Source organism: Aotus nancymaae, unplaced genomic scaffold (genome assembly GCF_030222135.1).
Source record: "Aotus nancymaae isolate 86718 unplaced genomic scaffold, 86718_ANA_hifiasm-v0.15.2.pri h1tg000079l, whole genome shotgun sequence".
NCBI lineage: Eukaryota > Metazoa > Chordata > Mammalia > Primates > Aotidae > Aotus > Aotus nancymaae.
In genome coordinates, this window is record NW_026988494.1 from 14530165 (window position 1) to 14674343 (window position 144179).

The 144179-nt window shown below is 35.6% G+C and overlaps 1 protein-coding gene across 2 annotated transcripts; it reads right to left on the minus strand.

The window, feature by feature from the left end:
• Positions 1 to 7295: 7295 nt before the first annotated feature.
• Positions 7296 to 103663, minus strand: MSR1 (macrophage scavenger receptor 1). 2 transcript variants are annotated; one of them, XM_021665132.2, is made up of 12 exons: positions 103405 to 103663; positions 103210 to 103271; positions 99141 to 99230; positions 87328 to 87434; positions 84585 to 84698; positions 78121 to 78533; positions 73050 to 73236; positions 63530 to 63610; positions 56624 to 56704; positions 49041 to 49094; positions 21023 to 21211; positions 7296 to 9573 (listed from the first exon to the last, which is right to left on the minus strand). In XM_021665132.2, the coding sequence occupies exons 4-12, from the start codon at positions 87428 to 87430 to the stop codon at positions 9440 to 9442; spliced, it is 1356 nt and encodes a 451-aa protein (XP_021520807.1). In that variant the 5' UTR covers positions 87431 to 87434; positions 99141 to 99230; positions 103210 to 103271; positions 103405 to 103663; the 3' UTR covers positions 7296 to 9439. The 2 variants fall into 2 exon arrangements, with proteins under 2 accessions (XP_021520807.1, XP_021520809.1); XM_021665134.2 differs by lacking the exons at positions 7296 to 9573; positions 21023 to 21211 and adding an exon at positions 38915 to 46866 and having other exon boundaries at positions 103405 to 103662.
• Between the last annotated feature and the right edge of the window lie 40516 nt (positions 103664 to 144179).

Here is a 144179-nt window from a genome sequence, read left to right on the forward strand (position 1 = left end):
CATCACTGGTCAGTTGAAAAAACAACAACTTGAGAATAAGACATCTTGGTGCTACTTCTCTCTAATAGCTGGGCAACCTTGAACAAATACTCTATTTTATTTGTACCACAATTGCACTATCTGTAAAAACATATTGGATGAGATAATTTATGATTTTTAAAACTTTTTTCAAATTAGAAAAAAACTGGTTATATAAATAATACGTGTTTATGGTAGAAAATCCAAAGCTCTATCATAATTCCCAGTGTTTAGTAGACCTTCTTCTGGTTTTATAAAAAAAAAAAAAAAAAAAAAAAAAAAGCCACTTTTCAGACCCTGCTACCAGGCTTGCTGATTTTCTTAACAGATGGAGCGACAGTCTGTGGATGTATCAGTGTACTGCTGCCCTTGCAGGAATTTTCTAAGCATAAAAAACATGGCTGAACATACGAAAAACTAAAGTCCTCAGAACGTGTCCTCTGGGGATCAGACATCACCTTTCTTTTTACAGGATTATATTCATGGGCTCCATGCCTCCCAGGATGCACTGCAGCACTGCCCGCTCTCTCTGGACCCACCATCTTGCCTACTTGTTTTTTGGAGGTGTCAGTCTTCTTTATTGGATCAAGTGCACCATTCAAACTGTCTTAAAAAGGAGCATTTGGGAAATAGGGATTTTTTTTGTAGTCTTTTGAAAGGTTCCCACTACGTTGGGGTTAAGTTTTAATACACGATTATGGATATTAACACATATTTGAGTCCCTAAACAATATTGTTTTAAATATTTGAACATTAACACAGACATAAAGAATCATACTGCATGTATCATTTTGGAATTGTTGTAGTCAATGCATATTTTATGAAATTTTTATATGAAGATCTGATTTATTCATTGCATTTTTATATAGTATTCTACAGTAAAAAGGAAACAGTTTTATTAATCCAGTTGCCACTGTAGGATAATTAGGAAATCATTACTTTAAAAAAATGTCAGAAAACATTCTTGACAGGATGCCTATATACATAAGGGGGATGTTTTTTAAAAAGTAAATTTCAGCTAGGCATGGTGGCTTATGCCTGTAATACGATCACTTTGAGATGCCAAGGTGGGTAGATTTCGTGAGTCCAGGAGTTTGAGACTTACCTGAGCAATATGGTAAAACCCTGTCTCTACAAAAAATACAAAAATTAGCCTATGTGGTAGTGTGCACCTGCGGTCGCAGCTACTTGAAAGGCTAAAGTGGAAGGACTGCTTGAACTTGAGAGGTAAGAGTGTGTAGTGAGCCACTATTACACCACTGCACTCCAGTCTGGGCCACAGAGTGAGACCCTGTCTCAAAAAAATAGATTTCAGAAAGTATATTTGCTGGGTTATGGGTTAAGCATATTATTTAATGTCACTAGATACCAAATTGTTCTCAAAAGACATGATGCCGGTCTATATTTCCACAAGCAATATGCAAGAGCTCCATGCAAACACATAGTTTGTGTTTGTTTCATTTCCTTGCACAAACATGCAGTATTAATAGACATTAATTTTTGTTCATCCAATGAGTATAAAAATGTAGGACAGAAGTATCTCATTTTAATTAGTATTTTCCTAATTACTTGTGAGACTAAGCAATTTATTATTTGTCTTTGGATATTTAGGTTTCTCTTTCTGAGAAAACTGTTTTTAGAAATTAGTCTGTAGGAATTCTTTATGTATGCTGTATACTAATCAACTGATAGTTATATTTATTAATTTACTAATTTCCTTTTCTGATGATTTAATATAGGTGTAAAGAAACAGAACTTTCACATAATAATTTTATACCCTGCAGTTTTGCTGAATTTATCATCTCTAATAAGCATTCTTTTTTTTAATATACTTTAAGTTCTGGAGTACATGTGCAGATTGTGTAGGATTGTGAGTTCTTTGGGATTTTCTACACATAGTGTAATGTCACCTGTGCAGAGAGATAGTTTTATTTCTTCCTTCCTTATTTGGATGCCTATCATTTCCTTTTCTTGTATAATGGCTCTAGCTAGATCCTCTACTGTCACACCAAAACAATGATCATTGACACAGAAGGAGAATTATGTGACCATGTATGTGGGTTTTTTTCTCCCAAGTATTAAGCTGCAGACACCAGCTGGGTGTCTGCTAATTCAGCTCTGACATTATTTACCAGGTTGGAGGCTCACTCACTAAGACTGTCCCCCATACCCTCAAACACCACTTGCAAGTTTGGGCCTCTACAACTTCTGACGAACTGGCTTCAAGTTGAGGTCTCCACATCTCCTTCCTATAATTGGGTTCATTTAATTTTCTGGAGAAGCTTATAGAACTCAGGGAAACACTTACTTACATTTACCAGTTTAGTATAAAGAATATTGCAAAGGTTACAGATAAAAAGATGCATAGAATTAAGTACAGGGGAAGGGGTGCAGAGCTTTCACGGTTTCTCTGGGCATGCCACCCTCCAGGAACCTCCACATGTTCAGCTATCTGGAAGCTCTTCAAACTCAGTCCGTTTGGGTTTTTGTTAAAGTTTCATGATATCAACGTTCCTTCCCCCAGAGTATAGGGTAGGATTCTCTCTGTTGGAAGGTCTTAAGACCCACAATCAGAAAGCTGAGGAAAGGCTAGAGTCCTGCCTTGGGGCAGGTGAAAAGAAGGTAGGAAAAAGATCAGCAACTTTCTCCTGTGGTCTAACACACTCAACATTATAACAAAAGACTGTAACAAGGCCTATGGAAGTTATAAGCCAGAAGATTTGGATGAAAACCAACATATATATCATAACACCAAAAGATCACTCTTTTTCATGTATGTATTTACAGCTGTAAATTTTCCTTTGAGTACTGCTTATACTGCATTCCCTAAGTGTTGGTTTATTATGTTTTTATTTTCATTCACATCCTCCAAGTATTTCTAATTTCCCGTATCAGTTATTTTTTGACCTGTTGGTCAAGAGTGTGTTAATTTCCACATATTTATATATCTTCCAATTTTCTTTGTATAATAATGCAATAATTATGATAATTTCTAGTTTTATTCTACTGGGGCTGGAAAAGGTACTTCTACAATTTCAGTCTTTTAAGATTTATTGAGATTTTAGGGTGGCCATTCAGTCACAAATATGTTGTATAACAGAGAACATTTCATGTGCACTTGAGAAGAATGTGAATTTTGCTGCTGTTGGGTGAAATGTTATACATATATTCTTGTTAGGTCCAGTTGTTGCATAGGGTGGTTCAAGTCCTCTATCACCTTATTGATCTTCTTTCTAGAAGTGTTAAGCATCTTTGAAAGTATTGTATTGAAGTCTTCAACTACTATTGTAAAACGGTTTATTTCTCCCTTTATTCTGTCAATGTTTGCTTCATATATTTTGGGACTCACAGTTTTGGTGCATATATGTTTATCATTATTACATCTTTTGGATGAATTTAAGCGTTGTCTCTATTATCGATATATAGTGTCCTTTAATCAATATATAATGATTAAATAATTTTCATTTTTAACAGTTTTTGACTTAAATTATATTTTGTCTGATTTTGAAAGAACCATTTCACTTCTCTTCTGGTTACTATTGCATGAAATAACCTTTTTTTTGTCACTTCATTTTCAATGTGTTCATGTCTTTTAATCTAAAGTGAGTTTCATGCAGACAACATGTAGTTACCATTTTTTTTTTTAATTTCATTCTTCCAATTGCTGCCTTAAAGAACCTAATCCATTTGAATTTAATGTAATTCTGACAAGAAAGAACTAACTTTTGAAATATTGACATTTTCTATATGCTTTATATCTTTATGGTTCTCATTTCTTCCATTACTGCCTTCTTTTGTATTTAGTGGACTTTTTTGTAGTGAACTGTTTTGATTTTCTTCTTGTTCCCTTTTGTGTAAATATTTCTAGATTTTTTTCTAATGACTACCCTGGTGATTAATTAACATCCTAAATTTATGACATTTATCTTAAATTGATACCAACTTGACTTCAATAACATTTAAAAACTCTGTTTTGGCCAGGCATGGTGGCTCGCTCCTGTAATCCCAGTACTTTGGGAGGCTGAGGTGAGCAGACTGACTGAGATTGGGAGTTCAAAACCAGCCTGACCAAGATGGAGAAACTCCATCTCTAATAAAAATACAAAATTAGCTGGGCATGGTGGCACATGCCTGTAATCCCAGCTATTTGGGAGGATGAGGCAGGATATTCACTTTAATCCAGGAGGTGGAGGTTGTGGTGAGCCGAGATCATACCATTGCACTCCAGCCTGGGCAACAAGAGTGAAATTTCATCTAAAAAGAAAAAACAATGAAAAACAAAAAAACTCTGCCTCTAAGCACTCCATATTTCCCACACTTTATGTTGTTGTCACAAATTACATCTTTATATATTGTGTGTATAATACAATAAATGTATATTTTTAACACTTCTATCTTTTAAATCACACAAGAAATTAAAAAATGAAATTATAAACACATAATGCAATAGTAACTTTAATATTTTCTTATGTAACTATCTTTACTGAAGATCTTTATTTCTTTATATGACTTTAATTTAATGTCTACTGTTCTTTTATTTCAATCTGAAGGACTCCCTTTAGCATATCTCAGAGGGCAGGATTTAGTGGCAATAAATTTCCTCAGCTTTTGTTTATATGGGAAAGTCTTAATTTCTCTCTCACTTTTGAAGGACATTTTTACAAGACATGATATTCTTGGTAAACAGGTTTTGGAGATTTGTTTCTTCTTTTCCTTTCAACACTTTAAATATGTCATCCAAATGTCTTCTGGCCTTATAGTTTCTGATGATGGGAAATCAGCTATTAACCTTTTTGAAGGTCCATTGTATATGACAAGTTGCTTCTCCCTTGCTACTTTCAAGATTCTCTTTGTCTTTTTCTTTTGTCAGTTTGACCAATTTGTCTTGGTGTGGGTCTCTTGGTGTGGGAGTTTTTTGAGATTCTTGGACTTGCAGATTCATGCCTACCATCAAATTTGGGAAATCTTGTTTAGTATTTCTTTAGATATTCTTTCTTCTGTCTCTCTATCTCTGGGGCTCTCATAATGCATATTTCGGCCCACTTCATGGTGTCCCAGATGTCCCTTAAGCTCTTTTTACTTTTCTTCATTATTTTTTTCTATCTGCTTCTCAGACTCAATTTAAATTGTCCTGTTTTCAGATGAACTGATTCTCCTGCTTGTTGATCTGCTGTTAAAGCCCTCTAATAATGTTTTCATTTTAATAATTGTACTTTCAGACACAGTTTCTGTTTGGCTCTTTTTTATGTAATTTGTGTCTCTTTATTGATATTCTAATATTGCTAATACATTATTTTTCTTATTTCCGTTCATACTTTGCCCATTACTTTTTAAAGCACATTTTAGACAGTTGTTTTGATGTCTTTTCAAGTAGGTATAACATCTGTACTTCCTCAGTAACCATTCTTTGAATTTATTTCACTTGTTTTTGTTTTGTGACTATCCTGAATGATTTTTACCAAGACTGTGTTCTGTACTGTTGGTGATCACTGAAGTTTCTTTTTTTTGCTTTGTGTTAAGTTAGTGTTTTTGAATGCCAATCACTAAAAATAAAAACAAAAGACAAAATACAAAACCTGCAACAAACAAACACAACCAACAACAATCCATCTCTTCCAGTGTTTGCAGATTGTTTCTGTGCCTGGGCACTCCTTCAACACTTAGTCAGACTTGCACTAAGCCTAGAGATCAGCCCAAGGTGAAAGCTTAGGTTCTTTTCAGGTCTTTTCTAGGCATGTGTTTTGCCCTGAGCATGCATGGGCCTTTCTACATTTCCCTGTACTCATTTTTTTTAGACACCCTTATTTCCCAAATAAACTCTCTTCAGCTTTTGCTACCAGGTCTTTGAATCAGTCCTTCAGGCAATTTCTTAGACAAATTAAAACAGACATACACAGCCATTTGTGAAGAAGGTCATCTCTGCTTCCTCTGGAATCAGGGACCAAGGGCCCAAACTACAAATGTAGACTGTCCAATACTGCCTCAAGACAAGAAACATTGCTGCATCCAGGAGGAGGCAGGGTGAAGCTGCCTACTCCATCATTTAGTTAATACTGTTTTTTGTTTTTGTTTGTTTGTTTAAGTAAATGTACTCAACAATAACATATACCTAAAATAAGTTCTTATTGAGATATTAACATTTTAATCATATAAATTCTACAAAAGTTTTAAATATAAAATAGCTGACAAATATAAAAAAGGAATGCATATTTCACTATGTTATGTGAGCAGATTGGTTTGGTTAAAGAAAAAAACATTTAAAAATCTATTACCTAACATTCACTAAAGAAAAAATGCAAAGAAAATGCATAGTTGGAAAAAAAATAGGTGATATTATAGTTACTTGTGTGATTAAAAGCCAAAGCCATATCTTTGCCAAACAAATATTCCTAAAATTTCTACATACTGTCTCAATGAATTTAAAAAAGTCAACATAATCACCTCTTAATTGTGCTTTTCTAAGGGAACATTGGTAACTGTCTACCTGACAGACATTGACTTTTTCCTCCTCTCTGCCAGAATCTTGATTTTATTTAGTTAATATGGGATCTTGAGCTTCACCAGCCTTGAGGTTCTCCAACTCTGGCAGTAAATATGCTTATTATTGTAACCCAGTGGTGGTAAATTTGTATCTCTTCACTGTGATTGCTTTGGGCATACACATCACTGCCATCCTGATCAAACAAATTACTGAGGCTACAAATATTTCATTTTACCCTTAATAGCAAATATTATTACAGTCAACTCTTAAACAGTATGGGTTTGAACTGTGCACTGTTCTACTTATATATGGATCCTCCATCTCTGCAACCCCTGAGACAGCAAATCCAACTCTTCCTCTTTCTCCTCCTCAGCCTACTCAATATGGAAACAACAATGAAGGATGAAGAACTTTATGATGATTCACTTTCTCTTGATTAACAGCAAATATATTTCTCTTCCTCAGGATTTTTTCAAATATTTTCTTTTCTCCAGTTTATTTTATTGTAAAAACACAGGATATCATGCATATAAAATGTGTTAATTGACCACATTCTTAGTAATATAAAATGTATTAATTATTAATTGACTATTTGTTCTTGGTAAGGATTCTGGACACCACTGGGCTATTTGTGGCTGTTTCAGGAGAGTACAAAGTTATATGTGGATTTTTCACTGTGCAAGGGGTCAATGCTCCCAACCTCTATGTTGTTCAAGGGTCAACTGTATATGATTTGTAATAGGCACAGGCTTTAATGTAATACTTTACTTGAGTACAAACAACTATGGTCCATGCATTTTGAAAAAGATGGCAAGTTTTTATTGGAAACTATTTATTCAGATAACTTAGGTGGAATGTGTTTGGCTCTTAGATATCAAAGGTTATTCTTCATTTCAACACCCCTTTGCTCTTTCTTCTTCTTTTATTTAAATAAACATTTTGAATTTAATGTGATGCTAGATGGTTCAACAAGTAGGATACATTCATTCTAGTCAGCTGATCTCTTTTTTCAAAAAAACCAAATCGCAAATTTCTGGTTTTTGTTTGTTTGTTTGTTTTAACGGAGCTAATGCAATTCAACATTCCAAAGTAAATTAAATCCTCTATTTCTATTGGTGCTATTAAGTTCTTTCCTAGACTGGACTGAACGTAGTATATTCTCTCAAATACAAAAAGGATTTTTAGATTACTTATTAAAGATATAACACTCAATGTGTAAGTGGGAAATCAGCATACATATACCATAGAGCAATATAATATTAACAACCCATAGGCACTGAGCTCAGGCATCCCAAGCAGGCTGATAATGCAAATGATTCTTTCAAAAACCATTGTATTCACCTTTTGAAGAAAATTCCTAGATAGTGGATTTGAGGACAAAGAATTAATAACTAGCTGAAAGTAGAGCCAGGGTTTGAGACAGAAAGTATACATTCAGAATTAATTCCCTTAACCACAAAATTAGGCTGCCAGAGAAAATCAGCATGTTCAACAAGTAAAAGGATGTTACATGATAAAAGTGCATTTTCAGTAGGCTGTTTACAATAATTCTAATTCCAAGGTAAGGTTTTGGCTTTTTCAAGTTGGAGGGCTGTGAATCTACTACTTGGTTACTATGTGTGGTGAGACCTTAGAATACGAAAAAGTGCTTAAGCTTATGCTTTCATTTGCCGCTATTAAAGAAAGTAGAGTAATTCCATAATAGTACCATTTTACAATTACATTTTTCTGTGAATTGGTCATAGGAAACTTGAGAATTATGTTCTTTTCAGGGCTGAGGTTGAATTCATTTAGGCTTTATTATCAACTGCTGGTTTTTCTGCAGCAGTCACTTTCAGGGTAGAATTAATTACTAGGTTTCAGCACAGCTTTTCACATTCTACACTATGGTCCTGGGGATGGGTTACCTATTAACAAAAGGTTGCTAAGCTACTTTTTGGGGCACACTCAGGGTTATTGTCCCTTTAAGGCTAAAGATCCTCTCTCTCCCTCTCTCTCTCTCTCTCTCTCTCTCTCTCTCTCACTCTCTCTCTCTCTCTCTGGTTGTAAATGTTGACTCACTTCATAAAAGACTCCAAAGAGTTGAAACTTCTCTTCCTTCCACACTCAAGATGTTTGCATTCTGTTTGTTGAAATGGAGTAATTAGATTTAAATTTTAAACACCATGTCCTAGAATTGTAACAAGCTAATTATTCAACTTAATTTAAAATGCCTAACAAACTAAGCTTCCCGTTAACAAATGGCATTTTTGATCCACCAATTATCTGGACAAATATAATGACAGTCAGTGTTCTCATATATCCTGCTTTCAATTTACTTCATGATTCCATTAAACAGTTGTAAGTACATGAGAAGAAAAATAAGCTCCCTGGCCAATCCTGACCAAGACGTATCATTAACATTGATATCTAATACACATGTTACTGCACATTGAGAGATCTTAATAGTTGGATAACATTCTTCCTTTAAAATAATATGTATGGATTGCAGATTTTGCAATCTAGGCACAAAAGATATCTTCTCAACCCTTCCATTATTCAGAAAGTAATTAAGATCAACTAAATAGATTGCAAAGACAAGAAGAGCAAAAAACTATAATCTCCTGGTGAAGATACTATGAAATGGAGCCAATTATTGGTATGCATTTCTGTTACCCTTGGCCTTTGTAATCTGGAAGCCTTAAACTGCAATATGTTCGATTCAATATATAAGTCATTATATTAGAAAATTCCATTAAATTACCTACAGAAGCTAAAATGGTTTAAATATAGACATATAGTAAGTATGAAGGTGTTCAATATGTTTATCCTGTAAATAAAAAAATATTATTTGGGCAATATTCTTAATATCTTAAATATTCATTAAATGGATTTTATAGAAGCAAGGTAATAAAATCATTTTTGAGCAGCGATTTCATAGATGTGAATGAAAAGGATGCATTATAAAGTGCAAGTGACTCCAGCATCTTCAGAATGTGTACAGACTCTTGTGCCCCATTGTTGAATTTTACATTCTTCAATAGATGATTCTCTCCCAAAACAAAACACTTCATTCAGCCATATTGGACCAGTACCTGCAATAATGAGGTGTGACTGTATTAGTAAGCATAGTTCAGTGTTTCTGTTTGTGTGGGGCAAAGCCATTAATTCCTTCACTAATTAAACACAAATTCTATATGCAAGTTCTGTGCTCTCTAGGAGGAATCAAAAACTAATCCGCCTGAGAACTCTTTATACTCTGTTCATATGTAAACAACTAAAATCCAAAGTAATAAGAGCTATAACAAAGGTACCTACACAGTTCTATGAAAATACAGATTAAGAATGGTTTTAAGGATTTAACAAATTAGTTTTGTTATTAATCTAAAAATAAAAAAGAAAGTTTCAGCCTTAATAATCATGGGTATATGTAATAACCTGATGATCCAAATGTATCTGTATGTCAAAGGGTCTAGGGGTATAGTTGCTCATAAGATAAACTAGAAAAAAGAGAACTCAATAGTAGCATCTTCTTCCTTTTCTTATCTTCCCTTGTATTTCAATTTATGTGTGCCTGGTTTATCAAATACATTATCTATTTTTAATTAAACTAACACTAATCTAATCAGCAAAGGGCCTACAAATCATCCTATAAGAAGACCATGGATTAAGAATGTTACTAATTGCAAGCACAAGCAAACAGCAAGAAAGCGACAGAGGAAAAAAGGTTTTCCTGAGCTGATCCATTATAAGAGTGTTAATAGTAAGTTGGAGAGCCCAAGTATTTTTTGATATGTTTATAACAATATTGAGCCTCCTTGACTTGAAATTTTAAGGCAGAAGAAGGAAAAGAATAAAGGAATATATTCTCAAAATCAGAAACCTTGCTAGGGACACTTTTGAGTTTCGGAATTAATCTTACTAGGCATGGCATGTTCCCTTTTGTGTGTGTGATTGTGTGTCTGAGTATGTTTCTATGTGTTTGTATATCTGTGTTTTCTTTTAAGTATATAATATCTATAAAAACTTTTTGAAAGTCTCAAAGGGCTACTTAAAAATTCAGGCAAATAAAAACAATTGCACAAATAGTAAGACTATTCCCATGTTAATACGGGAGGAAGCCAAAGTACTGAGACATTTATAAAGTATATCTATTATATTTATTGTCATTTATAAATTGTATAAATAAACAGAAATCAAACTTTTGGTGACAGCCATGGCTCTGTCATAATTTGGAGAGTGAGAGAATGGCTTCAGGAATTCTGAACCCAGACTACTGTGATACTTTTGCATTATATAAATTTAGTCAGTGAATTTAGATTTCAGTAGTGCAGAATTTGCACAATCCAGGGAAAGAAAACAGAGTGGGAATTCTCCCAATGTCTACAGCACCAGTAAGGCAATCCCAACAGGGACAGCAAAGGAAAGAAATTATTTAGTTGATTAATGTGCTCACATGTAAGCACATGTTTTAAGAAACTGCAGTAAGGGAATTCATGAATGTTAGAATACCAAGGTTGTGATCATAATAATGAAAATTTAAGTCCACTCTTTTAAGAACTTACTATGTAGCAGGAAGCACTTTCACTATTGATGTATTATTCCATGAAATCCTCAACTTTCAAAAATTCAATGCCATTTTTATATCATTTTACTGGTTAGGTAACTGAAAATCTGAGAGAATAAGAAACTGTGCTCAAGGTCACACAGCATTCCCACTCTGTGTCTACCCTGAGCCAGTGTCTTTAATCAATGACTTACTGCAAATTCTTTCATTATTAGACTTAGTTATTTAGCACATCTGCTTTGAGTGCCTACATGAGTGAACAAGACCAAACCCCATGTTCTCATGGACTGACTTTCTAGGGAGTGCTTATGTTCTAGGTAGATGAAGCAACTGAGGTCACATAGGCAATCATGACAGGCAAATACCTGCATCTAGAGCCTCTGATTCTTATTTTAGTTATTTTTCTTCTGAGGACACAAGGATGTGATAAATGTATTGTCCATTTTGGTATCTCTCTCTTTTGGCATGTGGAAAAGATTCAGACATAGTGAATATTTTATAAGGTAATATGCTAGGTCTTTTAACATACATTTCTAAATTTTCTTTTAATAATAACCTTGTTACACAGCGGCAATTATCTCCATTTCATAGATACATAAATTGAAATTCAGAAAGGGTGTATGACCTTCTCAAAATTACAAAGAATAGATCCAAGCAACAGAACATGATGAAACTTAAAGCTTAGTGATATTCATTAAATAGGGAATCCTTTACCTATTGCTTGTTTTTGTCAGGTTTGTCAAAGATCAGGTGGTTGTAAATGTGTGGCATTACTTATGAGGACTGTGTTCTGTTCCATTGGTCTATATCTCTGTTTTGTTACCAGTACCATGCTGTTTTGACTACTGTAGCCTTGTAGCATAGTTTGAAGTCAAGCAGCATGATGCCTCCAGCTTTTTTTTTTTTTTTCCTTAGGCTTGGCTATGCAAGCTCTTTTTTGGTTCCATGTGAAATTTAAGGTTTTCTTTTCTTTTCTTTTTTTTCCAATTCTGTTTAGAAAGCCATTGGTAGCTTGATGGGGACAGCATTGAATCTATAACATACTTTGGGCAATATGGCCATTTTCATATTAATTCTTCCTAACCATGAGCACAGAAAATTTTTCCATCTGTTTGTGTCCTCTCTTATTTCCTTGAGCAGTGATTTGTAGTTCTTCTTGAAGAAGTCTTTCACATCTCTTGTTAGTTGTATTCCTAGGCATTTTATTCCCTTTGTAGCAACTGTGAATGGGAGCTCATTCATGATTTGTGAAAACTGGCTAGCCATATGCAGAAAGCTGAAACTGGATCCCTTCCTTACACCTTATACAAAAATTAACTCTAGATGGGTTAAAGGTTTAAACATAAGACTTAACACCATAAAAATCCTAGAAGAAAACCTAGGCAATACCATTCAGGACACAGGCATGGGCAAGGACTTCATGACTAAAATACTAAAAGCAATGACATCAAAAGCCAGAATTGACAAATGGAATCTAATTAAACTAAAAAGCTTCTGCATAGCAAAAGAACTACCATCAGAGTGAACAGGCAACCAACAGAATGAGAAAAAATTTTTGCAATCTGCCCATTTGACAAAAGGCTAATATCAGGAATCTACAATGAACCTAAACAAATTTACAAGAAAAAAACAAACAATCCCACCAAAAAGTGGTCAAAAGATATGAACAGACACTTCTCAGAAGAAGACATGTATGCAGCCAACAAACATATGAAAAAAAGCTCATTATCTCTGGTCATTAGAGAAATGCAAATCAAAACCACATTGAGATACCATCTCATGCCAGTTAGAATGGCGAACATTAAAAAATCAGGAGACTACAGATGCTGGAGAGGATGTGGAGCAATAGAAATGCTTTTTCACTATTGGAGGGAGTGTAAATTAGTTCAATCATTCTAGAAGTCAGTGTGGCAATTCCTCAAGGATCTAGAATTAGAAATACCATTTGACCCAGCAATCCCATTATTGGGTATATACCCAAAGGATTGTAAATCATTCTGTTACAAAGACACATGCACACGTATGTTTATTGCTGCACTATTCACAATAGCAAAGACTTGGAACCAACCCAAATACCCATCAATGATAGACTGGATAAAGAAAATGTGGCACATAAACACCACAGAATACTACACAGCCATAAAAAAGGATGAGTTCTTTGCCTTTGCAGGAACATGGATAAAGCTGGAAACCAAACTCAGCAAACCGACACAAGAACAGAAAACCAAAAAGCTGGGTGTTGAACAATGAGAACACATGGATACAGGGAGGGGAACATCACACACTGGGGCCTGTCAGTGGGTGGGGAATTCGGGGAGGGATAGCAGTGGGTAGCGGATAGGGAAGAGATATCATTAGGAGAAATACCTAATGTAGATGACGGGGTGATGGATGCAGCAAACCACCATGGCACATGTATACCTGTGTAACAAACCCGCATGTTCTGCACATGTACCCCAGAATTTAAGCATAATAATAATAAAAAGCTTAGTAATATTCATTGGCTACACAGATGTCTAGATAGAATTACATAAATAATTTCCAAAGATATGTTGTTTTATTTTTACATTAATATATTCAAGACTATTGAGCCAGGAGAGAAATTCATTTAATACATATTTTCTATCTCAATCCAAATTGTTTTCTGCATTAAAAAATTAATGTAAAGATAGCATAAAATTCATAAAATTGGATCCTCATGTAAACCTATGAGATAAAACAAGTTTGTTTTTATTTCTTTAGATAATAACTGTTACTCAAGGACTTTCATTGTTGGGGCTGTCACTGTAATAATTTTTTTGTGTGCCTCTGAACTATTTTTTGTTCAATGCAAAGATATACAAAACTGATGTGTGTTTCTTAGATATGTTAGTCTCTAATTCTCTTCCTCTCTCTCCTTCTCTCATCTTTCCACCTATATACCTAGCCATATATACATCTATGATTTCCTTTATAATTTGAGAATTGTTGGGATTTATTTCAAATTTTTTATTTTTCTTCCTTGAGACAGAGTCTTGCTCTGTCACTCAGGCTGGGGTGCAATAGTGTGATTTCGGCTCACTGCAGCATCTGCCTCCCAGGTTCAAGCAAACTTCCCACCTCAGCCTCCTAAGTAGCTGGAATTATACGTGTGCACCACCATGCCCAGCTAATTTTTATATTTTTAGTAGAGACAGGGTTTTACCAAGTTGGCAAGGCTGGTCTCAAAACTCCTGACCTCAAGTGATCTTCCCACTTTTGCCTCTCAAAGTGCTCGGATTACAGGCATGAGCCACCATGCCCAGCCTGATTTTGTGTTTCTAACAGCAGGCAACAATAAAGGCATGGCTTCTGCCTTTAAAACTAAAATAAGTTTTACAATCTTGATTTATGATGCTTCAGAGCATACCTCACAGATGATACTATTTCCTCTTAACCTCTTTACAAAAAATGAAAGATACTGATATTTCTTCAGGCGATTTGAGTATCTTTAATCTTACCAGCATTTCCATGAAAAATAAAAGGTAATTAGTTTTCATACGTCACCCAGATATATTGTAAAATGATGAGATGTGAGATCAGCTGCTGAATAGATAAATGGGAAAGCAAACATCATGAATGGTTCAAAGTATCTGAACATGTATTTGCATTATATCTAGTCATGGCTAAGTGACATACATTTGTATCACTTTTAAGCCTAGTTGGGAAGTTTTGTGAACAATGTCTCCTTTGAGAAAAACATTGTGAATTAAAATTGAAAATTCCATGGGAATCAAAATAGGGAAGAATGCATCAATATAGCCTATAGTTTGGATTCTAGTTTTGTGATTATAGAGAAACCACTTCTTTTTCCTCAATTTTATGATATGCAGAATAAAGGGGTAAGGCTAAGATAGCTTGAACAGTTTGTCTACCTTTAACATTTCATGATTCTAAGATTCTGAAGAAGCAAGCTCTTTAGAAATCTGGTTCTAAGTATAAAGGATTTGGAGGGATACTCCATCTGGTGGAAAAAGCATGGTATGAGAACCAGGTCAAGGCATGCGTCTCGACCCTCCTACCCCCAACCCCTGCCACAGACCACCATAGTGACTACATAAATTTGTACAAGTTTGGTGACCTCTGCTAGTCCTACCTATTTTCTCTGTGAAGAAAATGTTATTTTTCTATGATTACCCAGTTCTATAGGCCAGTCCTACATTACTTTCCATAATATTTAACACTCAAACGTTTCCATTTAAAAACTTTCAGTGTGCAAGAAGCAGTATATAAGAATTTGAGTTGTTAACCATTGATATATTTTATTTACCTTTGACATTATTTTTACTTCCATTCACTAAAGGATAGTTCAGAGGTGTAGAGTTGCATTTTTTGATTGCCTTCTGTTTACCCTTATGGTTTTCGGGTTAAAAAAATTACATGGAAAATTGATTATGGTATGTAAAAGTGGTAATAAAAAAGCCAAGAAAAGTCAGCTAAGAATGACCTTTAAATGGCATTTATGTTTGGATATTACTTTTGTTCCTGTTTTCAGGTTTGGAGTTTCAGCACTCTAAACTCAGGAGAAGATGCGATAGTTGCTCCAGGTCTTATTTCCCTCACCAGCATCCATACAGGCTCAGATATACCTGGACCAAATTCTCAGAGGTACCACTGCTGTCTGGTAAAGCTCATTCAAGTTTCCTGCAGGGAAACCACAGGCACAAGAGCTTGGAAAGCCTGGATACGGGGCAAAAAGTGACTAACTCTCCTTTCCCTGCCCTATGCATTGATGAGTAGATGCCCTTCGGAGCTTCCTTAATTAAACTTGTTGTGACAACTCAGAAAAAAGGTGCATCCAAATGAGAGAACCTATCTCAAGGAGCATGCTTGGAACTTTATTCCTGTAAGTCATTTTACTTGCAGTTGCAAAACTAATTGTTCTTAAAACTAACAAGAATTCTATCTGCTAATCCAGGTTTGCTATTTAAAATCAGAAAAAAATATGGGGAGACTGTCTAAAAATGATATTCTTTCTATAATAGGGGATTATATAAAGAGGATGCATTTAAACTCTTCTCCTTTTTGCTTTAACTTTGGTAATGATGTACAATATGGTATGAACCTGATTCTTCTTACTTTCCTAAGAAAATGACAAATAATTAAAACATTAAGTATGTTTCTCTTTCACTTCTCTACTCATCCACTTGTATTTCTAAGTTTCCCTTCTGGTCTCTGCTCTGCATTCAGAATTGCCTTTTCTTTTCCTACTGAGTGAAACTGCAAATTTAAGGTGAAGAAGTGAAAAAATCAGGAATGTTTTAAACGGCTTTACATAAGAAGCTCGTTTGCCATGTCTAACCCTCCATCAGTTAACCATGTAAGCCTGTTTCTTAAAATACAATGTCTAGTGAAGCAGATCATAAAACTTACTTTTCCAATTTTTTTCTTCAGAACAAATAATGGCAGTTCTATTTTAGTTTTCTCCTAGCTCATTTTACTTTGTTATTTGAAAATTCTCTTCATTATTCTTCAGTTGTTTGGTACTGAACTCTAGGCAGGGAGTGGAAACGAGAGCTAAGTCAAACCAGGTGTAGTGGCTCACACCTGTAATTCAGGACTCTGGGAGGCTGATGCAGGAGGATTGCTTGAGTTTAGGAGTTTTAGATGAGCCTGAGCAACCTATCAAGACCCTGTCTCTATAAGAAATTAAAATTTTAAAAAATTAGCCAGGTATGTGGTACATGCTTGTGGTCTCAGCAACTATGGAGGCTAAGACGGGAGGATGACTTGAGCGTAGGAGTTTGAGGCTGCACTGAGCTGTGATTGTAACACTGCACTACAGCCTATGTGACAGAGTAAGACCCTGTCTATAAAAAAGAAACAAACAAACAAAATCTAAGTCAGTACCGTGTAAGGAGATTACCTTGGAATATGCAATGTAATAGTGATCTGACTCTTTCAAACAGAATAGCAAATAAATGTGTGATTGTACAGTTTGTATTGCTGCTAGCAGTGGTCTCCTTCAGTACTGAGAAACACTGTGAGTCAGATTTTGTAGTGCATGCTTTCCATATGCTAGTTAACTTAAGCTTCAAAACAAGTCTGCCAGGTTGGTATTATTTTCATTTTATTGGAAAGGCAACTGAAACTCTGAACCACAATAACTACAGTTAAAGTTGCATTTTTTTTTAAGTTAGAAAACTCCTTATCTTTCTAATTTGCTTCACTAGGTGCTGAAAAATGTAAAAAGAAACCAAAATCCTGACTTACTTTATTGTTGGATTATAATAAAACTCTGGGACAATGTACAGCATCACCAACTACCATAAACAAACAGCCTCCTGAAAATTGAGACAAGTTATGTCAAGAAAACTTGAGAGACTTATTTCCTCATAGCCAAGTAAATAATTTCACATGAGACTAAACTCTGTCATTTTACTTCTTATTTAAACTAAAAAAAAACATTTTTCTTCTTAGTATCTCAGTATACTTATTGTCACCCTTTCTCAAGAGTTTTTTAGACCAGAAATCCCTAGCTTATAGAGATATAAGCAGGAATGAATAAAAGCTTTGAGGAAAATAATATTTTACTCATGAGACTAGGCCTTAAAGTTAATGCAATTTTAAGACAATAGTCTCCAACTACGTGTTTCTCACCTGTTTGTAACTCCAGTGGAAAAATACCTTTGAAGTCCATGGCAAAGCTTCATGCTCAGAGAAGAAATAAAGCTAGAGATGAAGTCTTGTTCACTTTCATACCACAGGCTGTATTTTGCCAGCACTTACTAGTTTTCCTTGAATTAAAGTACACATACGACTACTGTTGCTCTCAATTTGATTTTCTCTTTGTAATAGATGACAAAGTCTCACCTCAACCACTGTACTACTTGGCTAGTTTTTCAAAGCAGGGGTCCCCAGTCCACAGACCATGGACCAGTAGTGGTCCATGACCTGTTAGAAACAGGGTTGCATGGCAGGAAGTGAGCAGCAGGCAAGCGAGAAAACTTCATCTGTATTTACAGCCGCTCCCTATCACTCACATTACAGCCTGAGTTCCGCCTCCTGTCAGATCAGTGGCAGCAGTAGATTCTCATAGGAACACAAACCGTATTGTGAACTGCACATGAGAGGAATCTAGGTTGCACTCTCCTTATGAAAATCTAATGTCTGATGATCTGATACGGAGCTGTGGCTGGGATACTAGAGCTGGGGAGTGGCTCAAAATAAAGATTAACATTAGCAGAGAGGTTTGATGGCACAGAGGCAATAATAAACCAATTGCTTGCAGACTCGTATCAAAACTCTATCAGTGAGTGACAAGTGACAAGCTACATCTGGTGGCAGGCTTTATAGTAGCAAGTGAGTTGATGTACTTCAATTACACAGCTGCATTTGGTGGACTTAAGAGTATGTTTAAGACAACTTCAAATATCCATGCATTCTGGATTAAAGTCAAGGATGAATATACTGAAATTGCCACAAGAGCACTGAAAAGCCTGCTCGCATTTCCTAAATCCTATCTTTGTAAAGCGGGGTTTTCTGCAGTGACAGCAACCAAAGGAGGTTATGGAGTAGACTGGACATAAACAACACACTTTGGGTGTCACTGTCTCCCATCAACCCCAGATGGGACCGTCTAGTTGCAGGAAAGCAAGCTCAGAGCTCCCACTGATTCTACATAGTGAGTGGTATAATCTACATCATATTGAGTTGTCTAATTATTTCATTATATATTATAGTGTAATAAAAATATAAATAATGTGCACAGTAAATGTAACGTGCTTGAATCATCCCCAAACCTTCGCCCACCCCTGGTCCGTGGAAAAACTGTCTTCCATGAAACTGGTCCCTGGTGCCAAAAAGGTTGGGGACCACTGTCTTAAAGAAACAATGCTAAATGCAGAGTTATCAAATCTCTGCATAATGTAAGCATCAAAATAATTCATCCAGACCAGAGGTATTTTAGGATATTTTTCTTTTTTTATATTGAGCTTGTCTGTATTGATTATATTATCTAAATAATTGGCAGATTTTATATTTCATTTTGTCAACAAAGGCACATCTTGAGAATCCAAAGCATTCACATATTTTTATTTCTAAGGCTGAAGAATCTTTCGTCATTTACCGGGTAAGAGCGTGGATAAGAATCATATGTCCTCTGTTAAAACTGTGGCTGTCCCTTCATAGATGGTAATCATTAGTTGAAATGCTTTATACAATTATGTATTTAAAATAAATGGTCTTTCATTCTGTGGATGTTAGTTATCACAGAAATGGATTCTGCCCCCACAAAACAATGTGGAAACTTGGGGTGGGTGTGGTGGCTCATAGCCATAATCCCAGCAGTTTGGGAAGCCAAGGCACGTAGATCACTTGAGTCAAGGAGTTTGAGACCAGCCTGGGCTACATGGTGAAACCCTGTCTCTACCAAAAATACAAAAACTAGCTGAGCGTGGTGGTGCATACCTGTAGTCACAGCATCTAGGAGGCTGAGGTGAAAGAATCACTTGAACCCAGGAGGCACAGGTTGCAGTGAGCTGAGATCACACCACTGCACTCCAGCCTGCGTGACAAAGGGAGACCTGTCTCCAAAACCAAAAACCAAAACAAAAAAACAATGTGGAAACTCAGATTGGGAGCTCAGTCTTGTGAAATAACTGATGGCATCATTCAATTCTCTAGTGATCAAGAGTTGAGGATTTTTTTTTCTTTTTCCTCTTCTCTAAAAAAACAAAAAAGAAAAACAAGGAAGTAAAACAAAAGCAAAAATCTAGCTGTTGACCTTGAAAACATTTTACTATTGGAGATAATTTTACAGGTGCAAGAATGATTTCAATCCCATACTTTTCAACTTGGATAAAGTTCTAAATATGGGACAGAAATGGAAAATTTGGAAACTCCCAGGAGCTATTTGAAGCTATTTATTTCCTTTGTTTCTTCTACGTAAACCTTTAAGGTACAAGTTAAAAACTAGGGCCAGGGGCTGAATGTGGATGTGGAAGTTTTGCACATTACCACTATTTTCTGACGTCTTCTCTCTTCGTGAAATCAAATTATCTTTCTGGCCTCTGAAGACTTTAGAACCTGATACCTCTGCTTAAGTCCACCTCTTAAACCTAATATAATAATTCTTCTTCTTCTTTTTTTTTTTTTTTTGAGATGGAGTCTCGCTCTGTCAGCCAGGCTGGAGTGTAATAGCATGATCTTGGCTCACTGCAACCAACCTCTGCCTCCCAGGTTCAAGCAATCTCCTGCCTCACCCTCCCAAGTAGCTGAGATCACATGCATGTACAACCATGCCTGGCTAATTTTTGTATTTTTAGTAGAGATGGCGTTTTGCCATGTTGGCCAGGTTGGTCTCGAACTCCTGACCTCAAGTGAGCCACACACCTTGGCCTCCCAAAGTGCTATGATTACACGGATGAGCCACCACAGATGGCCTAATATGAGAATTATTTTAGGTAAAATAGTAAAGGATGTAATTATGACCTATTATTCATACTATTCAGGTATTTAGCACAGTACCTGGCATATAGTCATTACTCAATAAATCACAGCATAATAGCACTTGGTAATATCTTCTAGGCATTTGAGAAATTCATCTTACCTTTTTCTAGTTTTCTATAAAAATTCTTTTGTCAAGAGACATGGCTTGCTCTGTCACCTACGCTGGAGTGCAGCAGCGTGACAATAGCTCATGTAACCTGGAACTCCTTAGCCCAAGAACCCTCCCACCTCAGCCTCTGTAGTAGCTAGGACTGCAGGTACATGCTATCATGCTTGGCTATTTTTTTAATTTTTATTTTTGGTATAGACAGGGTCTTACTATGTTGTCCATGCTGGTCATGAACACCTTTATTTGGGTGATCTGCCTGCTTCAGCCTCCTAAAGTGCTGGGACTACAGGCATGAGCCACTCTACCCAGCCTAGACTAAGCTCCTGTCCCTACTTTGTTCTGTGTCATTAGAGAATGCCTATATTTCATTTTTAAACAAACAAGATTTTTTTTAACTTACCTTGTCCAAAATGAGCTGCTTTGTACACGGCTTGAACACCCGGGTATCCTAAACTCCTACAGATGACCTGTCCAACTCGCACTTCCCAGCGATCGTCACAAACTGTACCCCATTGGCCGCTGTGGAGTATCTCCACTCTCCCTTCGTGAGGACCGCTCCCACCAACCAGTCGAACTTTCTTAAATGGAGCTGTAAAAAAAGACAAGCAAGTATTAATTACGTACATATTGTTTTATAACACTTTTTTTTAACACACACAAAAAAACATTTTAACACATTTTTGCAATAAGTTCAACTATTGGAATAAATATTAAACTTTCTAGCACCACCTATTGGTAAAGAGTTTAACTGCAAATACTGCAGTTTTCAAAGCTGAAGTGCAAAATCCAATCTGTCTTACATGTAATTTATATATACGAGGACACTTCAAAGATTTTGTTCCAACGACTTTCAATTTTAACAGATACAAGTTAACTAATGCCATATAGATTTTTCACACTATTAAAAAATTTATAAGTAAATGGTTCATTATTTTCTTGATATACAAATATACAAACTTATGAACATATAATGCAGAGACTTTCAATAGGAGGTCCAGGAGCAGATATTTTAGAATATCATAAATACAAAAATAGGTGACCAAACTCATATCTTTTACCAAGGGAAACAAGGTGACTATAGTAACAACATTCATTTAGAAATAGCAAAGAATTTCCTTGTTGTGGGGTTCCTGGATTTTGTACCAAAGTTTTTTGTGGTTTTCATTTTTAGAAAAAATATTAACGAGATTAAAAAATCACACAATTTTGTGTGTTTTGAGAAATCACTAAAGTAGTAAACTACAAAGAAACTTTGTTTATAACTATTAATTTTATTCTGTAATGTCTAATCAAAATGACCATATGTACAATAAACTTTTGTAAAATCTTCATCATGCTACAGAAAGATTTACATAAATACAAAATGGTTCTTTTCTATTTTTGAAAACACACACACACACACACACACGTATATATATATATACACACACACACACACACTTTGACCTAAAGACAGATTAAATAAAATAGTACAACAAATATAAGAGCAGTTCACTTGGAGTATCAAAATTCTTTAAGCAGCCTGTATTATTCTGCTAAGTATTTATGTAGAAAATTATTTGGCTAAAGAACATGAAAGGCAGAGATGAAAAATATTTTTTTAAATTTAGTTAATACCAAATACAAATAATATTTTCTAATCATACAAACAAATGAATAAATGCAATTCTATTTAAATGTATCTTTTCAAATATCAGTTTAAGAAATGCATTACAAAAAAAGCAAGATGTAATTGTCACAACAAAAATATCTCTCTAATGTGAAAACGGAGATTTACAGTATGGTTTTTTTGGAACTCCATTAATTGAAGAAATATTCAGTAACTTTTTTTTCTCCAATTCAGATTCAGTTTATTAGAATAGTAATCTAATAATATTTAAGGTTGCTAGATTACGGTTCTAACAAATGTTTTTTAACTTATGCTTATTATTGTTTTAACAGCAATTTAATAACATTTAAAGTTATTAGATTACTGACAATTTCCTGTAATGAAACTGAGTGACCTGAGCCATGCAGAAAGATAAAAGGTGGCATGTTAATATATATAATTACAATTACTCTGTTCATTCTTCCAAAATATAATTCAGTGCTAAATACTGAATTGGTGTAATCATGTCTGAGTGCATAAGCCGTTCTTCACTTAATAAGCATAAATTAAAAACATTTTAAAAAATGAAAATAATTTGTTATTACAGTATTTCAACTTTCAATTACTAGTAAAATTCCTGAGTGGCCCAATAATTCCCTGTAATTGCCTAAAGAAAATGAGAAAGAAAAATCTAAGAATGGATTGTGTAAAGTCTTTACACGTTAGAGTCGTATTTTATTAACTAGTGTGATGTTCAAATGTTTATTTTTATACAAGTCAACTATGTCCAAAAATAATATATTTATCATGCATGCTATGAAAAAAAGACATATTCAAATATTTGATTATATAAGCCTACTTGACCTATTGTCCAAATAAGTGTATGTAAGCATTCTCACTGCCTGTTATTTACCTCTTACTCCTTCCAAAATGTCATTAATGAGCTTTACTTGTCCTGGAGCAATGGTTAATACGCAGTAGAATGACAGAGTAACCTCATGCTGAGTTTTTGATTCAGTACACCTTGAGTAGGGCTCAATAATTTGCACTTCTAACAAACTCACAACAGCTAATGCTGTTGGTCCAGGGACCATGAGACCCACTAACCTAGATGACTGCAGTATATATTTAGAAGAGGAGACATATTATAACAGAAACACATGGGGCTGCTGATGCAATCAATCATTTGATCTCATTTATTGCAAAAAGAATGACTGACTGTAAATTTCTAGAAAATTCCCTATGCTCAAGGGATCTTGAGGAGGGGCAGGTACTTCTATTCAAATTCTTTAGAGCCAAATATGATTGAGTATGCTAATCCTTATCTGTCACCAGAAATATTTTTCAGTTACAAATCAACTATTGACAAGTGACCACACATTACTGATCCTTGACCATCTCTGAGATGGTCAAACTAATACAAAGAAGGTCTCTAAATATTGGTCAGTAGACTCATTTGAGAGTTGGCTTCACCTACCATTCAACTGTTCTGTTTTGGTAGCATGGAAAGGTTCATTTTGTCAACAACCTCGATCATAGTCTTTTCTTTTTCCTTTTCTTTGAGACAGAGTATCGATCTGTTGCCCAGGCTGGAGTGCAATGGTGCCATCTAGGCTCACTGCAACCTCACCTCCTAGGTTCAAGTGATTCTCTTGCCTCAGTCTCCCGAGTAGCTAGGATTACAGGCACCCGCCACCATGTCCAGCTAATTTTTGTATTTTCAGTAGAGACAGGCTTTCACCAGGTTGGTCAGGCTGGTCTCGAACTTCTGGCCTCAGGTAATCCACCCACCTTGGTCTCCAAAAATGCTGGGATTACAGGTGTGAGCCACCATGCCCAGCCGATCATAGCGTTTTCTCTGTTCAGATCTTCTCTGAAACTACCTAACTCATTGTCATAGAGATGTAAAGAATGTCTATGGTTTCTTTGGCATCAAACTAATATATTTAGTCTGACAGTTTTTTTTTTTTCCATTTGGGAATTTTTATCTCATATATAAAGATTTCAGAAGACAGTAATATATATATAATTTTTTTTCTGGATAACCGTTACCTCTTTATTTTTGTAGACATTTTCTAGATTCAAATCAAATAAACACACATAAGCACTGACTATGTGCATAAACAATGATTCCCTGTATTATTACTTAAACAGAAACAGGAACTACAGTAACTTAAACCAAAATGGAAATAATAATGCATTTTAAGGATTGTGGGATATTTCATAGAACCAAAGGATAAGATTATAGTTAGGTATCTGGAATAGCTGACCAAGACTTGAATCCATCTAGGAGTCTTCAACTTGTGTCCAAGCTTCTTTTGTAGGTTGCTTTATTATTCTTTTTTTGTTGCAAGCTACGTATCATTGCTCTCCAGTTCACTTGATAGAACATGTCTGCTAACAGCTCCTATGCTTACATTTTAGAGTTTTCAGTGACAGTTACTGTCTCTTTCTCAGTGACAGACTCACAGTTCTGAATCACCTAACTTGATATTTTACAGCCTATTTCTTAGTGATAGATTCTAAAATATCCAGGGAAGTTATCCTATGGCCTAGAAGATTATTATTTTAATAATCTTGGTGCATTTATGCAAATATTTGCTATTTCTTTTTTTTTTTTTTTTTTTGAGATGAGTCTTGCTCTTGTTGCTCAGGTGGAGTGCAGTAACCTGATCTCGGCTCACTGCAACCTCCTCCTTCTAGTTTCAAGCAATTCTCCTGCTTCAGCCTCCTGAGTAGCTGGGATTACAGGCATCCGCCATCTGAGTAGCTGGGATTACAGGCATCCGCCATCACGCCTGGCTAATTTTTTGTATTTTTTTTTTTTTTTAGTAGGGATGGGGTTTCTCCATGTTGGTCAGGCTGGTCTCGAACTCTTGACTTCAGGTGATCCGCCCACCTTGGCCTCTCAAAGTGCTAAGATTAAAGGCATGAGCTACCACGCCCAGCCTCCTATCTGTTTCTCTACAGAAAAGGTTTGGGAATCCCTGGTAGTATTACAAACACAATAGACTAGAATGATAGAGGATTTCATGGGGATATTCTTGCCAAGTGACTTCTGGAATAAATAAGGTGATGATTAATCTCTGCTCACCTTTCCAATCTAACCCTTGAGAAATTCTCCTCCCCTGCATTTCTGTCTTTTTACTTTAGTTAGATAACTCTTCACATTTTTCAAATAAGTCTCATTCTTCTTTATTTCTGGGGCTTTTGTTCCTGTCTGGAATGTTCCTTCTTCCCTTCCCTCTTCCCCTCTCATTTCTCCACTCTCAATCTCCAAATTTGGATTGGTTACTCTATAGCACTATGACAAATGCTATACCAAATCTCTGTAAACTTGTTTTCCCCATTAGTCTGAAAGAAACCCCTTATGGTCATCTTTTCAGTGTCTGACAGAATGCAGGCTGTCACTTAGTAGTCACTTGATGAAGAGTTATGGCATGAATGAGTAAACGAATGAATGGTGAGCTTCTCTTGATACATGGACTGCATTACCCAGTGAGATTAAATTGACAAATGCTTAAAATACCAAATAATATAAGAAACAGATTTTAATATTTCACAAGTCTTTAGAGAGAATAGAATATAGTTTCTATGTGTAGAAACAGAAAAACCATGAAGGAAAGATCAATTTAACTGGCATAAACATGAGTGTTTTTATGGATAAAACCCACATGGCTGGCTACTAAGGGCTTTTCCAAATATGAGGATTTAGTGGAGGCTCTGATCAGAGAAGGCTTAGACGTTAGAAAATCTGATTTTGTCAGCTCAGTGAGCAGATCTATCTCTTAGAGGCAGACTAATGTTAAACAGAATCTTGGGACTAAAATGTCAATTCAATTTACAATGAGAAATGTAATTGCCTCAAAAACTAGAATATTTGAATCTGTTTGACAAGGCCATTTTCTCCCCTTGGGCAATCTGCATGGGAAGCTAAATCACAAGCAGTGAACTCTTAGTTTAATTAATTTATTAATTTACAATGAGACCTAGCAGTGAGATTTTGCTTCTGGGACTGGCCAGTGATCTTTGGTTAACATGTTTTTCTTTATATATGTTAATACATTCAGTCAGCTTAAATGATTTGACATATCTCTGCTGACTCACTGAATGTTCATTCTATAGTCTAATTTTTTTCTCTTTTTATTTGAGACAGAGTCTTCTTCTGTTTCCCAGGGTGGAGTGCAGTGATGTGATCTCTCAGCTCACTGCAACCTCTGCCTCCAGGTTCAAGCAATTCTCTGCCTCAGCCTCCCAAGTTGCTGGGATTATAGGCAGCTGCCATCACGCCCGGCTAAATTTTTGTGTTTTTAGTAGATATGCGGTTTCAGCATCTTGGCCAGGGTGGTCTTGAGCTCCTGACCTCCTGATCCACCCATCTCGGCCTCCCAAAGTGCTGGGATTATAGGAATGAGCCACTGCGCCTGGCCTATAGTTTAACTTTTTAAAGTCTATCTCACTATTCTTATGTCTCAGTTCTTTAGAAAAGGGATAGTGCTAATAACATCTTCATACTTCTAAAAATCTGTGTACAAAATTTGCAATGTATATAGAAGTTATTAGACAGATAGCTGATTCATGTTTCTATGACCTTAAGACACAAAAAGAAAAATAAACAATACAGCAGATAATTTGCAAAAGAAGAAATATTTTTATAATCTAAACTGAGGAAATTACAACAAATATAGTAAAAATTGACAATATAAGTGGTTATCTTTGTTTTGTTTATTGAAGCCTTATTTTTAAAGGGGGAGTTAAAAGATAAATCTACTAACTATCTCATAATACACAGATAGTTTAACTATAGTATTTATATTTGATGCATAGTTTTAGGGGCATTAAACATAACTGTCCATATGACCATGTAGAAAATGGAGGAAAAAGACAATAATACTACATTGTGACTACATTAAGATTTTAAAATTTGATTAAAATTGTTTAAAAATTTTGCTATATAACAGGGCTGGAAGTTCCCAAGTATATTGACAATAATTTTGTATATGTGACAGAAATTGAAGATATAATCTTTTTTCTACTTTCTGTAATTATATTGTCTTTTAAACTAAAATTAATTTAATTAAAATAAATGGTGATAAGGCTATTCACTATCTTTACATCTTTATTCATGACTCGAATAAAGCTGAAATTTATAAAATTGCAGTGCAAGACCATGCTCGGAATGAGAGACATAGTATAAGCTATTTATGTATAATAACACACAAAACAATGCCATCTGTTTATGCATACATACATATGTGGTAAATGCATAAAAACATGAATGGAAGGAAACATATAAACTCCAGGATAAAAATTTACCCTGGAAAAGAAGAGAGGTAGACACACTGGGACTTCAACTGTGTTCATAACATTATATTTCTTTTAAAAAATAGAAAAAAAATCTTTGAGTGACAAGGTATCCCTGTGTCTCCCAGACTGAAGTGCCATTTTGCAATCATACCTCATTGCAACCTCAAACTCCTGGGCTCTAGTGATCCTCCTGCATCAGCCTCCCAACTAGCTGGGACTACAGGCACATGCCACCATGACCAGCTAATGTTAAATTTTTTTTGTAGAGAAGGGGTCTTGCTATGTTTCCCAGGCTAGTCTCAAACTTCTAAGCTCAAGTGATCCTCCTGCTTCGGCCTCCCAAGGTGATACGATTACAGGTATGAGCCACTGCACCCAGCCAGCATTGTATTTCTTAAAATACAAATACTTGTAGTCAACATGGTAAATGTGAACATTTCAAAAATCCAAGTGGTATACACATGACTATGTATTAGGTGTTTATTACAAACTTTTTCTGTTTGAAATATATTTTATTTAATGAAGGAAACAACACATTCACAGCAATGTTGACAGAGCCATATCTGAACCCTGAACAAATCATTTAAAGTGTCCATATACAAGTCTATCCTTAAAAGTTAGAGAAAAGATATTATGAATCTATTAATCTCTATTAGAAAGACAACATTCAAATTTAAAAAGTCAGGTAACATGTTCTTTCCACGTGTCAATTACCACTACTCAATGGAAACAAATAACTGAAGTTAGAAATGACTTTTGAGGAGCATAACTATTTCATTTCAGTTATTATTCTATTTTTTATTCACAGTCATGATTTCTTTTTTGTATCCTTTATTGGAATTAAGATTTAGGGTTAAATTTATTACAATGGTGGTTATGATATTCGAAATCCACCAGGAACACAGAAATGAAAAAAAAAAATCTGGTTGTAGTTTGACCTGGAAGTTCTCACAACATGGCAAAATTCCTGTAAGAAGATAACTGATTCTTTAAGATAATTACCTTAATGAGATACTTAGCGATGAAATGTACAACCCAAATATCAGAACCTGAAGTCACTGAGTTAAATTTCTCTAGAAAAATAACAGATTGTAAGTGCTACCCCTAAAGCCAGGGAGACAAGTATTTGGGAGATCCTGGGGCAGAGGCAAGAGGACATAACCAGAGGAAGAGAATTTTGGTGGAGAATTTTAGTGTCTGAAAGTCTTATAATAGCAACAGGGCTGAGGACAAGGGCCAGGGAGGAAAACTGGGTGTTTAAATTAGCTGAAGAATTTCAAGACAATAGACTTTTCTAGATACACCCTTCTGCTTAACTTCTCTTAGATGCTAAGTAAATCTTCAGTAAAATTCTCTTAGATGCCCAAGTGGAGGTAGGGCACATCCTCAAATAAAGGGAGAAAAGTGGTGCTCGTTAAAATAAAGCAGTATGAAAGGTCTCAGCCAAAGGTGCCTAGGTGTGTTAGTTTCTTAGGGCCACCATAACAAATTATCACAAACTGCATGGCTTGAAAGAGAAATTTATTCTTTCACTGTTCCAGAGGACAGAAGTCTGCGTCAGGATGTCTGCAGGGTCATGCTCCCTCTGAAAGTTCCGGGGAAGAATCCTTCCTTCCCCTTGTAGCTTCTGGTGGCTTCCAACAATTCCTGGCAGTGTTTGAATTGTAGTTGCATCATTCTCATTTCTGCCTCCATCTTGACATGACCTTCTTCCCTATGTCTCTGTGTCTTCTTCTTAAAGACATTATGGTTCACTCTAATCTAGTATGACCTCCTCATATCAGCTTAATTATAACTGCAAAGATTCTGTTTCCAAATAAGGCCATATTCTGAAGTTTCAGGTGAACATGAAGTTTTGGAAACACTATTAAACTCACAACTATAGAGCTGGCTGAGATACAAGACATAAAAGAATATAATTTTTCTGAATCTTCATTAAACTGTTGCAGCTAAGGGGCTCTGGAATTGCCTTAGAATATGGTGTTGGTGCTAAATTTTCTCTCCTTACTAGACAACAAAATGACCCCAAGATATGCAGAATAGCTTAGTAGTAGTGATGGTTATGTCGGAAATTAATTAGTTAGCAAAGTCAACCATGATCATACTGAACATCCATAGTTCACCTGCTGAACAACTAAAATAAAGATTGAAAATCTGTTGCTTCAAAATAAACTCAGTGGACATTGAGTAAGTTTAACTCAATTTTGTGTAAAAGTTAATTATTTCAATTTAAGAAAATTAAAAAGTAGACCACTGTTTCTTATATCTTTTTTATTTTTTATTTATTTATTTATTTTTTATTGCATTTTAGGTTTTGGGGTACATGTGAAAAACATGCAAGGTTGTTGCATAGGTGCATACGTGGCAGTGTGCTTTGCTGCCTTCCTCCCCTTCACCTATATCAGGCATTTCTCCCCATGCTGTCCCTCCCCAACTCCCCACCCCCCCCGCCATCCCCCCCACTCCCCCCAACAGACCCCCGTGTATAGTGCTCCCCTCCCTGTGTCCATGTGTTCTCCTTGTTCAACACCCACCTATGAGTGAGAACATGTGGTGTTTGATTTTGTGTTCTTGTGTCAGTTTGCTGAGAATGATGGTTTCCAGGTTCATCCATGTCCCTACAAAGGACACGAATTCCTCGTTTTTAATGGCCGCATAATATTCCATGGTGTATATGTGCCACATTTTTCCTGTCCAGTCTATCATCGATGGGCATTTGGGTTGGTTCCAGGTCTTTGCTATTGTAAATTGTGCTGCAATGAACATTCGTGTGCATGTGTCCTTATAGTAGAACGATTTATAATCCTTTGGATATATGCCCAGTAATGGGATTGCTGGGTCAAATGGAATTTCTATTTCTAGGTCCTTGAGGAATTGCCACACTGTTTTCCATAATGGTTGAACTAATTTACACTCCCACCAACAGTGTAAAAGTGTTCCTATTTCTCCACATCCTCTCCAGCATCTGTTGTCTCCAGATTTTTTAATGATCGCCATTCTAACTGGCGTGAGATGGTATCTCAATGTAGTTTTGATTTGCATTTCTCTAATGACCAGTGATGATGAGCATTTTTTCATATGTTTGTTGGCCTCATGTATGTCTTCTTTTGTAAAGTATCTGTTCATATCCTTCACCCATTTTTGAATGGGCTTGTTTGTTTTTTTCTTGTAAATCTTTTTTAGCTCGTTGTATATTCTGGATATCAGCCCTTTGTCAGATGGGTAGACTGCAAAAATTTTTTCCCATTCTGTTGGTTGCCGATTCACTCTATTGACTGTTTCTTTTGCCGTGCAGAAGCTGTGGAGTTTGATTTGAATTGAATTGTAAGATAGGACTTTAAAATAGTCTTGCTTAAAAACTGGTAAATACTTACGATAAAAGAAGAATTGTATGTTTAAAAAGAACATCTCTCTCATTCTATAGAACACCACAAGGATGTGATTATGAATAAGTCTATGTGGGAGAAAAAAGCAAACAAAACTGAAAAGCCAGGTGAGACCAAAGCAGAACACGGTTGTCAGTGTAAGTTCTCTTCAGCGTATTGTAAACTATAATTCTGTGTCTACCACTGGATTTCCAAAATTGCCAATTAAATGAAAATGGCTGCATTTCAAGGAGCATACTGGTGTTTTCAAGGACAGTGTTCACATATTGAGATATTTGCTGTCATTTTAGAGCAATCTTGTCATTTACTATTTTATTGAGTCTTAATTTCTAGAGTTACTTAGAAGAAAAAAGTTTTAAATTTTATGAAGGAGAATTTTATTTACCTATTTATAGGACATTTAAATGTTTACTTTCCACTTAAAACCCTGGGTCTCAGAAATAATTAAGTCATTTATTAGGACACTGAACAGAATTTGTTTTGAAAGCCCTCATCATAAAATAACATAAATTCTATTACCATTATTTTAGATTTCTGAAAACTCCAGGCCTCAACTAGACCTTGTAAAAGTCCTCATGTCCCTCATTATAAGACGTTTAGGCACTGATAAATGCCTTCAATTACCCAATTATAAATTAAGTGCCTTCAATTATAAATTTGTGCCTTCAATTACACAATTATAAATTAAGTATAATAACTTCCTATAAGAATGGAGGTTTCCAATGTGATAATATGTGAACAAAATGTATTTCAAACTATGAAGTACTATATAAACAGTAGTAATTGAATGATTAATTGTATTTTATTCCGGAAGATATTCTGAGAGCCTGTGAAATTCTTGACTGTATGGGATATAAGATGTGGGTCTTATGGAGAAAAATTACCTCAACCTCTTGGGCTGAAGTAATCCTTCTACTTCAGTCTCCCAAATGGCTGGGACTACAGTTATAATTCACCACACCTGGCTAATTTTTGTCTTTTTTGAAGAGACAGAGTTTCACCATGTAGCCTAGGCTGGTCTCCAACTCCTGAGCTCAAGCGATTTGCTTACTTTGTCGTCCCAAAGTACAGGGATTACAGGCATGGGCCACTGCACCTAGCCATAGGTGTAATTTTGCACAGTTTACTTAATGGTTCTAAATCCTGATGGGGATAACATCAGAGGGATAGATTCCTTGTGAAGATTAAGTGAAGGAGGTATGTATAGTGCTTTAGAGAGCGTCTGGTACAGAGGGTCCATTCTATATATTATAGGTATGATTGATCGTATTATTTCTTAAAAATTCAGATTTCTGGTCTAATGATGGGCAATGGTGACAGGAGGACAAAAGTATCATATATTAAATAACAGTTTCTCAACCACTTTGTGCTTCAGTATCCCAAGGAGAACTTTTAGAAAACACATGTATTGGTCAGGTACAGTGGCTCAAACCTGTAATCCCAGCACTTTGGGAGGTCGAGGCCGGTGGATCATGAGGTCAGGAGTTCAAGACCAGCCTAGCCAAATGGTGAAACCCTGTTTCTACTTAAAATACAAAAAAAAAAAAAAAAAAAAAAAAAAAAAACAACTAGCCAGGCGTGGTGGCAGGCACTTGTAATCCCAGCTACTCAGGAGGCTGAGGCAGAGAATTGTTGAACCTGGGGAGGCGGAGGTGGCAGTGAGCTAAGATTGTGCCACTGCACTCCAGTCTGGGTGACAGAGCGAGACTTTAACTCAAAAGAAAGAAAGAAAGAAAGAAAGAAAGAAAGAAATCACATGAATCAAATCCACAACGCAAACTTTCTGAATTCAGAATATCTGTATGTCATATCCAGTCATCTTTATATGATAAAAGCCTCATGGGTCATTATGTTATTCACTATAGCCTGAGCACAACTTCTAGAACAATACTAGGATACATATAATTACTTAGAGAGTTACAAATTATTCACATTATCGAAGAATTAAACTAACACATCGCTTCCCAATAAGCAATCAGCAAAAATGTTTCTAAATATGATTGAACAAGATAGTGAGTTTGATCCACCTTTTAGTGCCCTGGGTCCTGCACTCTGAGATTCTTAAAGGAAATCTTATCTTATCCACCATTTGGTATTTATCTAGTCAGGTTAGGTAATGATTATATCTTGTCTCTAGACACAATAGCTAGTCAAGGGGAAGCTCAGGATCAAAAGTAGAGACGAAAACAGTTATTTTGAAGGAATAAATGTGGCATTCTTTCTTAGACATGGCTAGATGTAAAGATAATGCCACACAGCAAGAGCTGACTTCACAATGAATATAATATATCTAAAGAGAGAGATGGAGAATGAGTCCAAATGATTTACTTTGAACACCTGGATTCTGCTATGCCTGAAGCCATCTGTTGGTACTGGAATTCTTAATTATATAAACCAATAAACTCTATTTTGTGATTAAGTATGTTTCTATTACTTTCTATTTAACAGTTCTTACAAATACTTTGACGGTGATTATTTGACAAACAATATTAGCAGTGATTGCCCAGGTCATTCTGTTTGTCATAAATCCCATCATCATTGGTTTTTGTCTACTTAAACTGCATTATTCTGGTAATTTATATTATTTCATGAGACATAATCTAAAAGAACATCACAGGAATGTAAAAACACAATATTGGCAATAAACAAAAGCAAAGTTGTTCTCATAATTATAAAAACACCAGAATGCATCAAATCTATTTATGGTGCAATTTAGGCCCTCTTAAAGAACAAAATTACAGAAAGATAGGCAAAGAAAACTGAATTCATCCTGAAACAGTTCCAACTGTGTGCTGCAGAGATCCTGCCCACAGACACAAGATCGATTCTTGATGCCTTCATATTATGTACTGAATTGTGTCTCTCAATATTCATATGTTGAAGTCCTAACCTCCACTGTGACTGTATGGAAAGTCAGAGCCTTTATGGAGGTAATTCACGTTAAATGAGGTCATAAGGGCAGAATCCTAACTCGGTAGGATGGGTGCCCTATAAAAAGAGAAAAAGATACCTGCTCAGTGCTCACACAGAGACTGCCTCATAAAGTCACAATGAGAAGGTGGCCATCTGCAAGGCAAAGAGAGGCCTCAGGAGAAATCAACCTTGCCCCCGACTTGATCGTGGGCTTCCAATATCCAGAAATGTGAGGAAATAAATGTCTATAATTTAAGCTACATTCTTTGTGGTATTCTGTTCTGGCAGCCCAAGCAGACTAATACATTTTTGTTTTCACTTACGTTGTGCATTTTTATTTGCAAAGGAGAAATAGCATACTTCAGTGCATATAAACTTAAAAATACGAGTTTCTTCTTTAATTTATAGGCAGAGTTAAGCTGCCATACTTGCTCTGTGGTGATTTGAACACACTGAAGATCTCTTTTCTGAAAATAGTCACTTTGTCCCTAAAGCACTTAAAGGCTTAGATTTTTATTTAAAAATATAAATAAACACACTGACAGGGCCGGGTGTGGTGGCTCATGCCTGTAATCCCAGCACTTTGGGAGGTCAAGGCGGGTGGACACAAGGTCAGGAGATCGAGACCATCCTAACACGGTGAAACCCTGTCTCTACTAAAAATACAAAAAAAAAAAAAAAAAATAGCCAGGCATGGTGGCAGATGCCTGTAGTCCCAGTTACTCTGAAGGCTGAGGCAGGAGAATGGCTTGAACCTAGAAGGTGGAGTTGCAGTGAGCCGAGATTGTGCCACTGCACATCCAGCCTGGGTGACAAGAGTGAGACTCTGTCTCAAAAAGAAAAAAAAAAAAGACAGAAGTATTTACAAAGTACCTATGTTTAAATAGATTAATAATAAATGTTTGTTAGCTTACGCTCTGTGATTAATCAAGTACATATTCTTTTGGTGCAGAAATAGTATTTCTAGGTGGAGGTAACGTAGTCAGTAACAGGATTAGGTGAAAATGCAACAGGAAAGAGTGTGGGGTAGAAGATGTTTTATAATAGAACAGATAATCATTTTATAGGGGACAAATAAGTTTTGATGTAAACCATGTTATGTTTTTGTGAAAATACTGTATATAGAAACTGAATATTTGTATGCAGTTAAAGAGGTTTGTCTTTTAGCATTTCTAGGAAATAAAACTCAGAATTATTCACAACATCACTGGGAAATACGATCATTTTGCTAAATAGTTCACATTAGAATTCCATTAAATAGGTCCCTAATATACCTGAGGTTCAAGTATTTTACTTTGGCATGGATTAAGCAGGATGTGAGTAAGAAGCAGAAAATGAAAATAACTGCAGCACCCAGGAAAGGATTAAGAGTCTGTAGGCTAAGCCATGGTGGGGGAGTTTGTTGGAGACTCCATGTGAAGCAAGTCAACTGTGTCGTTACAGGAAATTCGGTCTTAAGATTCACCTCAGGTCGAGTGCCATGGCTCTAGTCTAATCCCTGCACTCTGGGAGGTCAAGGAGGGCAGATCATTTGAGTTCAGCAGTTATAGACCAGCCTGGGCAAGATAGCAAAACCCATTCCCTACAAAATTTTTTTTTTTTAAATAGCTGAGTATGGTGACCTACAGGTATTTTAAAATACCTGTAGTTCCAGCTACTTGGGAAGCTGAGATGGGAGGATCACTTGAGCCCGGGAGGATCACTTGAGCCCAGGAGGCAGAGGTTGCAGTGAGCCAAGATCATGCCACTGCACTCCAGCCTGGGTAATGGAGCAAGACTGCCTCCCCAACCCTTCCTCCCCCATAAGAAGATTTACATCTTAAGGGCAACATATTTCCAGAGATGCTAGGCTGGGAGGGTAGGAAATAATAGGCTGTGAACCTATACAAGGAAAGTATTTTAATTTGAGCAAAATAAATAATCTTGTGTGAGTATCAGGCTAAATTTTTTTACTGCAGAATAGGAAGCCAGAAGTCATTTATTCAAAGAAAGACAGGAAAGTTACTTGGTACTCAGGTTGTGGAGGAAAGGGAAGTGGCGTGTTGGGCCTCTCTGCTTCATCTGCATTCCTGCACATAACTGCATGAATTTCCACTTTTGCTGGTATGAGAAGCTGGGCTGATGTGTTTCCTTCTAATGGGTTCTGGTGAGAGGCTGTGAGAGTTAGCTGGGATAGGGACTAAGCAGGACAAGTGCTAACTGCTGGATCCATAACTGATTTAAATCTCTACTTCAAATGACAAAACATACAGGCATATCCTGTTTTACTGGTCTTCACTTTTTTGCACTTCACAGATACTGCATTTTTACAAATTGAAAGTTTGTGGCAATTCTGTGTCCGGTAAGTCTGTCAGTGTCATTTTTCCAACAGCATGTGCTTTGTGTCTCTGTGTCACATTTTGGAAATTCTCACAGTATTTCAAACTTTTCCGTTTGTTTCAAGTGCTTTTCTCTGCACCTATTTAGATGATAACTCTTTTTTTAAGTATATTAACATGGTGACAAATTGATTCATTTCATTTTTTTTAACTTTTATATTAGTTCAAGCGTGCCTGTGCAGGTTGATTATATAGGTAAGTTGCATGTCATGGCAGTTTGGTATCAGATTATTTCTGTCATTGAAATAAAAAGCATAGTACCTGACAGTTTTTCGATCCTCACCCTCCTCCCAGCCTCCACCCTCAAGTAGACCCCACAGTCTGATGTTCCCTTCTTTGTGTCCATATCTACTCAAAGTTTAGTTCCCACTTACAGGTGAGAATATGAGTTATTTGGCTTTCTGCTTCTGTGTTAGTTTGCTAAGGATCATGGCACACAGCGCCATCCATATTCCTTCAATGAACATGACTCATTCTTTTGTATGGCTGCATGGTATTCCATGGGATGTGTATGTACCACATATTCTTTGTCCAGTCTACCAATGATGGGCATTTAGGTTGATTCCATGTCTTTGCTATTGTGAATAGCGCTGTGATGAACATATGCGAGTTTGCGTTTTTATGGTAAAACAATTTATATTCTTTGTGTAGGTACTTAGTAATGGGATTGCTGGGTCAAATGGTAATTGTGTTTGAAAAATCACCAAAGTGCTTTCCATGATGACTGAACTAATTTACATTTTCATGAGCAGACGATAAGGATTCTCTTTTCTCCACAAGCTTGTCAACACAGCATCTGTAGTTTTTTGACTTTTTAATAAACAGCTATTCTGCCTGGTGTGAGGTGGTATCTCATTGTGCTTTTGATTTGCATTTCTCTAGTGATTAGTGATGTAGAACATTTTTTCATATGCTTGTTGGCCAAGCATATGTCTTCTTTTGAAAATTATCTGTTCATGTCCTTTGCTCATTTTTTTATTCAGTTTATTTTTTACTTGTTAAGTTCCTTATAGATTCTGGATATTAGACATTTGTCAATACATTGTTTGCAAATATTTTTCTCCCATTTTTAAGGTACCTGTTTACTCTGCTGATAGTTTGCTTTGCTGTGCAGAAGCTCTCTAGTTTAGTGAGGATCCATTTGTTAATTTTTATTTTATTTTGCATTGCTTTTGGCATCTTCATCATGAAATCATTATCAGGTCCTATGTTCAGAATGATATTTCATAGGTTATCTTCCAGAGTTTTTGTAGTATTAGGCTTTAAAGTTTTTAATCCATCTTGAGTTGATTTTTGTACATGGTATAAGGAAAGACTTCAGTTTCAATCTTCTGCATATGGCTAATCAGTAATCCCAGCACCATTTATTCAAAAGGGCATCTTTTCCTATTGCTTGTTTTTGTGAGCTTTGTCAAAAATCAGATGGTTTTAGGTGGCTGGCAATGTTTCTGGGTTCTCTACTCTGTTCTACTGGTCTATGCATTTGTTTTTGTACTAGTATCATGCTGTTTTCTTTCTGTAGCCCTATAATATAGTTTGAAGTCAGGTACCATAATGTCTCCAGCTTTGTTCTTTTTCTTAAAATTGCTTGGCTCTTTGGGCTCTTGTTTGGTTCCACATACATTTTAAAGTAGGCTTTTTTTCCTCCTAATTCTGTGAAGAATGTCATTGGTAGTTTGATAGGAATAGCGTTGAATGTATAAATTGCTTGGGCAGTATGGCCATTTTAATGATACTGATTCTTCCTATCCATGAGCATGGAATGTTTTTCTATTTGTTTGCATCAACTAGGACTTCTTTGAACAGTGGTTTGTAGTTCTCCTTGTAGAAGTCCTTCACCTTCTTTGTTAGCTGTATTCCCAGGTATTTTATTCTTTTTGTGGCAATTGTGAATGGGATAGCATGCCTGATTTAGCTCTCAGCTTGCCTGTTATTGGTGTACAGTAATGCTAGTGATTTTTGTACAATGATTTTGTATTCTGAAATTTTGTTGAAGTTGTGTATCAGCTGGAAAGAGCTTTTGGGTCAAGACTATGGGGTTTTCTAGATATAGAATCATGTCTATAAACAGCGATACTTTAACTTGACTTCCTCCCTTCCTATTTGGATGCTCTGTATTTCCATATTTCTTTTTTTTTTTTTTTAATACAGAGTCTCATTCTGTTACCTGGGCTGGAGTGTAATGGCATGATTTTGGCTCACTGCAACCCCTGCCTCCTGGGTTCAAGCAATTCTCCTGCCTCAGCCTCCTGAGTAGTGGGTACTACAGGCTTCCACCACCACACTGACTAATTTTTGTATTTTTAGTTGAGACAGGGTTTCACCATTTGGCCAGGCTGGTCTGGAACTCCTGACCTCAGGTGATCTGCTTGCCTTGGCCTCCCAAAATAGATGCCTTGTATTTCTTTCTCTTGCCTGATTGCTTTGTCCAGGACTTCCAATACCATGCTGAACAGGAGTAGTGGACAGGGCATCATTAGCTTGTGCTGGTTTTCAAGGGGAATATTTCCAGCTTTTGCCCATTTAATATGATGTCAGCTGTGGGTTTCTCATAGATGGCTCTTATTATTTTGTGGTAAGTTCCCTTAATACCTAGTGTATTGAGAGTTTTTAACGTAAAGAGATACCGAATTTTATCAGAAGCATTTACTGTATCTTTTGAGATCATCATGTAGTTTTTGTTTTTAGTTATATGCAGTAAATCACATTAAATGAGTTGCAAACTTTCCCATTATTAGTAGAATATGGGGAGACTAAAACAAAGTTTGTGGAAAATGCAATTAAAAGGTAAAAGCACAAAATATAAACTTTATTTCTCAACATAAGCTCGATCAAGTTGAAGACACTTTTATAGGTGATGATACTAGCCATTTAGTCCATCCCTAATGACCTGAGGATCTTAGGAATTTAACTATATCAATGCTTCATCTTTTCATTATTAACAGAAGAAAAAGTGGTATCCTTTAAAAATATTTTGAAAGTAGGAAGCAAAAGGAAGTCAGAAGGAGACAAACTAAGTTTGTAAGCTAGATGCCCAATGATTTCCCATCGAAACTCTCCCCAAAATTGCCCTTGTCTGATGAGAGAAATTAGCAAGAGCACTGTCATGATGGAGACTCTCTGAGGAGACTTTCTTGGAAGTTATTCTGTTAAAGCTTTGGATAACTTTCTCCAAACACTCTCACAGTAAGCCTGGCTTATCATTCTTTGGCTCCCCATGGAGTCAACAAGCAAAATCACTTGAGCATCCTCAGAACCTGTTGTGAGAACTTTTGTTCTTGACTGGTTGGCTTTTGCTTTGCCTGCAACACTTCTACCTCTTGGTAGCCATTGCTTTGATTATGTATTGTCTTCAGGATTATACTGGCAAATCTATGTTTTATCTTCTGCTATAATTCTTCAAACAAATGCCTCAGGATCATGACCGCACTTGTTTAAAATTTCCAATGAAAGCTTTGCTCTTGTCTGCAGCTGATTTGGACACAATAGTTTTAGCAACCATCTAGAGAAAACTTTGCTCAACTTTAATTTCTAAGTCAAAATTGTGCAAGCCAAACCAACTGAAATGTCTGTGGTGTTGGCTGTTGTTCTGCTGTCTCAGTTCTGTTCAATTAAGGCACAAACAAGATGAATTTTTTTCCTCACAAATTGATGTCGACAGTCACCTGCTGCAGGCTTGATTTTCAACATTTTATTATTCCTTTGTAAAACTGAGTTATGTTTTGTAAGCTGCTGATTCCTTTGGGACACTGCACCTATAAACTTTTCATAAAGCATCAGTGATTTCACCATTCTTCAAAACAAACTTCATTATAACTTTGATGTATGTTTTTGGTTCCATTTTAGCAATATTTAAGTGGTTGTGATAGGGGCTCTTTTTAAACAGATACCTTTTTCTTCTTAGTGCATCAAATTAGATTCTATTCAGACATGTTATAATGTTAGCTTGTTTTAGTGCAGAATTTTTGAAATCCATGCATAGTGTTTTCATAGTACATATTTTCCATGAATTTTTTGAAGACCCCTTGTATTTGTTGTGGCAATCAGTGATCTTTGAGATTATTACTGTAATTAGTTTGGGAAACCACAAACCATGCTCATAAAAGACGGCAATCTTAATAATGTTGTGTGTATTCTGACTGCTCCACTAACTGGCTGTTCCCCTTTTGTCTCTCTTCCTCTCTTCAGTCATCCCTATTCCCTGAGATACATCAATATTGAAATTAGGCAAATTAGTAACAAAACAGGTGTTCCAGTGAAAGCAAGTGTTGCACATCTCTCATTTTAAATCAAATGCTATAAATAAGCTTAGTGAGAAAGGCATGTTGAAAGTCAAGATAGGCTGAAAGTATGAAAGTTACCTAAGTTGTAAATGCGAGAAAAAGTCCTTGACAGCAATTAAAAGCACTACTCCAATGAACACAAAAATGATAGGAAAGCAAACCACCTTATTGCTGATACAAAGTTTTAGTTAGTGGCCTTCATATATGATCAAAACAACCATGACATTCACTAAAGACAAGTTCAAGTCCAGAGCAAGCCTCTAACTCTCTTTAATTCTATGAAGGCTGAGAAAGTTAAGGAAACTGCAGGAGAAAAGTTGGAAGCTAGCAGAGGTTGGTTCATAAGCTGTAAGGAAAGAGTCATCTCCATAACACAAAAGTACAAGGTAAAGCAGCAAGTGTGGATATAGAAGCTGCAGAAAATTGTCCAGAAGATCTAGTTAGGATAGTTGATGAAGGTGACTACACTAAACAACAGATTTTCAATGTAGATGAAACAGATTCTGTTGAAAAAGATGCCATCTATAACTTTTATATAGCTAGAGAGGAGAAGTTAATGCCTGACTTCAAAGCTTTAAAGTATAGGCTAATTCCCTTGTTAGGGGCTAATGCAGCTGGTGACTTTAAGTTGAAGCAAATGCTCATTTACTATTCTGAAAATTCTAGGGCCCTTAAGAGTTATGCTAAATGTACTCTGCCTGTGTTGTAGACATAGGACATTGAGGCCTGGATGATAGCACGTCTGTTGACAGCACGGTTTGCTGAATATTTTAAGCCCACTGTTGAGACTTATTGCTAAAAAAAAAAAAATCCTTCCAAAATATTACTGCTCATTGACAGTGCACCTGCTCACCGAAGAGCTCTGATGGAGATGAACAAGGAGACTGGTGGTGTTTTCATGCTGCTAACAAAATATCCATTCTGAAGACCATGGATCAAAGAGTAATTTTTACTTTCAAGTCTTATTATTTAAGAAACACACACACACACAAAAGGCTATAGGTGCCATAGAAGGTGATTCCTCTGATGTGTCTGGGCAAAGTTAATTGAAAACCTCTTGGAAAGGATTCACAATCCTAGACGGCATTAAAAGAATTTATAATTCATGGGAGAAGGTCAAAGTATCAAGGTTAACTGGAATTTGGAAGAAGTCCATTCTAGCCCTCATGAATGACTGTGGGAGGTTCAAAATTTTAATGGAGAAAGTCACTACAGATGTGGTATAAATAATAAGAATAGTAGAGAACTAGAATTAGAAGTGGAGCCTGAGGATGTGGCTGAATATCTTCAACCTGATGATAAAACTTCAGCTGATTAGGGGTTGCCTCTTATTATGGATGAGCAAAGAAAGTGGTTTCTTGAGATGGAACCTACTCCTGAGGGGAAGATGCTGTGAACATTGTTGAGATAACAACAAAGATATTAGAGTATTTATATAAATTTAGTTGATCAAGCAGCAGCAGAGTTTGAGAGCACTGATTTTAATTTTGTAAAAAGTTCTAATGTGGGTAAATGCTATCAAGTAGCATCCATTACATGCAGCAGAGAAATCTCTCATGAGCAGAAGACTCAATTGATGTGGCACATTTCACTGTGGTCTTATTTTAAGAAATTGCCACAGCCACCCCAATCTTCAGAAACCATCACGTCGATCAGTCAGCAGCCATCAACACTGAGGCAAGACCCTCCACCAGCAAAAAGATTACAACTTGCAGAAGGCTCAAATCATTGTTAGCATTTTTTAGCAATAAAATATTTTAAAATTAAAGAATCTGCATTATTAAGACTTAATGCTATGGCACACTTAATAGACTCCAGTGTAGTATAACTATCGTACACACTGAGAAACCAAAACATTTGTCTGATTGTTCATTGTGATAATCGCTTTTTTAGCTGTGGTCTGGGACTAAACCCACAGTATCTCCACAGTGTGTCTGTATTAGCTAAACACTCTATTAAGGAACACATCTTTTGTGTTAAAGGAATGCTGCAGTTTTTTTGTTTGTTTGTTTTGAGATAGAGTCTCGCTCTGTCGCTACGCTAGAGTGCAGTGGTGCAATCATAGCTCACTGCAACCTCTGCCTCCCAGGTTCAAGCGAGTCTCCTGCCTCAGCCTCCCGAGTAGCTGGAACTACAGGCACCATCACACCCAGCTAATTTTTGTAATTTTTAGTAGAAACAGGGATTCACCGTGTTGGCCATGCTGGTCTCGATCTCTTGACCTTGTGATCCGCCCACCTTGGCTTCCCAAAGTGCTGGGAATATAGGTGTGAGCCACTGCTAATTTGTAATCTATAGAAAGCTTTAAACACCACGTAACTGTCAAGGATGAGCAGCATTTATCTAAGTTACCTGGAACCATCCCTGCTCAGGTATACTCAGTTCTGCTAACTCATAATTACTGCTACTAAGAAAGTACATTATGGAGTTAAAAAATAAAGACACAATAAAAAGAGAGAGACATTGTGGCATCCAAATAATAGTGAAAAATATTGCGGCTGAGCCAGTTACCAAAATAAAGATAGAATATTAACAGGTAGCTCTTCCCCTGGCACTCATAAGTAGCTCTCATTAGTGATAATGGAAGCTTTGTGAGCATTCCAGGAAGACTATGTTTCTGAGTAATATCCTTAGGAAGGAGACTAGAGGCAATAGCTGGAGTAGTTATGAAGGTGGAAACATAAACAAATAAAGAATAATTGAGAATGCTTATTTGGAATTTGATCTGCTGTAAGAATTTTTATCTCTTTAGGTCTTCAAATTACTAGGCCCATTCTAGAAAAACAAACTGCGGATTACAGATTTCTTCCTTTTCTTCCTTTCTCTTTCCCTGTCTCTTTCTCTCTCTCCCTCTCTTTCTCTTTGCACATCCTCCACATGACATATCTGTGATGTTTATATATAAAAATACATAGCATTAGTGTGGGAGTACTGAATGGAGTCAAGGACTTTAGATATTTAAAGACCTGTCTTTGAGTTTCTGCTCTTCCACTTATTAGCAGTAAGTCTCAGTTTATAAATTTAGAAATTGGGATAATAGTCCTTCACCCAAACGCTCTTCTGAGGATGATATGTATAATACATCAGAAATCCTCTTGGGTTGGGTGTGGCAGCTCACACCTGTAATCTCAACATTTTGGGAGGTTGAGGCAGGAGGATCACTTGAGGCCAAGAGTTTGAGACCAGCCTGGGCAATATAGTGAGATCTCATCTCTAAATTTTTTTTTTATTTAATAGGCAGGCAAGGTGGTGTGTGCCTGAAGTTCTAGCTACTCCGGAGGCTGAGGCGGAAGGATAATTTAAGCCCAGGAGTTCAAAGCTGAAGTGAGCTATGGTGGTGCCACTGTAGTCTAGCCTGTGCAACAGAGCAAGCCTGTCTCTTAAAAAAAGAAAAAGAAAAAAAAAAAAAGCCCTTGCCTCACAGGCTTTACTTTGATCAAAAATGCTTTGGAGAAAGACCAGTATTCATTTAAGATTGAGCTGAGTCCTCAGTAAAAACCAAATGAAAAATGAATTGATTTTTCTGTATCATTGTATGAGTTGTAGATGGGATACTTAAAATTCACATCCTAGTTGTAGTCTCATTGTGTAAGAGCAAAGCATGGTGAGAAATACTACCAAACCATACATTGGTAATTGAGATATTTAGAACAGAGCCTCACACAAGTGTTATATGGTACGGTTGGAATCATTTTGCTTGACTGAAACTTCATTCTTGCAAGTTAGGGTGAGAACACAGCAGATGAATCACTATGACTAGCATCAGAGCTTAGTGCAGACTTCTTTTCTCTTCATTATACATTTTTAAAAATGATAAAATTTGTGCCACTTGTGCTAATAATTTGAACAGGGCATTCAGCATCTATTTTTTGTCTAGAGAGAAGAAAAGCCTTTCTTCCCCAATTTAAGAAGTTTGCATTAGATTTTCACACTAAAATATTGATATTTAGTCTAGGATGTCTGATGACTCTTTTTTTTTTTTTTTTGAGATGGAGTTTCACTCTTGTTGCCCAGGCTGGAGTGTAATGGCGCACTGTCGACTCACCACAATCTCTGCCTCCTGAGATTCAAGTGATTCTCCTGTCTCAGCCTCCCAAGTAGCTGGGATTACAGGCATGCATCACCACACCTGTTAATTTTGTATTTTTAGTAGAGATAGGGTTCCTCCACGTTGGTCAGACTGATCTCAAACTCCCAACCTCAGGTCATTCGCCTGCCTCAGCCTCCCAAAGTGCTGAGATTACAGGTGTGAGATACCATGCCCGGCCTCTAGGATATCAGATGACTTTTTAACTGAATCCCTGGAATTGTCTCCCAGCATCTCTGTGACCCAGGCCATCCTATGGCTGATGTGGACCAAGGTCTGCTGAAGAAAACTGCTCATACTCTACCTGACCTTCAGTGCAAAGTGGGACAGGAAGTCTCATCAAATCAAACCATGGACAAAGAGACACAACTTATCTCTAGATATTTGTATAAACTGGCTGTTCAATGTTGCTAGCTTGCTAATATTCAGGAGTATCTGAACAAATGGCTAATTCTTCTCTCTCTTTCATTCCTGGAGATTTTCATGTTATGCAGGCATAAAAGCAGAGTACCACTGACAACTCTAACTTGTTTCAAACTTTCTTGGAATTTTCTCATCAGCTGTGTCTTGGGCTCACGCTTTGTCCTTCAGAGACTGGACTCTTGTTTTATTAGCCTGACATTTTGTTCTGACCTCTGTGGACAGCTTCTGGCCTCTGGCGTGCACTCTGTTTAGTCGCTTCTTTTATTTATAACTAATGCTCTTCTGTTCGACTCAGACAAACTCATTGATTTGCAATCTGGTCACACTTGCATTGTTCTATCTAATATGAAATCTTCTTTTTTTCTAGCATCTCCCTTTTTGCCATGACATTTATTCAGCTTCTTGCATTTTCAATTTGCTTTCACTCCTATTCTGATTACAGATTAAAAATGTCTGCATTATGCCAGTGAGGAAAAGCTGTTCCAGTTGAGAGAGATCACTGTGGAGCGTAGCTTACATCTTTAAAGCACTTTATGGTTTCACAGAGCATCTTAACACACACAATGTCTTACCTCATCCTCACAACAACCCTGTGAGGTAGGTGTTAACATGTTCATTATACAAGGGTAGAAGTGGAAATGGCAAGATACACACAGACATACTATTTAGAGTTCTACTAGAATCTTAATTATATGAATCTTGGGTCTAACTGCTAAAACTTAAAGGAAAGAAAGTTTTGAAAATGTAGTCTGTAAATCAGTAGAAAGAAAGAAACAAAAAAGCCATGGAATCCCATATTTTTCCTATTCTTTTTTCATTTGACTTTTCTCTTCCTTCTCATTTTCTTCCCTTTCTTCACCCACACAAACTATCTCCAGTTTTATTGAAATATTGCTTTTACTTTAGGATCTATGCTGCATATTTAAAGCATGATATGCAAAGAACTTTTTAGAATGGAAGAACATTGGTATTATTATTTTCATGATCAAAATATTTTTGTTTGAAATGACCAGGTAATATAATAAAAGTTTTATTTTTGGTTTAAATACGTTGGATAAATTGCTCAAGCTCTACTTCACTTCAAAACTTTTAAAAAAAATATGCTGTAATTTGGAGAATAATGACAAGGTAAACTAAATCAAATAAATTTTTAAAAAATATTCTAAGAAATTAAAAAATCTTTATCTGCTCTACACACCTGTCTAGAGCTATTTTTCCCCCAATATAGCTTAGATGTATTGTAATTGCCTGTTCATTTGTCTACATCTCTCAGGGACAATTAGCTCTGTAAAACCAGCTACAGTTTCTATCTTATTAGCTGTTATGTCCAGCTCATGGAGGTACACAATGGATATGTGAATGAATGAATTAATGATTTAATGATTTTCTTCTATGACATCCCTATCTCTGATTGAGAATAATGTTTTGAATATAAAGAACCCACATATATTATCAGTACCCATGTCAGTTCTCCTACAACCCAATGGATTAAATTGGCTGTAGCAAGACTCTAGGTGAATGGATGGCACAGAACTGAGGGTTGGAGCAGTCCTCCAGTCTGTGCATGAGACATGTCCAGGCTGGGGGTGGTAGGGGAGAGAGGTGATGATGGAGGAATTGGAGTAAGAAGAGGTATAAGCATGGGAGCAGAGGACCCACAGCACCAGGGACCAGGACAGGAAGCCATGTGGAAGCCAGGTACAACACGGGAACCAAAGTCATCTGAAGGAGTTGAAAAAGGATCTTGGAAGTCAGTTGTGCAGATGACTTGTCCAGAGGTGAAGGGCCTTTTAATGAGATGGTAGCAGAGGATGTCCCGCCCAACCCACCTGATCTTAAAAGGGCCCTGCCCTAATAGGATCAGGGAGTTGTACTGGTCCTGACACACATATAAAAGAGGAAATTAATTATTATTTTTATCATATTTAAAGAAAGCCTAAAGAATTTTTTAAATGCATATTAAAAATTCAATATAAATTTTCACATAGCAGAATTAACTAAAGATGTGGGGAATCGGGCACTTTCATACAGAATAAGTTGGTACAACCTTTTAGCAGCCATTTACAAGAAACTGTAAAATGATAAATAACCTTTGAACCATTGATTCTACTTCTAGCAAATTCCCTATTAAAAAGTATTCCTTCAAAAGTATATGTGAGAATGTTGAATGTAGCATTGTTTATTAAAGCCTGACCAAAGCAAACAAAAATCATTTAGTGTTCAGGACTAGAGGAGTGAATGGCTATATTATGGTAATAATGGTATAGCTGAGTAATAGTATAATGTATAGCCCTTGAGAGAAAATAGGTAGAGCCATATACAATGATGCAAACAGATGACTGACATACTGACGTAAGCAAAAAGCAGAATATACCACATTAGATGCTTATGTATATCATTCTTTCTCTCTTTTTTAAGCATTATGCAGTTGTAATATACTCTACATGAGAAGAGAGGGCATGGTGGAGAATTCAGAGGCTGTATATATTTATACATGGAAACGCCTCTCTTACTGCTTCCTCAAAGAAAGTATGTGCATAAACTCCAAAACAGCCATGAAAATATCTGTAACTGAAAACATTTCTGAACATATCTGAAGAAAATGTTCAAAGCATTTGATAACCTTAGGTAACAGAAGACAGTGGGGTGCTGTTTGCATACTAAAAATAAAGAAGAAATGTTTCTTATTTGCAAAACTTGACTAGAGTCAATCTTAAGCCTCAGGAAAAGAAGATAAAGAAAAACAAAAGATAAAGGCAGAGATAAAGATGAAGATAAACAAAAGAATAGGGAGGAGAATGTTACAAGAGGAGCTTAACTGAAAGTAAATGGAGTGAAAAGGAGAAAAAGAAGTAGAGTAAAAAGTATACAGCAGGCAAAAGTGACCACATTAAAGAACAAATGGACACAAAGGAGAAAAGATAGACAAATGTTACTATTATTTTAATATAATAATAATATATAATAGTCATTAAGTAACACTAAAGTACTCAGAAGGCGCACAATACTCTGTTGTACTTTGAAAGTATCATGATTACATTAATGACTATCTAATGGCTGTTTATTCATGACAATGTCCTACTTTGTCTAAATACGGCATCCGTATACAGAAGTAGGTCAAAATAATTAGGTTTTGTAAGGCAGAGAAATAGGTACTGTATATTTCTAGCTAATGATTATAACTAAAACTTGCTAGATTTTGGTACATAAAAGGATTTGCCATTATCTGTCGAAAACAGAACCCTGATGATTAAATATGATCACCCTGTTTGTATCAGCTATCCCATGGACAACAGACACACACACACCGCATGTAGTTCCTATTGGGAATACAGAGGGAGGAGCCTTTTGATTCTGAGAAGTTTAGTGGGGATTCCACATTCCTCTTCATAATCCCTTCATGATGTCAGTATAGATTCAGCCTAGACACAACAATTGACTTACGGCATGGCAAATAGAAGACATCTCATCTAATGTTTAGTTTTTAAGGTCCAATTAACAGATTCTGTATACCGCAACATGAGGTTGGTATTCAACTGACAAATACTCTTCTTGTGAAATCTATTCTGTTGCAGGTGTAAAGGTTTAGAACATGGAATACCGCTTTTCAAGTTTCTAGTAAAATAAACAAAATGAAAAGCCCCAGCCATCAAAGAGTTAATTTTTCAGGGTTCTTAAACTGTCCAAATTCTATTTAAGGTTTCATTTAGTAAGGAAGGAGTTTGTAATTGTTTCTATTCATAAGCTTGATTTTTCCTCAGTGGATAGAAATTGACTTGAAAATTGAACAATTTTCTATGCGGAATTTTTAGAAAATAGTGTTCATCACAAAAAGTCAAGACAAATGGATAATGAGATTGAAAGAGTTGTATAATAAAATCTATTTGTTTTACCCCAATTAGTATGCTTATTTGTAGAAAATTGTGGTTGGCTTCCACAGAGTCTCTATGGATCTGTGCTGAAGTTCCCAACCTTTGCCTCAAGCCTAGATCTCTTGTATTATAGACATTTATTACAAGAATTCACATAAGAAACAAAATACTATATACTTACTTAGTGTGTTTCCACTCCCCTTTTCCCCTTTCTGGCCTTTTGGTCCAGAATTTCCTTGAGAAAAGAAGAAAAATAATTGCTTTTAATCAGGAAAATTCACAATGTTTGCTTGAACTGGAGACAGATCATACAAGGTAATTAAAATATTAATGTATAAAAGCTGACAGATATTGAAATGTATAATAACACTGATGTTACTAATAAGAATAGTTACTACTTAGGAAACTCCATTATGAACCTGGTATGGTGATATTTCATATTATTTACAAGGCACTAAATGCCCCATTTTCCTAAATCAAGCAAAGCTGAAGAATAAGCAGTTTGTTTTGTACTTATTCATCCTCCTTTTCTCCTCTTCCTTTGATTGGGTCTTACTCACAACCCCCAGGAAGTCCAGTGACTTCCATCACCTCCCATATCACGTTCTTCTATTCACATTACAATTTATTGTTTTCATTTCTTTAGAGTGCACCATCCCAAAAAACTGGGTTGCCAATGAATTTCTGGGAGTGTTGAGATTCTCAGTCAAGGAAAGGTAGGAACATTCTTGGGGCATTCCCATTTCTAGGCTGATCACCTTTGGTTTTGAGAAACCTCATCCATTTATACAGGGATTTGGCACAAATATTTTATATGAGGGTCGGGGCTTCAAGCAGAGGTGGAAACATGGCTAGATCTTGGTCTTTGCCAATGGGTTGCTACTTCACACACTGTCCCACTTTTAAAGGAGTCGCAGGAGATCTTTCTTTAGTACCAAGAAAATATTGCATCTTATAAGTTTGGTGCTATTCTTGCTTACTGATTTTTTTCCAACAGCCATCAGATACAATCAGATCTTGCAAGTAATTATTGTCTTGACATAAATGATCCTAGTGCTCCCTGTCTCTAAGTCAAATCTTTGTTAATGTTTTTGATTCCCTCTAGTAAAACTGAGAAACCACCTTTTCATCCAAGAGCTCAGAGGATATAGTTTAACAATCATGGACTTCAAAATATTAATAGTAATAATTTAGAAACCCTTGTGTTTAATTATTTTGCTCTGCCACTTACTGGGTATGTGACTCAGGACAAGTCTTTAAATCTTTCTGAGCTAAAGTTTATTCTTCTATAAAATGAAAAAATAATACTTTGCATTGTAGAGTTCCCTTGAAAACTAGCAACAATGTTCATTAAGCACTTTGCCCATAAGAGAAACACATAAAAGATTTAGTTCTTATTATTTCTATTCTTCACCTCCTAAAGCTTAGCTGGAATCTTCTCTCTGCGATTTTATTCTCAGTGAATGAGAGAGAACAGCTTTTTCATCTCAGCTCTCCTTTTTTTTTTTTTTTTTCGTTTGAAGGAGTCTTGCTTTGTCACCAGGCTGGAGCACAGTGGTGTGATCTTGACTCACTACAACCTCCACCTCCCAGGTTCAAGAAATTCCCCTGCCTTGACCTCTATAGTAGCTGGGATTACAGGTGCCTGTCACCACGCACAGCTAATTTTTGTATTTCAGTAGAGACGGGGTTTCACCATGTTTCCCAGGATGGTTTCAATCTCCTGAACTCATGACCCACCCACCTCGGCCTCTGAAAGTGCTGGAATTACAGGCGTAAGCCACTGTGACTGGCCCTCAGTTGATTTGTTATGGTATAATTATACAGAATTTTAATGTTTATATTTATTTATTTTTGATTTATCTAGTCTACAGCATCTTTATCTGTGCTTTATTTTGAACATGTGCCATTATGTATTTCTCAGAGAGGATTTTTGGCCCTTAATTTACCAACTAAAATATATATATATGTAATACAATGTATAATTAATAGCATGAAACCCGAGGCACTTAAAGAGTATAAGTTATTCCCAATTGAAATATTATTTTGAAGATTTAATGAAACGCCAACCATCAGGGTCCTAATACCAAATTTCTAATTCTCTAATTGCTGTGTATAATGTGAATATATTTTATATCATTAAATTCACTTCTTAATTGTAATTGAGCTGTGTCAGCTACTGTTAAATCGGCAAAAATCATTTTTAGCACAAAGTACCCAAAACTTTTCCTATTTTTTTGAGAGCATCCTTTAATGAAACAGAACACCAAATTTTCCAAGAGGAAAAAGGTCTAAGAAATTGTTAAAAATTTGGGAAGGGAGGAGTTAAAGTGTACCTGATCAGTTCTAATTATTTTCAAAGAGAGAACAGACTAAGCAAGCTTAATTTCATTATTTCAACTTGATTTCACAATCAGAAAAAAGAAAGCAACTATGCATTGTTCTTGGAAGTCTTTTCACACAGCAACTTGCCTTATATTTCAGAATAGAAATGCTTAACCCAGAGCATTGACCCACGTAAGGTCCTTGTAGCTCTCAGATTCTATGATAAATAAATAATTAGTTTTACATTATTTTGCTTTTGTTCTTATACCACTGTGACTTTTCTTTTTAAAGATGGTACAATAAAATACCTTATCTCCTTATAAAGAAACATAAATGTTTTAGGTCATTTTAACATGATTCAGAGATTTTCTTACAGATGATATTTGGAAATCTTTTCTCACACTTGAAAACATCAAAACCATCCTTTCTAAGGGAGAGAAATGCATTGGTCCCTTAGAATGATACCTTTGGTTAAAAAGGAATGCAAGGGCTTGGTCCAAACCTAGAGTTAAGTAACTCCTGTCCTAGGTATCAGTCTTTAATAAAAATTAACTTATATTTCTACAAGCCATTTAAAAATAAGAAGGAGATCATATGTAATATGATATTCTAACTTGAAAGAATGTAAGATGAGTGTCTTCAATGATATCATCATGATTTCAAGCATTTTTTAGTGCCTCTTCTATGAGCCAGTTACCAGGTTAGACATTTTTGCATACATGCCTTAATTATATTAACCAAATTTTCTGCAGCTCTAGCCTGCCTCCCCACCCTGTCTTTTTTTAAGCTATTGTGAAATGTGATCATCCTCTTTCCTAAGCCTAGTGCTTCTTCCTGGTCCCTGAATTGTTCACCTTATTCCTTCTTATTAACCTTATACTATCTTTTTCTTTTCTTTCCTCTGTATCTTCAACCACCCCTCCTCTAGTCTATCTTTCCATCAGCATTTAAATGGTACTCAGATCCCTCCTTCAAAGAAAAAAGAATCAAATGAAAAAAAAACCATAACAAAAAGTGGATCTCTTTCTCCTCCTCTGCATAGCAAGACACCTAAAGAGTTGGCTCTAACCCCATCTCCCACCCTTATCAACCATTCCCCTCTCCACATACCCTAATCTGGTTATCACCCCATCTCATAGAATCTGCTTTGAATAAAGGCAACATCCCCACATTAGCAGTTGCAAAGAGCTTTTTGTAGACTTCACCTTACTTGACCACCTTTTGAAACTCTCTGTTTTTGTCTTTTTTCATGCCCTGTTCTCTGGGTTTTCTTCTTCATTTGGGCTACCTCTCTTCCTTCTGCTACTTTGTTTATATTTCTCAGTCTGTACTTCTGGGACTACGTAAAGCTTTATGCTAGGCCCCTTCTCTTTGTACCTTCCCAGTCTGTACCCATAAAATATTATTGAAATCAGTGATTCTGAAGAACATTTATATGATCATAGCTAAACTGTCTTTTAAACTGTCCTCTAAACTTCAGACTCTTGTGTCTAACCATCTATAAATAGCTGCATGAAATGTTCAGTAAATGTGTTGAATTAACAAATGACCTATGTATGGTCTAATATTTTAGACACTCCTGAAAATGACCATAACTTACTCTGAGAAAAACAATCAGACTTTGAATGGACTTCAAGAGGCAAAATGGACAGAAGCACATTATCTAGATGCTGAAAGTTCTACTTTGTTTAACAAGGTAGAACAGAGCCTTCTATGGATTATGAAGACATGCAAGGCTTCCCTTCAATTAAATCCTCCAAACTTAATGAAGTAACTATGTCAGGTCTTATGAATGCGCTACTCTATAGATCTGCTATGCATGGAGAAAGTATAAACTCTTATCTTTCTCTTCTCATGTTTGTGTATCTTTTCAGTTGTAGACTGTCTTACTCACCTTTCATTTCCCTGTTTTTAGCACGTATCCTATCTGACCAGTGTGTACTTCATACATGCAGAAGGAAACGGCAAGGTGGGAAGAAAAGGAGTGGAGGATGGAAAACAGAGGATGTTCTATCTGAATATTTCGCTTCAGAATCTGATAATATTTTTGATGCCATTTACAGAGTCCAGATTGTGAAAAAATACAACTCAAGCAATGTAAAGTATCAGAGTGTTTATAACATAAATCGGGGTCTTAGCTCTGAAATATATTACTTTATCTATCATGGACCTGTTTTTACGTATTTCGTATTTGACAGTTGTCAGACTTATTTCTAATTTTACCACCTTCTTCAGACTCTTGCAGAGGAAAGATTGTATTGTTCCTTCTTGTAGTCTGCAGAACAACTAGAGCATCATCCGGCACTGCTGCTCACATCTCTACCAGACTGGTGTCTTTTATAAGAAGTAATGTCTTAAGGATATGTTTTGTCAAGGAACTTATTACCACTGCCCGAGCTTTTCTTTGTGCATGGTTACTTTGTCTCACTTCTTTTTTCTACCTAAACATATGGTTCTCAAAATGTCGTCCCTGGATTAATAGTATCACCTTCATCTGGAAATTGGTGAGGATGGTGAGCCCAATCGTCCTGGAAGCTATATTCACAGATTTTCCTAGTGATTCTGATGCCCGCTAAAGTTTGAGAAATATAAACCTAAAGAAATTCTAGGCCTCTTTTTTTTTTTTTTTTTTTTGAGACGGAGTTTCGCTCTTGTTACCCAGGCTGGAGTGCAATGGCGCGATCTCGGCTCACCGCAACCTCCGCCTCCTGGGTTCAGGCAATTCTCCTCCCTCAGCCTCCTGAGTAGCTGGGATTACAGGCACGTGCCACCATGCCCAGCTAATTTTTTTCTATTAGTAGAGACGGGGTTTCACCATGTTGACCAGGATGGTCTCGATCTCTTGACCTCGTGATCCACCCACCTCGGCCTCCCAAAGTGCTGGGATTACAGGCTAGAGCCACCACGCCCGGCTTATTCTAGGCCTCTTTTAGGCCAGCACTAACAAACACTACTTTCTTTTTTTTCATGTAATTGTTTAAATAAAGTGTTTTTGTTTCTGTTTTAAGTATTTTTTTCTTTTAATTTTTCTTTTAATTATACTTTAAGTTCTGGGGTCCATGTGCAGATCATGCAGGATTGTTACATAGGTATACGTGTGCCATGGTGATTTGCTGCATCCATCCCCGTCATCTACATTAGATATTTCTCCTAATGTTATCCCTCCCCAATCCCCCAAAACCCTGCCATCCCTCCCCTAGCCCTTCCACGAGCCAACAGGCCCCAGTGTGTGATGTTCCCCTCCCTGTGTCCATGGGTTCTCACTGTTCAACACCCACTTACGAGTGAGGACATGAAGTGACAAACACTACTGTCTGTGTAACACATTTTCTTACAGGATGAAGTTAATCACTCCATACTAATTCAATACAGCATTTGGCTAACCCCACCAAGGTTGTTTACTTACCACATGGAATTATAGCTAATTGCTTATGCATTTGTTTCTGTCTCTAGCTCCTTAAGGATAGCAGCTGTGCTGTATTTATCTCCAGCACACAGCGACCCCTCATCAACTGTGTGGGCTGGGTAAATGAATGAAATAATACTCTCCAAAGCTAAACATAGGTTTACGCTTTGATCCAGCAATCACACTCCTAGGTAAATTTCTGTCCACACAAAAGCCAGCACATTAAAGTTTACAGCTGCTTTATGCATAATTTCTAAAACCTTTTTTTTTTTTTTTTTTTAGTCAGGGTCTCACTTTGTTGCCCAGGCTGGAGTGAAATGGCATGATCTCAGCTCATTGCAACCTCTGCCTCCCGGGTTCAAGTGATCCTCCCACCTCAGCCTCCTAAATAGCTAGGACTATAGGCATGTGCCACCATGCCTGGCTAATTTTTGTATTTTTTGGCAGAGACAGGGTTTCACCATGTTGGCAAGGCTGGTCTTGAAATGTTGACCTCAAGTGACCCGCCCACCTCAGTGACCTACCCACCTTGGCCTCCAAAAGTGCTAGGATTATAGGTGTGAGCCACTATGCCCAGCCTAAAACTTTGAAACAACCAAAATATACTTTAATAGATGAATGGAGAAACGTTTTGGCAAACCCATAAAATGAAATACTATTGAATAATTTAAAAAATGAGCAATCAGACTACGAAAACACATAAAGAAAACTTGAATTCATATTGCTAAGTGAAAGAAGCCAGTATGAAAAGGCTACATGCTGTATGATTCCAACCATATGACATTCTGGAAAAGGCAAAACTATGGAGTCAGTAAAAAGATTAGTGGCTTCCAGGAGATTGATAGAGTTGGTGGAGCACAGGGGTTCTTTAGGGCAGTGAAACTATTCTGTCTAATACTGTAATGATGGATACGTGACATTATACATATGCTGAAACACATAAAATGCACAACACAAAGAGTGGCCACTAATGTACATAACAGATTTTGGTTAGTAATGATATATCAATGCAGGCTTATTAATGTTACATATGTACCGCACTAACGCAAGATGTCAGTAATAGAGGAAACCATGTGTGCATGGGTGGTTTCCGGGAACTCTCTATACTTTCTGTGCAGTTTTTTTTATATGTAAAACTGTTCTAAAAATAAAATGTATTTCTAAAATACCTCAATGATAGAGACTCTATTCTTTTTTTTTTTTCTTTTCCTTATTTTTTAGAGACAGGGCCTCACTAGAATGCTCAGGTTGGTCTCAAACTCCTGAGCTCGAGCAATCTTCCCACCTCAGTGTCTCAACTAGCTGGGACCACAGGTGCACAGCTCTGCACTTGGCGTGACTCTATTATCCTGATGATGATTCACTTTGGGAAAAAAAAAGAAGCAAATAGTAGATAGTAGCCTAGCTCTTTCTAAAATTGCAAAGCAATTCACTTCTGTTCAAAGTTTGCAATTGAAGCTTAGGCTACTGGAAGAACTGATGGAAATAATATCACCATATGTACATTTCAAAATGCTGAACTCAACCTTGATTATTAAGCACTAGCAAATAATAGCATATAATTTATTTTGCATAGGGGAGAATTTCAGACTTCTCTGTATTTTGCTAACTGTAACTTCACAAAGTTTGGCCAGTTGTGATTAAACAGGTATTTATACTTTGCTTCTTTTTTTTTTTTTTATTTGCCAGTCTTTCAACTCTCTTTGTTCAAAGATGGATATCATTGTTCATGATGATCTATGATTGTGAAGAGTTTATAAATCCTGTGTGTGTTTTTTTGTGATTTTCCTTTGGGATATAGAAACTTTCCTTAGGTGAACAGAAGTCAGTTTCAATAATCTGATTTCAGAAATCAGTTTTAGACCACATAATAACTGCATGTGAATACTACTATTCAGAAAATAATAATCACTTTTTATCATCCAAGAATTTTAAAATATGTATACTACATATATACAGTATTATGTATTTATATAAATTATCTGGTGTTTCTTCTACATATCCTATAAAGAAAATACACATTATCACAATACCTGGCCTTCCTGTATGTCCTGGGAATCCTCGACTTCCAGGAAATCCAATTGCTCCCCGATCGCCTTTAAGACCTGGAGTACCTACATTATTAATGAAGAAGAAAAGAAGGTAATAATTCATTTTTCATAGAGAATTGAGAGTATAATGAAAAAATCTAGTTTTATCAGTAAATATGAAATTAGAGAATCTCCAGATGGAGGAATAAGTTGTTTCCTAGAATTTAATGTGTGACATTGAAAGATAATATAAGCAATAAATATAAACCTTAGTATATTTAGCATATTGTAGCTATTCAATAAATAACATATTATTAGTAGAAATAAAAGCACATTAGAAAAAATAAATCTTGGGGTTTTAACTAGAAGGCTTATGTAGTCAATCGGTAATCATCAAATGGCAGGATTTTGCTGTAGCTGAAATGACAACTTTAAAATACATAAGCTGAAAATTGAATTCTTTTTTTTTTTTTTTTGAAGTTCAGAATTTATTTTTATTTATTTATTTTTTTATTGCATTTTAGATTTTGGGGTACATGTGAAAAACATGCAAGGTTGTTGCATAGGTGCATACGTGGCAGTGTGATTTGCTGCCTCCCTCCCCCTCACCCATATCTGGCATTTCTCCCCATGCTATCCCTCCCCAACTCCCCCCCCCCACTGTCCCCCCTAAATCGTTCTACTATAAGGACACATGCACACGAATGTTCATTGCAGCACAGTTTACAATAGCAAAGACCTGGAACCAACCCAAATGCCCATCGATGATAGACTGGACAGGAAAAATGTGGCACATATACACCATGGAATATTAGGCAGCCATTAAAAATGAAGAGTTCACGTCCTTTGTAGGGACATGGATGAACCTGGAAACCATCATTCTCAGCAAACTGACACAAGAACACAAAATCAAACACCACATGTTCTCACTCATAGGAGGGTGTTGAACAAGGAGAACACATGGACACAGGGAGGGGAGCACTATACATGGGGAAAATTGAATTCTTAAGATTTGCCTTAGAAAAAAAATGCAACCCAAGCAATGTAAAGTATCAAAGAGTGTTCATAAGATAAATTGGTGTCTTGGCTCTGAAATATATTACTTTATCTATCATGGGCCTGTTCTTACATATTTCATTGTAATCCTAGAGTAAATAAACACACACACACACAATACACAGATTTACTTGTGAGTATGTACTATATACTTACAGAAATCCAGGGTGTTATATGCTTATACGAAAACTGAAAATGGCTCCTTTTTACCCAATATTACTATGGTGAACATAAAAACTGCATATAAAAGAAAATGTTACATTCCTATGAAATAGAATATTTTATGCTAGAGTATAGTGGTTCTTGATAAACTATTGTAACACAGTTTAAGGATCTTATTTTGTGTCATTATCAATTCAGAGAGACCCCATTAACCCAACTTCACTTGATTCCTTGGGGAGGCATATTGTAAGAAATTGATTATACATTTTTTCCCAATATCAACATTTTAGAATATTACTTTTAGTTTATAACTTCCAGAAGACAGGACTTATACATATTAAATTCATTTTAAAAATCTTTTCTTGAGGTTTATTAATAAAGACATTTAAAAATGCGCTAATTGTCCTCTAAGAAGTGATCGATTTAAGAAGTACATTATTCTTACTAGTAAAAAATATTATTTGACCCAGTGTAAAACTTTTATTCCAACAGAAATTAAGCAAACTTCCAAAGCGATAAAGTAGTATACTATGTTTAGAACTACTGCTTCCAAAGCAATAAAGTGATAAACTATGTATAGAAACATTAATAAAGTCAGGACATTTCAACTCAATTTAACTACAAAGTAATATATATTGGCTGGACTTCATATCTTACAGCCTAAAAAAGACCTAACATCTGTTCTCAGTACAAGCTGATTAATATTTATACCTTCCTTCACTATAGAAGCAAGGTAGTGAGACTTCTGCACTGGTAGTTACCGAGATCTGTCATTCCAATTTACAAATAAAAACACTGACAGTAAATTCTGCCAATTAAAAAAATTTGAAAACATTCTCCTACTTTTTGTAGAGTGCCATTCACAAGTAACCTCTGCTTTTACTATTTCTTTCTTTAATTTAAGAAATATATATTGTACACATCTTAGTATATTCCTAGAGTTAAAAATATCCTTATCCAAACAGATCTTCCAGGGTGGAGAAACAATGAGAGTCAGATAGTGAGGAAAGTAGCAAGAAAAAAGGCAATTTGGGGGTTATAATTTTAGAAAAACTGGGTAATAGAATAGCAAATGCCACGGGGCCTGCTTTAGACAGGAGCATCAGAGAAGCCTCTCCAATGATGACTTCTCAAGTACCTTACAGTGATGCTCGGAATACAGCTGTTCAACTAAAAATCAAGGTTGTTCAACTACAAATCAAGTACATTTTCAAAAAGGAAGAGTCTAAGATACTTTCGTAGAAATCGGGAAGTCACAGACCTCTGTTCTAGGAAATGGTTAAGCAGACTCTCTGTGGCCTATGGATTTATGTGACTTGTTTGTTTAATGATGTTTGAAAATGTAGTCCCCCAAATACAAGCACTGCTGTTGAACTTTATTCCGTAAGATCAGATACCCAGAGCCTTTCAGGAGGCAATTAACTAATTTCCTACAATAATCTGTGGCAATGGGAAAGAGCCTGGCACCTGCTTCTAACTCATGGACAATATAAGTACAATTATATGGAATCTCAGCCATGGGATGTTCCAAGAAACCTTAGATATCATCCAGTCAGAATCCATCATTTTACAGAGACAGTACCATAGACCAGAGCGATCAAATCACTTATGTAAAACTGGCCTGATAATTTTTCACATATCCTGGGTGCCCTGCTCTTTTCAAGCTCCTTTTTGCAATCTAGCGGACTGGTTAAGGGCATGGACTCTGCACTCATGCCCATCGAGGTTCAAATACCAGCTTTGCCACTTACCAGTTGCTGACTGACCTTGAGCAACTCATTTGACCTCCCTGTGCATTGCACCTGTAAAATGGGTATATTATTTGTTTCTGCATCATCAGGCTGATGCGATAATTTAAAGAGCTCCATACATGTAAAACACTTAGAAAAGTGCCTGGCACGTAATGAATACTTAGTAAATGTTAGCTTTTCTTGTTCTTCTCCATCTCCTCCTCAACATCCTCCCCAAAAATACAATTATTATTTTCATCAGCCTTTGTAAAGCCTTCTAAATTTAGTTTTATTTAATGTTACATGTGAATTTTTGGTGCTGCAAAGAAAAGTCAGCACTGGGACAAAGGATCTCTCAGCAAGGCAATCTCTACTTCCCGCAGAAAGGGCACCTTCACCAGCAGTCTTGCCATGAGAATATAACAACAACAACAAAAAAAAAACAGACATATTTATCTTTTATGCATTTGGGGTTGTCCTTACTGCTGTGTATGATCTCTGTTGGTTGGAGCCGGACTTCACAATCTAAAAATGAACCTGACTGACTAATAGCTTAAAACTTTATTGACTAGGTAGGTAAAGGCAATGGAGAACAAAAGGAAAAGAGGAAGTCCAAATAAGGAAGGGACAGGAAATTGCTTGCTAGAAAAGTAATAGCATAAAATCTTGGTTAAAGTACAAGGACATAGAATGTGCTACGTGCCTGTGAGCATGTCTAGCACAAATATCTAGGACATAGAATGTACTACGTGCCTGGGAGCAAGTCTAACAGCTACACAGGATAGGGCTTAAAAAAGAGTTATTAGCAAAAAGCAAGAAGGCTTTCAAGAAAGTGTTTAAAACAAACTATTATTTCTAACACTTTTGATTTATTCTTTAACAAGAAAGGGAACTTTAAAGAGGAACTTTTCTACTTCCTATATTTAATGATATGTTTACAATTAGCAGTGAATTCTTTGATTCATTGGCACAATTTGTTACCTCCAGAAGAAATCCGCTTTCAATACTCGGGCATAGAGCAACAGCCTGCAGCCAGGCAACACTCCTTATTCAGGTGTATATTTAGGGATCCTGTCCTCATTGGAGCCTGAGGGAGGGGTCTTCTTTGGCCACAACTTATGGGAATGGGTAGGATGGGGTAAAGATATATGTGGATATAAAAATTAAATTGGTTCCTCTCTTCCAAATTAATAAAACATGGTTCCTCTCTTCCAATATCTGTGGTTAAGAGAGCTTTATTTTCTCTTCCAGAGGCATGATTCCTATAGTGGAAAATTCAGACTATGTAAGGAAATTAAATAGTACTGGTTGATGTTGAAAATTCTGTAGCCAGAGGAGCCTTCAGTTTTCTCCCAGGGCATCTTATGTAGGTAGCCCCTCCCATGCCTACAGGTTAGGTTACCTTATTATTGATCACATTGGGCATAAACAGTTCCTTAGATGGCACACAAACAGTTTCCTTTAGAAAAGAAAGAGTTGTTTCTCCTTCAAAGTATTGCTGTCAAGGGACAACAACTCTAAAGTCAGACCTTTAAAAGGAGCTCATATGAGATAAAAAAAATCCTTGATCAGGCTGGGCGCGGTGGCTCACGCCTGTAATCCCAGCACTTTGGGAGGCCGAGACGGGTGGACCACGAGGTTAAAAGATCGAGACCATCCTGGTCAACATGGCGAAACCCCATCTCTACTAATACAAAAAATTAGCTGGGCATGGTGGCGCGTGCCTGTAATCCCAGCTACTCAGGAGGCTGAGGGAGGAGAATTGCCTGAACCCAGGAGGCGGAGGTTGCGGTGAGCCGAGATCGCACCATTGCACTCCAGTCTGGGTAACAAGAGCGAAACTCCGTCTCAAAAAAAAAAAAAAAAAAAAAAATCCTTGATCATGGCATTCGCTTCCCTCATAATATTACTTTATCATCCTGGAAGCTCTATAAAGTCAGAGACTCTGTATCTGTTTACAAATTCTCTATAGGGCATTGTAGAACACCAGGCTTGGAGAAAGTGTTCAGTACATATTATTGTGAGTGAAAAGTGATAGGTCATTTTCCCTGGCATGCTTTCAAGGAAATAGCCCTCTCAAATTTCTTATTATTTGGGCAATAAAGCATATTTAAACATAATATCCACCCCACTATATAAGTAATTAATTCTACTATATTTAATGTATTAGTTATCTGGGGCCACTGGACAACTACTTAGGTTTTGCAGGTATTTGCATCATGGTTGTGAGTCTTGGTGAGCCTGACTTGTTCAAGCTGAGTTTAGTGGGCTCAAATGGATGTAGAGATGGGGACTCAGTAAACCTGCTCAAATTAGAAAGTAGAATTATTATGGCTGTCCATCATATACTTTTTGCTTCCTGATTTTCATATAAAAAAATGAGGCAATTAGACAATCTGGCAAAGAAATAAACAGACTGTACCAAGTAATCAGGGAATAATTCATTAGGAAAGATACCCGGTATTTTGGATACTTTTCAGTGTACCAAACTAAATGATAACTTGATAACCTAAAAGAGTCGTTTGATTACCCCAGTCATTTGATTACCCCCAGGAACTCGACCTAACTGTCTTTTATAAGGACCTGGGTAATGCCTGTTTGTGTAAATGAACAGTATCAAAAGCAACAAATTATGACATCACTTTTTACCCTGTAAATTTAAACCATGACAAATTGTTAATTTACAAAAAATTTAAAAAAAAATCAAAGATTCTTTGCAATGGTGTCTATTTATAACATTAACACAAGCTGAAATTTACAAATCCTTCTATTTCATACATTCATAGTTCAGAAACAGCTGCAGAAGATGCTCCAAGATGAAGCATTGTATGGCAAGTTGTAGCCCAGACTAAACTTTCATGGTTGAGTTATGAAAGTCTGACAACTGCAGTTTGCATGGAGGAGCTAACCGACCCTTGACAATAGTAGTTCTGGCAGCTGATTTAATACTATTTCTTTCCCTTGCTTATGACATTAATGCACCATTGTTAATATCTGCTTAGCATTAGTCGTGCTATTCATTTTCAAAAATTACTTGTCTGATGTGACCAGGGCTAGTCAATAAATTGATCAGAAAGAAGAACCTTTTATATCATTAAAAGACAGGAAAATAAGATGAAGTACGTGGTATTTAGACATTTTTTTTGGTAAGACAAACCATTCTAGTTATAATTAGACCTTGCCACATACTTCCTACTTTCAGATAGCATTCAGGACAGTTTATTTCTAGCCAAGGCTAACATGACAATTATGTTATTATCTTTTTTTAAGCAAAGATAGCTGATGTTCTCTCTTCTGTCTTCTATTGTCTTCTTTCAAAATAATTTTTTGAAGATTATAACTTTGGGAAAAGTAATCTGAAACAACTTTGCTCTTAGTAAAATACAGAGAATGACTGACAGCAAAGGTAAATGTTATCCATATTTTAACCAATATTTACATTCAGATTTCATTAGCTTAAACAGATATATTCCAGTCAAAGACTATACAAGAAATATAGTCCAATTTTCTTGTGATTCATAATTCACTACTAGTATAAGTTTCTATGTCTTAAAAATCAGAGAGCTTGTAAATGTGAAGATGATTTATTCAACATGAAGGTAATTTTTGTACTCCCCTTCATATATGATCTAAGGTTAGGTCTGCCTTATACTGTTTGCTGTCTATTATATACATGACACTCCCTAGTCTTATGAACAATTCCATTTGGTTACTCTGGTTAAACCATTTATTTTCTTCAAAAATCATGAGTAATGCTTACCATTCAGTATATTATATGATTTGGCCACTAGAACATTTAATACCTCCCCAACACACATACACACACACACGCACACGTACACGCACATACTCACTCACACCCTCTGCAGGATATAAATAAAATAGTCTTCCCCTAAACATGTACCTGGATGTTTATCATCTATCCTCACAGTATATGATTAAATAACTATGATTACCATACCTATTGGACCTGGAAAGCCTCGTGGACCACTTTCTCCAGGGGGACCTCGATCTCCTTTTTCACCTGGGGGTCCAGGAGGACCTTTAAAAAAAATTACAGTTACTTATCATAGTTGTAAAGCATAGGGAAAAAATGGGTTAGTCCTCCATAAATATACTTATATAAGGAAATCCAAAGTCTTTTATTTGTTGTGCAATAATATAGAATGAATAAGACTAAACTTCCTGAATGGAGAAGAATTCTGCTATTCAGGAATATAATGCCCTATACTAATAAGGATGACATTGCCTCAAAATAAACAACCTAATGATATATTAAATCTGAGTGTGCCTAACACTCCTCTAGGTTCTGAGAATCTGGGGACAGAGAAAAGACAACAGGCTGGCACAAAGTCACATTAGTGTTGTATACATCCTAGGCAGTTAGACACTGAGTTAGATATAACATGGAGTTAGCTACTAAATGGAAAATGTGTAAGTACGAACTTAAAAGACTCAAGGAAAAAGGAAAATTCACACACAGTAGACAAGCACTTTGTTGGAACTGACCATAAACTCAGATATTTGTTAGTGAGCTGGAGATCAGAGTGAGTGGTGGTGGTTGAAGCCTTTATTGAGAAGGTAGGATATGAGGGGTACTTTCAAGAATAAATAGAAGGAGAAGGAAGATAATTCCTAGGGAGTGAGAAAGATATGAGGAAAGGCAGGAAGGTGAAAATGAGTAGAGGAATTATTTTTTCAAGTAAAATATTAAGTAGAGTTCCTAGATTGATACAGGTACTATAAAAAAATGGAGACACTGCAATGAAAACTTTGGTCTCATAATTTTTTCAGGTGGCTTTCCCGACAGCTGCAATTAAACAACACTGATTTAGTCATTTGTATTTTCTTTGTCCAGCAAGACAGATATCTGGTCATCATGTCTTTAAAATGATTATACCCAGTATGTTTTTAGAAATGAAAGGTAATCCTACCAACATTCTCTGTTCCATATGGAGTACACATGACAAATATTCTTTTCTTTATTTAAGAAGAAAACTTAGTTTGCTTTCCAACACCAAAATAAAGAAACAGAAAGGAACATTATTCCATAGTGACATTTTAAAGGAAACATTTTCAATTGCTACTGTTTGGTCACCTATATAATCCAAGGACAACATACAAATATATACAGCATCCCTGGTTAGAATGCACTTGTTTACAAGTTTTAATCAGGTGGGGAGACATAATATGTGAAGAAATCTAAGAGGGGGCCACATGAATAGATAAAGATTATCTCATGAATAAGTATACGTTGCCCATTTTTTGTTGCTTATTTTTACAACCTTGACTCTATTTCTATCTATTTATCTTCTACGTCCTATTTTCTAAGGTCCAATTTGGGTTTTAGAAGATCAAGATATCATTACTCTTCTCAATGGAATGTCCCTTTCTCTTCACATGCAACATTGGACACATATTTAGTTATATTTTTATTGTAAAAGCAACTCTACTCATAAGAAATATAAAAGCCTAGACAAGGCATGAGGACAAATATAATTCATAGTTGTGTTATTTTTGTTGGTGGGAGTGTAAATTATTTCAATCATTGTGGAATACAGTGTGGCAATTCCTCAAGGATCTAGAAATAGAAATACCATTGGACCCAGCAATTTCATTACTGGGTATATACCCAAAGGATTTTAAAACATTCTATTATAAAGACACATGTACACTTGTTTATTGCGGCACTGTTCACAGTAACAAAGACTTGGAACCATCCCAAATGCCCATCAATGATAGGCTGGATAAAGAAAATATGGCACAAATATACCATCGAATATTATGCAGCCATAAAAAAGGATGAGTTCATGTCCTTTGCAGGGACATGGATGAAGTTGGAAACCAACATTCTCAGCAAACTGACACAAGAATAGAAAACCAAACACCGCATGTTCTCACTCATAAGTGGGTGTTGAACAATGAGAACACGTGGACACAGGGAGGCAAACATCACATACTGGGGCCTGGGGTGGGGGGCTATGGGAGGAATAGCAGGGTGTGAACAGATTGGGGAGGGGATAGCATTAGAAGGAATACATAATGTAGATGATGGAGCAATGGATGCAGCAAACCACCACCATGGCATGTGTATACCTATGTAAGAAACCTGCATGATCTGCACATGTACCCAGAACTTAAAATATAATAAATAAATTTTAAAAAGATCATTAACATTTCATTTCTAAGTGTGTGTGTGTGTGTTTTCATGTAATTGTCATGCAAACAATGTACTACCAGGGATTTAGAAATTAACCAGTGCATTATATCCTAAGGTGTAGCTGAATTGTTGTGAGACATATATTTAAGTGCAGCACAAGAAATGTCAGGTTTCTACATCAAAGAAAATCTGTATGCGCCTCCTATTTGCTCCAGAAGAATGTAGTACTTCCCAAGAAAAGAGGTTAAGAAACCTTGCACAACCATGAACACTCCATTCATTACTACACAGCAGTGAATCGGGGGAAAGCAGGACAGACACTCAATTTACAGCCTGAATTTTGTTGAACTAATTGAACGGAAGCACAACCACAGTACTCAAGGATGGTGTTTTGAAAAAAGTGCACAAGCAAAGACCTCAGTTTAGTAACTAAGGATCCAAAGCAAGACAAAGACATTCTAGGAAAAACTGGAACAGAGCCAAGAAGAAACAAAGGGACACAGAGAATAGATCTCGGCTATTAGCCTCTGAAGTGGACTTCTCACCATTTCTTTGGTAAGTAAGAGACAGAAGGAGCTCTCCTAATTACTATCCTGTCCATTATATTACGAGTAATTATGGGAACTGTATACAGCTTTCATTTTGGAATATTAGTTCAGTCACAGCAAATACATCTGTGTTATTTTACAAAATTTGGAGTCAAAAATCCCGCTTTGCATTTTTATATAAAAACACTGACACCTGGTATTTGAATCCTAGAATAAGAAAACCAGGTAAAGTTTTTTATTAGAGTTCTAACTAGGCATGTTGAAAGTACATTTTTATTGTCATTCTATTCTTCATGTAACATTAATCTCACTTATTATGTTCCATTTTTTACATTGTTATAGCTCTTTTACTGTTTCCAACAGAATGTGGGAAGGATCTCAATAAATGTTTTAAGTGTCTTTTAGATACACTGGGGGAATAAAATAACAAATAATATACCACTTTACTCTTAGTTTCTGATGCAGAACTTTTGAGAACATTATCCACTACCTTGCCGCCTTCCAAAATTAGCCTCCTGTCCATCTCTATTGTAGCTCACATCTTCACCATCACACAGGTGGACTATTGCTAGACTTTTTTATCTGGTCTGAATGTATTTTGTGTATTTCACCTCCAATTTCCTTCAGTGTTGGCTTTCTTCTTTTTGATAAGAATCTGTTTTGCAATGTCGCCATCAAATTAAGGAAATGCAGTAATCTATTCAGCCGTATTATGGGAAAAAGCATGAAGACTTAGAGTCTCTTGTAGTCACCTTCTTTGTTCTTAGTTTCCATTTAGTCTTTTCAAAATTTTGTTCCATATTGACATAATAACTGCCTCTTTGCATCAATAAATGGACAAAATGCTACCTGCCAGCTCCCTTTTTGAAATATGTAAAAAAAAAAAAAAAAAAAACTGGGCTGATATTAGCCAAAATATGATTTACTCTAGTTCAAGAAGCCATAAAATTTATATTATTTTTCATCTTTAATATTTTAAATTACAGGTTTACAGGTATAGGAATAATTCATAAATGCTATTATAATAATCTACCATGAACAATTACTTCTGTAAAACACACGTACAAAATCTACTATTTAGCTTTCCCATGATTATTTCTTAAAAAGGAAAATTAAGATTTTTATATAACCACAAAAAATGTACTGATATAGAATATTGATAATCATAAATATCATAGACCAAAATTACCCAATTTACTAGAAAAGCAAACCCAGGTGTATCATATCATTTAAAATCCTCAGATAACATAACACTAATAATATTTGACTAAGTTTCCAGAGCTATGCTTCTTTAGTTTTTATTCATTATGAGCATTATCTACTTTGTTTTCTGTCTCGTTTCATATTCAGATCATCATCAAAGTCTGCCACATCTTCTAAGCCACTGCTGCCTAAACCTGCTTTTTTTTTTTTTCCAGTTTTCATGCTCTGATTTAGATATGTTTAATCTGGAAGATATTTAAATATTGTTTAACTAAACATATTTATAGCGAATTAGAGAGTGAGTTGCCCAAGGTCTTAAAGCTGGTTTGGTAAAATCAGAATGAGAACATTTCACTCACTTCTTTCCTGACATCCTATGCTACCCTGTTATAAATGTAATTGACTTCATTTTCCTTATCTGTTCTTCCGTTATTCCTGAGGTGAATTTTTCCTTTACATAGTGGTTAAACTCACAATTCAGTTACGTTGCCTAGGCTGGTCTTGAACTCCTGGGCTCAAATGGCCCTCTTGTCTCAGCCTCGCAAAGTTCTGGGCTTACAGGCGTGAGCCACCACTTCTAGCCTATAGTCCAGCTGTGAAAATCTCAATAATTAATTGTATAAAACTCCAAATTCAAATGTCATCAGTTGCTTTTTCATTTTCTCTACTATGATAATCAGTATTTCTTTTTTGGTGCTTTTATATCCTAGAAAGCCAATATATCTAAACAGTTTTCAAATGAAGGTTAGCTTTTCTCACCATAGAGCCATGTTATATTTTATTTCTCTTAAATACCTTTCTCTAGAGTTCATCGCTTTGCTTCTTTAAATCATGTTGTTCCCAACTCTCCACCAAACTCTACCTCACCATTTCCACAATGAAATTTAATGTAGTTCTTAAAGACTCTAATTATTATAACTGCTTGAAAAATGTATTAAAAAATCTTTGTCTCTTTGACTATATATTTAGTGACTATTAATATAAGGGAAAAGAGAACACAAAGTAATTACACTAATCCTACAATCAACATATGATAAGGGATAAAGCACTCATTAATTCCTAAAATATGCTTCTTAAATTATAATTTAGTAAATATATATTTTATGGCTAGGTGCTATAAGAGATATAAAGAACAGTTTCTAATTGAAGTAACTTGTGTCCAAAGAGTTAGCACTCTTCTGGAAGACAATATGAGATATTTTTAAACATATTATTATATTAAGACTTCTCTTGTAAGAGAATACTTAATGTTCCGTATTAAGACAGAAATAAACGTCAGCTGAACATTACTCTTGGTATAACCAGCAAAGGCTTCATGCAAGAGGTAGCATCTTAGATAGGCATTGAATGATAAATAAGATATTTTCGAATACATATCAAAGAGAAAATATTTCACATAAAGGTAAAAGCATGAGGCATGATGTAGATAGTACTGGGTATTAGAATCACAGTCAAATTAGTTGAAACATTTGGTATACAAAAAAGACAAGGGAGGGAATGAAGCATTCAAGATTAGTTAAGAGACACACTGAAGATGACCTTGAGTGCTACAGACAAAAATGTATGTCTAATGAGGAGGCAACAGACAGTCTTTATGCAATCTAAGCCTTCTCCTTAGGAAGACTATATTCAACAAGGGTGCAAAAAGGATTATAGTCCGGGCAGGAACAACTTCAAGTCTGGGAAAGAAGTGACAAGAATAATTTATATGAGGATATAAAGAAATGACAAGGGAATAGAGAATACAGAATGTTAAGAACTAATGGTGGTCTTGGGAGATATAATAAAAATAATTAAAATTGGTAGCTTGGAAACCTGGAAGAATGACACTCCTATTACAGAGTGTAACTTGCTAAGAAGAAAGTGTTAGTTTCACTTGTTCATTCAACACATATATAATTGCTCACCCACCATTTTTCAGACACTATTACAGGCATTGGGAATTGGGAATGCAGAGGTGACAAGAAGGAGAAGACTTAACCTCACAGAGCTCATATTCTACTGGAAAATCTACATGCTAAACAAATAAGCAAATGTATAGATGACATAATTTCATGCAGTGGTAAGTACTATGAGGAAATTAAAGCAAATCATGGTAGAGAGAGATGGGAGAAGTTAGAAAAAGAATGTTGGAAGGCAGAGGAGGTAACTTCAAGTGGAGCCAAGGAGTAAAGATGTAGAGAATGTTTCAAGAAAAAGAGAAAATGTCTAGTGTTCATTACAGACAGCACAAAGTGAAACAGGCACTTCCTCCTTATCAACCTTTCTTGATCATCGCATTTAATTCTTCCACATTTCCAAGCTAGGCAGAAGGATGACTGAGGGAAGATTTAGAAAATTAGAGCAGGGAAGTAGACAGGTGACAGACCAACTAGAAGTTTGGATTTTATCCCAAGTCTAATGAGAAAATATTGGAGTGCCTTAAGCAAGAGAGAGAAAAGACACATTTAGTGTAAAGAGAGTAACCACACACATCTAGTAATCGGTGTGGGTTTTCTTAAATAGATTTTTCTTTTTTTGCTCTATTTAGAATGCATTTAGAGTGGAAGCAGGGACACCAACTGAGAAGTGGATGCAGTACACCAGACTAGAATATGATTGCTTGAATTCGAGTAGTACTAGAGAATAAGGAGAAGTTTTATTTGAGATATTATATGCAACAATAACTAGTAGGACTTACAAATAGATTATCTAGAGAATGAGAGCAAGAAGTCAAAGATAGCTTCTAAGATCATGGAGTGAGCAAGTAGTTGAAACCATAAAAAAAAACCTGAAAATGAAACAGATCTGGGGAGGTGGACAGGGTGGCTAGTTAAGAAGCAAGGATTTGGTTTTGAATTTGTAAAGCTTTGGGCATTTATTTGAAATCCAAAGTGGAGTTATCTAATTGTTAGAGAAAAATCTGATTAATTCAAATATTTCTTAATCATCTGTTTTAATGTGATAAATACTATATGTAATATGTGTTCTAGATAAGCAAGCTATAAAGTAAACAATAAAAAGAATACCCTTGCAACATCACAAACCAAGAAATAGGTATCTACCTAGATGTTCCCCCATCTCATTCATCTATTTCCTTTTCATAAACATCACACTGAATTTTGTATCATTTTCTTAAATTTTAAAACAATCATTAAATTACAATCATTAAATTACATGTGTCTGCAGATGTACATTATTTAATTTTACTATGAGTATTAGAATTAAAAATTGTCTATAGTTTTCTGAGACTTTTTACTTTTTTCTTGTCATCACTTGATTATTAGACTTCTTAATTTTCTCAAACTAGTGTGTTCGAAATGATATCACATGAAGTTCTTTGTTCTATTTTTCTAATTGCTAATGATACAACATGAGATAAAATATTAAAATCATGAAATAGAGATTAACAGACATGGAAACTGGAATGAGAACATTCAATATGAATTTTATGTCAGTTACAGAGGAAAGGAGAGAGAGAATTGTGAAGCAATAGTCAAAGTGATTGAAGCTGGTTATATTCCCAAACTGACAGACACAAATCCACTAATGTAAGAAGTACAACAAATGTTAAATGGATAACTTATCAATACAAAAAAACAGATTAGTAAAACTGCAGATATAAAAGACAAAGAGAATAACAAACAGATTGGTGGCAGTCATTTTAAGAGCCTCATTAAAAGCTTGAAGCCAGGGTACTAATTTTTTCAGCACACTGATAGAAGTAATCAAAATAACTGTCAACCTAAGAAGTGTATATGTAGTAAAATAATTTCAAAGATCAACACAAAATAAAATGAAATCAAAGGTTTCACTATAAATTTACTTTCACTAAATGAACTTCCAAAAGATATACTTCAGGCAAAAGGAAAATAATCCCAGAAGAAATGACTGAGATGCATTTGCATTTAGAAGGGAGAACAACTGGTAAATTCATGGGCAAATTTAAATAAATATTTATTGTGTTTGGTGATGACTATCTGAGGAGGTGGTGCAGAGTTAAAAGAATTTACCACGATAGTTGTAGATAAAGACAGGCAGATTTATTAGTCAAAGTAGGAAAATATGTTGCAAGGAGGCAACGAGCAGACCAGCAGAAGAGAAGCTGACTTCCGGGAAACAAAGGCTTGCTGGAGATTTTATAGAATAGTGTTTATACTGCATGCTGAAGAGAGCTTGTGCAGTACTGATAAGCCAAGGTTACAATGAGGTAACTTATAGGTATCTGTTGATAATTTTCACGCAGGAGGGTTGCATGTTCTGGACCATGAAGAAAGGCAGATTTATAGCTTAGCTTCATTTTCTTTTTGCTTTCCCTAGTCCCACCAGCTTGACTAATTTTCCCTAATTAGGTCACAAAAATATTGTCTGTATAAAAAAAGAAATATCATATTGACTAAGCTCTTGATAAAAACAAAACAAAACAAAACAAAACAATAAAGTAGAATGAACTATACTAAAAATATTAGTAGGAAACTAGGTAGGAGGACCATCAAAGCATTTTCTGTTTCTTGTGTATTTTAGGATGAACGTTAAGTTACTGATCAACTTGAGACTTCAAGATAAGTGTTAAGGTCAACAATCAATAAAAATAGAAATACACTACAAAGTTTCTAAAACCTTTTTGATAACTTTGGTAGAGAGAAAAATTCACCAAGATAAAAATATTAATCGATCTGAAAGTGGCAATAAAGGAAAGCAAAAGAAACATAAAATGAACTGGAGAAAAACAGAGCACATAATAAGATACTAGAAATAAATACAGTGAAAAGATATTGTCAGATTGTGTATTTTTTTAAAATAAAAGGTAAGCATTCATTACAAGAGACAAACCAAAAACAAAGGATACTAAAAGGCAAAAGGCTGCAATCAAAATATAGAAAAATATCTGCAAATGGTTGAAATCAAAATACAGAAAAAACTATAACGTAAAGCTAAAGCTAAAATATCTACAATGTAAAGCTAAAACTAAAAGCATATGTGCGTGTGTGTGTAAATATATACACACACGGATATATATATGTCACGTGTGTGTGTGTGTGTGTGTGTGTGTGTGTATATATATATATATATATATATATATATATATATATATATATAAATTAGTAAGATTCAATTCACCCTATCTTATTTTACTAACAGGTACTGCAGAAGAAATGGACAAATCCATCATTATTTTGGGGAGTTCAAAAGATCTTTTTAATTAATAATACAGTCAGGTAAGAAGTAAAAAAGACTGGAAGTTTTGAAAAAACAGTATTAATAAGCCTGATCTGTGAACATGTGAAGAAACTTGTAATTACAGAAAATTTGTATTTGTCTTAAGTACTTTTGAGGTAGTTTTTAAAAACGAGAAAATCATTAGATCTTAAGATATATTTTGCTTATCTCTTTCAATTTGAAGGATACAAGGCTACTGTTATTTTACCCTCTCTTGATCTGATTTTAATATTTTTTCCTCTGGCTATCTGCAGTAAATGTATGCTCAAAAACTATTTCTTTCAAACCATAGGATTTCAAATACAAATCTCTGCATGTATCAGTGTATTTGAATATATATCATTTTCTGGAGGAATGACAAGACATTTTACCTTGAATTAAAGTGATATTTCTCAGTGTCTGAGAATGTTCCCAATCTTTCAGTCTGAGATCATTAGTGATGTTATTCAGTACTTTCACTTCTCCTCTTATTTCCTGTTCCAAATGCACTTGTTCTTCTTTCATAGCCATTATTTCTGCTGATATATTGTAAACACGCCCCTCTAATTTACTGATTTCCTATAAAACATAAGTGAGCATTCACAACCTTTGCTACATATATAATTATCAAATATGAAAGTTAAAGAAACCCTGGGAGTTCAGGTTTTTAAAAACATATTACAGGAATTTTATGGAATAAGAATACAGAAATTAGGAAACATTTTAAAGTAGTAATTCTATAATTGTAAAACATTTCCTCTTTTGACCGAATGGCTGAATGTTTACAATCACAACCCCCTTCAAAGAATCCATTTAACATATTTAAGATATGTTTCTATTCCCATATATATAGATGTCAAAATCCTAACAATAAAACAAACATCATATGGTTTTAATTTATCTGAAGTATAATGTCTTCATACTGAAGAGTGACAACATACTCCAACTCCATAAATTTGATGGATTTATATGGGAAACTGTTTTATAGTAATAAGCAAAGCTTAATGTCATAATCCTCAGTGGTGATGAACATTGACAATAGATTTTCATACTCAACAAAACCTCAAACTAGCATATTAACAGTGCTTTACTTTCAGTTTGCATTGCCTCTGTATTTGAGGCATCATTAGTGTTTTGTGTTTTCAAATATATACACATTTTGTGTATATTTATACATATACATTCATATATTTACAGTTTTAAAAAGAGAGAGGATCTCCCTATAGGCTGGAATATGCTTTTTTATTTTACTTAGTAATGTATTAAGAATATTTACCTATTAAAATACTTTAGAGACTGACATTTTCAGTAATTTAGTGGAAGTGAATCTATTTCTCAAAATTTATTTAGGATTCCTATTCATAGTGTTCTGAGCTGTGTACTTTTCTACAACCTTAAACAATGCAGTCATGAACACCATTTTAAATATATTTATATACTGATACAAGTACTTTTACAGAACCTTCCTGGAAGGTGGATTTGACCAGAGACTAAAAATTAAACAGCATTTTGTTCAAACATTGCCATACTCCTCGCCAAGTATATGCTACCATTTTTTTTTCCCTCTTACTGTGTATCAGTATCCACTTTTTGCAGCTAACTACTAGGTACCATTAATATATTTAAGTTTGCAGAGTAAGAGTAGGTACGTAGTAAATCATTATCATTTAACTTGTTTTTCAAATTATAATGAGGTTGAAGTATCCAGTAATTAAATTTTTGACAATATTTATTAATTTTTCTTTTAGATCCTTTGCTTGTTTTTCTCTTTTGGTGTTGGGCTGTCTCTTTGTGATGAACCAAATCTTCTCATCTATTCTGGTAATATTTTGTGTCTCTCTGTTCTATTTTTATCTCATTTTTGTCTCATTGTATGCTTTATTAAGTACTTTTATGTTCTAAAGTTGATGATACTCATTTCCTATTTGCACATGGAAATAGGCCTGTGGTATATTTTTCTTTGATCCAGATGTAAAGTGAAAATTACATTCTTTTGAACTGGACTGAACTAGACAAGTTGAGGCGAGAGGTTTAAGATGGTCAGGGTGTAAGACCTTTGACAATAAATGAATGTGCATCTAGGTTTGTCCTCCAATGGCACCATACTTAAACAGAGAGGCTTATCAGCTTTCATTGCTCTAACTGTGCCTTCTTCCAACCAAAACCTTATTCTAGACTAGAATTTCTCTATTCGCACCTCCTCCTTCCCTGACCATTTGACATTTTCTGTACAATACCATCATTATAATAAAGGTGAAACAGTGAGCATGGATGTTTGGAGGGCACAGCACGGTGATAAATATACTTGACTTAATTTAGGTGGCTAAAAATTGCTGCAAATATGACAGGTAGTTCCAGGCATTCAGCAAAAAGAGTTAAGGGACCAGAAAGTGATTTTGCTCCCTAGAAACTAGGAATTACTTAAGTTTTTCATACATAAAAGCTGAGGCTACCTTCTTTTTCCCTTCCTTGAAAACCACATATGGTGCTTACATTGGTCAAATTTCATTGGAAATTATTTTTACTGGGAGGAGGAAAAGTGTATTTAATTTTTAAAAATCCTATATAGCATCCATGCAGACCCTCCACCCACTGCCACCTGTGACCTTCCTAGAAACAGGCATTTAATTTTGCAGTCAAACAGTCCTTTTCACCTCTGTCAAAGGAGACGATAAATGGCACCCCATCTTTCATTTGGTGCCAATGTTCTTCCTTTTTTTTTCAAATTAGTGTTTGGTGTGTCCTTGATAAATGTTATGCTGGTATCACTTATAAGCCATTTCGTCAAACATCATTTACAAATTAAGGCATTAATTCTGCATTGGGCTAAATATTCAAAGACCAATAAAATTATTCAAGCAAAGGGGATGAGAGTCCCAATGTTGTTTTTCAGTGTACACAGGAGTACACACACATACTCACTTACTCTCTCTCTCTCTGTCTCTCTCTCTCTGGTACTGACCTAGTTTCTAAGTCTCTGTGAGTGACTACTGTTTTTAAAGATATATATAGTTCTGAAAGTTTCACCATTCCCTCGTATTTCCTTTTCTAATGTTAGAATTCCCTCCAAAACATAAGAGTAATCTATCGAAACTCAAACAGCTCACTGATCACCAGATTTTGATTGTTTCCATTAATTATCTCTTCAAAGAGGTTCAAAATTTCTACCACCTTCCAAATGGCTTCCAATTTGCTTTCAATTCCTCACACATGTGGGTTCAAAAGCATTCCATGGTTGGCCAGGGGCAGTAGCTCATACCTGTAATCCCAGCACTTTGGGAGGCCAAGATGGGTGGATCACCTGAGGACAGGAGTTCAAGACCAGCCTGGCCAACATGGTACAAACCCTGTCTCTACTAAAAATACAAAAATTATCTGAGTGTGGTGGCACATGCCTGTGATCCCAGCTACACAGGAGGTTGAGGCACAAGAACCACTTGAACCCAGGAGGCAGAGGTTGCAGTGAGCCAAGATCATGCCATTGCACTCCAGCCTGGGAAACAGAGTGAGACTCTATTTCAAAACAAACAAACAAAAACATTCCATGGTCTCTGCAGGATTTGATGCATTGACAGAATCCAATGTATCCTCCTTCTTCCATCTCATCCACCTTCCCTCTTTCCTTACCTCATCTCAGTGCTCCTCTGACTCTATTTCTACATAAAATAGTATTTCTTCTCCACTTTTCTTTCCCTCCAACTCAATAAATGTCTATCCTGATAACCAGCATTTTAGCTTCCTCTCTTTCTTGTATTCTTCAAACCTATGAACAGTTTCTTCTTTGTACACTTTCTCTAATCTTCCTATAGCCCATCTTTGTTATCCCAATACCCTTTGATATGCTTAGATACTTATTAGCAATGTAGGAAACACTGATAGATTTTAGAAGTGACATGAAATAGAAACAGAGTATCAAGGTGTTGGGATGAGGTTCACCAACAGAATCTCCATACACAGACTGTAATATCATTTTGTTTTGACACCTTAAGGTGAGGAGCATGTACAAGCTCAAAAGTTCTGAGTGTTTTAAATTTACAAATAAAAAAATATAAAATTTATTAACCTGTTTATTCTCTAATCAATAATTTAGTTGGTTTTGATCTGATGTTACAACTTCATAGATTTATCTTTGCTCTATAAGTAACATCCATTTTAAAAAATCACTACTGTATAACATATTATATTTGTATTATAATACTGTATTTATACAGAAAAGAGCCTCATTAAGTAGGAATTGGTCTATTCAATAAAATTTACTTGAAAGATGACAGCATTGCTTAACTAATAATAAAAATTTTATAGACCACATTAATTATAATCTTGGGTCTTAGGTATTTTTAATATAAAAGTTATTTTTTCATGTGCATAGCAAAGTTGTAGTCAAATATTTATTTTCCATGGAAAGAAACAAATTATTCAACAAAAAGGATATACAATTTTGAAATAAGTGATCTGCTTCTTAACTCTTTTCACATCAATACAAAATAATCCAGACCTTAACCCGGGCTGGCCACAAAGTGGTCTGGAGCAGAGATCAGAAAATTATGGTCTGTGGGCTAAATTCAGTTCATACTCTGTTTTTGCAAAGAAACATTTTTTCTATCACAGCTCTGCTCACACGTCCATGTATTTTCTGTGCCTGCTTTTGCACTACAATGGCAGCAATGAGTAGTGACAATAGAGACCATATGATCCTGAAAGCCTAAAATGTTTCCATCTGGCCTTTTACAATGAAACTCTGCCAACAATTGGTTTAGAGTGGTGGTGCAATAATGAAAGGGATATCAGATGATTCTACAGACTGATTGTGATGGTGCTTTTTTCGCGGGCTTCTTGCTGTTTAATTAATACCATACCTTGCATAGAAATAGAAAACTTAATGTGTATTTGATCTTATGATGATAATGAATATACATTATTATCCTATGACTCCATGATGATATGTGCACATTCAAAATTTAATTATTTCCAGTTATTTATACACATAACATCATATATATACCTGTTGGGAGTGGCAAAATAAATTATTTAAAATTTAGATTTTTTTAGGACATTCATATAAAATAAAAGGTTTCCATTCCTTTGATGATGAAGAAATACTGGGTCTGTTGCAGAATTCACAAATATGGGGTGTTCACTTCTCAAGATCTGCTAAGATAATCTAAAAATTATGATTGGTTTAGGCAGTCTAATAAGACATTTTAACAGTATTTATAGAATATATAAAGGGAGTCTACATTCAATGGGAAAAAAACTCCCCCTTTTTCTAAGAGTTTGGAAAAGGAAATCCATTTCAAATCCTTTAACACTCATTCAAAATCTTTTGATAAGTTCACCAAAGAAATCAGGGTAAACAGGATGATAAAATAGGGTTTGCAACTTTCACTTTTCTTACTGCCTAAGGAGAAAAGATCTGGATGGATTCAATTCCAGCATATGAACTTGTAGTGCAAAAACTCTTACCTCTTGTTGCTTAAAGGTACTCTCTTGCATTCTGCCATTCAGCTTTTCCATGTTGAACTGCAAATCAAGCAATGTGGTATTCAAACTTATTAAGGACTTGGAGATTTCATCTACTGCGTTCTCATGTCCCTGGACTGAGGAAAACAAGGTACGTAGCTGGAGAAGAACGTCATTAAATCTTTGATCAATTATCAGGCTGAAATTTTGGAAATGCTCTGATTCTACGAGGTTGGCTTCTGCATCTGAAATATGTTGGATTCTCCTCTCCATGTTGCTCATGTGTTCCATAAAGAGTTCTTGAAATCTCATTTCCTCTTCACTGTCATTTCCTTTTCCCATAAGATTTTGTGTTACATCATTTACATTAGTCGAACCAACTGAGCAATTCTTCGTTTCCCACTTTAGGAGTTGAGCTGTATATTTAAGTAAAAATAAACCAGTCATGGCCTGATACTTAAATGCATACACTACCTCATCCCATATTGTTCCATTCTGTTCATTTTATTCTATTCCATTACATTCCAACATTCGAGTATTCGTTTTAAATCTACAACATGTGAACTACAATAAGTATATTGCTGAGAAGCATACATTCTCCCTTTCCTATTTTACATTAAGATTGATTACAGAATTATATCATGCTTTCTGAATTGCTGCTTATCTGAATCTTCTTGGCTATCGATTTTGGCTTTTCCAATTCAAACAAATTCTATAGATTATGAAAGGCAATGTATCTATGCAACTGTGGTTAGAATAAAACAGACATGCTTAATACAGTTTCTAAAGTAAGCATGTTGAATATGTTAATGATGCTGCTGATGATCACGATGACCACAAAAGCAATATGTGGTAAAATCGTGATGTCATGCACAGCATGGATAAATTGTTGGTTTATCTTCTTCATTCTTTCACTTAAGCTGCCAGAGAAATGTCACTTTCGGTTAACACAGACCTGATTCACAGTCGGTGGAGCAGGAAATTGGGCAAATACATTTTTTCTCTTTACAAAGGTACTATTTTTATAGGACTCCTTTTTAACTATTGTAAAATATATATTTACAGCAGAAAATTTAGAAAAGGAAAAATAACTTACCATGAATCTCACTGTCCTAGCTTAAACTATAACATTTTGGTGTATGTGTCTCAACCCTGGCTCTGCTTCTATTATCATATTATTATCTTACAATATAACATTTGTATACAATCTGGAAACCACTTTTTAATTTAATGTTCTGTCATAAGTACTTTTTCATATTACTAATGTTTAATATTGTTCTACAAAAATAATTTTAAAAATTCTATTGTATTCTATGTATAGATCTGCCAGATTTATTTAAAAAACAACTGCATTTAGTTTGCCTCTGTTTTCAGTAATATAGTCAAGGTTTGGATGAACAACCTTGTGATTAACTATTTCCCAAAGAAAAAAATTATATTTCAAAATAGTATTTTAGGAACGTACAGAGCTGCTGACAGATATCCCCAAATGGGCATATGTTCTCTAAACAAGCTAATTATCATTCTGAAATAATTTAGAGCAATATGTTTTATAGTTTCAAAAAAAATAAAAGGCATAAACATTAACTTTTTATACAAAAATAAGGCATAATTATGGACAATGAGGAAAATGTTAAACACAATCTTATCATTCAGTGATGGTTAAGATTTTTTATTTTTCTGTAACTCTATGTATCTATTTATACCTTTTATCAAATTTATATTAGTCATATTCATATTAGATTGGATGTAAAAGATTTTCCACATTTGACAATTATGGAACACTAAAAAGAATAATTTCATATGCCTCAAAAATATATGCAGCTCCACCTGAGTCTATCAATTTTCTTAGTAAAAGTGATAAGGTGACAGTACCAGTTTTTTAGATTTTTGAGGATTAAACAACACATGAAAAACATTTAGTTCTACCCTAACTCAAGGATTCTGTTCCATAAATGAGAACTTGGTGTTTACATAGGATCTAGCTCCCTGATTCTAGAAACTTCCTCCACTCCTCCATTACCAACTAGGTTACTCTGAGCAAGTTACCCATCCCTCTCCTAGCTTTGGTTTTCTCAATTTGTAAAAGTAACAATGACCTCAACAGTGGTGTTGAGCACAAAAGAAATAGGCATATCTATTCTTCTAAAGAGCCTTATATGTGAGAGATGTTATCTCAGTTATAGAGTCCTATGTATTTTTTATCTTTACTTAAAGAGGTTGTTTGATGAGGGTTACTACTGTAGCTATCATTACATTAGGAATGTTAAATATGTAATTAAACTACAATTCTAATTAAATACGTAATTAAATTCTAATTTCAAAAAATGCATGATACCATAGTTTTCCTGGTTGTATTAATTTAATATTAGCTAATTTGATATAATAAAATATGTGTGACAATATTTTCATGTGATCTATAATAGAGATTGTGTGAGTATATTATTCTATATTTCTTAATTTATCAATAACTTGGACATACAAGTATATTTTTTAACTGCATCTCATCACATTTATTAAATTCACTGTGGGGAGCAAGTATGGGGTTGACAGCCTCATCCATGCATTCATTAATTCTATAATTTATTTATTACATACTTATTATGTGTAAAGCATTGTTTGAGTAACTCTGGGAATAAAAGAACAGTTGGGAATGAAATTTGACAACAATTAGAAGTCCAAATAAACAATTTTAACAAAATTACTTCAAAGTTTTCTTCTAACATCTAGAAATGGAAATACCATTTAACCAGCAATCCCATTACTGGGTACATACCCAAAGCATTATAAATCATTCTATTAAAAAGACACATGCACGTACATTCACTGTGGCAATGTTTACTATAGCAAAGACTTGGAGCCAACCCAAATACCCATTGATAGTAGACTGGATAAAGATAATGTGCCCCATATACACCATGGAATATTACGCAGCCTTAAAAAACGATGAGTTCATGTCCTTTGCAGGGAAATGGATGAATCTGGAAACCATCATTCTCAGCAAACTGACACAAGAACAGAAAACAAAACACCACATGTTCTCACTCATAAATGGGTACTGAACAATGAGAACACATGAACACAGGGAGGGGAACATCACACACTGGGGTCCTTTGGGGGTTGGGGAGATTGGGGAGGGATAATATTAGAAGAAATACCTGATGTAGGTGACGGGGGGATGGAGGCAGCAAACCACCATGGCATCTGTATACCTATGTAACAATCCTGCAAGATCTGCAGATGTACCCCAGAACTCAAAGTATAATAATAATAATAAAAAAATCCTCTAACATTGTCCTTTTTTGATTATTATTTCCTTTGAAGTAGCAGTTAAGAATTTGTATTCTAGAATAGAACTGCCTGGGTTAGCAATTCAGGTGCTGCCCTTTATCAACTATGGCATTGAACAAATTATTTAATCTGTCATTGCTTCTATTTCACCATCTGTATAAATGGGATACTAATAGTCAGTGTCCAGATAATTAAATGAACTCTATGTAAAATACTTAGACCACTTACTGGCACATAATAAGCATTTGATAAGTTTCAGGTTTTTGCTATTATTAATATTTGGATTCAATATGTGTGATTCAAGTACCTATATGCCCAATACTGATTAACTATGGGGAATTAGCATTGTGATAAAAAACTTTTTCTGGAGTTGGATGTTCCCATGAGGACAGCCATCTCTGTGCTTTATTTTACTACGCACATTGCTTTGCTTGCTCAACCATATAATTTTACTTTCACTGGAAATAAGTTTTATTTTGTATCAGTAAAGCAAATATTTTTCACAAAAAATATGGAAAGGGAAGACCCAATTTGACTAAAGTCATGTGACCAACTATTTTTGATTTTGACAACGGGTTAAACATGAGTTGACAGTAAATACTACATTTTGTTTATAGATCTAAAAACACAAATTGCCTGTTTCATCCAATCCTGAGTGAAAACTAATTTCCTTCAGAATGTTAACTTTTTATCATATATCTAGGTAAAGAATGCCAGGGTTTATATCTTCAAAAGTTCACTTATTTTTATTGGAGAGATGGCATTTTGTGACTTTTCTATTCCACATATGAAAGGAGACAGACTTTTATAAAAACCTAAGGACAGGGTTATATTTGATTCTAAAGATCATACCTACTCTTTCATGTTGGAATTATCTTTTTCCACCCCCAATGTATATTGTTTTCAGCTAAAGAATTTTTACTATTTCAATAACAATTATACATATATACACGTATATATATATATAATTGTTATATATATACATATATGTATATATATAAATTTTAGATTTTATCTTATTGTTCTGACACAATATTATGTGGTTACACTCTGACAGTGTTTCAGCAGCTTCTTTAAGAAAAGGTAGTAAATGGAATAAACCTAATAATTAAGAAAATAGCTCTCAATATATATTTAGAGTTTTATGTACAACATTCTATTTTACCCATCAATTCATATTTGCCAAACTTCTATCATTTTAGGGATATATTTTGTCTACATTTGTAATTTTTATGCCAAGTAGAGTTACATATTGCCTTTTAGTTTCTTTTTGAAAATATACTGATCTACAAACTAAAGTTGTAAGTGGATTGTCAATTGTTTATTGTTAATACATGATAAGCACAGTAAGATCTTTTCCAAATTTTGGTAAACCTGATACTGATGTGAACTTATACAATTGGAACATTTTTAGTGTCTCCTCAATTTTAGTATATACCTATTGTAGTTTTAGTAAACAAACTACTTTAGATCAACCATTGTCAACTTCAGAACAACTGTGTGGACTGGTAGTATTTTCTAATAACTCAGAGACTTTGAACTTGGTTAGAACCTTGAATTCTTTTCCGACTCCTGTTTGTACTCTCCATGAGCCTATGAGAAGCAGTAGTCCCTGGTGTTGGTTCTGCAGGCAGTGGTTTGTATAAAATTGATGAAATCTACCCAAATTCTAATTGGCTTATGGCTAACAATCCCAACAATGAAGCATCCTTTAGTTATGCATTTCAAGTTATAGATAAGCATAGACATAAACAAACATACAGATAACCTTGATTTACTAGATAATTGTTTAATGCCAAACATGTCAGCTCCTTTTACTCAGACAACAGTAGTTTGGTTAGTTGGTTTGGTTGTTATGGTTGGATTTTTGTTTTAGTTTATTTTTAATGGGCAAAAAGAACTTAATTGTTACCTGTGGAAAATATTTTCCTGTGGTGACTTTGTTTTTTGTTTTGTTTTTTATTGGTCAACCATGTTGTTTTATAAAAACTTAATTAAACAGGAAGACAATAGACCAGAGGATAGGGTTCAGAAGTCTGGGATGGGAACTCTAGCTCCAACACTGAGCTGTCTCAATTTTCTTATTTGGATGATGAGAATAATTATAGCATCTGTATGGAGGGTAAATTTAAGGGTGTATTATTGTTTTTATTATTTCTTTCTTAGTGGAATTTTCACTGTGTCTTGGAATACTTTCTTAGACTGCTCTGTAGCAGAGGAAGTTTGGCCTGGCATCTAGGAACATGTTTTGTTGTTGTTGTTAAGCTGCTTAGTATGCACATAAAAATGTATCTTATTCCCAGGCTATCTCTTGTTAGAGAATATGGGCAGACATTTTATCAGTCACATAGAGAAGAGGAGAGCTACAAGGCACATAAATTCAAATACTAATCAAAATACATCAAATCCATCCAAAATTCTCCTAGAGGAATGAAATTTACATATGTGCTTAAGGTGTATACAAGCTATTCACCCTCATAGAAACAGTCAAATCTATCCCCGGTTCAAGTCAGACTCTCCAAAAATATACATACCTCAAGAACATCATTTTGAACCCAAGTAACATGTTCTATTATTTTTTCTTAGAGAGGATGCTATCAGTTTATTTTTAGAGATATTTTAAGTAACATCCCTATGAAAAGTGTGGTCATATAAACTGGATTTTGCTAAACTGTAGGTCACTATTCTACAAGGTCTCCTCTCTTTGAAGACTAACAGAAATATTTTGTCTGCTCTCAGTACTAAAAATTTAAGAGCTTCTCCTGGACAACAGGCTTGTTTTTAATATTATAGCCATTATTAATATAAATGATCATGTAATTTCTTTACATTGGCAAAGTGAATACTTTTGAAATTTGTCACCCACATTAGAAGGAGTGGACTCTAGAGGATAATATATTTTTGAAAGAGTTTAATCCTTTTCATTTTACTTTTACAAATCTATATTTTTATCTTGCACTTACTTTTTCTGTTTCCTTTTTACTAATTTTAAAACTTTTTCTACTTAACTTTGCAGAATCTGTTTTTTAATTTAATAAATTTGTAGGACACTTTGTAACACAGTATTTTCTTTATAAATGTACCATATACAAAAGACCGAATGCTCCTTTTTTTGCTTTGGCAAAGAGTAACTCACGGGATGAGTTGTTAATTTTAAAAACTCTGGATTACATTACCTGCCACTATTCCAATGAGAGGAATGAGAACTGCAAACACAAGGAGGTAAAGGGCAATCAGTGCAGCTTTGAAGGACTTCAGTTTCTCTTGAAGGGAAGCGCTGTTTTTAGGATCTAATAAAACACAAAACCCAGCCTATGGTTAGAAAATGTTATCTTGTTCCATAATTAAAATACTTTTAATCTCCAATTATACTGTTACTACCAAGCCTACTGAAATAAAAAAGAGGAAAAATTGGTCCACATTTATCCAATAGAAAGCAAAGGGACAGTCACAGGAAATGCCAGTCCAGGTATCTATCATTATAGACGCTTGATTGACTTATCCACTAACTAAACATCCACAACGAAGTTACCGTGATCTACAAGTTGTGCTTGTCTGATTTTTTGGAATTAGTTAAGAAATTTTAATATCAATACTTACATATGCAAACATAAATTTTATTCATTTACTCATTGTTCGCATGGGAATATATTCTGGGTGACAATAAAATTTTCTAAAGTAACTATATAATTTTTTAATATCTTAAAATCAGGGCAAATATTTATTTTCAACGACTATGATATTAAAATAATTTTCTTAATAGTTTTGTATTTGGATACCTCTTATGATTTCAATATAATGTAAACAATATTTAAGAAGAATTAAATAAAGTAAGTGATACACATTTTGACTTAACTTTAGAATGGATCAATGATGCCCACCCTCTCTATGTTTCAGAACATATTTTAATAATAGTAACCTTTTATTCATATGCATTTATACAGCACTGTGATTTGTATAATGGAATAATAATTGTAACTGTAGTAGAGACAAATCAATATTGAGGGAAACAGTAGATGACGAAGACCTTTCTCTGATTAGGTGAATACAATGGTCATTAAAAATTTCTTTTCTATGGTCATTGCTTTTATCGATCAATTAAGAAAAAGTAAATTTTGCTTTCAGGTTGCAAATTATTAAATTAAAAACAAAGTTTAGACATCATTCAATAATGTTCTATATGGGATTGAAAGGAAAAGAGAGAAAATTTCTTAAAAGCAAAGAAAAGATCTGGCTGGGGTGGCTCTCACCTCTAATCCCAGCACTTTGGGAGGCTGAGTGGGGAGAATGGCTTCAGCCAGGTGTTTGAGACCAGCCTGAGCAACATGGAGAAACCCTGTCTCTACGAAAAATACAAAAATCAGCCAAGCATGATGGCATGTGCCTGTAACCCAAGCTACTCAGGAGGCTGAGGCGAGAAAACTGCTTGAGACCAGGAGGTCAAGGCTGTAATGGGCTATGACTGCACCACTGCACTCCAGCCTAAGTGACAAAGTAAGAGCCTGTCTCAAAAGTAAAAAAATTTAAAAAAAAAAGAAAAAGAGAGAAAGGAAAGGAAAGAAAAGATTTAAGGAAAAAAAGGAAAAGAACCCATAATAGAAGCAAGTTGAGATATAGTCCACCTGCCAGGTTGACTAAGCCTGAAAAGTAGCAGTCACCTTCTTCATCTCTAATTTATAATCGCAAATGTGAATTCTACCTTTAAATAGCTCTCAAAAATATTGGTTGCTTTTTCTCTGCTCCCAGTGTCTCTCTTCTCCTTCCTCAAACTCTCATCATTTCTGTCTGTAACAGCCCTCACTATTATCTGTTTTTGTATGTGTCCCACTTGTACTACATCCTCCCATCCACCCTTTGCACAGAGCACAAGATCCACTGTGCCCTGGAGTTGCAATCTGTATTTCAGGTTTGCTGTGTAACAGCTCCTATGTGATCCTTTAACTTTGTATATGCTGCTTCTTCAAACTGAAATGTGTTCTCTGTCTTTTCTGCCTCCACCCATCCCCTTATCGATATGTATTTATACTTAGAGGTTTACTACAATTATAAGTAATTCTGTCACGACAACTTAAATGCTCCTGTTCAGATACAGCTGAGTATTGCTACTTTTGAGCTGTTGAAATCTTGCAAATGTGTTTCACCACTGGTATATAGATTGAATGGTGTGCCCTTAAAAGATATGTTGCGGTTTTAACTGTAGGTACCTGTGAAAGTGAGTTTATTTGGAAATAGGGTCTTTGGAGGTATAATCAAGTTAAGATGAAGTTATATTGGAATAGGGTGAACCCCAATCTAATTACTGATGTCTTTATAAGAAAAGAACAAACAGCTACACAGAGAAGAAAAAACATATAAAGGAAGAGGGAGCGATGAGAGTGGTGAGGTACAAAGGGAAGGAACACTAAGGATTGCCAGGAGCCACTAGAACTAGGAGGAGGCATGGAAGATTCTTCCCTAGAGCCTTCAAAAGGGCACGTGGCCTTCCCGACACCTGCATTTTAGAGTCTCGATCTCAGAACTGTGAGAGAATACATTTCTGTTGTTTTAAGTCTCCTAATTTGTGACTATTTACTACAACAACTCTAGAAAACTAAAATAGGCACCTACCACCAATGATTTTCAAATATTAGTTCACGGGTCATATTTTGCTCGGATCATATTTATCTCCAGGACCTAATATTGTAGCTAGGAAGTCAGAGGGCTCAACTGGTAATGTAGATTAATTTAATTTCATATGATAATTATGCCTTACTTTAATATAAGCTTATTTTTATTCCACCTCAAGAATACCCCTATTTGTCAAATACGTCTTATTTTAACATCCATCTACATTTAAGGTAAGTATGAAGGCTATAATTTTATAGATTGTCAATAACTCTAAGAACAACCTCCATGAGCAGCCCATCGCCTTCTACTTACAGGGAGGAAGCAAAGCTGTCATTGAGCGAGCATCAAATTTCACAGACTCGGAGCAGCTATCAGTGTCCTCCTGTTGATCACGAAAGCCATCCAACTGCTCCATACTTCTATGAAACAAATGGAAAAATATATTAATTCCACATGAAGTGGCCAGGGCTCTTTGCATAATGTTTCAAATTGAAATTTCAGTTTGAAATTGAATCTTTATTCTGTGACACAATCTATAATAAAAAAATTTAATTTTAGCAAAAAACCCCCCATAATTAAATGTGTATATCTGTCATATACAACAACGTATTAAACTTAATCATAAGTTTTAACTTCCATGTGAAAAGACAGATTTACGTGGATCCCTCTCATGTATATTTCTATACACAAATGTGTATCTCTATTTGTAGATGTGTGTTTTTTGAGTGTGGGGAAAGAGGTAGCTCTTCTTTCTTAGTTGAAAACTTTTTTAACAAGTGACAGAAAATAACTTGTAGAATGATTTTATCAGTAATTTAATAAAGCAAAAGAAAGGAAAAAAGACGGGTCTGAATCTGAATAATCAGATTTGGCTTCTTACAAAAGTCCATTTTTCCAGAAAATTATTTTATTTGCCTCCACCTGAGAAAAGAGGATATGGGCCCTATGCCTACCTTCCTCCATCCTCTTCCTTCTCAGTGGTCAAATCTATTGGAAAGGTTTCATAAAAAGAGACTGATGAGCCTCACCCCCCAGAGTTTCTGATATTTGGGGTGGGTGTCTTGAGAACTTGCAATTCCGACAAATTCTCAAGAGGTGATGTAGTTGGTCTGAGGACCACATTTTAAGAACCTTTTTCATAAAAAGAAATTATATGCCTTCTTAGGTTGGACACAGTTCAGTTCATCTGACTGATAAATTTAGCACAAAGCCAACATCTTCTGATCATTTCTTGTTTTCTTGAATGCTGAGTAATGCATTTAGCACAGCTTCAGGACAGCAAACTCAAATCCAGCCCAGGAAATGAGGGCCAATCATTCAGATGCAAATATTCCTCCCACTGTGGGGAGAGGCAGTGACATGTAAGGATATGACTCAACTCCTGTCAATATATTTTGAACCTATCACTAAGGAGATTCTTTATGTGGCAGTTTGCAGTAACAACCTTTGCATATTCCTCCTCTCTGAGAGTTAGTTTTCATGAATCCTACGTTGTTCTGACAAAGGACTGTGTCCTTTAATGGATTTGACCACTGTGGAGAAAGGGAATGAAGGGAAGTAGGCATAGAACCCAAATCTTCTCTTTTCTCAGGTAGAGGCAAAGTAAAATAACTAAACAATTATCTGGGAAAATGAACTATTGTAAGAAGTCAGATTATTTAGATTCACATTCTTCTCTATTTCCTACTATTAAATTTACTCTATTAGATTTAAATAGTAGTTTTACTCACCAAGCAAACCAAATCAACAAAAAACCAAAATATTAACAAAAAAAATCTGGCCGGGCACAGTGTCTTACACCTGTAATCCTAGCACTCTAGGAGGCCAAGGCAAGCGGACTGCCTGAACTCCAGAGTCAGAGACCAGCCAGGGCAACACAGTGAAACCCCAACTATACTAAAATATAAAAAATTGGCCAGGCATGGCAGCAGGTGCCTGTAATCCCAGCTACTTGGGAAGCTGAAGCAGGAGAATTGCTTGAACATGGGAGGTGGAAGTCACAGTGAGCCAAGATCCTGCCACTGTACTCCAGCCTGGGTGACAGAAGGAGACTCCATCTCAAAAAAAAAAAAAACCAAAAAACAAAAAAACCCTGAAATGACAATAAAACTTAGCAGAATTCACTTTAAAACTATAGTTGAATGATTTATAATCCTTTGGACATATACCCAGTAATGGGATTGCTGGGTCAAACGGTATTTCTGGTTCTAAATCCTTGATGAATTGCCACACTGTCTTCCACAATGGTTGAACTAATTTACACCCCCACCAACAAGGTAAAACTTTTCCTATTTCTCCACATCCTTTTCAGCATCTGTTGTTTCTTGACTTTTTAATGATTGCCATTCTTCGAACAAATCCAAATGCTCATCAGTGATAGACTGGATAAAGAAAATGGGGCACATATACACCATGAAATACTATGCAGCCATAAAACAGGATGAGTTCATGTCCTTTGCAGGGACATGGATGAAGCTGCAAACCATCATTTGCAGCAAACATAGGAACCAAAAAACAAACACTGCATGTTCTCACTCATAAGTGGGAGTTGAACAATGAGAACACATGGACACAGGAAGGGGAACATCAGACACTGGGGCCTGTCAGCAGGTGGGAGGCAAGGAGAGGGATAGCATTAGGAGAAATACCTAATATAGATGGCGGGTTGATTGGTGCATCAAACCACCATGGCATGTGTATACCTAGCTAACAAACATACACATTCTGCACATGTATCCCAGAACTTAAAGTATAATTTAAAAAAAGTGAAGAATAAACCCTGTAGTTTAAGGCAATTGGAACTTTGTAAAAATACTTTTTAACTTCGAACTCGGTTTGTAAAAGATGGATTCACAAAAATTGTGTTCATGTATACCTGGTATGTATAGATATGTGTCATTTAACGACAAAGATATGTTCAGAGAGATGCATTGTTAGGCAATTTCATTGCTGTGTAAACATCAGAGTGCACTTACATAAACCTAGATGGTCTAGCCTACTACACACCCAGGCTGTGTGGTCTAGCCTATTGCTCCTGGCTAAAAATCTATATAGCATGTTATACTGTACTGAATCCTGTAGGCAATTGGAACACAATGGTAAGTATCTGTGTTCCTATCATGTAGTAGTTCGGTCTGGGTGATGCGAGAAGTTATAAGGAAAGAAGCAGCCCTTGTGAAAGGTCAGAAGGCTCTATAAAGCTTCAGACAAGAATAAAGCTGAAGGCAGCTAATTCTCTTACTTTAAGGCTAAAGGCAAGGAGTAGGTAACAACGGAATGTAAAGAAATCTATCTAGGTATGTTTATTCATGTCATCCAAAGACGGACCTGTGATCATTCCCCCACAAGACTGCTCCCTGCAAAGGAGGATGACAATGTCAATTACCCACAGACTGTGTTGGCTCCAAGCCTTTGACATTATACCAGCACTGAGTAAATACATGTGGGGCCAGCTTATTGGGTCTGTTCTCTCCAGCAGTCCCCTAGCTGCTCTCACAAAAAATACCCGTGACTAAGTACTCCTTTCATCCATTGCTCAGCCAGTCTGCAGGACAGACTCGGCACTAACCTATCTAAACATAGAGAAATGCAGTAAAAATAGGGTATAAAAGATAAAAAGTTGTACATCTGTACAGGGCAATTAGGATAAATGAAGCTCACAGAATTGGGAGTTGCTCTGGGTGAGTGAGTGAATGAGTGAGTGGTGAGTGAATGCAAGATATTGTAGACTATATCAACATTGTACACTTAAGCTACACTAAATGTATAAAAAAATTTCTTTCTTCAATAAGTCCTAGTTTACAGTGCCTTTTTTACTTTATAAACTTCTTTTAAAAACCATTTCGACTCTGTTGTAATAACACTTAGCTTAAACCATAAATTGTATAGCTGTACAAAAATAATTTCTTTCTAAACAGCTTTATCCTATAACCTTTTTTAACTTTTTAAAAAATGTCTCCTTCTTCAACTTTTTTTGTTGAAAACTATGACACAAACACACACATCAGCTTAGGTCTACACAGGGTCAGGCTCATCAATGTCACTGTCTTTCCCTCCATATCTTCTCCCACTGAAAGGTCTTCAGAAGCAGTAACAGGTATGGAGCTGTCATCTCCTATGATAACAACGCCTTCTTCCAGAATACCTCCTAAAGGACCTGCCTGAGGCTGTTTTACAGTTGAATCTTTTTATATAAGTAGGAGGAGTACACACTAAAATAATGATTAAAAAGTACAGTACGGGAAATATGTAAACCACTAACATTTATTACCAAGTATCACATACTTACATAATTGTATATGCTATACTTTTAAATGACTGACAGAGCAGTAGGCTTGTTTACACCAGCATCACCACAAATATGTGACTAATGCAGTGTGCTACAACCTTATGACAGCCACAATGTCAATAGGTGATAGAACTTTTCAACTCCATTATAATCTATGAGACCACCATTGTACATATGGTCCTGTGTTGACTGAAATATTATTACATAGTACACGTCTATAACTAGAAATGGTTTCCTTTCAGGCTACCTACTGGCCCCTTCTCCATATGTTTGATTATGGCTTTTATCCTCACATTTGAGATATTCTGGCTCCATTTTTACTGAAATGCAAAAGAGCCATCTCAGATTATTCTATTTACCAGATAAGAATGTTTATGGAAAAAGGTGAAACCTTTCTAATCTGATAAATATCTGTACACCATGAATTCTGAAAGGGTAGGGACCATGTCTCTTTTTGTCCACATTATGTTGCTAGAGCTGAAAGCAACCTGGAACATGGAATATACTGAATATATATTTGTTGAATGAATGATCTGATTTTTTTTTTGTCAAATGATAGTCATATATTAGTTTTGGTTTTTATTTTTGTTTTTAAATTAGATGTTTGGATAATAGTGAGATGAAAAATGTATGCTTCTTTTGGCACAGAATTCTTGGCAAATAATTTTGCCTATAATCTAGATGGGTTTTTTCCTATTCTATATTCTTACTCTTTTGATAGCATCCTTGGACCTGAACCAAATCTTGGTTGCTCACTGCAACCTCCGCCTCCCGGATTCAAGCGATTCTCCTGCCTCAGCCTCCTGAGTAGCTGGGATTACAGGCACACACCACCATGCCTTGTTAGTTTTTGTATTTTTAGTAGAGATGAGGTTTCACCTTGTTGGCTAGGCTGGTCTCGAACTCCTGTCCTCAGGTGATCCACCCACCTCTGCCTCCCAAAGTGCTAGAATTACAGGCGTGAGCCACTGCGCCCAGGATTACTCTATTTTAAACTGTGGTTACCTTGAGAAGATTTATTTAAACTCTGAAGAAGAAAACCCTCTAGTAAATATCTATGAGGTTCAGCATAACTGACAATAATTGGTCTATAAAATGCCCCTGACAGGTGTAGTGGGCCAGAAGGGAGGTGAACACTAAAGCATACTCAGTGGAATGAGGAATGATCAGTATTCCCTATGGCTACATTTGTGCACCATGGGAAGTCCTGTTTGCTTTCTGGGGCAACGCTCAAAAGAGACTGGTTTATCATGAATTGTGAGAAATATTGTTATCTATATTATCCAAAAAAACAAGATCATGTTCATCATAGACAATGCAGTCACAGGATTTGTGGCATTTTCTGATTTACTTTGTTTTGTCTTATTCTGCACAGTCTCTCTGAGAATGTCACCTACTTCCATGACTTGAACTACTGCCTGTGTGCTGATGGAGCCGATATAGCCAACCCAGATCTCAATCTCGGAATTGGCTTTTGTTTTACATAATACAACTAGCTACAAAGGTGCATTTTCTACAGCAGCCTAACTCTCCTTTTTCCAGATTTTTCACTGATGGCATATCATCCATTTACATCATCTATTTATTATCATAACCACTTACTATGATCATCTCCTTACTGTGTAGTGGAGAATACATGATACAGTTAGGCATATGCCAGCAAAGCACAGTCACTCAAATCAGAAGCCAAAGCTTCGTTTCTAGACCACTCTCACCTATAAGACCCATATTTGATTGCACAAAAACTCCTGATTTCCATTCCTTACACTCTATTCCAATTTTGGACTTCAACTTATTTTTATCTACCCCAGCCCAGCACCTTTGGTAGCAGCAATGATGCAGGCAATTAAGAAGAAAATCCAAGGGCATTAAGAAAGAGGACAAATTAATAGGATCTAAAACATAGCACTTTAACAAAGAATAGGAGGAAAAAATTAAAGAGTAGAAAATCCCTTTTTTCAGGAAAAAAACACGAGACATAAACTTGAAAAAACATATTCAGTGGGTGAGTAGAGGAAGACTCAGTATGAAAGACAACGAAGAACTTTTTTTGACAATGCAGTGAAAAACAAGAAACAGTCAGGGTCATGGAAAAGAACAAAGAAGATTGTGGCATGCAAGAAATCTGTAACCTGTCACATAGAATTTAAGTTGTTTTTCTTGTGTGGTAGAAGCAAAAAACAAACAAACAAACAAAAATCCTTGCAAGATAGGCAGTAGTAAACGTATAAAAATGAAAGTCCCTGATTGCATGACTGAAATCTGCTCATGCTCATGGTTTTCTGTTGAGAAGAGAAATACTGATGAATGCACTGAAATAGTACATCCGGGGAAGTTTTGCTTATTTCTGGGTATTCCTCCTCATCTCCCCAACCTCTCAACAGCAGAGTAAGCCAGGGCCCAGTTTCTGTTCTCTTTTCTCTCCTTCTATATCCACTCCCTTGGTGATCTCACTAGCCTCATTGCTCTAAATATAATCTAGAAGGCTGATGACTCTTAAGTCTTTATCTCTTGCCCACACCTCACCTCTCAACTCCAGGCCCATATATGCCACTTCCTAACAACACCTCTGATTAGAATATGGTCCAAAACTAGGGGTCTTCCTTGCTCCTTGCCTTTTCTCGTCCACCACATCCAATCCCTCATCCGATCCCGTTGCTTTGTTCTCAAACCCTATGCGGAAACTGAGTGCTTCTTGTCACTTCCTTGCTACCACCCTGTCCAAGCCCCATCATCTTTTTTTACCCTGACATTCTTTTTTTTGAGACAAGGTCTTGCTCTCTTGCCCAGGCTGGAGTGTAGCCGTGTGATCACATCACTGCAGCCTTGACCTGCTGGGTGCAAGCAATCCTCCCAACTCAGCCTCCTGAGTAGCTGGGACTACTGGTGCATGCCACCATGCCCAGTTACTTATTTTTTTCTAGAGATGGGGTCTTGCTATGTTGACCAGGCTGATCTCAAACTCTTTAGCCTCAAGCAATCTTCCCAGCTCAGCCTCCCAAAGTGTTGGGATTACGGGCATGAGCTATTGATTGTGGCCTCACCTTGAGGATTTTAATTGCTCCCTGACTTTCACTCTTACATTCTTGAATTAATTCTCCACACAGCTTCCAGAAGAATCCTCTTAAAAAGTAAGGCAGACTGAGTCACTCCCATGCTCAAAGCCCCTGAATGCCTTCTCGTCTCACTCAGGCTCTCACTAAAGTCTCTGTCTCAACAAAGCAGATCACTTGAAATCCCTACACCATGGGAGGTCCAGGTGGATGGATCACCTGAGGTCAGGAGTTTGAGACCAGTCTGGACAGCATGATGAAAACCCATCTCTACTAAAAATACAAAAAATTAGCTGAGCATGGTGGTGGGTGCCTGTAATCCCAGGAACTCAGGAGGCTGAGGCAGGAGACTTACTTGAACCCAGGAGTCAGAGGTTGCAGTGAGCTGAGATCAGGCCACTGCATTCCAGCCAGGACAACAAGAATGAAACCCTATCTCAGAAAAAAAAAAAAAAAAAAAAAAAAAGGGAAAGAGAGAAGGAGAGAAAGAGAGAAAGAGAGAGAAAGAAAAAGGAAAAGTAAGAAAGAGAAAGAAAGAGAGAAAGGAAGGAGGGGAAGAGGAAGGAAGGAGAACATTCCGGAACATCAGATTTCAACTTACAACCAGTTGGGGCTTTCTCTTCCCCCTCCTGGCTTGATTTGTTTTTCTCCCCAAAACATATCACCATCTAACACAAAACAAATTTTCCGTATTCGTCTTGTCTATCGTCTGTCTCCTCTCACATCAGATCCATGACGCAGAGTTTTTATCTCTTTGGTTCAGTGATCAGAGACTTCCTGAAGGTGCTCATTACATACACCATGCAGTATTTAAAATTACATAAATAAATGAAAGGCAAGATATTTTTCAAGATGACTGGATTTTATGTCTTGGGTTATGCCTCAAGAAGAGTTTGCAGTTCACCAAAGTGGGAATTTTTTAAATTCTGTTACACATTGGAAAATAAAATACTTCTCTCTGCACTGCATGTAACTAGCAAACTGAAACAAAAAATATTAACCTCAGTGAACCCACTTTGCTTCAAAAGCATTTATTATTAAAATTACCAGATTATTTTAGCTCCTTACTCTGGTTATAATCATTGTAATTTTTTAGTAACATTAGCATACATACATGCATGAGCCTTCATTAGCAGGCAGTGAACAACTCCCATCATTCAAGTGTGCCTTTTAATATCATTTCCAAAGTTGGGAAAAAAGGAGCTTCACATAAAGTTACATTTCCTACCAAATGTCAATGTACTGATAAAGGATTGTGAAATCCTTTGAGTTTGTGTAATCTATTAAAAGCATGTTTTCATGAGAAGTGAAACACGTTTCTGTAATATCAGCTTTTTATCACGTGGGTGAAAAGTTTACAGAAACCACAACAGGAAATTCATAATGAAAGAATTTCAAGGTTAATTTGTTTGGAACCATACACCTTACTTTTTTGTTTTTATTAGAAAACATTATAATAATATTATAGATAAGTTGGGATAAAATTTCTGTCATCTCATTACCCTAATAAAGGAAAAAACCCTTAATTTTTTAAATGAAACTTGAGTCTTTGGACAGATGTATACATATAACATAGTTCATGTCGTCATGCACATATCATGCATGATATTATGCATTTTCCTTAAAATCATCTCATTATTTTAATATTTCAAATGAATTTTTCAAATTTGAAATGATTTTTTTTTTTATTATACTCTAAGTTCTGCGATACATGTGCAGAATGTGCAGGTTTGTTACATAGGTATACATGTGCCATGGTGGTTTGCTGCACCCATCAACCCGTCATCTAGGTTTTAAGCCCCAAATACATCAAGTATTTCTCCTAAGGCTTTTCCTCCCCTTGCCACCCACCCACGGACAGGCCCTGGTGTGTGATGCTCCCCTTCCTGTGTCCATGTGTTCTCCTTGCTCAACTCCCACTAATGAGTGAGAACATGTGGTGTTTGGTTTTCTGTTCCTGTGTTAGTTTGCTGAGAATGATGGTTTCCAGCTTCATCCATGTCCCTGCACAGGACATGAGCTCATTCTTCTTTACGGCTGCATAGTATTTCATGGTGTATATGTGCCCCATTTTCTTTATCCACTCTATCATTGATGGGCATTTGGGTTGGTTCCAAGTCTTTGCTACACAATAATTCATCAAATATATATATATACATACATATGAATATGTTTTTATTTATACAGCCATTTTTCTAAAATAAAATTTTTTCTTTTAAATTTGTTTTTTCTTTTGTCAGGGGGCAATGCTTCACTGATGTAAATAAGGATGTGATAAATATTTTCGCTTTTTTTTTTTGAGATGGAGTCTCATTTTGTCACCCAGGCTGGAGTGAAATTGTGTGATTTCAGCTCACTGCACCCTCCACCTCCTGGGCTCACATAATTCTCCTGACTCAGCCTCCCAAGTAGCTGGGATTACATGCGCTTGCCACCATGCCTAGTTCATTTTTGTATTTTTAGTAGAGACAGGGTTTCACCATGTTGGTCAGACTGGTCTTAAATTCCTGACCTTAGGTGATCCACCCACCTCAGCCACCCAAAGTGCTGGGATTACAGGAGTGAACCACCACACCCAGCCAATATTTTCATAATTTAGCTTTCTTCTTTTAAAATGTTTCTTTAGGATAATTCACCATATGTGAAACTAAAAGATGAAAGGAAACTATTTTGAACTTCTGGCTCTCTACCGTGTCAGTGATCTTTAAAAAGATCACACAAATTTATAAATATTCCAGTCATATATATGAATATGGCAGTTTTAAGCAAAATTTATTACCATTAAATAATAAAGCTTATTTCAGAATCATTTAGATTTTGATGAGTTAAATAACACCTAAAAATGGTTTTCATTTTTATTTTTTTATTATTAATGTAAGAGAGAGATTTCCATGTAATTGTTCATCATGTATTTTTCCTCTTGGGTTATTATTTATTCATATTCATCGCTTATACATCCCCACAGGTTTCTTTTACCTGTGCATGTGAATATGGTCTTTATATTAATACATATTGACCATCTATCTTTTCATATTTGACATGTATTATTTTTCTAAGATTTTTCCCTATTCAGTTTTTTTAATCATATTGTTAAGGTAAATTTTATCTTTAAGATTTAGAATAAATAATAACCCTGTGATCCTCCTTATTATATAAAATAAAAACTTTGATCTTTGTAACAGCAATTGAATGTATATTTAAAATGAAAATTAAATTAATATTATTTGTGAAACCAACAGCTTTATGCTTAAGGAACTTTTCTGTAAAAAAGGTTTTAGTAAGAAACAGAAATATTTATACTGTGCCTGATATCACTGATATTCATCCTTGGTAGCAAAGAAGAAAGAGCATTAAGTTTTGAATCTGAAATGTAGATTGAATATTGGCTGTGACAGTATTTAGCTGTGTGACCTTAGGCAAATATTTTAACTTATTTGAATTGAAGTTTCTTTAGATACACAAAATATGATCACAATATAAATTTAAATAATTACTGTTAGAATTAAAAATAATTTCTGCAAATTGCCTGGTACACAGAAAACCATCAACGTATGAATCACTGTTGTTTTAAAATACCATTTTTTAAATATGAGCTGTTTTTATTTTGTTCTCACACTATATTCATGAAGTATACAGTAGTATTTTCTCCATTTTACATGTTAGGGAGCTAAGGCCTGAAATGTGTAAGTAACTAGTCAATGTTACTCAGCTAGGGAATGGGGGAGCAGGAATTTGAACATAGTCTATTCCCAGATCAGCTCTTACCCACGGCATAAAACTGCTAATCAACGCAAGAAACATTCATAACTTCAGTTCTATGATTTTTCTGTAACTATTTTTACCTGGTCAACACCCCCATTATATGCTGTGTGAATCTTAATTATTCTTCAAGATTAATCGGATATCTCCATGAAGATTTATTTTTTGGTAGTCTTTTCTCCCAGAGTAGTAATTCTGGTCTCATCTATATTTTCAGAGTAATTAGCAATAGCACTTTCATACTACTTGAGGTTCTCAAATTACATTATGCCTATTTGAGGATATGTTTTAAATCATAAGATTCATAAATACAAAAAGAACTGTATTTTATCTTTTGTATCCTTTCCCCACATCTAGTTCAATGAAGAGCATATAGTAGATACCCAGCCAGTATTTGCTATATAATCAAGGAAAGATAATAAAAGGCATTAAAACCAAAAATGTTCCATTAAAAGTTAGGAAAGGAGAATACTGAAATATATCAAATTATACTTTGAATAAAGCCAATATTTTAAACAATATATGCATCATGATATAAAAAAAAAATCTTGCTACTTCAAACTATACAACATTCAGTGTATTTCATGTGTATTTGTGAATACATGTTTTTCACTCATGGAAAATTTAGCTGACATCTCTATTTTTTGATTATCAAAAACAACCAAATCAAATTGTTGGTGATAGAATAAAGCATTCTACTAGAAATTATTGATCTCATATATATATATATATGATATATATATATGATATATATATATTTATATATATATGATATATATATATGATATATATTTATATATATATGATATATATATATGATATATATTATATATATGATATATATATGATATATATATTTATATATATATGATATATATATTTTTATATATATATGATATATATATTTATATATATATTAAAAAATCACATATCACACACATGCATGCACACACACACACAATAGAAGCAATTCTGGAAAAGAAAACATTAAAATAAGCCTTTTTTTTTTTTTTTTTTTTTTTTACCTTTGGTCCGAAAGAAAGCAGCACTGATTTATCCACTTCTCTCTCTTTACAATTGAAACCTAAAATCTTTATCTCGTAGTATTTCAGCATCTGGGACATGAAGAAGGAAATGACACATTTGTGTGTTGAAAATATTTCTTAATGTGTTTCAATAGCACTCTCATCAATGCCCAGGTTTGCAAAATCTAAATTTGTCACATAACTCACTCTTTGCCCCATTTAGGACACTACAGAAAAAAAAAAAAAGAGAAGTGTAAAGGAAAAGAAAGAAGGGTTGCTGAAACAAGGCACATAATTTACGGCAGATTGAGCTTTCCTTTTTTCTAAGTAATGTATTCATGTATGCCTTCCAAAACATTCATTAATTCTCATGATCTCTTCTTTCACATTATTATAATGTTGAGTAAAGACTCCATGTTTGACTGAGCACAGGGGCTCACGCCTATAATCCCAGGACTTTGGGTGGCTGAGGTGGGTGGATCACTTGAGGTCAGGAGTTCAAGACCAGTCTGGCCAACATGGCGAAACCCCGTTTCTACTAAAAATATGAAAATTAGCCAGGCGTGGTGGCACATGCCTGGAATTTCAGCTGCTCAGGAGGCTGAGGCAAGAGAATCTCTTGAACCCAGGAGGTGGAGGTTGCAGTGAGATGAGATCGCATCACTACACTCCAGCCTGGGGGATAGAGTGAGCAAGACTCTGTTTCCAAAAAAAAAGAAAAAAAGGACTCCATGTTTAAGTAATTTGTTTTTTTAAAATCCTTTTCCTCTACCTTCATCTCTAGCCTCAAATGCAAAACACATGAAGAAAGAATATGATGCCCAGTAAGTACAAGTAATAAAATAATAACACTCACTTCTACTCTCTCTATACTGACATAAGCATTAATTTTTGGAGCACTTGACAAGTTGTTTATTTTCAGTAGGATGGTAGAGGGAAGGAATCTCAGGCATGGGATCAGATAAAAGGGATGCCCTTTCCCTTCTGCTATCCCTCAGGGTTTTATACAATTCACCTCAGTTATTTACTTACATTCAAGAAGGTCAAGTATGACTCACATAAAAACATTCAACACTACATTAATGAGCTAACTTTTACAACTGAGTCTTCTGGGAGAATGCGTTTAGTTTATATTCCATATGCACTTCTCTGTGCCCAAACAGGAGAAATCATACTTCCTACCAAAAGATGCCCCAAATTGCCATGCCCATCCTTCAGAAGACAATGCATCTGGAAGAAAGCATGCAGGAACAGGGCATGGCCTTTGAGAGATGCAAAGTAACAGTATTATTAAGTCATTCTTAAGGTAAGCACTAAATGGCTAACAGTAAGAGTAAGACAGGCATCAAAGCAAGCTGCATAATTTCTAAACAGGCAGCTTTAAGATAAGAAGTAGGATCACAATTTGATCCAGCCTTGACCAGTGTGAATGCTATTGGCTATTCCTCATCAAATTCTTATTGAAGTGGAAATGGAGACTACAAGACTCATACTCTTTCCTATTATAATTATTATAAAATCCAAAGTTTAAGAACTCCTTCATATATTGTTAAATTTAGATATCCCTGACAATAGTACATGATAAGAAAGGTCAGACTCTGGGAATAACAAGTGAAGACACCAATCTTCCAAAATTCTCTCCTAATGAGATTTCTTTCTGTCAGTGTGGTTTATTTCGAGTATGTCTCTGTAATATTGTTTGGTATATATCTGTACTTCCACAATGCTAACCACTTCTCTACGTGATGATATCCACTTTCTTCAGCCAATCTAATTTTTCATTAAAAAAAATTTCCTTTCTACATGTCTAAATACATACTATATATTTATTTATATATAGTTTTATATAAAATAATCATATATTATGTAACATAATATTATCTATTAGGTCTTACTATATGTAAAAACACCTTTACCAGAGAACCATGTAAAAAATGTTCAGTTTAAGCTAATGACTAATTGAAAGAACAGAGGGAATGTCTGAAGTTTGGGACTTTGCATTCATTCTTCATTTGACTTCACAGCAACTTTGTCATATGACTTCCCTAATTCAGAAATTAAAGTTTAGAGATTTTAAGTAAATATCTCAAGATCATAGAGTTATGAGTCTTCAGAGCTGGTTTTTAAACCCAGTTTGATTATGGAATTTGGCAAAATATAGTTTTTTCTTAATGTGAACTAGATGTATGTATTATTAGGGGACTGTAATATCTTTATCAAAAACAGCATACAGAAAACAAACCACAGATATGTGCAAATTCCAGATCATGTTAACAGTTACTTTAATGGATCCCGATTGCTTCATTTTTGTTGCTTGTGGATGTTTGTGTCTAGAATGAGATCTATGTAAGATTATGCCCAGTGACCAAATAGAGATTCATAATCAAATAGACAAATGGCTTGAAAGAATTGATTAAAACATCCTAGGGCTCATTGTGGTAGAGGTATACTGAACTTAAAAGATTTAACATTTTACACTCATTAAGAGATATTTTGTATGTTTAAAGTTGCAACAGGTTGTTAGTCATAATATATTAACTACGTATAACATAATATGCATGTAGTTAATATTGTTATATATTATGAACTTTATCATATGTATACCATACATTAGTCATATGTCATTAATATATTTTGATATATTAATTATACCATTAATATATTTTGATATATTACATTAATATTAATATTTGATAATAATTATAGAGATAAATTTTTTCATGTTCTGAATTCAAAGGAATAAGTAAATAGTGATTTAAATACAGATTTTAATAATGCTGCAATGGACATATATTGCCATGTGATTGTAATACATTTACAGAATTATCAAAACACACTTCATTAAAATTGATATTGAAAAAGTGCATAATGGCAGAGCTTTCTGTTTGATATCATAAGTAGAAAACTGTGATGTTACCAGTAACATTTTACATAGCCTTATTAAACAGGGCTTTCCTATTGAAGCTAAAAAAGCAGAAACAGACCAAGGATAATATCAGAACTAAATAGTATCTTCCTTCTATTAAACCTATAATAACATTTTGGCTCACCCACACAATCTTAAATTGGTGGTGTTAGTTAAAACTTTAATATTTTGTGAGATTTTAAAATGTAACAGATGCATTATATTTCAGAAACTTGGTTAAGAACTGTAGGCTTATGGCATTTAGGTCTAAGTTTGTGTTTCTACATTATTTTATTTTTTAAATTTTTTTATCATTTGACTTTTTAAAAATTATTTTATTTTTTATTATACTTTAAGTTCTGGGGCACATGTGCAGATCGTGCAGGTTTGTTACACAGGTATACACGTGCCTTGGTGGTTTACTGCGTCTATCCCCCTAGTCATCTACATTAGGTATTTCTCCTATCGTTACTCCTCCCCTAGCCCCAAACCCCAAAAGGCCACAGTGTGTGATGTTCCCCTCGCTGTATGTTTCTATATTTTAACATAAAATAGTAATAAAATAATATATCAACGCTTAGGTGTAGAGATCAATATGTGTATTTTCTTTTGAGAAACACTGCACTATGCCATACTATTTTTAGAAGAAAGTACATGGAAGACTTCTAGTTTCAGCTTCAACATTGAAGAGCTTAGAAGTCATCACTCATACCCCTACACCACAAAAAAGGCTGGAGAAACTGAAAATCAGTGAAATCTTAGACCTATCAGAGAATTGAGGTCTCAGGGAAACCACCAGCCTGAACCCAGGAAAGACAGGAGATTACAGAACATCACAGCAAAGATCAGATTACCTGCAGCAGATGTCAGTGGAATGACAAACTGGCAGTAACACCTAAGCAGGAATTTGGCAAGAGGCTGAATATGGAGCAGAGTGAGCACTGGAGCCTCCTGGGGGCTGCAGTCTTAGAGGAGCCCCTACACACTTACAGGCTTTAATTCCAAGAATCCCACTTGGTTCTCAGGGTATGTACCAAAAACTATCACCTGATGTCCCTGGCATAGAGAGGGGAAAACTAATCATTTAAAAATATAATTAGAGCATTTCCCGTAACAAAGGCTTACTCCCCCAGCGAAAAGATTTTATTAAGAGCGTTATCTTACCTAAGCAGCTGAAGGGAAACTATGCAACTCTAGCTTCCTCTAGGCTTCCAGTTCCAATTCAACTTGACAGAGAAAAAGGAAAAAAAAAAGTTTAGAAACACTGATGAAGTTCATAGTCCAGGGACAAGGGCCCATTAAAAGATAGAGATTTAATCATAAGACTATAGAATGCTTCCCCCAATCCCCAAACCTCACCCCTCCATCAACGGAGCTCCAGTATAATTACAGCAGATGACGGCTGAAAGAGATGCAAGGTTTTTTTGAAAGGGAAGTTTGTAGGGAACCTAAATAGAGTAGAGGCAATAAAAAGACACAACAGGTAGTTTTAGCTTCTGACAGCTGTACCTACAGGAAATGTTCGACGCAACCCAACTCCTAGCTAGATTAATATACAACCTCACACTAAAAGGTAAGTAAGCGTATCTAAGACCCCAAAAGTTACACTGTCCTCAGACAATTAGGGAAGTAGAATGCATAACATATGCCCAAAATACGAATGACTAATTTCCTTGCCAGATCAGCTGTCTCCTGCAAGCAACATTCGACAATTCACTCTTTCCTCGTGATGATGTCTTAACTAAAAAGACACAAACATGCAAAAAGTGATTTTGAGATCATTTTTATGTGCTATTTTAAAAACATAAATGCACACTGCACTGTGTTTAGGGAAGTATGGCTTCAGAATTACATGAAAGTTTGAATGAGTTTCAAAGCTGTAGAAGTGTCAATTAATTTAAGCCAGAGCAAAATACATTAAGCAAATTCTTAACCAGAAGTCTGTGAAATCATGATGGAATGTCAGCCTAGGAGCACAAAAGAGAGAACAGAATTTATACTATAGTCAAATCGATTGTTGCTAGTTGAATGCCATTGACTTCATAGCAATTTTGCATGCTCCACTGTCTTTTATTTTCATAGCAAACCTTCTTTATTTTGCAATGAGAAAACTTAAAGGCTCTTTAATAAATTATCTAGGGCCACCTGGCTAGAGACACAGCATGAACTAGAATGTTTGTTCTGTGATGTTCTTTCTACTAAGTCACATGGGTCAAGTAGCCTTCATAAACATACATTATTGCTTATTGTAAACATCTTCTGTTCCGCTCATAATACCGCCATAAACTGCTTAAAGTTCCAAGACGGGCTTTGTGAAAGGAAAATAAGAACTCAGGAACCCAATTAACTTTGACAAAAGAAAAAAAAAACGGTGAAAGCTGAGTCATGCAAGAAACTGCCTTTCATTTTGTTCCTAGGCAGATAGATACAGATAAAAGATTAAATATCTCCACAGGTAGTTATTTTATGTTCACCTTATCTTATGCAAAGTGTAGATTTACTGAGCAAGAGTGAAATATATGATTGATTATTCCACCACCTGCTCCATTTCTCTTGCAAGATGTGGACTGCCATACCCTTTCTCTTTTCTCTCCAGCCAGCTTTTCCCCTTTAAATATGGAAGTCCTCAAAATCACCTATGGAGAAAGTCACAAACCAGAGATGATTTCCGTGACTCTGTGTTCTTTTTTTCCAGAAATATCCTTAACCTTGGCAAAATAAACATCTAAATTAATTGAGACCTGTCTCAGATGCTTTCTGGTTTACACCTTCAAAGCTCAAATCTGTCCTCTGCTGTTTGATCTGCCTACAATCAGAATATACATGTCTTTTTCTCTTTTGCTCCCCAAATCACTTGGGAGCACCACTCATTGGCAAATTCTAACCTGGTGATGAGAACTGTGTAAATGATAGATAGGGACACTCCATTCAAACCCCTGCACTAGAGACTTCACCAAACATGTTTTGTTTTCTATTATCTACTCTTAAAGAAGGAATCGCCAAACTTTAACATGGCTTCTAGCAGCTCAAAGCCATATCTCTGGGGCCACCCAACCCTCTTTTGAGTTCCTGCCTAGGATAGCTCAAGACTGTTACTGAATTTACTGTTTGTTCTAGCCAATACCTGACAATAGGTCCCTGGCCTCCTGTATTAGAACATAGAAAAGGGCTTACAATTTTGAATTCTCTCTTTGTTCCTTTGAGATATACATATGTTTTCTATCACCTAGGAGTGTCTTCCTCAATGACCTGGGAGTATTTTTTTCCAAGGACCTGAAAGCCATTCCTTTGAAATGTAGTCATTGGAAAGGGTAAGACTTCTGTCTCCTAGTCTCTGCTGGGGGATAGAACCTTTTTCATTTATCACTCCAGATCCACTCTCTGCCCTTCTTCTTTCTCCAAAATGATGATCTTTTTGGACAGAATCAAATGGTTCCCTTGACCCCTAGTTCCTGATAAGGTTTGGCAGACTGGAAGGCTAGTGGGAGATTTGTGAGACAGAGGAGAGAGAACCCTCCATATTAATTATCTAAAAGTGAAATAAATATTTATGGTATGGGAATGTTGGGTAGCCTCTTAATGAGTTACTTGGCTTACATAATCCAAAGATTTTCAAGTCTACTCAGTGGGAACCTAATTGTCAAAAATCTCCTACTTCTTCAGTGATCAGCCCCTATAGGAACAACCAGCAACTTGGCTACTAGGACTGGGATGGGCAGACTCATGCCCTCCCCACAAAGGTGTCCATATCTGAACTTCCAGAACAATATTACATTATAAGGCAAAGGAAAATTAAGATTACACATGGAATTATGGTTACAATGGGCTCGTTCAGATGACATTAAAATAGGGAAGTTATTCTGGATTAAATGAGTAAGTCCAATTCAGTCGCAAAGATCTTTAAAAGCAGCAGAGGGAAGCAGAAGAGATTCACAGAAAATAATGTGATGGGAAGAATGAACAGAAAGATGCAAGGTTGTTGACTTTGATGATGGAAAAAAGGAAACTACAGGCCAAAGGATGTGTGTGGCCTCTGGAAGCTGGAAAAGGCAGAGAAATAGATTTTCTCCCTGAGTATCCAGAAAGGAATGCAGCCATGTTGACAACTTGATTTTAGCCCAGGTTGACAGATTTGAACATCTAATTTGTAGAAATATAAGACAACAAATTTGTGTTATTTTAAGCTACTAAGTGCTGCTTTGTTACAGCAGAGAATTGTACTAATCCGCTTGGGTGTCACAACAAAATACCTCATGCTGAGTAGCTTAAAAATCAGAAATTTATCTCTCACAATTCTGGAGTCTGAAAAACCAAGAGCAAGGTGTCAGCAGCTCTGGCTTCCCCTGAGAATCCTCTCCTTGGCTTGCAGATGCCAATGTTCTTTCACGTGGTTGTCACTCTGTGCATGAGCACTTCTGGTATGTTTTTTCAAATGTGTTCAAATTTCCTTGCCTTATAAGGACACTAGTCAGATTGGATTATGGCCACCCTAATGGCCTCATTTCAGCTTAATTACCTCTTTAAAGGTCCCATCTCCAAATACAGTCACATCCTGAGGTATTCAGGACTAGGATTTAGAGGCGATGTTTCAATTCAAAACAAGAGCTACATTATAAAACCTTCCTTGAAGCCATCTCTAGAGGGTCCCTAGGTAATATAACAAAGCTACTTACTGGGGTTTATTCATAGAGGCTCAGAACCCTGACCATCTTGAGCACTATGGAAAGTCTTGACCCAATTGCATCTTACTGTAAGTCCTGTGGAACTGTAGACTCAACTGGTAGTTATTTCTACAGACACAAAATGTGAACGAAGAAGATATTTATCTAATTATTGGCAGAATCCATATTTGCTTCCTGATCTGTGGAGTGGAAACTCTTATGGTAGAAGGGCCAAATGGAAGCCAATGAAAGGACTCCTCCCCACCAAGACAGTAATCCAAAAACAATATTGCATCTCTGGGAGAACTGGTGACATCAGGGTCACCATCAAATACTAATGTTGCAAGATTGTGATCCTGTGGGGAATGATATGTGACTGAAATTCTCAAAATGGGCAACCATGTGAAAACATTCATTTTCTGTGCTAATGTCCACTAGAGGGCACACACTACATAGAACCAGCAATCTGGTTGACAAGGTGACCTATCTGGTGAAAGTCAGTCAGCTTTTGCCCTACCCATAGCATATGCAAAATGGCCGTGCAGAGGAGACTGAAGTGGTTCATGGGCTGAACAATGTAGGTTTTTCTCAAAAAGCCGATCTAGATACTGGTGTTCCAAGTTTCCAATACGCAAATAGCAGAGGCTGAAAACTCAACAAGCTGGTCTGGATACTGTACTCCTGAGTTTCCAATATGCAAATAGCAGAAGCAAACACTGAAAACTCCTGAGATGGCCCAGCTGGTCATCTGGCTGCACACTGATTACACCTGATCTCTTCCAGGGAAGAACGTTTAATCCTCTATGGAAAAAGCACTTACTAAGGATGTGGACTTCACTCTCCTGCTTCAGTGATTCCCCCAGCACCACAATGAGCAGACACTGCATATCTATTCAACAATGATGCACACTACACAATCTTGCTTCTGATCAGGAACACACTTTATAGATGGTTCCAAGTTTCAAAGCTTTGGGAGCGAATTCTGATTGGTCATGTTTGGTGAAAGATGCATCATTAGACCGGTCACTTCTTTTTACAGGTGAGGTTTAATAAGAATGTCAACTCCCTTACTCACAAAAATGGGATGGTTGGGTTGGGAGAAAGATCCCCAATGCAGGGTAATACCTCAGCATTAATTTTCTGTTCTCCTAAGTTTTTCATATTTATCATAGCACTGTTTGTTTTTTCATCCATTTGTCTTAATTTTCAAACAATGAAGAATAAAAATATTCTCAATATATGTTTAAATTAAAATGTTGCTGATAATACCTCATACCTCCCATGTATATATTTCTTAGCAAATAAATGGTTACTATTACTTTCTTTCTTCCTTTTTCTTTTTATTTTGCTCACACAGGTAGACCCTTACTACATTTTTTGAATGAAAAGAAACTTAAAGAAGCCTTAATAAATTATCTCATTTGACTCCTTACAATGAAATGAGATATTTGGGGCAGAATAATAGTATCCCAGTTTAACACTGAGGACACCAAGGAGTACAGAAGGTCACACAATGCTGAAAAACTGAATTTGAATTAGAACACAGTTGTTTTTCAGTTAGGTTCTTTCCAACACTCTATTATCTGTGGATATGACAGTGATGATTGAAGTGGGCCATGGTCTTTCAACTAAACAACATTGGAGGTCTTCCTTGCAAATGCCTTTTGGGGAAGCAAGGACCATTTCCCCATCACAAGGCTGAAAGCATCAGGGATTCCCTTTCCGTTTCTTGATAATTGCAGTGTAGGCTGTGACCTAGGTCAAGCCTATGACTTAATTTTTCCTGGATTTTAAGTCTTGAAAAAAATAATATGAAGATGTTCAAATAGATAATAAACAATTCATAGCAATGACCATAATGAGAGTCCAGCGGAAGCTTTATTATCCCACATCCTGTGCTGATCCTGCTATTAGCAACCTCCTTAACTGAAGGAGGCTCCGGGCTTGTGTGCTTAGCATTCTTTGCTTCCTGAATGCTCTTTTCTCTAGCTGGGCTCTTCAGTCTCTTCAGTGATTCTCTAAGGGGTCAGATATTCTTCCAGTATATTTCTTTGCTGCTTACATTAGCCAGAGTTCTTACAACCATATTGCTAATGATACTTGATGTAACCAAAGAGAAGCCAACATAGAGAAACCAGATGATCAGAAGAATACCAATTACTCTTCTTTAATTTCCACTGTCCAGGACTATTTCTTTTTTTTTCTCTCTTTTTCAATTCAGTTGTTATAGTTCACAATTCAGCAGTTTACACTATTCCGACTGTAACTGTATAAATGGTATGCCATCTCTACCACACCATGGGCACTATGAATAAACAGATTGTTACATGAGAATGTGTCATATTCTCTCTCTTTATTAGATATGTAACGTGAATATATGATATGCTTTGTGATCTTTAGCAATGATCTATTTTAAAGTATTTACTCAATCGTAAGAGACTCAGGTGTAAACATCCTTATTTACCAAATCTGTGATAAAAAGAGTAGTTAGAACTTCCTTAATTAGGCTCAGGTGCCTGAACAGATCTGATGGAGTCCTGCAGCTCTCTGCAGGACACGAATGTCATCCAAAAAGCACCCAACTAAAGAAAACAATGAGTATGGTAATGAGAATGAAAGGAAATGACAACTTTTTAATCATCAGCCAAAATGCAGGATACCCCACAAAGGACAGAAAGAAAACACCATCTTTTGAATAATAGTTAAAAGAAGATGATGACTCAGAAAAATAAAAAAAAGTAACTAAATGGCTCAAGATTGCATTTTTCTTTGCACTATAAATGGCAATTGGAGTGCTTAATTTTGAGCCTTTTATTATTTAGATATGAATACAAATTATCTTAAGAAAATTCCTTTGCAAGGCAGAAGCTTTCTCAAAATGTAAATGACTTCTTCCCATTCTGCCATAATGCCTACAGTGAATTTACACAGGACTTCACATGGAACTATCTTAACCAAAGAGGCTTCTCTAGCTGTTTTGACATCATATGAAAGAGATTTTTGTTTGTTTATTTCCTCATTTTATTTTGTTTTACAATAGTGGAAGCTAGTGTATCAAATAGTCCAGGCTGACTATAAAACCTATAACAAAAACACTGTATTTCTTAAATTTTTTAAATAACTACTAGCTAAGGATAATTGCTAGAAAGGTGGGTACTGACATGATCATATCTACACCTTGAAATAAACTCCTTGCATCCAAATCACTTGTTATATTCATACAACATGAAAAATGAACAAGTTAGGGCCTCTAAAGTCAGCTAGTAAAAAACGATTTCAATAAAGAAACAGTGTGGGTTTTTTAAGAAATAAATTGTAGAATCTCAACACTTTGCAGGAACCAAACATTTTTATACTTTATGATAATTCATTCTTTTTTATACACAAAATTTTTATATGAATAACAAGGAAGAATCTTGCCTCTGGAATTTACTAACTGTGTAATATCTTAAAAGTTACTTAACCTCAGTTTTTCCTTAGTAAAATGAGGATTGGAAAAGGACCTCTTAGAATTAAGTTTATTAAAAAAATACATATAATCATGCTTGACATTTAGTATTTCCTCTATAAATGTACTGTAAAATTGTAAATGGCAAATTAAAGTATTAATATTTGACATTATAAAACCAACATTAACTTTTTCAGTAGTAATATAAAATTCTATATAAATGAGTTTTAGGGAAATCTCAGAAACGTTTTGAAACACCTTTAAAATGAAATCAATTTTATGAGATTCATAGATTCTGTGAAAAACAATACCCTTTTGTTCATAAATCACATGCACTCAAGACATTTTCTGTTATTTACTAAAACAAAAGAAAAACTGTAGAAATGTTATTGGTGCATCTATCATAGGATTTAACAAAGTAAATTAATTTTATTCCAAAAATACATTTAAGCTTCTCAAAACGTCTAAATCAAATGGTTATAAGAACCATTCTAAAAGAATTATGCCAATTTGCCCTTCATTAGCAATTTAAAGGAGTAAATATCTGGTTCCTTAAACCTTTATTGTTCTCAAGTTTGTTCTATTATTTTTAATAATTAAATTATCAAAATTATATTATTTTAAATAATTTTTCAAATTAATAAATGAGATTTCTTTCTTCATTTTTTTCTTTTTAAAAAAATTTCATTTTTTTTTTCTTTGAGATGGGATCACACTCTGTGGTCCCGGATGGAGTGCAGTGGCAAGATCTTGGCTCACTGCAGCCTCCAACTCCCAGGCTCAAGCAGTTCTCCTGCCTCAGCCACGCGGGCAGCTAGTACTATAGGCAAGCACCATCACACTTAGCTATTTTTTTTAAAAAATGTTTTTGTAGAGATGGAGTCTTGCTATTCTGCCTAGGCCAGTCTCAAACTCCTAGCCTCAAGTAATTCTCCTGCCTTGGCCTCCCAAAGTGCTGGGATTACAGGCGTTAGCCACCATGGCTGGTTAATCTTCTTTTCTTTTTGATATGTTTTGCACGTTCATCTGATTGTAAGTGCAGTTAATCTTATTTTCTTAGTGCATTGGTCATCTATGTTTATTTTGTGAATCACTTTCCCATTGTATAAGCTCATTAATTAGGTTAGTTTTTCTTTGTCCTCAATGATTTTATGACAACTTGTACACCAAAAACAAGGACTCTGTATTTTGACTGTTATCCCCCTAGCTTTTTTTTTTGGCATTTGGTTATGTCTATTGTGGTGTTTTAAGAATATGATTTTTAAAAAAATACTTGTAATCAAATCTATCAAGCTTTTATGATTTCATTTCCTGTCTTTTTTTGTTACTGTTTTTGGAAAGAATCTAAATGAAAAGAAAAATGTGAGTGAGAGAAAATATTTGTAATATGCCTACTCTGAAAAGGCCTAGTATCTAGACTATATAAAATATTTCTAAAAATAATTACCTAGTAATAGAAGATATGGTAATTCAGTAATTTTGCTTCTAGGTAAATACCTGAGAGAAATTTTTGCACATGTGCACCAAGAAACATGTACCATAACCTTCAAAGAAATGTTCATTACAACCCCTGTTAGAAATAACCCAAGTACCCCTTAAGAATAAAATTAAAATATATTGTGGTGCACTGATTCACATAACTATTCATCTTATTACAAATATATACATATCATATTATATATAAAATGTATATATTTGTAATATAATATATGTATATTGTTATCCAGACAGGAATATGTGTGTGTGTGTATATATATGTTTGTTATATATATATATAGCTGGTTTTGTTTTGTTTGAGTCAGGGTCTCAGTCTATTGCCCATACTGGAGTGTAGTGGCATGACCACGGCTCACTGCAGCCTCAACCTCCTTGGATTCAGGTGATCCTTTTGCCTCAGCCTCTCGAGTAGCTGGAATTACAGGTATGCACCACTGTGCCTGGATAATTTTTTTGTTTTTTTGTTTGTTTGTAGAGAAAGGGTTTTAGCATGTTGCCTAAACTGGTCTTGAACTCCTGGGCTTAAGTGATCCACCTGCCTTGACCCCCCCAAAGGGTTGGGATTATAGGCAATTGTAATTATTTTAGTAAAAATAATGTTTCATGAAAAAGTCATGAGTTTAGTTCACAATTTAAACTGTTGCACAATGGCTACTGTGACAGTTTGTTGCCACTGAATTGATACATATTATGTCACTAGCAGTGTTACCTAGTTGTTACTTTGCAATATCCATGCAAATTAAACAGTTAAAAAGTCAAATAGCATTACAGTATTTTAATAAAAATAGTTTGACCTTGTGGACCCCCTGAAAAAGATTTGAGAACACAAGAGATTAGCAGGCCACACTTTGAGGATTACTGGTTTAGTGTATTGTTATAATGGGATGTTACTCATCAATGAAAATATGTAAGATAAAGATGCAGAAAACTCAATCTCCTGGCTATAATTTTGAAAACAAATGAAGCAATGCCTACATAACACATACAGTTATTTTAATCAGCTAACTTTCTGAAATGGGTAAAACAGAACTGTTTAGGGATGCATAGATGTGATAAACCAAAGAAACACTGAGGTGCCTGCTTATCACTAAAGTCCTACCAGTAGTTACCTCCCATGAAGGGATGCTGCTGTAATTGGGGAGGAGGAGATGATGGGCTTCTGGGAGCCCATTTATTTCTGATCTATTTCTGGGTTTGAGTGGTTTCATAGCTGTTTATCTTGTAATACTTTCTCAAACTCTACATATCATTTCATTTACCTTTCTGTATTGATATCACATGTCAAAATTAAGTAACAAAATTGATGAATTAACATTTATTCTGGCTTGTATTTCTTTTCTAAACTTGGTTAGTGCCAAAGAAGGGTCTAGTTTTAGTCAGATTCTCCCCCATCCCTCATTATATGGTTTATTTTTCCCCTAGAGATGTGAAAAGCCACCTGAGAATGTTCATGTTCTTTATAACTTGTCTCTTTTCTATATTCATGTGCCACCCTCACTTCGTGCGAAATAAAATTTCTTCTACTTATGATGCTCAATTTACTTTATTTGATTTTTTTTGCCTGGCAAGTTATAGCTTAATTTGTTTCACCTATTATTAAATCTATGGGTCACCATTCTCCTTGTCTTTTCCAAAGAGCATAATGAGGTGCCCTTAACCTTATCTGCCCTATAATTTGCATGCCTGAGAAAGAAGCTTACTTTTAAACCTTTCTCTAGTGACAGAATCTAAAGATCATGAGAAGGCACATCAGCTCAAGAAAAGGTACTACAGACTCTTTGTAGTTGAGGCTTGACTACTTGAAAAAATGACCTGGAGGTTCAGAATATGTATTAATTTGCAAATTAGCTGAGACAGAAATTTGGATGACACATGTGGTGAGGTTGGTGTATCGGAGCATCACTTAGCTAGAGAGAAAACCTAACGGATCACACACCATCATCATGGTACCAACATCAATGAGACTATTATTTAGCTATATACAGAGAAACTTCTAAATTTTTTCTGCATTTTATTGAACAGGATCTCTGAAAAGAATGTAATCCTCAGGTGCTGATAAGAAAAATGGACTCAAGACACATACAATTAAAAACCTAGATAATACTGCAAAAATTATTTCAACAAATGTTAAACTTACAAATGTTAATTAAAGAAAAAAGCACACACTTTGGGAGACCAAAGCCAGTGGATCACCTGAGGTCAGGAGTTCGAGACCAGCCTGGCCAACATGGTGAAACCTCGTCTCTACTAAAAATACAAAAATTAGCTGGGCATGGTGGCAGGTGCCTGCAATCCCAGTTACTTGGGAGTCTGAGACAGGAGAATCGCTTGACCCCAGGAGGTGGAGATTGCAGTGAGCCGAGATTATGCCACTACACTCCAGCCTGGGAAACAAAGAGTGAAACTTCATCTCAAAAAAAAAAATATAGTACAGACTGTTTTGTTTTTGGTATAGATTTTTAATTCTTACTAACTTTTCGTAAAATCCACCTGGGCATCACTGCTAAAAAAAAATCTTATTTAAGAAAAGAAAAATTACGTATTTCCCTAATTATGAGAGTTCCTAGGTTACCTAGGTAGGTTTACATCCAAGCCTAATTCCTTGATTTTTACTCTCATTTAGAAATTGAAGGTAGAGACTAGATCTTGTAATTTTCCTAACACTGTTTTACTTTTGAGCAGTAATAGAGTGTGAATGTTTTAGGTTGAACTAAACATTACTGAAGCTTTTGTTAAAAGGACAGTTTTCTAAAAAATTAGCATATATTTATTGGTTTCCAGATATTAAGGACATCCATTAGTTAATTTGTTCATGCATGTAGTCATGACTGTGTTCATTCAACAATGGTTGTAACAATCAAATTAGAAAGCATATAAAGGTCTTAGCAAACTAAAATAGTACACAAATATGTATGTTATTATATCTATATCTACATAATTAATACATGTATAGTTAATGCCAGGTTAGTTGACACAGGAAACACTATGAAGAGGCCATTGATAATTTTGTCAGAGAAAAATATGGCTAGTTATTGATTCTTACATCACAGGTGGAATTGCTGTAGTTGAGAAGGACAGAATAAAAGCAGGGAAGTAAGGACATAAAGACAGTGAGTTGAAGAATGTGTGATTTAGAAATAAGGCTATGAAAAGAATGCAATAATTAAATTTGAAATGGCTACTATGAGGACACAGGAAAGGAATCATTAAAATATTAGGAGGAAAATAAAAGTTTTCAGAGATGTAGTGTGTGCTGTGAAAAAGTCACATATTGTGGTTCTGGAATAAGCCAGGTAAATGTGGATCTCTGATAGTCACTAAAAATATTTTCTTCAAAAAGATATATTTTCTAGATACACAAAAATGTCACTAAATCATTTAATATTTTGTCACTATAAAATCTATAGTATATGTGAAAAAATGCATTCTAACAAAAAAGTGAATAAGGTATTTTGTTTAAAATTATACAATTTGGAAATAGAATCTGATTAAATAATTACTTCATAATTTTTTGACACTAAAATTTTAGATGATGCTGAGAATAAAAGCTCAGATAGAACTAGTCAATTTCAATGTCAGTAAATCAGGAGGTAAGAAAAAAGTTATAATTCTTATGAGGTAACGTTGGTATCAGGGTTGAAGCTAGAAATTCTTAGCCTTTTTAAAAATAGAATATTCTCAGTATTTTCAGTTTCTATTGAACATCAACTTGTGTATTTTAATGTTCATAAAGCTATTAGATACATATTTTTTGAAAACTTTTCTGTGTTGAGCGCAAATAGAATAAAACTGTATCTAATTTGAATTCATATAAGCCAAGAAAATAGCTTGAAAACATGAAAACATACTTTGTATTCTTGTTAGATTTTAAAATTCAGAAATAAGATGTTTAAGGAAAAGTATTTAACAGTTAACCCAACCTCCATTCTAGAGCTCAATTTTTTTCCTGCCATCCATTCTTTAATAATATTGATTCCTTCTGTTTGTTGTCTGATGAATTTAATAATCTCAAGTCTTGTAAGGATGGACTGTAAATCTAACAAACTGAAAAACTGCTGACTTTGAGCTGGGGAGCAATAAAGTTAATAGCTGTGTATTCTAAATTTGACACAATGATGTGCATCACTATCAGAAATAAATACAAAGTTTCTTAAATCAGAGTGTGCGAAGTAACTAGATTTGGCATGCACGCCAATCTAAGCAGAGTCATAGACAGGGGAAGAACACAATTGTAGCATCCATAAATAAAATATACATATAATACTGGCATTATAACATACACATTTTATGTTCTTTCCAGATGGGATAAGAACTGTTTAACAATGATTCTAAGTACAGTAGCAAGACTGTTAGCATTGTTTAAGATATAGAAACTTCAAATTTGGAATACTGAAAAAAGCGAAAACTTTATTCAACATAAAATAAATGGTTCTTCTCTTGATTAGTTATCTTTACCCTCAACTACTCTTACTCTTTGATATATTTTTTAAACATGATCTTGCTGTGTCTCGGGCTGTAGTACAGTAGTGCTATCTCAGCTAGCTGCAGCCTCAACCTCTTGGGCTCAAGTGATTCTCCTCCTTCAGCCTCCCAAATAGCTGGGACCAAAGGCAGGTTCCACCCAGTCCAGCTAATTTCTGTATGTTTTGTAGAGATAGGGTCTCCCTGTGTTGCTCTGGGTGGTCTCAAACCCCTGGGCTCAAGCGATCCACATACCTTGGACTCCCAAAGCACTGGGAATAGAAGCGTGAACCAATGCATCTGGCTTAACTACTCTTAAACCTAAGTAATCCAGCTGTCCTCTTGTTTAAGTATCACATTTCAAGTACTCATTTGAGTCTTAAAGGGTTGAAAACTTCTAAATTGCTTTTTTCACATTTCACTGATGCCTTTCAAAAACTGGGGACATCTATGCGCAACTGAACTATAATTCGCATGTGAATTCCTCTGATTTGGGAATACTATTCATTAAGTAATTGTCTTGCTATGATTTAAAAAAAAACACCACTCAAGTGTACACATTCTAGACATAAATGCATAAAGTTTTAAAATGTGGTCCTATAATATTTCAGAGGATAGAGCCTCATTTAAAAATGTTTGACAGACAACATGGGACACACATTCATATTCAGTAGCTGGAATTTTGAGAATGAAAGAATTTGTCAGAAGTTTACCTAACACCAATTATAAATTATTTTACCTTTGGAGGCAATACAGCACTTGATCTTTAAATTTTCTCCAAGTTTTTGCTTCCTACTCTTCCTGACTATCAGGAGACAAAGTTTAACAATTAGAACTACTTGATCACTCACAGTTTCACCAAACTTTCCATTATTGTTTGAATGGACTGCCCTTCAAATCACCAATTTTCATCAAACCTGTGACATGAACTTTTGGTTTCTACTCCAGGGCTGCTGAGGCTGCACTCCAAATTTATTATTTCCAATTTAATTGATGCACCTTAACAGGCCAATCTCTTTACTTGTTATTTAACCCTTCAGGATCTAATCTAAGCTTTTTGGTAGTCTTTTCAAGCTCCAATCAAACTTCACTTTTCCTTTATACTCAGCAAAATATCAAATTTCATGCCTTCCTGAGAAAAATGAGGTTAAGAAGCTTGATCGCCCTCTAGATACTGACTCCAAATGCACATTTATCTAGATATGTTTTCTTCCAGCTTGCCACTAATGCCAGAAGGTAACTTTATCCCTACAAACTCTGCTGTTCAGAAATAAGTAACATATTCCCTCTGTCCTGAATTCTGCCTCTTTCTGTAGCTTCGTAAGTCTTTCCAAGCAACTGTGCTTTTTCTTTTTTTTCTTTTCAGTTTTCTAGTTCTTTCAGCACTTTCTCCTTGGTTTATGAAAAAAATCTTAATAAAAGTAAGCAAATAAATATTTTAAAATTAAAATTTCTCTTTGACATTCTCCTCAACCTATGTCACTCTCTCTTCTTTTCATTCTTACCACATGATTTCTCAATCAACTGCAATGTGCCTTCATCCTCATCATCAGAGAAAATATTCTAAAGTCACCAGTGAGCCTTAGATCGCTCATTAGAAATTTCTCCTCCTTTAACTTCTGTTTCTGCTCCCATACCATTGAACATTTTTCTCAGCCAATTTCACTATCTATTTCTTGGTTTATTTTTTGCTTTACTTTTCACAAAATGTTCTCTGCCTATGCAAGTTCAAGGATTTCATGATTCTTAGAAGCACTTCTATAAAAGAAACCCTGATTCTTGTCTCTTGATCCAGAATCCACACAGTACTTTGACAGTGTAAGTTGAAATTCACACATACATTCATTTTTTTCTGGATATTTTTACCTTTCAATTTCCTGAAATTATTTTAAATTTAACGTTTATGAAACTTAAAGTATTTCAAATATAAAGTGGTGGAAAAAGTTATCTCTCTCCCTTCTAAAATCAATTAAAACAATTTTTAAAAATGATGACTGCACCATTGACAAAATAAGAAAGCAATCATAACTCCAATTGCAATCTCCAAAGACAGGATTGTGAATTTTAGTAAAATTTTTCCTTGATGAAGAGAAGCATACACAGATACTAACTCAGAAAGTTACCCCAAAATAGACATCATATCATGAGCTCAATCAGAGTTCCCTTACTTGGAAAGAAGAGTTTGGCTGAGTAGTTACGTGGCTTGCTGTATGTTAGATCTTTATTTTGTGTTACTAACTAAAAACATGAGAAACAAAGAGGAATAATTTTTATGTAAAGCAGGCTGCTGGAATGGTATGGTGGAGACTATGGGACAAAAACTATAATATAAACAACATAGTCACCTCTGATCTTGTGAGGAATAAAAATATTAAACAACAACCTGAGCAACATAGCAAGTCCTGATTTTTACTAAAAAAAAAAAAAAAAAAAAAAAAATCAGTCAGGTATGATGATGTACACCTATAGTTCCACCTACTTGGGAGGCTGAGGCACGAGGATTGCTTGAGCCCAGGAGTTGAAGGCTGCAGTGAGCTATGATCATGCCACTGCACTCCAGTCTAGGTGATAGAGAGGACTTTTTCAATTAAAGAAAGAAAATAAATGAATAATAAAAATAATTCTGTGATTTGCATGTCTCCTCCAGAACTCACATTGAAATTTAATTACCATTGTACCATTGTTAACAGGTGGTGACTTTTAAGAGGTGTTTAGGTCATGAAGGCTCTATCCCCATGAATGAATTAATGCTGTTATCACGGAAGTTTAGTCCCCATTTTCTCTTTGTCTCTCACATGCTCTCTTGCCATGTAATACCTCTGCTGTGGAAAGACCATCGCCAGATGTCAGCACCATGCTCCTGGATTTCCCAGCTCCAGAGCTGTAAGCCAAATACATTTCTATTGTTTATAAATTACCCAGTTTGTGACATTCTCTTATAGTAAAAGAAAATGGACTAAAACACATGGAGAGACAGAGCTTTACTTTAAAGCCAGAAAGGTTAAGAAAAACTAGACTACTGCAATGGGATACCTAAAACTGATTGTTGTTAGAGTGAAATTTAGAGAACATCGAGTGAAGCATGTGAGATGTAAACAACGCTTCCCTCTCCTGACCCCCTCTTCATTCCATCTTTTAAGGAATATTTAATATAAAAATTCCCCATTCAATGATAAGTTATATCTGGAAGGGGTTAAACATGGATGCATGTAAGGACAAGAAAAAGCACTAACAGAACCATGGAAACGAATGGCAGATGAATATGAAAGATATAAAAAATGGGCGAATACTATGAATAAGCATTACTCCAACAAAACAAAGAAATTAAAGAAAACCTGTTATCTGAAACAAAAGCTGAAACAAGAGACACAAAATCTCAAAGAGGAGAGTCATTTAAAACAACAAACAGTAATCTGCCATAAACCAGTAAGAAAATGATTTAAAAAATCAAGGCTATTCTCTACAAGAGGAGAAATACGAACACATTCCACAGGTAGCACAGTTAAGCACAGGGAGGAGAGTATGGTCAAAATAAATGAGTGAAGAGCAAGGAGTTTAAACTACGTACAACATAGAGATAATTAGTATCCCTATAAAGTAAAACAATAGAACAAATCAAGTGGCCAAAACTTTCAGTATCTTGAAATCAAAAATAGAAATCTATTGTTTGTAAGTGTTCATTTTCCAGAGGAAGTATTGAATAAAAAATGAATATCAATGAACATCAGTACAGTTAATTACTGGTAATGGTAATTAACTACAAAAGTAGCAATCCTACAGGATATCCAGTTGAAAAATCAAGTCATGTATTAAAGAGGGAAAAAGCAGATTTTTCCACTTTCCCTTCAATGCTAAAATAACAGTAAAGCAGTATCTTCAGAGTCCTCAGTGAAATTCCTGTGACTCAGTGATTTTTACACTCTTCCCAATTGTTAGTGGTATGTAAAGGAGATAGAAACTTTCCAAAGGTAGAAATTCAATAACCCTGAGATATGTATAGTTAGAAAAATACCTTTGCCCTCCACAAAATGCCCTAAATGCAGGGGACATAAGGTAAAAGTTGTAAAAATTTCTCATCATTAAATAAAACAAAACAAAATACTATACCACTGATAATGCAAATTCTACAAATCACTTATTTCTCTATTTGCCTTTACAACCATAATAATTCTTTAAAAGCAGTCTTTAGTCACACTGCAGTTTCTCTCATCATATACTTTTTAAAAACCCAGACTTATTAGATATAATAAATTACATACTAGAAAATTCACCTGTTTTATCTATCTGATTTTTAATAAATTTACAGCATTGTGCAACTATCACCACAATCTAATTTTAAACATTTGTTACCTCTCTGTGACTCTCACTGCTGATTTACAGTCAATTCTCATTCCCACTTTCAGTTCCCAGCAACCAATAATCAATTTTGTGTCTCTATAAGTTTGTCCTTTCTGGTTTTTAAGTTCAGGGGTACATGTGCAAGTTTGTTACATAGGTAAACTTGTGTCTTCTGGGGGTTTGCTGTACAGATCATTTCATCACCCAGGTATTAAGCCTAATATCTACTAGTTATTTTGCCTGATCCTTTCTCTTCTCTCACCATCCACTCTCCAATAGGTTCCAGTATGTTGTTTCCCTCTGTATCCATGTGTTCTAAAGTCATCATTTAGTTTGCACTTATAAGTGAGAACATGCGGCATTTGCTTTTCTGTTTCTGCTCTAGTTTGCTAAGGATAATGTCCTTCAGCTCCATCCATGTCCCTACAAAGAGCATGATCTCGTTCTTTCTTATGGCTGCAAAGTATTCCATGGTGTATGTGTACCACATTAATTTTATCCAGTCTATCATTAATGGGCATTTAGGTTGATTTCATGTCTTTGCTACTGTGAATAGTGTTGCAATAAACATACACGTGCATATGTCTTTATAATTGAACAATTTATATATTTTTTGGTATCTACTCAGTTATGGATTTTGGGATCAAATGTTATTTCTTTCTCAAAGTCTTTGAGGAATTGCCACGGTGTCTTCTTGAACTCCTGACCTCAGGTGATCCACCCACGTCGGTCTCCCAGAGTGCTAGGATTACAGGCGTGAGCCACCGCGCCCGGCGCCACGGTGTCTTCTACAATGGTTTAACTAATTTACACTCCCATTAACAGTGTAAAAGCATTCCTTTTTCTCAACAACCTTTCCAGCATCTGTTATTTTTATATTTTTTAGTAATAACTATTCTGACTGGTGTGAGATAGTATCTCATTGTGGTTTTGATTTGCATTTCTCTAATGATCAGTGATGTTGAGTTTTTTTTTTCTGTATGATTGTTGGCTACACATATGTCTTCTTTGAGAAGCATCCATTCATGTTCTTTGTACACTCTTTAATGGAGTTGTTTGATTTCTAATGGTTTTTTTTTTCTTAAATTCCTCACAGGTGCTGGATCTAAGACCTTTGTCAGATGCATAGTTTGCAAAATTTTTTTCCCATTCTTTAGGTTGTCTGTTCACTCTGATGATAGTTTATTTTGCTGTGCAGAAGTTCCTTAATTAGATCCCATTTGTCAAAATTTGCTTTTTATTGCAATTGGTTTTGGAGTCTTCCTCATGAAACCTTTGACCATATCTATTTTGTGAATGGTATTTCCTAGGTTGTTTTCTAGGGTTTTTATAGTTTTGAGTTTTAAATTTAAGTCTTTAATCCATCTTAAGTTTTGTACATAAGAAAGGGATTCAATTTCAGTTTTCTACATATGGCTAGCCGGTTATCACAGCATCATTAATTAAACAGGTGCTTTCCCCATTGCTTCTTTTTGTCAGGTTTCTTGAACACCAGATAGCTGTAGGTATGTGGTCTTATTTCTGTGTTCTCTATTCTGTTCCATTGGTCTATGTGTCTGTGCTTGTACCAATACCATGCTGTTTTGGTTACCATAGTCCTGTAGAAAAGTTTGAGGTCAGGTATTATGATGTCTCCAGCTTCATTCATTTTGCTTAGAATTTCCTATGTTATTCAAGCTCTTTTTTGGTTCCATATAAATTTTAAAATGATTCTTTCTAGTTCTGTGAATGTCAATAGTAGTTTAAAGGGAATAACCTGAATCTGTAAATTGCTTTGGTCAGTATGGCCATTTTCACAATATTGATTCTTCCTATCCATAAGCATGGAATGTTTTTCTATTTGCTTGTATCATCTAGGATTTCTTTGAGCAGTGGTTTGTAGTTCTCCTTGTAGAAGTCCTTCACTTCCGTTGTTAGCTGTATTCCTAGGTATTTTATTCTTTTTGTGGCAATTGTGAATGGAAGCTAACTCATGATTTGGATCTTAGCTTGACTGTTGTTGGTGTATAGGAATGCTAGCAAGTTTTTCACAATGATTTTGTATTTTGAAAATTTGCTGATGTTGCTTATCAGCTTAAGATGCTTTGGGGCTGAGATGATGGGGTTTTCTAGATATAGGATCATGCCATCTGCAAACAGGAATAGTTTGACTTCCTATTTGAATACCCTTTAATTCTTTTCCCTTGTCTTGTTATCCTGGCAATTAAAACATTAGAGAGAAATTGACGCTGACAAAAATTTCACATTAAAGAAACTCTGAGGGATATTTCACAACTTGAAGGCAAAAGGATAGAATGTTTAAAGTAGACGTAGAAATGGGTATGACAAATTACCAAACATGATAAAAGCCTTTCTCTATACTATAAATTATACAATGAAAACACTTTCAAATGACTCCTACTTTTTTAACAAACAAATAAAACACTTAAGTCCTCAGTTTCTAATGTTTTAAATTTCAGTGTATTAAACTACTATTTTTTAAACTTTTGTATATATTTATAGTGGAGAGTAAAAGAATTTTTAATGTTTGAACAAAAAATTTTAAAGCTAATAGGACAATTGCCATTTTTTATTGACCAAGTTTACTTATCACATGTTCAACTTTCATGATTATTTTATTGTCTCATACTACCATGAAAGGGAGGACTGACTATATTTAAAGTAGGTGATTTTAGAAGACGCTTTAGTGCTTTTTTATCCAGGTAACAGTCTGCACATACTGGGAAAATACAGCAGTAATTAAGATATAATAAAAATCTACATGAAGAAAAAATACTATAATTTTCTTCTAAAACACAAGACAGAATGATAGAAAGAAAACTTTAATTAAACGCATTGCTCTGATTGGCTGAACTATCCAGCAAGATAGCATCATTTTATAAGTTATGATCTGAGATAGCATGACCAAGAAACTAAAAAAGACCACATGACTTTTAAAAAAATCAAACAAATTATAATTAAATTAAAAGATATAGATTTGATGATAATCTTAGTGAAAGGCATGACAAATAGATATTCACATGGGGCAGTTCTCAAAAATGATCGTAATTGGAATTCTTTGACATAGTGAAGTTGGTTTGCTTAGTCTGTTTTTAAATTGTGAGTTCCCTTTATCCATAGGCTATATCAATATTGACAGTTTCCCATGGTACCACTATAGCATTTGCTCAACATTTTGCAGATGTGTGCACATAGGTTAAAAGATAAAAGTCAGGTTTTAATCCCCTAGCTTCTGAAGTTGCACTGTCCCCAGTCTACCTTGATGTCATACAATTGTCAAGCTCCAGCTTCTGCTCTCATATCTGTTTATTCCAGACTTTTTCTTCCTTTCTGAGAATTTCTTACACACTGTGCCTATTCCTTTATAAACCAATTCCCTTGCTAGGCAAATATTTAAAGTGGACTCTGGAATTTCCATCAACTATTTTAAATTTATTTTATTTTTGTTTCTGGTTTTAAACACAAATATTAATAAAATTGCAACCACAAGAATGGATTCTGCCTCTCACTCCATCTTGGGTCTTAGTTCATTCAGGTTGTTATAACAAAATACCTTAGATTGGGTAATTTATAAAAGGAGAAATTTATTGCTCACAGGTCTAGAGGCTGGGAAGATTAAGGTGCCTGCAGATTCAGTGTTTGGTGAGAGCTCTCTGCTTCAGAGACAGAGCCTTCCAGCTGTGTCTTCAACATGGTAAAGGGACAACGAATCTCCTTCAGATCTAAAGGTGCCAATTCCATTCAGAAGGGCTCTATCCTCATAACCTAACCACCTCCCCAAAGCCCCACCTGTTAATACCACCACCTTACAGGATGGGTTTTCACATGTGAATTTTGAGGGGAAGCCAGCATTCAAACTATAGCACCTCTCCACTCATCTCCAGTTCTTGGAGCCTTAAAGTGATGTGCAGTGAATAATTGGACTCAAGGAAAGGGACGAATAGTGGAAGAAAGAAGGTCAATAGTTTTTCCTAAATTGTCCCTTTTTGCACTTTCTTGATTTGGAAATTGTACATTGTATTTTTCTTATTTTACCAATAACCGCTAATGTTTAATACTCTATTTTTAAAGAAAAATTTCTATTTTTGGTATCACTATCATATTGCTACATAAGATATGGATATTCTTTAGTTATCTATTTGCCATTTCCTTCTTGTAATGTTTGTGTAAAATTTGAAGTCATATCATTTTTAATATAAACAACAAAACAAGTAGAATATAAATATATTTTATATGACATTTTACATACTCTATATTTTATACCAACTGGTTTATATTTACATGGTATTCTCTCTCACACCTGCTTCTTGCATTTTACTCTTTCCCTCTGGATTTACTTTTCTTATTGCCACGATCTTGACTCTCTGCAACCTCTGCCTCCTGGGTTCAAGCAATTTTCTTGCCTCAGCCTCCCAAGTAGCTGAGATTATAGGCATGCACCACCATATCCAGTTAATTTTTGTATTTTTAGTAAAGATGGGGTTTCCTCATGTTGACCATGCTGGTTTTGAACTCCTGACCTCAAGTGATCCACCCACTTTGGTGTCCCAAAGTGCTAGGATTATAGGCATGAGCCACCATGCCCAGCTGAGGATTATTCTTATACGCTGCTTATGTGGCACATCATGTGGGCTTAGGGGAAAATTAACTTGTTGCATAAAAGAATGCATTTAAAATGCTTCAAGAATTTCTTAATAAAGATGGTATTTTAAAGGTTCACATAAGTGCACAACAGATTCAATGTTTTATAAAGGATGTAATTTTTGAAAAGTGAGCATAAGAAAAACTTGCAGCACATTAATATCAAAGTTCAAGAATAAACAATGTACTCTGGCCAAGATGACTGAAGAGGAACAGCTCTGGAGTGCAGTTCCAAGTGAGAACAATGCAGAGGGTGAGTGATCACTGCATTTCCAAACAAATTTTTAATGCCCACAGACCAGGAGATTCCCAGACCAAAAAGCGCCATGAATTTCCAGCATGGCTGCCAGAGTAGCAGGTTTCCACACAAAAACCCACACAAATCTGAGCAGCTGTTTCAACTGGCACCTGGACTGCCTGGGAGACAAAGCCGCCCATTCAACTGAAAAAGAGGGGGCTGAAATAGGGAGCCAGGTGATCTGGCTCAGGGGGTACCATCTCCACAAAGATCAGCAATCTGAAATGCTCTGGATTCAGAGTTTCACAGCAAGCACAGATAGACATGGTACAGTCCAGCTTGGTGGGGGGAAAGTCATTACTGAGGCAGTCCATCATTAAGGAGGCAATTCGCCATTACTGAGTCAGTTTGCTGATACCAAGGCAGTCTGACATTACTGAGGCAGACCACCATTACAGAGATAGTTCTAACTGTATTCTGTAAACAAATCTACAAGGAAGTTTACACAGCAGCTGGGCAGAGCCGCGGCAGCTCAGCAATGCCTCTGCTGGTGGACTGTGAATAGACTACCTCCTTGCTGGTCAGGGCATCTTTGAAAAAAGGCAGCAGCACGTCAGGAACTTATAAATAAAGCCCCACCTTCCCAGGAAAGAGAACCTGGGAAAAGAGGTGGTTATGAGTTCTGCTGCAGCAGACTTAAATGTACCTGCCCAGCAGCTCTGAATAGAACAAAGGAGCTCACAGCACAGCACTTGAGCTCCTGTATGGGACAGACTGTCTCATCAAACAGCTCCAACCCCCCAAATAGCCAAAGAGACACCTCATAAAGGAGAGCTCTCAGGCTGACATCTGGTGGGCACCCTTCTGGGACAAAGATAACAGAAGAAAAAACTGGCAGCAATCCTTACTGTTCTGTAGCCCCTGTGGGAGATCCTCAGGCAATCAGGGTCTGGAGTGGACCTCCAGCAGTCCTGCAGCAGAGGGGCCTGACTGTTAGAAAGAAAACTAAAAAACAGAAACAAACAGCTTCAACATCAACAAAAAGGACAACCACTCAGAGACCCCATCTGAAAGTCACCAACTACAAAGACCACAAGTAGATAAAGCCACTAAGATGGGAAGAAACCAGCAGAAAAAGGATGAAAATGCTAAAAACCAGGACGCCTCTCCTCCTCCAAGGGATCACAACTCCTCACCAGCTAGGGATCAAAGATGGATGGAGAATGAATCTGATTAATTGACAGAAACAGGCTTCAGAAGGTGGGTAATAACAAATTTCTCAGAGCTAAAGAGCATGTGCTAACCCAATGCAATGAAACTAAGAACTTAGAAAAAAGGGTAGATGAGATGCTAACTAGAATAAACAGCTTAGAGAATATAAATGACTTGATGGAGCTGAAAAACACAGCATGAGAACCTCTCAAAGCATACACAAGTTTCAATAGCTGAACTGACCAAGCAGAAGAAAGGATATCAGAGACTGAAGATCAACTCAATGAAATAAAATGAGAAGGCAAGAATAGAGAAAAAAGAGTGAAAAGAAATGAACAAAGCCTCCAAGAAATAAGGGATTATGTGAAAAGACCTAATCTACATTTGATAAGTGTACTTGAATGTGACGGAGAGAATGAATCCAAGATGGAAAACACTCTTCAGGATATTATTGAGGAAAACTTCCCCAACCTAGCCAGGCAGGCCAATATTCAAGTCCAGGAAAATCAGAGAACAACACAAAGATATTCCTCAAGAAGAGCAACCCTAAGGCACATAATCATCAGATTCACCAGGGTTGAAATGAAGGAAAAAATGCTAAGGACAGCCAGAGAGAAAGGTTGGGTTATCCACAAAGGGAATCCCAACAGACTCACAGTGGGTCTCTCGGCAGAAACCCCAAAAGCCAGAAGAGAGGGGGTGCCAATATTCAACATCCTTAAAGAAAAGAACTTTCAACCTAGAATTTCATATCCAGCCAAACTAAGCTTCATAAATGAAGAAGAAAGAAAATCCTTTATGGACAAGCAATTGCTGATAGATTACAACCCCACCAGGCCTGCTTTACAAGAGCTCCTGAAATAAGCACTAAATATGGAAAGGAAAAACCAATACCAGCCACTCCAAAAATGTACCAAATGGTAAAGACCATCAACACAATGAAGAAACTGCATCAACCAACAGGCAAAAGAACCAGCTAGCATCAAAATGGCAGGACCAAATTCACACATAACAATATTAACCTTAAATGTAAATGGGCTAAATGCCCCAATTAAAAGACACAGACTGGCAAACTGGATAAAAAGTCAAGATCCATCTCATGTGCAAGGACACACGTAGGCTCAAAATAAAGGGATGGAGGAAGATTTACCAAGCAAATGGAGAGCAAAGAAAAGTAGGAGTTGCAATCCTAGTCCCTGATAAAACGGACTTCAGACCTACAAAGATCAAAAGAAATAAAGAAAGGCATTACATAACAGTAAAAGGATCAATGCAATAAGAAGAGCTAACAATCATAATATATACACACCCAATACAGGAGCACCCAGATACATAAAGCAAGTCTTAATGACCTACAAAGAGCCTTAGACTCCCACACAATAATAGTGGGAGACTTTAACACTCCACTGTCAATATTAGGCAGATCAAGGAGACAGAAAATTAACAAGAATATCCAGGACTTGAACTCAGATCTGGACCAAGCAAACCTAATAGACATCTACAGAACTCTCCACCCCAAATCCACAGAATATACATTCTTCTCAACACATCACACCTGCTCTAAAATTGACCACATATTTGGAAGTAAATCACTCCTCAGTAAATGCAAAAGAACCAAAATGATAACAAATAGTCTCTCAGACCGCAGTGCAATCAAATTAGAACTCAGGATTAAGAAGGCAACTGAGAATTGCACAACTTCATGGACACTGAACAACTGGCTCCTGAAAGTCAACTGGATAAACAATGAAATGAAGGCAGAAATAAAGATGTTCTTCAAAACCAGTAAGAATGATGACACAATGTATGAGAATCTTTGGCACACATTTAAAGCAGTGTCTAGAGGGAAATTTATAGCAATAAATGGCCACACGAGAAGCAAGGAAAGATCTAAAATTGACACCCTATCATCAAAATGGAAAGAGCTAGAGGAGCAAGATCAAAAAAACTCAAAAGCTAGCAGAAGACAAGAAATAACTAAGATCAGAGCAGAACTGAAGGAGGTAGAGACACAAAAAACCCTTCAAAAAATCAACAAATCCAGGAGCTGTTTTTTTTCTTAAAAGATCAATAAAATAGACAGACCACTAGCCAGATTAACAAAAAAGAAAAGAGAGAAGAATCAAATAGATGCAATAAAAAAATGATAATGGGGATATCACCACCAATTGCACAGAAATAAAAACTATAATCAGAGATTACTACAAACAACTCTATGCACATAAACCAGTAAACCTGGAAGAAATAGATAAATTCCTGGACACTTGCATCCTCCCTAGCCTAAACCAGGAAAAAGTCAAAACCATGAAGATCAATAACAAAGGCTGAAGTTGAGACAGCAATTAATAGCCTACCATCTGAAAAAAAAAAAAACAAAAAAAAACAAAAACAAAAAAAAACCCAGGTCCAGATGGGTTCACAGACGAATTCTACCAGACGTACAAAGAGGAGCTGGTATCACTCCTTCGGAAACTATTCCAAACAATCCAAAAAGAGGGAATCTTTCCCAAATCATTTTATGAGACCAACATCATCCTGATACCAAAACCCAGAAGAGACTCAACAAAAAAAGAAAACTTCAGGCCAAAATCCATGATGAACATAGATGCAAAAATCTTCAATAAAATACTGGCAAACCAAATGCAACAGCACATCTAAAAGCTTATCCATCATGATCGAGTAGGCTTCATCCTGGGGATGCAAGGCTGGTTCAACATACACAAGTCTATAAATGTAATCCACCACATAAATAGAATCAAAGATAAAAACCACATGATTATCTCAATAGATGCAGAGAAAGCCTTCAACAAAATTCAAGAGGCTTTAAGCTAAAATCTCTCAATAAACTACGTATCTAATGGAATATATCTCAAAATAATAAAAGCTATTTATGACAAACCCACACCCAATGTCACACTGAATGGGCAAAAACTGGAAGCATTCCCTTTAAAAACTAGCATTAGACAAGGATGCCTCTCTAACCACTCCTATTCAATATAGTATTGGAAGTTCTAGCCAGAGCAATCAGGCAAGAAAAAGAAATAAATGATATTCAATCTGGAATGGAGGAAGTTGAACTGTCTCTTTGCAGATGACATGATGGTGTATTTTGAAGACCCCATCATCTCAGTCCAAAACCTCCTTAAGCTGATAAGCAACTTTGGTGAAGTCTCAGGATACAAAATCAGTATGCAGAAATCACAAGCATTTCTGTACACCAATAACAGACTAACAGAGAGCCAAATCATGAGCAAACTTCCATTCACAACTGCTACAAAGAGAATAAAATACCTAGGAATACAACTAACAAAGGATGTAAAGGACCTCTTCAAGGAGAACTACAAACCACTGCTCAATGAAATAAGAGAGGACACAAACAGATGGAGAAACATTCCATGCTCATGGTTAGGAAGAATCAATACGTGAAAATAGCCATACTGCCCAAAGTAATTTATACATTCAACACTATCCCCATCAAGCTACCAATGACTTTCTTCACAGAACTGGAAAAAAATCACCTTAAACTTCATATGGAACCAAAAGAGAGCCCGTATAGCCAAGACAATTCTAAGCAAAAAGAACAAAGCTGGAGGCATCATGCTACCTGACTTCAAACTATACTACAAGGCTACAGTAATCAAAACAGCATGGTACTGGTACCAAAACAGAGACAAAGACCAATGGAACAGAACAGAGGCCTCGGAGGCAATGCCACACAAACATATGGTTTGTCAAAGAACCATATGATCTTTCACAAACCCGATAAAAACATGCAATAGGAAAGGATTCCCTGTTTAACAAATGGTGTTGGGAAAACTGGCTAGCCATGTGCAGAAAGCAGAAACTGGACTCCTTCCTGACACCTACGCTAAAATTAACTCCAGATTCATTAAAGACTTAAACATAAGACCTAACACTATAAAAACCCTAGAAGAAAACCTAGGCAAAAACATTCAGGACATAGGCATAGGCAAGTACTTCATGACTAAAACACCAAAAGCATTGGCAACAGAAGCCAAAATAGACAAATGGGATTTAATTAAACTCTAGAGCTTCTGTACAGCAAAAGAAACAATCATTACAGTGAACCAGCAACCAACAGAATGGGAATAAATTTTTGCAATCTACCCATCTGACAAAGGATAATATTCAGAATCTACAAAGAACTAAAACAGATTTACAAGAAAAAAACAAACCCATTCAAAAGTGGGTGAAGGACAGAAACAGACACTTTTCAAAAGAAGACATATATGAGGTCAACAAACATGAAAAAATACACATCATCACTGGTCATTAGAGAAATGCAAATCAAAACCACATTGGGATACCATCTCATGCCAGTTAGAATGGCAATCTTTAAAATACCAGGAGACAATCGATGCTGGAGAGGATGTGGAGAAATAGATACACTTTTACACTATTGGTGGGAGTGTAAATTAGTTCAACCATTGTGGAAGACAGTGTGGTGATTCCTCAAGGACCTAGAAATAGAAATTCCATTTGACCCAGCAATCCCATTACTGCATTTACACCCAAAGGATTATAAATCGTTCTATTATAAAGACACATCCACACGTATGTTCATTGTGGCACTGTTTACAATAGCAAAGACCTGGAACCAACCCAAATGACCATCAGTGATATACTGGACAGGGAAAATGTGGCACATATACACCATGGAATACTATGTAGCCATAAAAAACAATGGGTTTGTGTCCTTTGTAGGGACATGGATGAATTTGGAAACCATCATTCTCAGCAAATTGACACAAGAACAGAAAACCAAACACAGCATGTTCTCACTGATAGGCAGGTGTTGAACAATGAGAACACATGGACACAGGGATGAGGAGCATCATAAAATGGGATCTGTTAGGGGCCTAGGGGAAGGACAGTGGGAAGTGGGGAGGTTGAGGAGGGATAATATGGGGAGAAATGCCAGATATACGTGACGGGGGATGGAGGCAGCAAGCCACATTGCCATGTATGTACCTATGCAACAATCCTGCATGATCTGCACATGTACCCCAGAACCTAAAGTACAATAAAAAAAAAAATCAGCCATAAAAAAAGAAAAAAAATGTACCCTATAAAAATAAGTACCACAAAATACAATTCTGACTGCTCATTCTATTAGAGTAATTATGAATGAGGTATGAATAAAATATTAATTCAATAAATTAATTTTCTTGAAGAACCTACTGTAAGTTAGGGATTGCAAAGTTCCCTGTGAACCTAAAGTTGTGTTTAATAAATATTTATTGAATCAGTATTGGATAAATGGAAGAACACAGCACATTAATTCATCTCCAAGCTCTTCCACTCCAGAGAAAAGTGCCAAAATACACTGTCTCTCATCTGAGACTTGAAAGATGAGTATTGAAACAAAGTTCAACAGTAGTCTGATTTATAATGGATGGTTCTTGAGGTAATGGCAGATGCAGAACACAGAGGGAGAGTGTTCATTTTCTCAGCACTGTAATTGCAAATGCTTTGCTTATTGGTGGGGTGGTCCCTGTGTCATCTATCAGGTGACATTACTGAGTATGGGCAAATGAGTGGTTACAGGGGAATCTTTAAGCCACACCCTAGGGGAGTTCTACCCCTTAGCTCTATTTGACAATTTGGAAGTAGTGGTTTTAGAGCTCCCTCAAATGATGGCAGCTAGAAAGCTCAACAAATCCTCTCAGGCTGTGGGTCATTTGTTCATCTGTTTAATATTGTGTAACTCTTTCAAATAAATAATTCCCATCAGTATGCCAGTACAGAGAGTCTTGCTCCATAGCCCAGGCACGAGTGCAGTGGCACAATCTTAGCACACTGCAACCTCCACCTCCTGGGTTCAAATGATTCTCCTGCCTCAGCCTCCTGAGTAACTGAGATTACAGGTGCACACCACTACACCCAGCTAATTTTGTATTTTTAGTAGAGATGGGGTTTAACCATGTAGACCAGTCCGGTGTCGAACTCCTGAACTCAAGTGAACCACCCATGTTGGCCTCCCAAAGTGCTGGGATTACAGGTGTGAGCCACTGTGCCCAGCTATATTTTACTGTTTCTAATTCAAAGAAAAATTGTTTAACCCTCCACTTTTCCACTCCATCCTCTACTCCTTATTATTGGTAATTTATTCAAAGAGTAATCTACACATGGTGCCTTGGTGTCTCTACTTTCTCAATGGTCATATCCTACTCCAATCTGGCTGCCAAACTCAAGCACCCATTTTGCAAAATCTAATGAGCAGGTTTTAGTTCTTATCCTACCAGACACCTCAACAGCATTTGATTCAGTTGCATGCATCCCCTTCCTTCAACTTTTCTCCTCTCTTGGCTCTTATATCACCATCCTAACCATTTTCTTCCTATAATCTGAAATGCTTCACAGTGTGTCTCTCTTTCAAGTTTCTCTTTTCATATAATCTCTTAGATATTGAATTTCTTTCAAGTATCATCTTTTTTCATTCTTTATTTTCAAACATACCTCAACAGATATCAGAAGTTCCTAGTTTTACATTTTCAGCCCCGATGAGTTCCAAGTTCATTTAGCCAAATGGCTGCTCAGCAATTAGAGATGGATCTCTCTCAGATAGCTCAGGCTTAATATGCCCAGACTGACATCTTGACATCTTTCTTTCTCATCTTAATTCACTCAAAACATGGAAAATTAAAGATCCTTTTCTTTCTCCCTTTGACTGTAACCTGTAGATTTTTACTTGATTAAAACAAGTTAATGTGAGGTAATACTATGTAAGAACTGTATCTTTTTATGATAGCCATATCTTTATAGCACCTCTATAATCAAATTCTTCTAAATCTGCTTAATCAATGAACATAAGTTTAATAGACATGTTTCTTAATTCCTCAGTGTTGCTAAACCTTCTACCTCTAATAAAATTTCAAAAGTTTTAATTGCTTTTATTTTAATGTACAGTAATACATTTTGAAAATATAAAGCCTCATTGGTTTCCTTCTGAGTTGTTTAGTGATGAAAATCTGTGTTTTGTCTTTTTACACGTTTTTATTGCAGATTAGTTTACATTTAGTTCAACACACCTCACTTTCCTTGTAAGCAACAGCTTGAATTTTATCCATTACAGTTTTGTATCTTAAGTTTGAACACCTTGCCTCTCTAATAAAGACAGAAATACAGAAATTTATCCCTTGATATTTTTTCTAGTAGACATTTTACTTACAGAGTAACATATGTTACTGATGAGAGTAGTATCACGGTACTGGTTACAGAGGCACTGGAAACTCGGTGTACGACAGCAACCACTGATTAGCTAGACTTTCTTGGTAGTCAAAGTGCAGAGTAATAAGCCTCTTTCTCTGATCTTTTCTTAGATTTTGGAACATTAGTGGATAAGTGTAGTGATAAACTGTAGTTACTTAGAAAAGCTTTAACAAGATTCAAATGTTCTTCTTCTTTTACAAAATAATCTGGTTAATAACAGAAGCTTCTGCTTTGCTTTTTTTATAGAGTAGGATAGCCGTAATTTCCTGTTGCAGGACTGGTGCCTCTAATTGATTGCAAAGGCCATTTGACTGTGTTGCCCTAAAGCTACCCTGGCGGATGTTCACCAGCATTCCAAGAAGTGAGGAGCTGGGTCTGTCTGTGTGGGCCATGCTCATGCTATTTGTTAATAAGTGATTGGCAAATTTTTGTTTCAAAATAAGTTGAGGGAAAGTCTCCTAAACACTGGTATTCAGATAAGCCTCACAAAATGAGTAAGAGTTTTATTCTTGAAAATGACAGTAAATATGAATTTTTTAATGTAAATAATTGAAAATATAATTATAGAAAGATAAAATATTGTTATAATGTGTCACAGGCTATATATTATGTGTTTACTCATATTATAATATATATTTATTATATATAAAATATATATATAGCAACACTGTAGTTGAAGTGAAAATGTTCCAGTTATTTTTAAGAGCAAATGAGATACAAAATTTAATGTGCAGTATTTTTTAATTTACAAATTATAATGTAATTTTATGTTCTGAAAATAAAACATGGACATTATAATTTGAAATTTTATAAATCAAAAATTAACTTGCATTTTCTTAGAAACAAAGTTCATTAATGTGTTGGAATATTTTCAGCCAGGCATTATTTTTCAAATTATAAAGTATTTACTATTTAATTAAGATCATAGTCCATGTATACGTTTTATTGCATTGTAAATTTCATCTTATGCTATGAACATTTTTTCCATGTCTCTAGTCTTAGATAAGACATATTAATTGACTGCCTATTATGCCACTATAGTTACTGACTTATTTAATATTCTTCTATTTTATATAGATTTTCTGGAACTTAAATATGGTAACCAGATCTTCAATAAAATTGTTTTTATATATAAATTGGTATACATATTACCAACACTTTTTCTAGGAAAGAATCTTAAAGGTGGACTTCTTACAGTATGTAACCTAGGATTCAGAAAATTAGTGTTAGTGTACATTTTAACCAGCAAAATAAGGTTTTCCTGTTTTACAGCAGCAGTTGGTGGTATAATCATTCAAAAATTATATTCACCAGTTTTATAAATGGCCTATACTATCTACTTGTGTTTTATGTTCTTTTGAGTACTAGTGAGGTGCCTCAAAGTTCACATATTTAAAGTTTGAAATTTTACTCTGTGAACTTTTAGGACTTTTGTGATTGCTCATTGTTTTAGTATTTGTGTTTTTTCAGTTTTTAATTTAAGATTTCTTTTATGTTAGCTAGAGTAACTGTTAATCACAAACGGCTTTAGGGATCACTCTTCTTGCTACCACTTAATATGTTGGTAGGGGTGTGGATTTTGGTCCTCATTTGGTCCTCAAGTGCTGCCTCTGCTTCCAGGTGGTGCCGCAGGACTGGTTGAGATACAAGTCCATCTGTCGCCATCTGGTGGTTACAAATGCAAAAGCCTAAAAAGACATCCCAAAAGGCTAATCTTAGGTGGTACGACAGTGATGTAATTTACAGAAGTAACTGGGGAAGTTGCAGTCTTATGACCTCCAGAATAATGACTGGTAATTATTTAACTATGCCTACATCTTAGTAGAATTTAGGTCCCTCTCAGCCTCCTAACTTGGTGGACTTTCATTAGCTTTACAAGGGTAGTTTAGTTTTTGGGAAAAGGGATATTACAATTTAAACTATAAACTAAACTTCTCCCAAACTTAGCTTCTTCCATGCCCAGGAATGAGTGAAGGCAGCCATTCTGTGAGGGTAGAAGCAAGATGGAATCAGCCATGTCAGATTTCTCTTACTGTCATAATTTTGCAAATGTGGTTTCAATAAGTCTGCAGAGCTTTTACTTTTTACACATATTAATTTCCAATGAATTTTTGTTGTAGTCCTAGTAAGTTTGTAATATGATATAGACTCTTTTCTTACTTGACTCAATCACAGACCTCACTCTAAAACTTTTTTTTTTTTTAAGCATTTCTGCAATCTGATTCTCTGATTCACTGAATATTCCATGTGTTTCTATTACAACTGGAAAGCACATTTTAAAGTTGACTAGATCTTAGACTTCTCCATGATATCTTGCTTAATTTTCATTTGGAAATATATAATTTCTAAACATGTGTATTGGACATTATCTGGTCAAAATTAATAGAAAAACAAAGCTTTGTGCCACTATCTGATTTATTAAGTATTCTAACCCCTGCTTTAGATATTCAAAATAATCAGGGAAACCAATGTGGAAAATAATAAGGCATGATTTTGTAAAACTGTAAGGAGGAAATATGTTTGTCCTTTACATGTTTCTTCTTCCAACCTAATGTGGAGATTGAGCAAACTATAGTAAATTCAAACAATATTCCATTACGTGTCTCATTACTAGTTATCTGTACTATTAAAAGTAATGCTCTCCAATGTTTGAAACTTTCACTGGACACCTTTTGTACATAGCTGCATGATCTGCCCCAACTTTTGTTCCAATTGTTACTGGACTATCCGGTTCATAGCAGGCTTCAACCAGAAACTGGGCAATATCTAGATTTGCCCAAAGCCATTACCATGTACCTTTTGCTTTCTCCCCTTGTGTTTTACTGATGATGACACTCATAAACATGCCTGCGGAGTTAGTTTTTATAAAGTAGGGCTATCCTTGACTAGTAGGGTACAGAAATTGATGGGTACATGAATTTACTCCTTTCTCCAGGTGGATAATTCTCAGACACACTTTATATGAGCTTGAGCATAAGAAATCTATAAAACAGACCCATCGATAAAATATCCCTATACTGTTTTTCCTTCTTCCTTTTTCCAACTTCCCAGGTCTGTCACTAGGATCCCTTTGTTCTCTTTCTCTCTCTCTCTTTATTTTTTTAAACTACCTGCACATGAGCAATTGAATCAGATTTTTCTTGGTGGGGGGCGGGTTGCTAAAACAAAGCAAATGGTATTAAATCGTTCTTTGCAGGAGCACACTTCACTCTTCTGCCTGAGGTGAAGCTGAAACTAAAGAGTAAGAATTACGACAGACATTTACAAGCATGGACTTTCCTTACCAGCCAGTGCTTCTTGTCCCCTTGTTTCCTGTTGTTTCAAACTCTCTGTGAACTTTTATCTAGCCTGAGTCCACTGGTGCATCACTTGCTGAGCTAGGGGAGAATTTTATCTATAGGTCCACAGTTGACTGTAAGGTGTAGAGAAACTGGCTATACCTTCTGTATCTTTTTAATATTTCACCTTAGATTAATGCACAATCCAGAATAAATGTTAACAGCAAATGTTTGAATGAATAGACTAATGCATTAATAAATAATTATACTCAAGCTTAGACAGTCACTCAGAGAGCCAGAAGCTAAATTAGTGTTTTCTACCAGTGAATGAGAGACCAGAAGGAAAGAAAACTTCTGAGAAGTAGAGAATAAAGAATCTTCTTCTCTACTTATTCCCTTTTTTGTTAAAGATTGCTAGGTGAGGTTTCATAGGTTTTACTTTAATTGGTTATACCTGCTTGGAATTATCACTATAAAAACATGACGGAAATATATTGTAAGAAATTAAGAAAACCACGCTGAAATATTAGAGTGGATAAAATTTTAATATTAAACTCAGGAGCTTGTATACAGCAACTACAGGGTGTAAATGGGAAAATTTTCATCTTTGTGAAACTTGTTTATTATTAGTGTTATTGTTTATAAATACTTATTCAACTCTTGGCTTGAAGAAAATAACGAAAACTAAAAGGATCAAATGCTTCCAAAAGAATGCTAGAATTCAAAGTTATGACTTTGATTTTATCTATTTTTATTATAGATATTTCTAGTGGTTCTCTTACTAAGCCTTATAGATTATATATTTATAACATAATTAAAATTATCTTTAATATTTCCCTCAATAAAGTTATTTATGAATTATTTTAAAATTATTTTAAATTAGCTGTAGTTTTTAGTGATAAGAAAGTTTGAATTCTGTTTATACTTTTTCAAATAATTTATCTTTTTTGTGTATTTGTAGTTAGCAAATACAAGGGGAAAAAGATTCCATAATCTCAATTTTAACACCATAGATTAGTGTTGCTTCTTTTTGAGTATCAAAAATAGAATTATATAGTATACTTTGTGTTTAGATTTTTTTCTCACAATATTATGTTTGTGAATTACTGAGGCATTCGGTTGTAGTTCATTCCACAATTGCAATTGCTATATAGTATCCCATTGTAAGAATACAAATTAATTTGCCCATTTTACTATAAATTAACTTGTCCATTTCACTATAAATTAACTTCTAGGTTGCTTTTCACATTGGGTTACTTTAAAAGATGTTTCTATGAACATTCTTGCATATATGTTTTAGTGTGTTCCCACTAAAGATGCATATTAATATTCACATTTTAAGGTGATTATGAAAGAGTAAATTGAAGGATAATAGGCATGCATACTTTCAGGTTTATGAGATAATAATCTGTCTTCCAAAATGTTTATACCAATTTATACTCACACTAGCAGGGAAATTACTTTTTTAGGTACTAGTTCTTACTAATTTGGTGTTTCCTGCCTTTTTCATTTTAGTCACTCTGTATTTATGTGGTTTTTATTCACATTTTCCTGATGACTAATAAATTTTAGCATCATTTAATATGTTTTTTTTGGCTTTTGGTTATCATCATTTGTAAAATACTTTTTGAGTTTTTGTCCCTTTTTCTACTGGGTTGACACTTTATCTTTTGCATTTATAGGAGATTTTTCTATATTCTGTATGAGTCCTTTCTCAAATATAGATAGTAAATATCTTCTTTTAAGATGGTAGTTGGCTTTTATCTCTCTTAACTCTCTTTAAGTTTATCCCTTTTGAAGAAATCTTTGCTTTTACCAAGGTCTTAAGGGTATTATGTTATCCTCCAAAAGCTTTTTCACTTTAATGTGAGATCTACAACATTGCTAGAACTGACTTTTGTGTATTGTATCATAAGAGGTTTGATTTGGTCTTTTCTATGTAGTTACCTAATTAACCTCGCACCACTTACTGAAAAGACATTTGCATCCCAACAACATTGCAGTGTAAGCTGTGCCAAAAATCAAATGACCCTCTACACATGGTTCTTTTTCTGGGCTCTTGTTTTATCAGCCTGTCTGTCGTACTTGTTAAAATGTCATGCTAACCATATGTTTTCAAAGTATTACTAGCTAATATCTCCAAGAACCCATTTATAATGCAATTCATTTTTCATAATAATAAATGTAAATTTATATTTCAGGATAATCAAACATTTAATTTTTTTGCAACTTCTCATACTCAATTAGGTCATCATTATTGCCTCATAATATGCCTGATGAAGAGTTCACACTCTATCATGTGATGGCTAAACTATTTCCTCATTTTCTCTTGTTCTTAATTATCTTCAATATGTGGCTTGTCTTGGTAAAATTTTAGAACATTTGACCATTCAATGCACTTAACTCTAAGTAACAGAAACTATAGTTCTGCTTATCTAGAAATGTTATGTTACTTTTTTTTTTCGAGATAGAGTTTTGCTCTTGTTGCCCAGGTGGGAATGCAATGCCTTGATCTTGACTCACTGCAACCTCTGCCTCCCAGTTTCAAGTGATTCCCCTGCCTCAGCCTTGCAAGTAGCTGAGATTACAGGCAACTGCCACCATGCCTGGCTAATTTTTTATTTTTTGTAGAGATGGGGTTTTGTCATGTTGGCTAGCCTGGTCTCGAACTTTTGACCTCAGGTGATTCGCCCACCTCGGCTTCCCAAAGCACTGGGATTACAAGCCTGAGCCACTGCACAGGCAGTCATGTTAATTTTATATGCTGAAAGGGAAATTATGCCATTGCCAACCCTCTTGCATTAAGAATCTTAGGTTTTTATCTCAGGATAACTCCTGACACAGCATAGGATTCAAGGAGCAATGGAGATAGCCAATTTTGATCTGCATAAAAAAATACCAACAGAAATTTGATCTGTTTTTAAAATTAGATTTTTAATGAAACAAATGCAACTTTGATTTATAGTTACAATGGGGTAACAGAGACTGAATTTACCCTCTTGCCTGAAACAACTATATAACTTGATAAAATATATGAAAATGATTTTCAAACAGCTGACACAAGGCAGCACAAGACAGTGATTCCTCAGAGGGGAACCTAGAGGATGTTTGCCTCTGCTTATTGTCTTAAAAGGATTTTCAGACTGAAGTGCAGGGAGAAGCATGGATGGTTTAACTTCAAGTGGAGACTATCCTGGAACGCAAATAATTCAGCAGACAGTGGGAGAAACTGGGCTGTGGTGGGGAGGGCAGACAGTTGTTAATTCTGTGTATTCTTTGTTCTGTTTTCAAATGCTGTGGCTGAGAATGGGTCTTTAACATCAGGTCTTTGACCCACTAATAATTCCCATCTTTAGAAATGTCCTGGCTGGGTGTGGTGGCTCATGCCTAGAATCCCAACAATTTGGGAGGCTGAGGCAGGCAGATCACTTGAGGTCAGGAGATTGAGACCAGCCTGGCCAACATGGTGAAACCCCATCTCTACCAAAAATACAAAAATTAGCTGCGTGTTGTTGTGGGTGCCTGTAATTCTAGCTACTTGGGAGGCTGAGGCAGGAGAATCACTTGAACCCTGGAGGCGGAGTTTGCAGTGAGCTGGGATAGTGACACTGCACTCCAGCCTGGGCAGCAGAGTAAGACTCTGTCTCAAAAAAGAAAATAAAAATCTTTAACCTAGAATTGAACAATTTTGCCCTCACCCTTTAAAAATAGTACCCTTCTTTTTGTGTGTGCTTCTAAAGTGTTGAAAATATTTCTTTAAACAAAAATCTAGAGAAACCTTTTAGAAATTTAATAAACATGTTATTTAGGCCAAAGTATACCTAAATGTAGTTATTAGACTAGAGTGTCTGTTGCCTGTTTGATTGATTCTGCATGAAAACCATTAGTGTGTTGGTCTAAATATGAAGAATCAAATAAAAGTGAATAATACCACAATCATATTTTAAGTTCATAGAAAATGACAGTCCTGTAAAGAATTGTGTATTTTATATGCATTCCCTTCCCATTATCATTAAGAACAAATAGTTGGTGATTGAAAAAATGGATCTGAAAGAATGAACTGAGCTGAGGGGGGAGAAGAATCTCGATTTTCTTCTTCATACTTTTATTAAAATGGAAATTTGCAGCATGATTTACTCTGTTATTTTCTCAATTGAGTCAAAATTGGTATTCAATAATTTTTTAGCTTTAAGAAAATATAGTGTATGTTAAGAATAAATGAGTAAATCTAAGCAAATCAATATGTTTCTCACATTAAATGAGGCCAGGCAATCGATCCACATTTCCCGCCTATAGAACGTTGAACTTCAACTGAGAAGAAATCAAGATCAGGGACTATTTTAGGTTACACTAATGTAGAGGAAATGAAAAGATAAGTCTCACTAAGTTTAATAGAAGACACAAAAGCATTTAAAATAACAAGGGCTTATTTTCAATGACAATTGAGAACCACTTTTCCAGTAAGTTTGATCTTAGTAATTAATTTTTCTTTTTTCAACACAGACAGGGTCTTGCTATGTTGCCAGGCTGGTCTCGAACTCCTGGTCTTAAGCAAGCCTCCTGTCTTGGTTGATCTTGGTAATTCTGACTGAAAACTCTGGCAGCAGTGGCCTTTGGAACACTGGAGGAAGGCCTAGCTACTTGCCCAGTATATGGGAGTCCATGTTTATTTATTTATTTATATATATATATATATATATATATATATTGCATTTTAGGTTTTGGGGTACATGTGAAGAACATGCAAGATTGTTGCATAGATATATACATGGCAATGTGGTTTGCTGCCTTCCTCCCCATCACCTTTATCTGGCATTTCTCCCCATGTTATCCCTTCAAAAGTGGGAGTCCATGTTTTGATGCTTGTCAACCTATGAAATGGTCAAACAAAATTGAACAAAGGAGTGAGGTGATGGTAAGAGAGTCTGGTCCTGATCACTGGGCTGGTCACTGTGGAACACCTTGGTAAGTAGAAGAGAATCATCATCTTTTTACCTCACTCTCTAACATTTTCTGCTGGTCATCATACAACCAGGTCTAAAGTGAAAATACTCATGGACTGAATCTGTGGTTTCTCCTAATTAAGAGGCATTGACTAGGAGAACAGATGGTAGCTATCGGATTAATACTGGTTGAATTTAAGCATCAAGAGTATGCAGTAAGTTCAGACCTCTTGTCTCTCTCTTTGTCTTAATTAGTATCACTGAGGAAAAGAATTATACCCAACCCTTCTACACACTAATCAAGAAAACTTTTATTAATTTACCTTCAAGATTGTTCATTGTAATCCAGATATATTTGCTAAGGCAGACGCTGAAATAAGACAAGTGCATCATAAAATATACCCCACGATCCATCATTCTCTTATAATGTTGGTAATATTTTTAAGTTTTTCACATCTGATGTGGTATTTTGAAGCATCCTGTTAGGAAAAAAAGTTTCTATTTTAAAGCCTTAACCTCTTGAGGGTTAAGTTTAAAGTCTGAATAAGAATTTGAAACAAAACCGAGACACTCTATTTATAAGCATGTTTCCTCATCTTTAAAACAGAGATATTAACGATGGCCATACTGCCCAAAGTAATCTATAGATTCAATGCTATCCCCATCAAGCTACCAATGACTTTCTTCACAGAACTGGAAAAAATCACCTTAAACTTCATATGGAACCAAAAGAGAGCCCACATAGCCAAGTCAATTCTAATCAAAAAGAACAAAGCTAGAGGCATCACACTACCTGACTTCAAACTATACTACAAGGCTACAGTAATCAAAACAGCATGGTACTGGTACCAAACAGAGATATAGACCAAGGGAACAGAACAGAGGCCTCAGAGGCAATGCCACACATCCACAACCATCTGATTTTTGACAAACCTCACAAAAACAAGCAATGGGAAAAGGATTCCCTGTTTAATAAATGATGTTGGGAAAACTGGCTAGCCATGTGCAGAAAGTAGAAACTAGACCCCTTCCTGACACCCTACACTAAAATTAACTCCAGATGGATTAAAGACTTAAACATACAATCTAACACCATAAAACCCTAGAAGAAAATCTAGGCGAAACCATCCAGGACATAGGCATAGGCAAGGACTTCACGACTAAAACACCAAAAGCATTGGCAACAAAAGCCAAAATAGACAAATGGGACCTAATTAAACTCCAGAACTTCTGCACAGCAAAAGAAACAATCGTTAGAGTGAATCGGCAACCAACAGAATGCGAAAAAATGTTTGCAATCCACCCATCTGACAAAGGGCTGATATCCAGAATCTACAAAGAACTAAAACAGATTCACAAGAAAAAAATAAACAAGCCCATTCAAAAGGGGGCGAAGGATATGAACTGACACTTTTCAAAAGAAGACATATATGAGGCCAACAAACATATGAAAAAATGCTCATCATCACTGGTCATTAGAGAAATGCAAATCAAAACTATATTGAGATACCATCTCACACCAGTTAGAATGGAAATAATTAAAAAATCTGGAGACAGCAGATGCTGGAGAGAATGTGGAGAATTAGGAACACTTTTACACTGTTGGTGGGAGTGTAAATTAGTTCAACAACTGTGGAAGACAGTGTGGCAATTCCTTAAGGACCTAGAAATAGAAACTCCATTTGGCCCAGCAATCCCATTACTGAGTATATATCCAAAGGATTATAAATTGTTCTATTATAAGGACACATGCACACGAATTTTCATTGTGGCACTGTTACAATAGCAAAGACCTGGAACCAACACAATTGCTCATTGATGATAGATTGGACAGGGAAAATGTGGCACATATACACCATGGAATACTATGCAGCCGTAAAAAACGATGAGTTCGTGTCCTTTGCAGGGACATGGATGAACCTGGAAACCATCCCTCTCAGCAAACTGACACAAGAACAGAAAATCAAACACCGTATGTTTTCACTCATTGGTGGGTGTTGAGCAATGGGAACACATGGACACAGGGAGGGGAACATCACACACTGGGGTCTGTGAGGGGAGAATTAGGGGAGGGACAGCGGTGGGGTGGGAAGTTGGGGAGGGATAACATGGGGAGAAACGTCAGATATAGGTGATGGGGAGGAAGGCAGCAAACCACATTGCCATGTATGTACCTATGCAACA

Coding starts and splice junctions, on each gene's coding strand:
- MSR1 (XM_021665132.2), bottom strand. CDS start 87,430: ATGGAGCAGTTGGATGGCTTTCGTGATCAACAGGAGGACACTGATAGC. Junction 78,534..84,584: donor TCTCATTGGAATAGTGGCAG/GTAATGTAATCC, acceptor TTAAATATACAG/CTCAACTCCTAAAGTGGGAA. Junction 9,574..21,022: donor AGCAGCTCATTTTGGACAAG/GTAAGTTAAAAA, acceptor TCATTATTGCAG/GTACTGGTCCAATATGGCTG.